At 38.8% G+C, this 106,585-nt stretch overlaps 10 protein-coding genes across 17 annotated transcripts; 5 read left to right on the top strand and 5 right to left on the bottom strand.

The window, feature by feature from the left end:
- Positions 1 to 282: 282 nt before the first annotated feature.
- On the bottom strand, positions 283 to 10,496 carry LOC135610452 (O-fucosyltransferase 29-like). Its single transcript, XM_065104973.1, has 9 exons — positions 9,975 to 10,496; positions 9,461 to 9,548; positions 7,447 to 7,523; positions 6,927 to 7,015; positions 6,638 to 6,827; positions 5,175 to 5,356; positions 3,337 to 3,439; positions 2,193 to 2,521; positions 283 to 1,064 (listed from the first exon to the last, which is right to left on the bottom strand). The coding sequence occupies exons 1-9, from the start codon at positions 10,221 to 10,223 to the stop codon at positions 743 to 745; spliced, it is 1,629 nt and encodes a 542-aa protein (XP_064961045.1). The 5' UTR covers positions 10,224 to 10,496; the 3' UTR covers positions 283 to 742.
- LOC135608757 (uncharacterized) lies at positions 10,374 to 14,132 on the top strand. The gene is made up of 3 exons (XM_065101795.1): positions 10,374 to 10,514; positions 13,771 to 13,848; positions 13,917 to 14,132. Exons 1-3 carry the CDS (start codon positions 10,374 to 10,376, stop codon positions 14,130 to 14,132), a joined length of 435 nt encoding a protein of 144 aa, XP_064957867.1.
- A 14,460-nt stretch (positions 14,133 to 28,592) lies between these two features.
- On the top strand, positions 28,593 to 47,993 carry LOC103975701 (E3 ubiquitin protein ligase RIN3). The gene is made up of 12 exons (XM_009390746.3): positions 28,593 to 29,385; positions 30,571 to 30,648; positions 34,395 to 34,481; positions 34,576 to 34,697; positions 34,860 to 34,956; positions 35,471 to 35,570; positions 36,826 to 36,983; positions 37,096 to 37,233; positions 37,309 to 37,376; positions 46,265 to 46,492; positions 47,271 to 47,637; positions 47,720 to 47,993. Exons 1-12 carry the CDS (start codon positions 29,140 to 29,142, stop codon positions 47,774 to 47,776), a joined length of 1,746 nt encoding a protein of 581 aa, XP_009389021.2. The 5' UTR covers positions 28,593 to 29,139; the 3' UTR covers positions 47,777 to 47,993.
- Positions 47,994 to 50,176: 2,183 nt separating this feature from the next.
- Positions 50,177 to 55,540, bottom strand: LOC135610451 (uncharacterized). 2 transcript variants are annotated; one of them, XM_065104970.1, is made up of 5 exons: positions 55,191 to 55,539; positions 54,325 to 54,402; positions 54,152 to 54,236; positions 52,537 to 52,625; positions 50,177 to 50,714 (listed from the first exon to the last, which is right to left on the bottom strand). In XM_065104970.1, the coding sequence occupies exons 1-5, from the start codon at positions 55,479 to 55,481 to the stop codon at positions 50,574 to 50,576; spliced, it is 684 nt and encodes a 227-aa protein (XP_064961042.1). In that variant the 5' UTR covers positions 55,482 to 55,539; the 3' UTR covers positions 50,177 to 50,573. The 2 variants fall into 2 exon arrangements, with proteins under 2 accessions (XP_064961042.1, XP_064961043.1); XM_065104971.1 differs by lacking the exon at positions 54,325 to 54,402 and having other exon boundaries at positions 55,191 to 55,540.
- A 976-nt stretch (positions 55,541 to 56,516) lies between these two features.
- LOC103975722 (vesicle-associated protein 1-3) lies at positions 56,517 to 60,472 on the bottom strand. The gene is made up of 8 exons (XM_009390782.3): positions 60,303 to 60,472; positions 59,983 to 60,053; positions 59,722 to 59,803; positions 59,527 to 59,642; positions 59,286 to 59,447; positions 59,132 to 59,176; positions 58,068 to 58,145; positions 56,517 to 56,779 (listed from the first exon to the last, which is right to left on the bottom strand). The coding sequence occupies exons 1-8, from the start codon at positions 60,352 to 60,354 to the stop codon at positions 56,669 to 56,671; spliced, it is 717 nt and encodes a 238-aa protein (XP_009389057.2). The 5' UTR covers positions 60,355 to 60,472; the 3' UTR covers positions 56,517 to 56,668.
- A 1,241-nt stretch (positions 60,473 to 61,713) lies between these two features.
- On the bottom strand, positions 61,714 to 74,141 carry LOC135610450 (adenine phosphoribosyltransferase 3-like). 2 transcript variants are annotated; one of them, XM_065104968.1, is made up of 6 exons: positions 73,907 to 74,141; positions 73,463 to 73,573; positions 70,935 to 71,027; positions 62,978 to 63,127; positions 62,218 to 62,276; positions 61,714 to 62,007 (listed from the first exon to the last, which is right to left on the bottom strand). In XM_065104968.1, the coding sequence occupies exons 1-6, from the start codon at positions 73,992 to 73,994 to the stop codon at positions 61,954 to 61,956; spliced, it is 555 nt and encodes a 184-aa protein (XP_064961040.1). In that variant the 5' UTR covers positions 73,995 to 74,141; the 3' UTR covers positions 61,714 to 61,953. The 2 variants fall into 2 exon arrangements, with proteins under 2 accessions (XP_064961040.1, XP_064961041.1); XM_065104969.1 differs by lacking the exon at positions 73,907 to 74,141 and adding an exon at positions 73,695 to 73,826.
- Positions 74,142 to 75,642: 1,501 nt separating this feature from the next.
- Positions 75,643 to 77,546, top strand: LOC135610449 (plasmodesmata-located protein 8-like). Of its 3 annotated transcripts, XM_065104966.1 has the most exons (3): positions 75,647 to 76,698; positions 77,038 to 77,145; positions 77,234 to 77,546. In XM_065104966.1, exons 1-3 carry the CDS (start codon positions 75,966 to 75,968, stop codon positions 77,236 to 77,238), a joined length of 846 nt encoding a protein of 281 aa, XP_064961038.1. In that variant the 5' UTR covers positions 75,647 to 75,965; the 3' UTR covers positions 77,239 to 77,546. The 3 variants fall into 3 exon arrangements, with proteins under 3 accessions (XP_064961037.1, XP_064961039.1, XP_064961038.1); XM_065104965.1 differs by lacking the exon at positions 77,234 to 77,546 and having other exon boundaries at positions 75,643 to 76,698; positions 77,038 to 77,226; XM_065104967.1 differs by lacking the exon at positions 77,038 to 77,145 and having other exon boundaries at positions 75,646 to 76,698.
- Positions 77,547 to 78,571: 1,025 nt separating this feature from the next.
- On the top strand, positions 78,572 to 79,186 carry LOC135608756 (21 kDa protein-like). The gene has a single exon (XM_065101794.1). It carries the CDS (start codon positions 78,572 to 78,574, stop codon positions 79,184 to 79,186), a length of 615 nt encoding a protein of 204 aa, XP_064957866.1.
- A 13,189-nt stretch (positions 79,187 to 92,375) lies between these two features.
- On the top strand, positions 92,376 to 95,813 carry LOC135586407 (probable methyltransferase PMT17). Its single transcript, XM_065104964.1, has 7 exons — positions 92,376 to 92,767; positions 92,835 to 92,896; positions 93,306 to 93,994; positions 94,089 to 94,299; positions 94,393 to 94,693; positions 94,767 to 95,234; positions 95,317 to 95,813. The coding sequence occupies exons 3-7, from the start codon at positions 93,311 to 93,313 to the stop codon at positions 95,540 to 95,542; spliced, it is 1,890 nt and encodes a 629-aa protein (XP_064961036.1). The 5' UTR covers positions 92,376 to 92,767; positions 92,835 to 92,896; positions 93,306 to 93,310; the 3' UTR covers positions 95,543 to 95,813.
- Positions 95,814 to 96,847: 1,034 nt separating this feature from the next.
- Positions 96,848 to 104,915, bottom strand: LOC135610448 (CDPK-related kinase 3-like). 4 transcript variants are annotated; one of them, XM_065104961.1, is made up of 11 exons: positions 104,243 to 104,915; positions 102,348 to 102,478; positions 102,047 to 102,088; positions 101,854 to 101,962; positions 101,650 to 101,728; positions 100,797 to 101,093; positions 100,471 to 100,580; positions 98,681 to 98,788; positions 98,148 to 98,210; positions 97,236 to 97,403; positions 96,848 to 97,187 (listed from the first exon to the last, which is right to left on the bottom strand). In XM_065104961.1, exons 1-11 carry the CDS (start codon positions 104,822 to 104,824, stop codon positions 97,125 to 97,127), a joined length of 1,752 nt encoding a protein of 583 aa, XP_064961033.1. In that variant the 5' UTR covers positions 104,825 to 104,915; the 3' UTR covers positions 96,848 to 97,124. The 4 variants fall into 4 exon arrangements, with proteins under 4 accessions (XP_064961033.1, XP_064961032.1, XP_064961035.1 ...); XM_065104960.1 differs by having other exon boundaries at positions 96,848 to 97,165; positions 104,243 to 104,913; XM_065104963.1 differs by having other exon boundaries at positions 96,848 to 97,165; positions 104,235 to 104,375.
- Between the last annotated feature and the right edge of the window lie 1,670 nt (positions 104,916 to 106,585).

The raw sequence follows: 106,585 nt of genomic DNA, 5'->3' as shown, positions 1-106,585 counted from the left end.
TTGGATCTACAACTAGTACCGAACTGATGACTAACATAGCAATGTAGTCATCTGTCATGACATTGGAACTGTGGTATGACCTACACATTTCATAACCGAGCTAAGGGGCTAAACGAAGACGTTTGTGCTGAGTTGATTGAAGAATAGGAAAACCAAAGTCTTATCAGTATGTTTCATGAGGGAGACAAGCGATTACACTGCATGAACGTGATGGTTTTTAGACCATCCATTTTCATGGTTCCAATGGTTGACCGGTTGAAGAACAGAAACTTGAAAGAGAAATTACGTAGAAGAAAAAATATTGACGATCATAAATATCTCATATTACAGTCTTTCTCATGATTGCTACGGCCACAAGAATGAAGTCAAGCAGTAAGGTCAAGTGCCTTTCTGTTTAAATCTGGAAAAATTGGTGATATAATTTACATTGGCTTACAACAATAGACTCTAAACTTGAGGCTTCATCTCAGTATAAAAATATTGATGGCCGAGGATGGCTGCCTTGGTTTGCACCACCATCGTCAATGTTAAAAGCGGTCAATCATCCATTCTGTATCCTCGATGATTTTGTCAGCATTAACCCAAGTACCACAAGTCTGTGTATCCTTCGGAACTCACTAGGATTGTTATATGATGTCATTAACGAGGCACAAGGCAGTCATCCACTAAGATGCATCCAACTGCAAAGTGTGAACCTTTTTTATCGAATGGAAGCAATTGGCCACAAACATCACTGTCTGATTCAGAAAAACCTGCTTTCGTCCCCACTGATTTCCACTTCAGGTGCTGCGTGCTGTCGCACCGTTTCATTTCCTCCAATTCCAGGCTTCATGGAAATCCAACCTATTACAAGGTGATCTGGATTTTGACAGATGCAGGAAGATGGAAACTCATGGAAGTCACCCCTCCCTGGCCTCATCTCATCTGGTTCCCCCATGAAGCCTCTCTGGACTAACTTCACCTTCCTGGAGAACATCTCCCACTCCATCTGTTTGCATGCCTTAAATAAAGAGCTAAGCTTTTTAGCATTTGGCCTTATGGTTCTCTTGTGTCCCATGTACCTCCTGCACATATGGTGTAGATAAATGTGAATGACGCTTGCTTGCTACACGAAAAGAAAACTATCCACAACCAACCAATTTAGGTATGTGATGACAGCTCTGCAATATGGATTTAAGGTGAATAGCTGAGTCTGAAAAGTATCATTTTGCCACATTGATATAATGAAGAAACACAACAAGATTATGGTGGAGTGTTGGCACTTTTTCCAAAGCAATGTATGTTTGCCCCCGGTTGTCTAACAACAGAGTCAAAGTGGAAAACTGAAACAAAGTAAGGCAATATAGCAATGGAATGGTGATACTGTCAGTTTTGGTTAGACATGTTCTCAATAAATTTACAAGATTAAGAGAAAAAAATAAAAAAAGAAAGTTGGGAAAGACAGGTAGAATTGTTTGAAATCATGTCATGATGTTTCAAAAGACTTCAGATGCCAGAGAGGAAATTGGGTTAAGCAGGAGATGAGATCTGAAAATTTTGATGTGTACAAGGGAAGTGTTTGCTTCATGCACTTGTGAGGACAGTCAAATGAAGCAAATTAATTCCAATGTTTAGTTGCAAGAGAAAAAGAAAAGCCAGAAGTATACACATGATAACCAAACAAACAAGATAACCAAGGTTCTTAAGAGTTAAGACAACTTCATAAGCAAACTAGAGATGTGCTTGCATGTAGAATTTATCAGGATCCCGATGCTAAAACAATAAAATATGACATGTTGCACTGAGACTAAGTAGGGGATGAACATAATAACTTATTTAGCAGGTTAGGATCTGATATCTGCGATGACAGACAGTAATATGGGCGGTTGATATTTAGATCTGCATAATTTGTCAGTCAAAGAAGGAAAACAGTAAACAAAAAAGGGCACTGCAATAAATCATGAGAAAATATTGTCAACTTAAGAAATAACTAGGGCATAGTTTATCCATAATATTAGCCTAAATGTCCTTTATATAGGCACTCTCCATGATATGGAAGAATTGTTAGGTTCCAGACCATCATTTTTTCCTTACAAATCACCAGAGGTGCCTGGTATTATGTAAAACAAATATCAAAGTGAGTCTTAAGCAAGCAATTAGAAAAGGAAAAGGACAAAGGAGAAGAAAGTTATTCAAGTGGTAACTAGTCATACCTGTGACCAGCAAGAATCTTAGCCATATTTCCATTATTATTTGTGGCAAAGACATCACTCTCATCGCAAACAATGTAGTCAATAGCAGCAAGACGAGAAGAGAACGGAAGGAAGGGCTTCAAATCATTTCCGGCAAGCATTTCCTTTGTATAAAAATTTGGAAAGAGGTCTTTAAGAGGCTGCAAGCTTGCTTCTCCACCATATATTTCTCCAGAAGCAACATAAAGATAAGTGTTGTTTACAAAGCCAAGAGCTCTTAGCATTAAACCTACTTCTTGTGGAGTCAGCGGACATTTTCCTCGGCTTCGCTCCACCTCAGCTCTCATATCCTGCAAAAGTATCAACTTAAACCATGGATTTATGGAGAATATGTAGCCCTTACTACTGATGAAGTGGAGATCATAAACAGCATACACATTCACAAAGCTTATTGCGATGTGTTAAAGGAAAAACAAAATGCACATGCTTCATTCTTCCACCAAAAGCAATTAGTAAATAAATGGTAGTTCACAGCAGAGATTAAAATCTCAGTTCAGTACCAATGCCAATCCTTGGTCGGACCTGTATGATATCTGTATCGACCATATCATTTGTCAGTACAGGTCAGTACATGCCAACCTAAGCCTAGGTTCATGCCTGGACAAGCCAAGCTCAAGCCAATAAGCCATGACTTTATTCACCAGGCAAGTTGGGACAGGCTCCAATGTGTGAGTACGACTGCTGGGCCAAGTGAGCAATACCTGGGATGCCGAGTGCCTTGTTGAGGCAGGTAAAAGCATCTCGTCCGGAGACCGTTGACGTGCTCGACCAGCACCTCACCTCATTGGAGCACCTAGGCAAGCACCCAAGTGTCTTTTGACAACACTGATTGTTAATCTTTCCTCAATAAGTTTCAGGTTGACAAAATTGAACTTCATTATGGAGGAAAATTCATCCAAAGGATAACATTGGTACCTAAAATGCTTCTAAAGCATTATGGATCATAGATCAATGCATTTAATGAAACTATGGTTACAATGATTATTAGAAAAGTTGTCATAGATTATGCAATTTGAGGTACAAAATCCTACTTGTGGAAGCCAAAAGAAAATCCTACTAGTTAAAGTTGAAAAGAACCAATGAGGAAAAATGGGAATATTCTCACAGGTAATGTTGCCCAACGCTTCCTAATTTCACCAAGCTCATTACGTTCTTTATCTCCACCACCAAAGTAACAGCCAGAAAATGCAAGCATGTCAGGTTCAAACCTGCAGTATCAATCAAGAAAAGGATCCGGCATGATGATGATATGCTGCCAAAAATGAATCATAGGAGCTTTTAACCTAAACAGTTGTTAAACAATGATTGGCTTGGTCAAGCCCAAAGATGAAAAGGTATTAACCTTCTTGCATTCTTTTAGACAAACAGCTCCAGAGATTATTAATGGTACAATATACGTAATATCTGACAATTGGGAAAAACTGACCGCCAGGTACAAAGCAATTGAAACTATGAAAAATGCTATAAGCTGAATCATGAAAGCACAAACATTTCTAGTCCTGCATAAACAAAAGATGAGTGTCATTCTATAATAAGGTTTTATTCTGTTGAACAGTTGAACAATTTTTAATTTAAATTATGATGTGAATCGTCTTGATTTAATATATCATCAGCTAAATAGTGTGCCACATGATGGCTTGATGCCTGCTTAAGTTCTGACTAGACTGTAGGGTATCAGATGTGAAAAAACAAACCGAGAGCAACTACATAGGAAACTTCAATTTTGTCAGAAGGGCCAGAAAGTCTCAATTTAAGAACCATTTCTGTAAGGCTCTTCCAAGCAATGAGTTCCAGTCCACTACTGGTTTCAAGAACCAATGGGACTTGAATGCTACCTGCATAACTTGCAGTATACTGACTTGTACTGTCAAGGATCATAAAAAATAATAATAATAAATCAAAACCATTTAGCATCAACCTATATGGTTCCATACAGGTCCCTGGTTGGACCAGTAAACATGGATCGGTACTCACCAATCTGACTAAAATTGAAAACGTTTCTTCCAGTACAACTATTATGTCAAGAATCATATACATTTAAATCATCTGTTTTTTGCCTTATGAACATAAACATGCATTGTCCCATTCATATTCGACATGTTTAGTTAACAGTAAGTTCCAAAATGTAGGTTGACCCAACTGCAAATCAGTGAACTGTACTTTCCAAGATTATATTTGTTGGGATGGGAGAAAACAATAATGAAATGCAACTCAAGAGACAACAAGAGTTGACATTTAAGTAGGATGGGGAAGAACAAGTGCGTCTGAGTTAGTTGATCCAGATCAATTTGATTCTGGTTGACTTTACTTAAGACGGGCTTCAACAATCAGATTAATCCTTGTCACAATTGGTTGAATAAGGTTGAGACAGCACAATACCAGTTAAATTAGTATATATAAATAAATAGACTAGGAGCTTACGAAAAACATAAACAGCTATGGGGTTTCATGGAATTTTTGGTTCCTCTGCAGCCAAACTCAATTGGTATTATTTTGAGCTGCCTGGACACTTAGAGAGGTCGGGACAGCACATTTGTATTTGTTGATAGAACTTTTTATCAGGGCAAGCATACCAGCACTGAGCATTTGTGACTCCCCTTGTTGACATGATGAACAAGTGATGACCATGAAATCGAGTAGCAACATGAAAACCAAAGCTTTAAAATGAGAAAATTCAACCTAAAACAGAACGCTTCAGAATCAAGGAAGAGAGGTATATGCTTCAACCATGTTGGTATAGCTAGTCTAGGCACATCCTTAGCAAGGGAATACTAGTAGAAGAAAGCTGGTATATAAAACAAAAAAGATCATGTTATGCAGGTAAACATTTTTTGTTAAAAATAATGCCTTTAGCATCAATTTGGCATGCCGAATAGGAAAGTTTTTGGATAACTCTAACAACTTATAATGCCAAGTATATTTCCAACAAAAAAAATAAAATACCTCAAATGGACAGCAATGTAACGTGAGCTCATTGTTCGCATTCTCTTGACCAGCTTCCGACCAATTAATTTTATCGGTTTTGTAAACCTTAGTGCATGATAATTTACGCGGCAGCGTAACTTCTGCAGTTCCTCATCAAGTTTGTTTGTAAGCCTATAATCGAACTTGGTCAACTGCACAGCCTGCAATTTATCAATTAATTGATAATGTTATTATAAAAACACAAATTAGTTTTATCTGATTCAGTAAACTGTATAACCTAACTTTAAATATAGTATACGGCATGTCAGCCATTTTCCCAAAGTTACTATAGCTTTTTTTAGTAACCACTACTGTTACAATGCATACTAAGTATATATCCAGTGAAATAATGGAAACATTCTAAAAATTGCTATCGGAGTGTCTCCCAACTATTTCCATAAAGGATTGACAAATTACTAGAGAATGAGAGGTAATCAAAGCTAGTTTGTGACCTTGAACTCCTGCCTTTTAACTGTTCAAGATAACATGGTTCCAAATACCAATCAAGCTGATATATATTGATCAGTGTTTACTGGTCCAATCATACACCTCGGTACAACTCAGTAAACTACTCATTTTTATTTTTCTATTAGTTTACTCAGGGTTTAGGTGGTACAGGTCAGTTCTCGGAACCCTATTAGTTCAACAGATTATCAAAATTGTTACCAAATCAATATTTAGAATTTTGCATCAGAAGTTTCTCAACATAGCAGCTCATAGAGAAAATGCATCTGATATAACATGAAATTGGGTATTGGGAATTATGAGATCAGTATTTACTGGTTGAAAAAGGACCTGTATCACATCATATGATCTGGTACTAATGGATATTAATCTTATGTTGTGTTTTCCAGTTGGTTGGTACCAGGCAGTATAAGTCAGTATACCTCTCAGGACATCAGTACCACAGAACTAGCACCAGAATGAGATTTAAAACCTTGTATTAAGATTTACCAGCATGTCATATGTTGTTGCTAGAAATTTGATGCCGCTTAAGGATCAATTTAAGTACAACCTATCAGACAATAGGTAATAAAAAAAATACCAAAAATGTTAGAAATTTGATGATGATATGATATTGTGTTTGCTAAGATGGAAAGAAGGCTTGGAGTTGGATTCGGAATGAGTTATTCCCATTCTTAATGTTTGGAAAGATGTAACAGCATTTGTACTTTATTTCCATCAGAGAAAGAATAGTCTGCTAACCCACAAAGAAAAGCTGAAACCAAAGAACTTATTCACCTCTGAATTACTGTCCAACGTAACTATTTATGGTGAGCATTGAAGCAAATGACCTTTCACATGAGAAACATACCAAGTCGAACGGTGAAAGACCTCAGAAGTTATGATAAATAATATGGTAGAGATGTTAAATTCTATCATGTAATCTGGATGAAATGGCTAAATTAAGCACATATCAAGCAGTCTGCAAGCTTGCTTACACGTCTCCGTAATAGTAATGGAAGCACTTGTTCAAGGTAATATTCAGGAGTAGATTTTCTTGGAACGCGCATTGTGTATGGAGGTTTTTCCATTGACCTCATTACTTTGTCTGGAATCCTTTTAACAACAGGTACATCTTTCGAAAGGGAGTTAATGAACCAGTCAACGTCAAAAATGTCTGCAAAGTCACTGCAAATGCAAAAAATAAACCTGTTACATACATTGTATCTAATTTAGAAACACAACTAGTAGTAATTGTCTCATAAAGTCTCCATGTTGTCACATCACCTGTCGTCTTTCCAAAAAGAATGATGATCAAGCTCAGGAACAACTAAAGTGGCATTTAAGATCCGGGCTACAACAACAGCATCCGTTATCTGATCATTAAAAAGTAATGGTTAAAGTTTTCATCGCTTAGAAGAAAGAAAATGTACATACAACCACAAAGTCCACTTGTTCTCTGAGATTTCTATTTATCTTATGCACCTTCATTCAACAGCATAAGATGAATCAGAGAGGTAGTACAGTCACGATGAAGTTATCACAAAGAACCATGTTTTTCTGATCCAATATGGCCAAACTTACTTTGAGAGATTGGGACCCTATAATAAAAGATGGTTAAAGCAAAATTTTCAGGGTACATCCTTCTGTTTATGTGAAAAGGAAAGTGAAAAAAGCAAGATGGTGGATCACATGCAAACTAAATCTACTGAAAGACGAAACTTCTTGACAATCTTCTAAACCCTTTATAAATCACTTCTTGATGACAATAAAATACCAGAACATGAGAGAAGAAATGCAAATTTACCCCTGTTCTTTGTTGGTTTAGTCCTCCACTTGTTGCAATTAACAGGTAACCGTTGGATTCACTATCATGCACTGCATCTAAATCACATGAAAAAAGCAAATAGACTTTAGTATGCTTAATGGTACTTCCACGTTGGTGGTGAAATTTGACCAACAAGAACACACTTCACTTTTTTCCATATGTAATCGACATCGAACAAAGACAATAGTGAAAGAGATGCACAAAAGCTAAGACAATGTTACTTAAGGCAAAGATTAAATGGAATGTTACATGTAAGAATCAGATATCTGATCGCATAAAAGCTAAGACATTGCTGTTTAACAACTACTATACAAACATGTCGACTAAACTGTTTGACCTTATACCATTAAGAAATAATTTTACAAGTTATTGCCCTTAGTAATTCTCTGCAGTGAATTTTTTAGAAAGATCCATCTCCTTAGAGTTTATAGCTCAAGGATATATATCCTTGTCCAATGAAAAATGTCCTCCTAATTGAGATCCTAAGTTCTATCAGGTTGTTGCTGACAAATAAAGTTGACTGATCAAAAGGTTGCACAGGAGGTGGCAAGGATTGACAAGTTCAGCAACCATAAGTGAATATATTATAAGCATTAGATTAATTCATACCATCGTGGTATATATTCATGTCAGATATTGATCAGATAAATGGGTCTGCATAATAAGCCTATTTAGTTTCTAGCCAGACTTTTTTGCCAGGATTCATTAAGTTTGGATTTATCAAGAACCTGGCTTATCAGTCATTAAAAGAAATTTTCGTTAGGTCATGTAAAGCATTATAGTCAAAATTTACTCCAAAATTAATGATATTCTAGAAAGTCCATTACTTGAAATAATTGGGAAAGGAGACCTAATGAGTACAGAATCTCAAATCGATAGTTCTAATCTCCCTTCTAATGCTTAAAAGCCTTTCCCTGTATTGCAACTCCAGTATATTCATGGTACAGCATAGTATCAAGTTTAAGTTCCTCTGCTGCTGTGTCACAACTTAGCAGCTTTAGTCCCACCAAACAACTAAAGCTGATTTACTAAGCTCAGGGGCATAAGCCAGGTATTGTGCCCATGCCAGACCCTGGTAACAAAGGTGCAGCACCTTGCATGTGCATGCCACATGGTTACATGATCAGGCACCGGTAAGCTCATTGGAGACAATTCATAGATACATCCGATTCGTACTGTGTGGACTTTGGATCAGCACAACTTACCATTTCACAGTATGTGACAGAAGTCCTTTACTGCAAGTGGCATACCAACCTTCTCCTTAATAATGACAATTGCACAAATACCTCTGGAAGACTCATAGAAAATAACAAAATCCTAAACAAAGGCATGTAATTTTGAACCCCAGATACAAGAGATATGTTGCACATTCTTTGTCTCTGCAACTTCATTTTATCTCAACCATCCTCTTCAAGTGTGTGCTAAATCAAACAATTATGGGGTCGGACAAAACTACAAATGTGAAATGGAAAGTGAAAAACACACCTGAAACTTGCAAAATGTTTTTTAGTAAATGAAAGAGGAAGACCAGACGATGAAACGAGATGTAAAGAAAAAAAGGGCATCCAGCAAGGTTATGCCTGAAAAGCCTTTATATACTTGATTAGTGACTAGTAGCCCATATAAGATCTTGAATTAAGTTGCAACAATCATCCTAACACATTCATATTTGTCGGAATTTTTTTGTATTCTGATGTATTCTGTTGAAGTGAATAGTTTCCTTAATACCATTCATATTCGTCAGAAAATTTTCATTTAACATCCTAGAACACACGAATATTGTAAAATATGTATTTTTTACTTTGTACATAGAAACGAAATTCATAGCTTCTATATTTATCAATTATTATATAAATTGTACAAAATACACATTCATCAAGTGCCCACCTTCATCCTTGACAATTCTAATGGAAAACCACAATACAAAAATCAGCACAAAAAGATAGGGAAAAAATAAAAAGAAATCCTGTTGGTAATGCTGTAAGGAACTTACCTCTAAAATGAGGGCTTCTATCACTACAACCATGATAGAGATTTGCAAATTCTGATTTCCATATATCAGTTGGAGTACTGTATCCAACCTGCAAATGTCTCCAATTTGACAGTATGAACTAAAAATGATTCCAGTAAGGAATAGTATAACCATTCAAGTTACTGTAAAGCACAACGCCGCACACTACATAGATGACAATTATCTGCTTCCAAAAAATATATCATTTTTAATCTTTTTAAACTAAACCATGTTAATTCCATAAGAAGAAAATAGATGCAAGAATATTAAACGATTGCACTGCACAAAAACAATTAAAAGGGATAAACTTTCATTTAATATGTCAAATGAACAGTAACAACGCCATAATGTACAGAAACAAATTATAAAGTAGAGTGGAAAGGAACAAAAGCATAAAAGCAACTCCGCGCATCACATTGCGTTCTCTAAGAAAAGAAAAACAAAAAAACAAAAAAAAACTCTATTTCCAGTACTTTCATGCTTTATTAGCTCATACCCTTTTGGATCGCCACCGTCCGCGGATCCGCGACCACTCGAGGTCGGCAGCAATCTGACCAGTGAAGAGCGAGACGAGGCCGAGGGCGAAGAGCATCACACCACACAACACCGAGCGCGAGATGGCCCACCTCCACTGGCAAGCCCAGGCGGTCCGGAGCCACTTCTCGGGGACCAGGAAGGCCGAGCACGGCGGGGAGACCCCACTCAGGCCCTGGGGACTGAGTTGCTTCGCCATTGTCACGGCCATCGAGATCACTCACTCATCTCAAGACGCTGCGATCAGAAACTCCTACCACGGGGGTTCTAACGGGGACGCAAGCCCGAGCGAGGCATCAACGGCGCCACGTGATCATCGATCTAAGGATGTATCACGAAAAGAATGGTTGCGTCGGAGGGGATGAGTGGGATCGGCAATGGCGGAGGGGAGGGGTTTAGGGGACTGTTGCTTAGGGTTCGTGACGGGCTCCGGAGCGGGATTCGAGATGGCGTAACGGAGGAGGGGAGGAGGGAAGGGGAGATGTGGGGGGAGCCAAACGAAGTAAATAGACAGCAATGAGAAATGGATATGGGAATAAATAGCGGAAAGGTTGCATTTGAAACCCGCCTCGTTTCATTTATTTCATGTGTGAATTGACGGTTATTCTAAATAGGGCTGTGAACGAGTCGAGCTTTTGATCAGTTTTGACTCGTGACTCGTTCGGACTCGCTCTTCAATGTTAAAAAACAAAATTAGGAATCTAATTCTAATGCTCGATTCCTTTTCTCTTTTCGTGCAAAGATAAATTAATAATTGATATATTTAAAGAATTATAATTGAGTTATTTAATAAACATAAATGAAGTAAAAAAATGAATATTTCATCTAAAAGAGTGCTTGAATTTTTTTTTCAAATCATACTCTCTCATTAGTTTTTAGGTAAAAAAATTTATTAATTTGATTAAAATATTCTTCTCCGTCTACCAACACTATCAATTGTAGTTGTTTATAGACTCATTACAATTTGTTTAACTTCCAAAGTTTTTATTTCTTTTTCTCTCTTGCCCACTAAGTATTTACTGAATTACTTATAAAACTATCCGAGATATCAAAACTTGTTTACTTATTTTTGAATTAATCAATTTATTCTTTTACAAGTGGACCTAAGCGATATTATAATTAAGTTGATAATTTATAAATGAATAATATAATGATGTTTGGACAATCTCGACTAAGTCTATAACATTAATATAATAATGTTTCACAACCTATACAATCCTAATTAAATCAATTTAGATAATTTCAATTAGATTCGTGACATTGATGACAATGATGTCTTACAATTTAGACAATTCAAATTAAATTAGTGATATTGACATATATATATATATATATATATATATATATATATATATAATAAATGAATGAGTTGTAAAATAAGAGTAATTGAGGGTTGTTGCCATCAAACATAATAAATGAATCTGCGGGGTTCATAATAGATTAGAGCCACGAAGGTGAACAATTATATATCTCGTTTAAGGTTGGTGGTTTGAATGCCAAGCATTTATGAGGATTTTTAAGGCTCTCGTCGTGTGTTCTTCTTCACTGACTGATACATAAATTTGCCGACAGAGTAATAAAAGTACTAAGCCACCATCGAGGCTCATCATTGTCTTCAATAAATATTATTATGATTATCTGAAGGTTAATTATATTTTTATAAGTAATTATTTAATATTTTATTCTTTATATTTTTAAAAATTATATTAAAATTATCATATGTACGAAAGTAAAATATTTAATCTCGTTTCTTTTTACGTCATCAATTTTACTAACGAAAATATCATACATACTTAATAATAAATCAAAATGAGAGAGACTGAATACGTGTTCGATAGTAAATCATACGAGTCGATGACATGATGAAAAATGAAATTAAATATTTCACTTTCACAAGTATAGAGATCTTAATATAATTTATAAAAATATAAAATCGATATAATAAAAATAATAAAGTATAGGGATAATATATAATTAACCATATTTTTTATCAATATATATAAATCACTTATAGTATCTATCTTGTCCACCAAAATTAGAATTAAATATCCATTAATTGAGTTGGGAATGTGTTCGATCATAAGAAACTATGGTTGATGAATGTTATATTCGTTAATGATGAAGAATAAACTTTCGTGTCGAAACAATGGATGCTTCATATTCTTTACGAACCATATTACCTATAGATGTATATATATAAAATGAAAAGTAGCCCCAACATCATGTTGTTACTTTGGGATGAGAAATTACATGTTGTGTAAAGTGGAGACAAAGGCATTAACTTTGGTGAGAAGGAGGTGGTGGTGAATCGGTCCCATCATTAAGAACAAGTCATTGCATCACGAGCCTAAGTGGTCGGCTAAATACATGGAATCACCCCAATCCAAAGGACAAGTAAAGATCACATGCAAGATTCCATGAAGAACCATCGGATATGATGTTGGTGCAACATGTGATGGCCTCCCACTGTAGTCTTAGTAGATTGCCGACGCATGCTTTGCACATTATTCCTTCACAACATGGTAATAAAATATCAAACATTTTGATTATTTTTAATTAAGGAATATAATATTAATAATATTAGTCGACGATGATGTATTGGTATCATCTATCAAGGTTTAAGTGTCATCTAATAACTTTTCATATCTAAAATATTGATCTGATGGCGATAGATTGCTATATCTATTTGTGAAAAATTGTTCTAAATCCTTGTTTTTATAATAATAATAATAATTTATGTATTACTAAAATGATATTTATAGTAGAAAGAGACTCAACATAAGGATTTCAATTGGTTCGTGACTATTGTTTGGAATGGCATTATCCCAACTCCATATTTGTAATATAATATTAATTGTAATGGTATTGTCTAGAAATTCAATTAAAAAATCATAAAAGGAAGGGAATTTTTTTCAAACTTTAATTTTCGTATGCTACCTAAATATTATATATATTTAAATAATATTTAAATTAAATTGAAGATAAATGATATCATTAGTGTGCTTTCCTTTATCATTAAGGATCCATAGAGAAGATTAGAATGATATCGTATATCTCGCCGTAGATCTATCTTAGAAAGTCGACATTAATGATGGGTATTTACTAGAAATTTAAATTAATATTTTAGATCCCTACTAGTGAAAGTCACTTATTCTTTACTTATATACTATTTTAAATAATTATAATTACATTTAGTAATGCCTAAAATCTATCTTCATCACAAATGCAATTATTGCCTGTGGTTCTCTATATTTAATATCAAAATATTTGGTCGATCCATTATTTGTATGGCCCATGAACTTGCGAGAAATTAAACTTGTTCGGTGTGACCATGCAAGCGATCGACCCATACGTTCCTGACGGCATGAGTCAACTTGTACGGACTTTTGTTGTGCGATGCTAACCCGTACGATTTGGGTAGTGTGGGATCGATAGTCCACCGTATATAAGGTTAGCTTCTCTCCCCCTTGACTACATGTCGAGTTGTTCCACATCAGCTTCTAGTGATTACCACATGTCACCGACCATCCGTGTGGAGACATTCCTTCTTAATATTTATTTTTATTTTTGTGTAAGATTAATTTTCTATCTTTATATTTCTGGTTATTACATTTTGTAGAAATTAGATCCACATGTCGGTGGGATCTGACGGAATCAACTTGTCGCAGTTGACCCCAAGAAAAGAAAATTGCACGCAAAATGAACAAAGATTAAACTCTCCGTATGACAAATTCTGTTTGTCTCATACGTGTTTGAAGCTAATCGAGCATCTCAAGCTGAGATGGTGGAACGTTAGGTACTTAGGTCAGGAAGGGATGTGTGGTGCATGCTATCAGGTATATATATACGCCGATATGTAGCTTCATCTCTTGCTCGAAGAACGTTGACATTGTTACGTACTTAGGTCTTGTGCACTAAGAATGCTGCGTGCTCCGGCAAACCAGTGACCATCGTGATCACCGATGTGTGTCCCGGCGGTCCCTGTCTTGCCGAGTCCGCCCATTTCGACCTGAGTGGGACTGCGATCGGGGCAATGACAGGGTTCGTGGAGCAGGAGTGCTCCAAGTGCAGTACACTAGGTCAGAACTCTCACCAGTATATTTCTTCCATGTCTACGTGAGGCTGTCATGAACAGTACTGCTACAGGGTGCAGTGCAACGACCGGGGCGCCGGCGTCGCCTTCCATGTGGGCGCTGGAACGAACCCGTACTACTTTGCTGTGCTTATAGAGTGCGAACGAGGGGACGGAGATATCTCTCATTGGTCCTTATTGGATCTTATCCATAGGACTCAATAATTCATGTTTTTGGATATCCAATAAGATATGGGCTCCGACGAATATCTCATATTTGAACCTTTACTCATTGCAATACTTACTATATGTGTGTGATCATCTAGGCCCAATATCGAGCTGGTCGTGAGTCATATCTGTTAGAACTCATTCTGGCTCAATGAATTATTATTTCTATAATAATTCACTCGACTCATTGATTGCAGACGTACTATGCCACTACGTCGTAGTCCACAAACGATATAGGGGAATCCAATCCATTGAACCTATCTATCCTTAATTATCGTATATCTATAGTCCATTATCCATATAATATCTTAATGATTGTATACTGGGCATGGTACTGTCAGACTCATACAGTTTCTACTCGAATCTCGTTTTAATATGATTCTCCCCAATAATTCTTTCTCTCTCAATCCGAATGACTTTGATCAGGGATTTGTCTGAGTAAGAACAGATAAAATATTCCTCTCATGACACTGAGAGCGAATGGTTACTCCCGATGACCAGCTGTGCTATATCTGAAATATCCAAACATATAAGTCCTATATCAAAAAGTGGAGCACTCATACAGGACATCCTTAGTACCTCAAGTATAAGTACCAAGTATACCATTGTGACAACAGAATCATTGTTTGACAATGAGATATCATTAACCATCTAACATTTCGTGAGCGAATTAATCAGTGAATTCGTTCTCCAATGAATACCTACATTGTATCCCTAGTATCTCCACACAAGCAACTATGAGACAAGCTGTCTCCATCATATGGACGGGTATATAACATACTAGTCTATTTGGTTATCTCGATGTTATTCTCAAGTAACCTATGATCAGGTTTATTTAGGGTATATATTTAAAGACGATTCGGTTTCATTATCATGATCTTATCACGATCCGATTCCCATTGCACAAATTCATGAACATTACAATATATATATATATATATATATATATATATAATTAATATAATAATAATAAAAATAAAAAAAAGACTATGGGTTAAATCACAGGTGTCATTACTTACGTGATTGACTTGCAGGATATTTATATTAATATAATATTCATATGCATAGAGTAGTACTACTTATGTATCAAAAGAGTAGAATGACATATGATGGGTTGAATTGATGTTAAATGTTATATATGTTAATCTTCATCGATTTGACTTAAAATAGAAAAAAATAAATATTGGGTACATATTATTGTGGTGTGATTGGCCATAATGGCTGTGCAAAGATGTCCATAAAGAAGCTGACATAGAACGTAATGTGCCACTACCAAAAGCATGCGAGATCTATCCCTTTGATAGATCTCCAATACTTTTTCTTACCTTTTTAGTGGGTAAAGACTTAAATTGACTTACACCACTGATTTAGATTCAACAAAATTAATAAATCAATTATCCCATCAAATTAGATCATAATAATTTAATTAAATAAAATCATTTAATCATAAGATATAAATTAGCTTACTTCTGATAAATTAAATCCATTTGATTATTAGATCTTTAGTAACTCACTTCTCAGAAGCAAGTTATAGTTTGGAGTGGTTTTGTTTCTTCTTTGTTCTAAATGATAAAACGAAGTGTTTTGCCCACTAGTGCTGTTAAAAACAAGAATAATGTTTTGTGTTCTAAGAATCTTCTCAAAAGCTTTCTCATCCATCTGTTCTATGACTGAGATCACTACTTTTAAAGCTAGCATGATGTGATATTGGAAGACATCTATATATATATACATATATATAAGTGTTAAAACATTGATATGATGTTGATCTATCAAACTTATTTATCGAAGATTAAAGGTTTAAAATTTCATCTAATTTATTTTTCATATATCGGTTCAAAAATTTTCAACTTCAAAATTTATTTTTATCGATTATATTTTATAAAATATAATCGAAGGTAATAAATTCAACCTAAAATTTATCAAAGGTAAAATCTTAATAAAAGGTATATTTTAAAGATTTTATCAAACGTAAAATCTTAATAAATTCAACTTAAAAATTTATTTTTATGGATTATATTTTATAAATTAAAGAAAAAGCTTATCCTCAGAAATAGATGTCTACTGGGGGAGGTTGGTTCTGGGAAAGCTAAGATGCAGATGGCCACCGTCTTGGAATCAGTGGCGTCAAGCAAGTTAGCCAATCAAAGCCAATTAATGATCTGCTGCTGTACGTTTTGAGTCGTGACTGTTTACTGCTGTTTGTCAACCTAATAGTGTTTGTCTATACGCTACATAGCTTGTCTTAAGCCGAAGACGAATTATCAATCTAAGCAACACAGCGATCCTCTCTTCCATGGCTGTATGCTAAATATCATTTCTCATTTTTCGTAAGGATGATGCGAAGATTTAGTTTGTATGCTGTGGCTGATGAAGCAGCTGCTAATTAACTGTGTCGAGTTCTTTTACCCTCAGAATAAGAAAAATAACATGAAAGAGGTGGCCAATTGATACAACAGCACAACTTGGTGGAACCCTTCCTTTAATGATCAGCCAATCGTACACTTTGAGCTTTCTCAGTGTTTACACGAATCTTGGATCTAATTTTAGATTTGCAGTGCATTCTCCAATGGTGTCGGCCGCCAGATTTAGAAGAAGAAGAAGAAGTGGCCATCTTCTTAGATGATGATAATTTAATTACAACGTTAAACCAACCCAACCTCTCAGTGTCGGATTCATCCGAGGAGGAGGAAATCGATCTACTGGAGGTGGCGCATGCGAATGTAGAGAAAGAAACGAGAACCGGAATGGGAATGATTACTTCGTCGATCGTCCTCAGAGCGTGAGCATGGAGATCTGGGTCAGCATCTCGTCACTGGGGCCGAGCACCCTCCGCCGCTCCTCGCTGGTGGCTACCCTGTCGTGGAGCAGGCGGAGTGCCCTCTCCCACCTCCCGACTAGCCGCTGCAGGAAGATGCGGCCGAGGCGGAAAACGAAGAACCGGAGGGAGACTGCCAGCTCGGCGCAGGAGTTGGGGAGCCGGGCGGCGACGAAGGGGAGCTTGAGGGCGAAGGGGCAAAGGAGGGAAGCCAGGATTTGGCAGTTGCTGTGCCCGCCGGCGAGGAGATTCATCTTGGCGATGATCACCAGGTGGACTCCCATCCCAGTCAACCTCGCTGAGCCAATCCAAGATCGTCCGAGGAGCCACCGACCTCCTCTCCCCCTCCAACGCACTACCGTGTGTTACCATGTCTCGCTCGGGGATTTATTTGGTGCTATTAGCGCGGTGGAGAAGTGCCCTCCGAACTTTTAGTTTGACGTCATGGTGTTGGGATGATGATGCAAGGCGTGAACTCAAGTTTGATGCATGGACGACACTACCCTCGTCGGAATAAGACAATTATAAATCCGAGTCGAACCACATTCTTTAAATTTATACGAAGTCATGGGAGCATCGGTCCGGTCCGGTCCGGTCAGAAATGAGGGTAATTTAGTCTTTTCATGCCGAGCCCCACGACCACCCTTGTCAGGATCAACGGCGGACGGGTCTGTCTGCTGACGTATCTACACCCGATTGGCCCCTGCCAGAAAAGGAAACAGGGTACACTGCGTCGAAGACCTGTGGCCAGACTCCCGGTCGGGTCCGACTCTTCCGCCCACTCGTTGTCCGCCACGTCACCGGACGCGGCCCAGTCGTGATCCGGCCTCCGCCAGCAGATCCGTCGGGGATGGAGACGGGGTGGGACCCACGGCCCCCTCCTCGTGTCTGAGGAGGTGGTGGGGAAGCGCCGGGTTGCGTCCGGGAGACGATCACCTGGCCTGACTTCCATCGTGTCGGTCCCACACTCCCGCAGATGCACTCGCTCTCGGCGGAGACATTGATGTTAGCGTAGAACGACCCGCTGCTTGCTTAATCTTTCTCGAATGATATTTTCCTTTTTTTCTCTTTTCTTTCTTTAAATATTTTAAGCAAATCGAGTAGTTTTTGGGGTTATCATATTATTTATGTACTCAAATAAAAGGACTTAAATATTGAAAAATATTCTATAATATGTTAGAATTAGCGACCCACACAAGTGTCATAAATTCGCACGAGGAGGGACGCATACGACTTCCATACGAACAACAAGAATTGAAGGGTGGTTCAAAAGATATAATTGTGAATAGTAACCTATCAATTTACATGATTGATTTCCGATGTCTACTTCGGATAACGAACCCCACGTACTAATTACTGGGGTGGGTCCACACACAGTAGATAAGAATGCGAGATGCAATCTCGTCACTAATAGGAGGGGGTTATCGTTGCGAAGGTATGTCCTTTCTCAGCGGCGGTAGATGGCACCCGTAGAGCTTTGTTTATGGTCTGTCTCTACATCAAAGAGCAGCTTCGCGTCCGTCTCAATCCTTTATATTACTTTCTATTTTTGTCGATCTGGCAACGTGGTATGCCATTAACCCATCGATGCGCATTCCTATCCTTCTTTTTATACTTGATTTATAAGCTAATCCATGATTTAGTGAATTAAAATTTGGATTCGGTTCGGTGATAGTCTATGGATTTTTAGTTTAGCAGGCTGCACAGGTTCCGTGGTGGAGCCCTCAGGCGAAAGCGGTGGCGCTCCGCCACTTCCGGTCGCTGGTCGTTTGCCAAGTGACGGAGACGAGCCGTGATCGTGCTCGGCTGCGGCAGTGGGGGCGGGTCCAGAGCCATCTCCGATGGGTGACATGATGAGACCCGCCGCTGCTCCTCTTCTTCAGGCATATAATAATATAAAAATATAAATTACCTTAAGTTTTCAGATGAAATAATATTGATAAAAATAATTTTCTTAGAAAATATACATATTTTGAGTATTTTATTATTTTTATTTTTTTAAACTATTATTACATTTTTTTATTTGATTCATTTATAGTATTTATGATATTTTTTAATAATGTTTACAGTATTTTAGTAATGTATTAAAAATACCATAAATATTATTTTAAACATACTATAAATGACATGTTTCTTTGATATAATAAATACATCGTTATAATATCATACTTTTAAGCTCATAATTAGTTTAGTTGAGATTAAGACCCTCCTTATATCATTTACTATGTTCTTAAGTAAACTTCATAGTGTTTTTGTTATGATAATAAGAACACCATAAATATGTCAAAAATACTACAACAAACCAAAACATTTTATTTTAACAAGCGAAAAAATATTTAAATAATAATTTAAATATTTTTAAATCAAAGGAATTATTTAAAAAAGAAAATTGAAGATATTAATTAAAAAATATAATATGAAATCAAAATCATACTGTGTTAGAAACTGTATTCAGATAATGTTTATTATAAATCTTCGCCGCCTTGTTTTGGATTGAATACAATGATGCACTGATAAGGTAATAATAATTGCAAAACAGCTATAGCACTGTTAAGGTAATAAGGCCTCCGATTAGTGATATAAAAGTAATAAAACAAAGAAGAAAGAACAAAATTATGCTTTGCTGATGCTGAAGCAGTAAGGGAAGAGAGGCAGAAGAATAAAGAACAAGTAGTCGTCCATTTGGACTGATTTATTTGTTGAAGCAGCTATAATTAAAACCTGAAAAGAAGAACGGAGAAATATCAAAACGATTTCTTTAATTCAACTCAGAATCATTCATAAAAAATGGGATAGGAATTGGTAATATGTGGAAGAAAACAGGGAGAAACTCCAGTACAGAGCCAGCTTGTGAAAGCTATAACAATGTGGTACCTGACAGTTGCAGTAAACAGAGGAGCAACAGGAATGACGTCAAGATCATCCTACCATCCTACCATGGGAACCAGAAGAAGATTGAAAGGGGAATGACTTAAAAGATCTGGCTCTTGTTTGGAGATCCGAGGATGATCCATATCTGCAAAAAGGCATCATAATTGATTGTTCAGGTCATGATCTCAGTAGTGAAGCTATTTTTTTTAATTATTAAGAATATAAATCGAAAGATTATGCCTCATCTAATGTTTTAAGCATTTTAGATGAAATGATATCGATAAGAAAAATTAAGACACGAAATATCTTATGTTTATATTATTATTTTTAGGTCGCACTTACAAATGAAGGATTTAAGCTTAAAGATCGAGTTTCATCTTTCTACCAAATGACTTCGATAAAAAACTAAAAAAATACATCTTGGATATGCATGGAGAACATTTCTTGAAAGCATAAAAATGATAATTATATTATTATTATTATTAAAATTTTAATATCAAAAATTAAAATCAAGTAATGATTGATCCAAAGGTTGTAGCGATACCGATCTTAAAAAAAAAAACTAAACTCGTATATTCCTCTCTTTTTATCATTCACAGGATTACTATGAACGAATATATTTGTAATCTCAGTTTAGTATTTGGTCTCTAGGAGGCCATGTTCTTTTATAGACAAGAATATAGAGTCTACGATAATAAATAGGAGAGTCACTCAATTAAGATCATCTCATAAAAAATTCTACTACAATTTAATTTTCATTCTATTCCTTGATAATTGTAATCAAAATCCAATCAAGTATACAATATATCTTATCTAATTAGATAATATCACATAATCTAACAAAAATAAAATAAAATAAAATAATTTAAAATTAAACAAATAAAATAAAATTTTATTTGAAAGTAATTTTACTTAATTGGATTATCAAATTTTAAAAAATATTTTACATGTGCACATGAATTTTATCAAATACGTTAAGTCTAATAAACATAATAATATAACTACCAATGTGAGTTACAGTGATTATGTATTAGCAATATCATACTTCTTTCATATATTACAATATTATTAACTATTCCTAATGTAGTTTAAAATGACTCATATAATTTATTTTGTCAAAATAATCCTAATGTAGTTTAACTATTCCTATGTATTGTCAAAATAATCCTATTTTATCAAAATAATCCTATTTTGGAGAGATTGTTGTGACGCGCAACTATGCTCACTTATCCACCCCATAGCCTTCTATATCCAATCGATGTCCCCACTACTAGCAAACGGTGTAGCAGCGTTACTACAATCGCTGTAGGCAACGACACTATTATAGTCATTGTAAGCAACGACACTATTACAACTACCTATGACAGTCGCAAACAATGACACTATTGCAGTCACCTATAACCAAGGCAGACTGAACATTACAAGGCTACTACACACACACAATAGTGCATGTGCCTTATAAGTGAAGGGCACATTATTATGGACTTAGCTAGAATTGCCTAAGTCGTGAGGTACCCTTGTGGCCAAGATGTAAACTTAGCTTGCGTTGCTTAAGTCGCGAAGCACCGTTACGCTAACTTCTCGGACTTAGCTAGGATTACCTAAGTCTTGACACACCCTTGCGATATGCATCCGCAAAGATCAGCCAATTTGTAACCTCACTTAGGTCCTGAAGGATCTGTAAAAGAGAAAGTTGATTAGTTCGAAGAATGAGCGACGGACAAGTCCCGACGTATCACGAAGAGGGAAGCTTTATAAGTAATTTAGTGAGCACCTTGCGTGCATGAGAGAAAATAGAGAAAGGAGGAAAATAAGGACTTTAGAAGGTTGAACGAACAACCGCAAGTCTACAAACAGCTGCTCACCAGGTGCCGGGCGTGAAGGCAAGTTTCAGTCAAGAAAACGTGTGAACTTGTGAAGATTGTTCAACGCTCGACTATATACCGAAGCCCCATTCAGCCCAGTGCCACCCGAGGGGTTCCAGGGTGCTGAGATGGTTGACATTTTGTGTGCTACAGCGAGCTGCAGAAAACAGTCCGCGACACACGAAAACGAAGCCATTTTGGGGCTTTTTGGCTCGACACGGTGAGTGATCGCACTATGCACTGCAACCTATTTGAACATATATTTTTATAAGCAAAAATATATAAAACCAAGGCAAAACAGGTTTACATGTCTTTGTTCAAGCATGCAAAAGCGACGAATGATTCGTTGAATGAAGTTGTTGCGAGTGCGCGATGACCGTTTATGACATTCTCCCCCACTTAAACTGTCGACGCCCTCATCGATGCTTGTTGGTAGTTGTTGATGATTGATTCTTCATGTTGTAGGGCATCTTCGAGCTCCCAACTGGCTTCAGTTTACATGTGCACCATTGGGTAGCTTTATCTTCCGATCCGCTAGAATGGTTTCAACTCGCTTCTCATAGGAGGCTCTGGTGGGGGATAGCCGAGTTGAAACACTTCGGGAAGCATCTTGTAGATATGAGTGGTAGGCTTTCAAGTTGTTAGCGTGAAAAATATTATGAATTTTGAGCCACGCTGGTAGTTGCAACCTGTAGGAGACGTTGCCCACCCTACTGATAATTGGGAAGGGCCCTTCATACTTGCCCACCAATCCTTTGTGTACTTTGTTCATAAAAAAATAGAGTGATACTGGTTGGAGCTTCACTTCTTCATCTTTTTGGCTACCTTCTCCAAGTAAGCCCGCGTAATATCTACATTTCGATGCCATTTTTTGGTAAAGTGATATGCTGACAGACTACTCCCAGTGTATCCGATAGCCAAGGTGTGAGGAGTCGATGATTGTTGTCCTATAATGATCTCGAAGGGGCTCTTGTTGGACTAGAGCTTCGCTGCAAGTTGTAGGAGAATTAGGCTATATCCAACAACTTCACCCAATCTCGTTGGTCAGCACTCACGTAGTGCCGAAGATATTGCTCAAGGAGCAAGTTTATCCTTTTGGTTTGGCCAAATATCCAGGGGTGGAAGCTTGTGGAGAAGTATAACTTAGACCCGAATAATTTGAATAGCTCGGTCCAGAATCATCCCAGGAACCGAGCGTCTCGATCACTAATAATATTATATGGGACTCCCCAATACTTCACCACATTCTTTATCATCAGCTTGGGTGCCTCCTCTGCTGAACAGTGTAGGGGTGCAGCAATGCAAGTTGCAAATTTTGAAAATCGATCGACCACTAAGAGTATCGATCCTAGTCCCCTTACCGTCGGAAAACTTAATATTAAGTCTAAGGAATCTCCAATGACCTTTCTAGTACGGGTAACGGCTCCAAAAGCCCCACCGGCTTCCATTGCTCCACCTTGTCTTGTTGGCAAGTGAGGCATGTTCGAACATACTCCTCCACATCAGTCCCCACCTTCGGCCAATAGAAGGCCCTCTCCACGAGAGCCAATGTTCTATGAATGCTTAGATGTCTAACCCAAAGGGAATCGTGACACTCTCTTAAGAGTTCACGCCTCAAATTGTCCACTTGAGGAATATAAATCCTATTCCTTTTTGTGTAAACGAGTTCCTCTTGGACCCAAAATCATCGTGTCTTGCCTTCTTTGATGAGTTGTATTAGGGTTACTGCCTGGGGATCACTATACAATCCATCCCTGATCTTGGAAAGGAAGTTGGAGTGCAACTGACTTGCTTGGCCTCTGCCCTCCAACTGTATGACATTCACTCGCTCCACCTTCCGGCTCAATGTATCGGCCACAACATTTGATTTTATGGGCTTGTACTCCATTGTCATATCAAACTCAACTAGGAAGCCCTGCAATTGTGCTTGCTTTGGGGAGAGTTTCTTTTGAGTTTGGAAATAGCTCAAAGCAATTTTATATGTCCTCAGCACAAATCGTGATCCAAGAAGGTAGTGCCGCTAAACTTGTAGATAGTGGATCACTCTTGTCATCTCCTTCTCATGTACCAGATACCGTTGCTCGGTCTCGTTGAGTTTACGACTCTTGTAGGCTACCGGATGACCCTCCTGCAGGGGTACTTCTCTAATAGTGAAGTCTAAAGTATTTGTATAGACTTCGAAGAGCTTCCCATAGTCTGGCAATTTGAGTACCGATTCTTCCAACACAGCAGCCTTTAGATCTAGGAATGCAGCTTCACATTTGTCAGACCACCTCCAAGGCTGCTTCTTCTTCAGTAACTCTGTCAGTGGAGTTGTACGCTTCGAATACCCCGCTATGAAGCGTCGATAGTAGTTGACAAAACCAAGGAAGGATCTCAACTCTAGCACCTTCTTTGGAGTTTGCCATTCCATAACTACTTGCACCATTGATTGATCCATCCAAATGGAGCCATCACCAATTCGATGCCCCAAAAACAAGATTTCCATTTGAGCAAAGTAACACTTCTCTCTTTTCACGAACAAAGTGTTCTCTCTGAGAACCTTGAACATTGTCTGAAGGTGCTCGATATGCTCCTCGAGCGTTTGGCTGTAGATGACAATATTGTCCAAGTAGATGACCACAAACTTATCCAAATACTCTTTGAATAATTGGTTCATAAGAGTGCAGAACGTGGCCGGAGCGTTGGTTAAGCCGAAAGGCATTACCAAGAACTCAAATGCTCCATACCTAGTCATATAAATAGTCTTCGCTTCGTCGCCTTCAGCAATGTGCACTTGCTAGTATCCCGCCCAGAGGTCAAGTTTGGCGAAATACTTGACCTTGCCTAATTGGTCGAACAAGTCCACGATGAGTGTGATTGGATACTTGTTCTTCATCGTCACTTTGTTGAGGGCTTGATAATCAACGCATACTCGAATGCTCCCATCTTATTTCTTTTGGAAGAGAATTGGAGCTCTGAATGGTGCTTTAGAATTACGGATGAGACCATCGCTTAGTAGTTCATATAACTGCTTTCTGAGTTCTGCCAACTCAGGAGGGGGCAGCAGTATGGTGGTCTTGCTGGAGGCTTCACTCCTGGCTCCAGCTCGATATGATGATCCACGCCTCTGTGTGGCGGTAGAGTCTTCGACAACTCGGGTGGCATAACGTAACGTTTGTGAACTCCTTCAGCACGTTAGCCACCACAACAGGTTCATGAATGACCTTCTCGTCGAGTGGCTCTAGCTTCATAGCAGCCACAAATGTTAATTCGCCTTTTCGTACCCATTTCTTTAGGTGTAATGCCGATATCTATTGGGGTTCCCTGGTTCCCCTCCGAGAGACAGGAACCACACAAGGGTCATCACCTCCCATCATGCATAGGGAGTTTAGGAATGACATTGACACTGACTTCGTTGCGTGCATGAATTTCGTTCAAAGAATCACTTGGAAGTCATCCAATAGCACCGCTATCATGTTAGTACTCCCGTCTATGTTTCGATCTTGATGGGAACTCTCTTTGCCAACCTGGAGATTCGCTTGACCTCCGAGTTCACTGCCTTCATTCGACATGGGTTCTTCTTCAAGATCAGGCCAAGTTGCTTTGCTTCTCGATCGACAATAAAGTTATGGGTAATGCCCGTATCCACCATTGCACGGGTTGTTTGGCCATTGAGCTTAATATCCACATACATTAGCTCTCTACTCCATGCTTTTAATGGCTTTACCTTCAAGTTCTCCCCCACTTGGCCCCGCAATGCATTTAACAAATGCATTGCTCCCATTCGGGGATCTTGCGACTCCTCATCGTCGCTGCTAGATTCTGAATTGCTTGAACTAAGGGCGACGACTTTGCCCTTGTCTGATTTTGGGGGATGGATGAAAGCTGTTAGAGTATTGAGTGCATGTTTCTATGTGCACTTCCTCACCATGTGCGGCCCTCCGCATAAGAAGCATCCGTCAGGTTTTGGGGCTTTGCCTTTTGAGCTTGGCTCTTTGTAGGAACTCTTCTTCCTCTGTTCGCCTTCGGGCTCCTTCCCTCGAGAATATTTTGGAGGGCAGTTTCTTGAAGATTGCCTTTTTTTTCTCGGGTCCTCATAGGAAACAAAGTCGATGAGCCTTTTTGCAGTAGTAATTGCCCTGATCACATCGGAGACATTCCTTCGATGCAGTTCTTATTGAGCCCATGACTTCAAACCATAGAGGAAGATGAATAGCTTATCATTCTCGGACATGTACTGTATGTTTAGCATTAGCACACAAAATTGCTTCATGTAGTATCGGATGGAAATACTTTGGCGGAGTTGTCTCGACTTCCTCCTTGCGACGAACTCTATGTTCTCGGGTAGAAACTGAGTTCTCAACTCTCGCTTTAAGTCCTCCATATGTCCACCCGATACTGACATTGTTGGATCTCCTCCTAACGGGTTCACCACCAAAGTTTTACATCCCTATTCAAATACATGGTTGCTATCAAAACTTTAGTTTCTTCAGAATCAGGCCTCGTAGCTCGAAAGTATTATTCCATGTTGAATAGGAAATTCTCGAGCTCTTTGGCATCTCGAGCACATCCATAACAATGTGGGTCGGGTGCCCTCAAGTTATGTGGCAACGCAACGTAGGTTTTGCTTTCTCCATATTCAGTGCCCTTGTGAGCATGGTCACCCTAGAAGTGAGATCTGCCATGACTTCCTGTAGATGTTGCATGGAGTCTTTGGTGTCATCTGACAGTCGATCGACTAGGGCCTCGACATTGTCGATTCGGGATTCAACTTCTTCTTGTAAGCTCTCTACCCCAAGAAGCCTTCGTTGACCTTGGTAGAATTCCTCCAAGCTCGCTTCAAGAATATCTACGTGGGTTTCCGCTGTTGTGAGTCTCTCCTTAGGGCTCTTCTTCCCATGTTGATGCTTTAGATTGCGCCTCCTCCGTTCATGGAGAGTAGCCAATTTCTCGCTCATCATGTTCGCTGCCACGATCCTCCAAAGTGACTCCAACAACATGAGAGCGAGTTTGCACAGCCTACCTACAGTTGCTTGAGGCAAAGGTCTAGCTTGCCCCGCCTTGCTTGATTCGCCACGATGCTTTGCCATGGCAAAATTATGAAGTTCATTCGTTGCTTGCTCGAATTGCTTGCCCGCTCTAATACCATAATGTTATGGACTTAGTTGGAATTTCCTAAGTTGTGAGGCACCCTTACGGCCAAGACGCGAACTTAGCTTGCATTGCCTAAGTCGCGAAGCACCCTTGCGCCAACTTCTCGGACTTAGTTGGGATTGCCTAAGTTTTGACTCGCCATTGCGATATGCATCCGCAAAGATCAGCAAATTTGCAACCTCACTCAGGTCCCGAAGGACCTGTAAAAGAGAAAGTTGATTAGTTCGAAGAATGAGCAACGAACAAGTCCCGACGTCTTATGAAGAGAGAAGCTTTACAAGCAATTCAGCGAGCACCTTGCGTGTATGAGAGAAAATAGAGAAAGAAGGAAAACAATGACTTTAGAAGATTGAACGAACAACTATAAGTCCATAAACAGCCGCTCACCGGGTGCGAAGGCAAGTTCCTGTCAAGAAAACATGCGAATTTGTGAAGATTATTCAATGTCCGACTATATACTAAAGCCCCATCCAACCCTATGCCACCCGGGGGGTTCCAGGGTGCTGAGATGGTTGACATTTCGCGCGTTGCAACGGGCTACAGAAAATAGCCCGTAATACATAAAAACAAAGCCATTTTGGGCCTTTTTGGCCCGACGCGGTGAGCAGTCATACTGTGCACCGTAACTTGTTCGAACATATATTTTTACAAACAAAAACACACAAAACCAAGGCACATTAGTGACAACATGCACGATTAGAAACTAAAATTAATTATAACTATAAAAATTATGATTATGTTATTGTTATATGAAAAACTTTAATACTAGAAACTAAAATCAAATAATGATAGATCAAATTTACGTTATGTACATTTTGATACTATTTAAAAAATATTTATCTAATCTATAAGTTCATCATTATCGGATATGAAAACTACGACAATGCTAATTTTTAAAGGGAACTAGACTCGTATTCTTCTCTCTTCTTATCCTTCACATGATTATTACGAGCAATGAACTAAGGGTTAAGGGAGATTGAGAATAAATCTATAACCTTAATATGATATTTTAAAGATCTTATCTTTTTATAGATAAAAAAACATGTTCTAAAATGATAATTGAGTTATCCTAATTAGACTTCATTTCTATTTGTTGATAATCATAATTAGAATCTAATTAAATTTATACTATATATTACCTAATTAGATAGGAATACATAACCGAAAACTCATAAGAGAGATTTTTTGTGCATATAATTATAAAATCATACTAAAAAATAAAAAAATTCTTCCCTTAAGGTTTTATATGTAAAGAGAACAAAAATACAATTTCAATTCGTATTCCATAAAATATTATTTTTAATTAATTCACGAAATAAAAAAACGTCTTCAAAAGACCGGCCTCATCCTCTCGCCTCGGTGGAAGCTTCGGAATTCCAATCAACGGTTCATCGTTGACATTTTCTGCCTTTTGATTGGAGGCATCGCTGGAGCCCTTGTGGGGCCCAGTCGTGGACTCGGTCACGGGGCAGGTGGGTCATACAGGCAGGTAGGCGGTAAACCGGGTGGAAGCGGGACGCTTCCCAGCAAGAGATATTTGTTCCGATCTTTGAGAACCAATCGACGGATGCACATTTCACAAGTGTCCCCCGCGCTAAATCAACACCATCGGTCCACCGTGCCCGGTCGGTGCGGTGAAAGAGGCACCGCGACCTCCATTTTGACGGGATTTTTTATTAATGACAGTTCGTTTCCCTCTTCTTCTTGATCCCGCGACCCGACCAATCCTCTTCCTCTCCGATCTCCTCTCCTCCTCCTCCTCCTCCCCTCTCCCAAAAATCCCCAACCCTTTAACCGACGAATCGAAGAAAGGCGGGTGATCGGAGATCGCGGAGCGAATTCCAAGAGCGATCGGGTCGAATCCTCCGTCAACAAGTGACAAAAAGGGTCATCAAGAAAGAGATCTTAAAGCATCCAAGAATCCCGTTTCCGAAACTGTACGCCATCCAGCGATTCCTCCACCCGCAGTTCCCGTCATGGATCGGTCCTTCCCGCTGGCTCCCCGAACCTATGGTTCTTGATCCTTTGGTTGATGGCGGTGTGTTATCGCGAGCGCGGGGAGCGACGGGTTGCGCGGCTTGTTCTTGGGGCTCTCGCTGGTCGGTGAATCGTCGGGGTGCGCCTGAGGTTTGTGCCGATGGCGATGAATTACCTGTACCTTTCTGTCTTCAGCACCGCGGCCAGCATCGTCGGGCTGCAGTGGTGGACGGTCTCCTCGCTTGACGGGATGAAGTCCGATGGGTTGATCACTTCTGACGGCGGTGGAGGCTCCAAGGAGAGCGCTGGGCGAGCGCTGGAGCTGCTGCTCAGCTCGCATGTCACCGTGGCTCTGCTGGCGAATTTTGTGATCAATGTGTACGTTCTGGTCGTGTTGCTGCTCAAGGTATCATACTTCATATGAATGACATATATCTAAAGCTGTTGTCTGTGATTCACTAATGCAACACTTACAATAGCTATGCGGCGTGTTGTTTAGAACTGAAGCATGATTTAGGATAATCATGGACCCTTGAAATACACTTTCTTTTTGTTTTTTGTATCTTGAAATGGGTAAAGTTAGCGGCATTTAAGTGAGGTATTCAGCATAATTACTTAAGTATTTATGTGAATTCATTATTTGTTTGACGACAGTCATACTTGTAAATACTTGAGTTAGTAATCTTCAGAGCTACAGTGAAGTTCAGAATTATTCCTCTTCTTACCAACTAAAATCAGTAAGAATCAGAGATATACACAAAATGATGTGACATGGCTTTTTGAGACATAGTTCAAGATATGCCATATGAGATGTATTAACTGCTTGTATTCTTAAATCCCTTTTCGGAGCATTAGTGATGTGATGACACTTTATTTCATGAAATTTCTAGTATGATGATGAATAAAAATGTTCAGCAAGGCAGTATTTATTGATATTCTGCTTTTACTGTTGACAAGCGGTGTAGTTGTCATCTTCTGGAGAGTGTTGAATATATGATGATGCCTTTTCACATTGTTTTACATGTATACATTGTGAAGATCCATTATGTTGGATAGCATAGATCATATATGTTGGTATATTTTAGGTTTTGATGTATTAGTGCTATGTTCAAGGAAGAGAAGCTTTAATGATTTATTGGAAGGAGTATTAATTGGTAGTACTCCTTAAAAATTTTGATGGCTTCACTGGAAGAACCAAACAAATGGTTGGTCTTTCTTTGTTGGAGCTTCCAAATTTATATATGATGTGTTACCTCTGTTACTTCAGGTTTTTAGGCCTGAAAAAGAAGTTCAGTGTTGCTTTAACTTGACAAAATAGTGTTTCAAAATTTGACAACTACAGTGGTCATTTGTTGTGGGTGAAGCCCGAAAGTTTAGTTCTTCTTGTTGTGCTTAAACCAGTTACTGATCGTGTATTCTGTTGGTAATTCACAAAATGTAGGTAATAATATATTGATGAGACTGTTCTTGAGTGTCAAATAACTAAATTAATCATTCTGGCTTAAAGTTATCCTCAGGTAGTCAGTACTTCTATCATCCTTTGTACCGTTGTGATTAATCTTAATTCTCCTTTTCTCCTTCTTTTGTGCAGACTCTATTCTTTGTGCAGTTGAACACATCAGAGACTAGAAAAGTTTTGGAACGTTTTGTTAATTACATAATATACAAGGTAACACTCACTCAGCTGTTAACCTTGGCTGAGTTTTAAATATGCTATGTTTCTTATGTAACTTTTCTTGGCGACCTTGCTATATTGTCAATTTCACTTACATTGAAATTTGCAATTACTGTCCTGAGGTTGTCCTTTAGGTTTATGCAACTCATACACTGTATATGCGTCTATCAGTTTTTCATTTTACATGGATATGTGTAATAAGCAACGTTATAGGAGTTTTGGTTTACTTAGTCCTATCAGATTGGATGCGTACTTGAAAACCTTGAAGTTATAATAATTTAAATAAATAAATTTGTTTTCTAAGTCAGTCATACTACAGATAATATTTCACAGAAAGGTGCTAGAGAGAAATTTAGACATTGCACCAGAATAATATGACACTTCAAAATTATGTTGTAGTTTCATCTACAAGTGCTCTGTTCTGTTAGTTAAAATGCTAAATATGTGTAGTAAGCTTAGACAATAGGGCTTTGTGATCTCATTCAAAGATTCGTTGCAGAAACCACCTTGATTTTCTATCCACAATTTTTATGATATGTAAATCAGAATCTAAAGTATGGGTAGGTAGAAGGAACAATGGAGTGGCAATTAGATGGTCCACTTGAAAATTTGTACTCAGTCGTTATGAATTTAAGAAGCTCCAAGTTTGGTCTGGCTCATTTTTTAGATGGTCTTTCCATGCTTGGACCCATTCCACATCAGTGATTGCAAAAGGCGCTCGGGCGCTCGCCTAGGCGCTCGGGCGAGGCGAGGCGAGGCCCGAGCGCCTCGCTAATGTCCCAGGCGGCGCGCTTCAATCAGGCGCCGCCTGGGCGCTCGCCCGAGCCCAGGCGCTGGGCGCTTCGGGCGAGCGCCTGGGTAAACCGAACCAGAATTTTAGGTCTGATTCGGTCCTGGTTCGGTTGTTAGTTGGTTCAATCGAACCAACTAAACCGATATAACCCCAACCCTAACCTGCTGTCGCTGCCGATCCCGATCGCGATCTCGTCGCTCGCTGTCACTGCTCCCGCTGCCGCTGCTCGCCGCCGTCGCTGCTCGCGCCTCCCGCGAGCCTTCCCGATGCTCGCGCCTCCCGCGAGCCCTCTCACTGCTCGCGCCTCCTGCGAGCCCTCCTGCTGCTCGCGCCTCCCGCGAGCCCTCTCGCTGCTCGCGTCTCCTGCGAGCCCTCCCGCGAGCCTTCCCGCTGCTCGCGCCTCCCTCGAGCCCTCCCGCTGCTCGCGCCTCCCGCGAGCCCTCCCGCTGCTCGCGCCTCCCGCGAGCCCTCTCGCCTCCTGCGAGCCCTCCCGCGAGCCTTCCCGCTGCTCGCGCCTCCCTCGAGGCCTCCCGCTGCTCGTGCCTTCCGCTCCCTTTCCCTTTCCCGCTGCCGCTCGCCGCTGCCGCCGCTCACCGCTGCTGCTGCCGCTGCCGCCACTGCTACCGCCGCTCGCCGCCGCTGCTGCCGTCGCTCGCCGCTGCTTCCTCGTTTCTCCGTCAGCAGGTTTATACTGTTAATGTGATTATATTTATTAATTATATTATATATTTTTATATTTTTATTTAAAATTTTAAATAATTATATTTATTAATTATATTTTATATTTTAGCGCCTCGCTTCGCTCGGGCGAGCGCCTCGGGTGTTTTTGGACCTTGGCGCCTTTTGGCGCCTAGCGCTTTTTAAATCACTGTTCCACATGCAATAAATTGTTAAAGAATAGAGGGGAAGAAGGGGAAAATATTTTCCTTTGTTGTTGTGGTCAGAGTGCCAATCTGGCAAACCCACAACACGGGGCTTGTCTATGTGAAGCTCACTAGGCAGCTGATCTTTAGTGCAGTTGGGAAGACTTGTACATGATTACATGGCCTTTAATGTCTTAGCAGTGAGATATGCTAAATTTGCTCCTACATTCCTTGATCACTATTATTTTTGGAGAATAAAAACCCATCATCTTTCACACTTCAGCCTCTGTGTATGTTATCTCTAGTCAGTGAGCTATTCTCCTGATGCCAAAGAATAGAGGGCTTCCACATTTGATGAAGCCTTGACAACTTTGAACGGGCTCAGTGCTCATCAATCGGTGATCTGGACTGTTCACATTAGCTGGTGAATGAGCTTTGAGTTGGTGTAACTGATCAGCATAGGTATCACACTTAGGGATGGTGGACAAAATCATGGTAATGGTGAAGAGGTCAAAGAGTCTGATGGACATTATGTACCAGGGGCCGAGGTGTAGGAATTGGTTAAAGGTTTTTATTTAAATGGGTCTTGAATTAAGTTTCACCGAGCCTTGGGCTTAGCTTATTGGACTGGAAAGCCCATGAGCCAAGCTGTCTCTTCTCAATCATGCCCAAAAGCTTACGGCACTTAAGTCTAACTCTAGTCCAAACCTGGCTCAGCCTTTAGTATCATCTTCATTTAATGTGTCATTCAATTTTGATTATGCTTCTTTTCATATCCTTTGGTACTATTCCATGATCCCTATGTTTTGTAGCACTTCTTATCTGGTCAATCATAGTTATATGCATTATTCTTTATGTTGGCTGGGTATAAGGCTATAGGCAGTGGGTTCTTTAATGACTAGTACTTGAGGTTGTTCATTGCCGTGCAGCCTGATTTGGTTGAATCTAACATCACTTGAATCTAACTTGTTTACGACTAACTACTGTCAATAGTAACAGACGATGTACTTGTTTTTCAGTATGTATGCCTTTCAAGTTTACTCTTTAGTTTTGTGAAATAAGCAGAACTGCCTGTTGTAGCTCTGCTTCTTTGAACAAGTTTGGTATGATGCAATTATTTTGTTAAGGTGTCAGGTTTCTCGAGTTGCTTAGGTAATTACAAGAATGGTATTGGCCTTGATTGCAGTATTGGTGAATACCAACAATAAAAGCGCACTCAGTTTTTATTACAGTTTTGTGGAATACAAAATTAAAGCTCACCATCGAGTCTACCCTCATAATGAAAGAATAAGAGATAGGAAAAGAATTAGAGAATAATAAAGATAAATTTTAGAGGGAAGCAGTAAGAGACAACACACTAATATGTCTGTTGTCATAACGCACTATAGAGAGCAGAACAAACTTCCATTCCTTATTTGTCATAACACACTACAAGAGAAGCACAAATTTCTTCATCTGGAAGAGATCCCTTCTTTTAGACAAATTTTATAATTCCACAAAGGCCTTTCTAAAGATACCTCTGGGACTTATCTAAATGCAACTCCTAAAAGCTAAACACCTTTCCTAAACTATGCTACTCTTGGCTACTCTTATATTAGGTCTATATTACCAATAACACTCAAAAATAGAACTTTAGTACACCATAAAATAACAAATAAAAATAATATACAAATCCTGATGAAAATCTAGAATAGTGGGAAAACCCATTTAGAACTAAATATGACTACTAAAATGGATCTGAAGATGTCTCTGACTAAACCTAAGGACCCAAATTAGACTCATGGAAAACTCATTACAAGTTGTCCTGTGTCAAAGAAGTAAGATTCTTAATTACACTTAAGTGTAATTTCCTTGTTTACATGATAAATTTATCTTGAATAATCATAGTACTTTTATGTAAGAAATAGCATGAAACTGATCATCAAGTAATCCTGTGAAAAATGGTAACTTTTTTCTTGTGTTTATCTTGGATTTACTGCAGCAATACAAGCCTTTTGAGTTATCATATGCAATTTGGTTTTTTGATCTTCATGTCATCAAGTAATCCCTTAGTTGTTATACTATGATTTTATATATTCAAACAGGGAACCTTTCTTCCATTGGTTGTGCCACCTAATGTTTCTCAAGTCATCTTATGGACAAGCTGGTTGGTCTTTCTATGTTCCCTCAAGGTAATGGACAGAAAATACACTCCCTCTCTTTTTAAATTCTACGAGAAATATGGTATATAGTTACTGAGAGAATCTACCTGCTTCTAATTTACAGATTTTTGAATCATTAGCAAGAGATAGGCTTGAAAGGCTAAATGCATCTCCTTCCGTGACACCTTCAAAGTACTTTCGTGTTTTTTCTGCCTTGTTGGTGGTTCTTTCTGCTGATTTCCTATGGTAATTTTCTTGGCAAATCCAACATGGGCAAAATTTTAGTTTAAATTGCTTTCAACTTCTGTTTCCAGTTTTATACATGTTACATTTCTTGAACCAAAGATAAGTCATGGCTTTCAACTTCTACTCCCTTAGTGTCTGTTACAAAATCCTTTTATATTACAGGATGAAGCTGTGTATGATGATCTACAGTTCATACAGTTATAGCTTGTTTATGCTGTTGTTCTTTGAGCCTCTTTGTATAGCTTCTGAGACATTTCAGGTAATTACATTGGGATAAGCTTTGAATTGTCAAATTTATTTCTTTAGCTGTTTAACATTTTTTTCGTCAAAAATCTTCGGACAAGTTGTGCGCATAAAGTGGATACCTTTGTCGTATGTCTTATAATAGTTTGTACAAGAAAAGGTTTTCATCAATTTTCAAACTCATGCAATGCAAACAAAATAGATATTGCCTTCTATGGAACTAAGATTTATGTAGCTAACCCTAAATATTTGAGATCTTATGGCTTGTCGTTGTTGTATGCATAGCAAAGTAAATGATTCAAGACGACCTATAAGCCTAACTTTTTAATAGTTTTACAACTATGAAAAGCCTAAGAAACTGTCAGGTTGGTTGGAATTTTTGATAATTTTAAACTTGCATATTTTCTCTGTTAAATTTGAGAGTAATTAAATAGAAATGTTTTAATAAAGTTAACAGTCTTCTGGAGATGCTTCCATCTCCAAATGCATATATTGGATTTTCTTTTCATCTGACATCATTATCCTTGTAGGCCATTATGGTACATGGGTTTCAGTTGCTTGAAATTTATCAACGGCATTCTAGTGAAAGTACTGTCGGTTGCTCAGACTACATTCAAAAAACAGCAGCAGGTAGTTTCAGGTCTCAAATTCTTTATCTCATTATGACCTATATTATAATTTACTTTCTAAAGTTTGATCTAAATGGCTTTGGTTAACTCCAAATGCCTTTTGCATCTCCATAATCTATAACAACTTCACAAATCTGTTAATACAAATTTCTTTTAAAATTCAATCAGCTAGGTATGAAGTTTATTGTTATGTTACACTGAAGAAGAAAATAGCAACGAAGGAAATTGTTAGATTAACCATGTTTACGTTTGCATGTTTTAGGGTCTAGTACACCATCTAGCAATGAAGGAAATTGTTAGATTAACTGGGTTTACATTTGCATGTTTTAGGGTCTAGTACACCATCACCAGATCAATATATAAGATTTGTACAGGTCCTTACCGATGCTTAACAATTCATGCTTTGGCCAGTCAATACTAGTCGTTTCATACTGGTCTAAGCAGTTTTTTTAACCATGATATATAGAGCATGGGATTATGATTATACAGACTTATTGATGACTAACTGTAACAAGTTATCAGGTGAAGGTATCTACTTTTTTTGATATATGAAAGACAGTAAGGCCACCTTTAGACTTAATGAAGCTCTCTCTCCTTGAAAAATATTTTTTGTGTCTAATGATCCAAAAAGCCCATTCTACCCTTACGGATGAAAGAGTATTATTGCGTACCATAGCAAAACTCTTGCTAGTTTGCTAGGGATGACATGGAGGGGGCTCTTTATTGCAACATAATACCAATATATACCGTATTTGTTACCGTGTAACTGTTGGTTGTAATTATGATAAATAAACCCTCTCAATTAAAGCACAAAGTGGTGGTCTTTAAAATATTTCTTAAACATTCTTGTCTTATTTCACTAAAAACTTGATGGCCTAATGCACAAGGCTCCTGTGAATGTGGTTTGTGAAGGGGTTAATAATGTATGTGACCTTACCTTTGCAATCAGAGAGGTCGCTTATGTGACTTGAACTATAGCCACCAATATGGAAGAAACCTTACATTTATGCAAAGAATTGCCTCATCTGTTGTCTCTCTCATATGTTATTTTCAACTGCATTTTTTATTCTATGACATAATGGTTCAAGTGTATGTGATATTTTTTTGTTTTTACTGAAAATATGTATTAGTGGAGAATATACATTTCATTCAGTTATACCTGATGTTTTTTAGTATTTGATTGTGGTATGACACCAGTATACAATCAATTTATTTAAATTTACACTCGTAACATCTAATTCAACTCTTTACTGCAGGTTCCCTCTCTGAATGGAAAGGGATTCTCATAAGACACTGTGGTTTCATTCTAGATATGTTGGCTTTAGTAATGGCACTAGGTCATTACTTAATGACCTGGTGGCTTCATGGCATGGCATTTCATCTAGTGGATGTCATTCTTTTTCTGAACTTGCGTGTAAGTGTTAATTACATACTAGTTCTCCTTTGCATGGTATTGGCATGTTGTCCATGGAAGTTGTATTTTGTTTCAAAAGCTTCTTTCATTCTTTTTAATTTGAGATGAACAGGCTCTTGCCAGTGCAATTGTGAAGAGAATCAGAACATATATCAATTTAAGGAAAGCCCTTAGTTCCCTTGATGGAGCACTTCCTGATGCAACATATGAAGAACTTTGTGCCTATGATGATGAATGTGCAATATGCAGAGTAAGTAAATTCATTGGTATTTTAACTTGTTTATTTGTTAATGGCCAGCAGGGTAATTAATTATTCAAGATGCAGGGACCAATGACAAGGGCTAAAAAGTTACCATGCAATCATCTATTCCACCTAGTGTGTTTGAGGTCTTGGTATGGTTTACATGCCTTTCTCAATGTTGTTATCTTTTTTAACATAATGTTTAACCTTCAGCATCTCTTCAAGATTTTGGTGGTTTAACATCAGCATATGATTGTATTTTGTGGTGTTCAACACTTGAACCACCACAATCTATTGAGCTGTGTCAGTCATGCCAATGTAACCATGGTTTTTTTGTCTGTCGTGGCTAGCTTAGAAGTATGGTGAATACCTCTTTTAGAATGTAAGTTGCCTTTCCTTATGCCATGAAAGGACTCCAGTTGCATTAGAGTTACCCATATTGAGATATGGCCAAGTAACTTCCCTTGTGCCAGATTCCATATTTGCAGGAGCCTTCTGTACTGGGCTTGCCTTTTTAGAAGAATGTGTCAATGATAACTTAATTTACTGGATCTGAATATTCTTAAATTCTATAACTTGGCAAGTTAGTTATTATGCTGTTTGGCCATTAAAAAGGCTTTTAGAAACACATTAATTTGTAATTTCTGAATATAATTGATGTCCTAGAAATTGTTCAGACTTGATAAAACATGACAGGTAGTTTGTTTACTATTTAATGCCTTCTTTTCATTGAGTATGTGATGATGGACATTTGAGATATTATTCATAGGAGATGCAAGTTGTGGGAAATGATCCTAGTTTAACAACCCTTATGTCCCAAAACTATTCGGGGTTGGCAAGGAAAATGATCCTAGTAAGCAACAAAAAATATGTTGGACTAGATGCTTGTTCCTTTTTTTTTTGTTACATTGTTTTCATGACGGTGGTTTCTAGTTTAACTTACCCTTTTGAAGCTGATTGGAAATCAGTTGGAAATGCTAAAAATTCTATCAAGCAAAATTAATAAATGCTTTTTACACCTCAAGTTTAAATGATCAGTCAAATACCTATTGAAGTTTCTGTAAGTAAGTTGATCTATCAACCAAGGATTAAAAAATGCGGTATTTACCAGCCCAACCAACGAATCAAGCAATTTTGCCCAGTCCTGTCCAGGGTAACTTTATCAATGCCAAGATTAGGGCTTACTCTCCGGTTTCAGTGATTAAAATTGGGTTGCCCTGGTGGTAGGCACCTCCTCCTCCCCACTTGTATCCCTCGTTCTTTTTGGTATTCATTGATCTATGGAGTGTAGATTGATTTGTCCAAATAGTTCTATCCTGAGCACAAGTTTGAGAGAATTGTCTAGAGATTTGGATAGGAGGTTAAATGGGATTAGGTCCGGAAGTAATTTTTACAGTAAAAATTTCCAATAAAGAACTCAGACAATCCCAATGCTACTATGGCAGTTTAATATTTTTCTGCAATTATGGTTTGAAGGCTTTAATATGAAACTTCACTTTAGCAAGTTTCTTACGCCATTAAAAATGCTCACTTTGGTGGCAAACCAGTTAAACCATGAAATCTACTTTTGGATAATTGACGATCTAGTGTATGCCCCTGAACTTGTTATGTAACTGAATAATTTGATGTATGGAGTTTTTGAACTGAAGAATAGTTTTATGTATGGAGTTTTTGACTATTGAGCAAGGATTTTAATTTCGAATAATACCGCCTAGTACGGGCGGTACATACCGGTTCACCAGAAGACCAGCACGTGGACCGCCTGCTACCGAGCGATATCAACCTGGCTATGGCGAGGGAAGAAGAAGCATCGAGGGAGAAGAGGGAGAAGGTGCTCGAAGAAGAGAGAGAAGAAGAGGGAGAATTGGGAGAACCTCGACGCTTTCCGATCCGACGCCACCCTCCCTCGACGATCTCGATCCAGGAGGTAACGGAGAGGCGGCGACTCGGCTTCTTCTTTGCTGAAGGCCGGAGACGCCTGCAGCCTTCCTCACATTCTTCGCCGAAGGCCAGAGATGCCTGCGGCCTTCGCCGCGTTCTTCGTCGAAGGTCGAAGACATCTACGGCCTTCGGCGTCTTCGCCAAACGCCGTAGATGAGGAGAGGACCGCGTTCTTCTCCTTGTTTGATGCGACGAGGAGAAGAAAAGGAGGCGACGTCGTCGAGGCAACGTACGCCTCTATATATATTTACACGTATCGAGTGGTACATCCTAGCGTACCACTCTGACACGGACTTAGCTGGTTTTGCCTAAGTCGTGCGGCACCCTTGCGTGTCCGTCCGCAAAGGTCAGCCTCCCCGAAGCCTCCCATTGTCCCTTAGGACCATCAAAAGAGAGAACGGGTTAGAGAGAACGCCTCAAACGGGATCCACAAGCAAACATGTCCGAAAAACACTTCATAGACAATGCAAATTACAAACAGACTTTACAAGCTCTGAACAGTGGCACAACAAAGGGTAAAATGGTCCATTACAGACCGAAAAGCTCTCGCACGTGTCCACATGACACAACCTTTATTTACAAGCCTAAAGAGGCCACCACCCAACTAAAATGGGACTTATAAGCCTTCGGCCGCCCCTTTACATTCTGTACAGGGCATGAACATGCCAAAAGACACGGACACACATAAGCATTACATCCAACATCTTGTTGAGAAGTTTGTCCGTGACATTCTCCCCCACTTATCCCTTCGACGTCCTCGTCGAAGCCTTTGTGAACACTGCAACTCTTCGCCTTTGCTGAGTCTTCAATCTTCTGCTCCAGCTGCAATGCGCCTCCTGGCTCCCAGCTGCTCTCCGCTGCTGTTTTTGAGTAGTCGAACTTTGATCCGCCATGCTGCTTCAACTCACCAATGACTCTGACTGTGGTGTGGGGTTGGCTGAGTTGTGTTGATCCTTGTTGATTCCTGCGGATCTCCCAGATGAAGGAAAAGACCATCTTTACTGCGCCAGTCTCTCAAAATTCCCACATGCTGCTTGAACTGGGTGGATGCTTGTTGGAGCTTTAACGAGCATCGCCTCGCAAACTTCTGAAGTTTTTGGGTCCTTCCTCCACAAAATCTGCCCATTGACTCTTCTTTCAGTTAGTTGTCACATCCAAGTAGGTTCGCATCACTTCCGCTTTCGATTGGCATTTCGTTGGGAAATGAAGCGGACAATCTACTCTCAGTAGCACTGATCACCGTTGGTGAGGATTTGACAACTATTGTCTTCCATTATCTTCGAAGGGTCTTTGAACTTGTGCAGAGCTCCTCTGCTGGATAGATAAGAGAACTGGGGTACTCGGTTTCGCCCATTCTCTTAAGAGTTGAGAAGGCAAAGGTTACTTGACTTCGCCCGCCTCCTCGAGGTTGTACTTCATGCATCGAGCTGGTTACTGGCCTTCGCCTGCTCTTTGCTCACACTTCTGAAGCACTTGAAGTGTTTGCACTCCTTGCGTTGAGTTAGTTACTGTGATTCACCTTCTCAAAGCCATTGAACTTCTGGAATGCAGGAAGTTTCCACCCCAACTTGGAGTAATTCTCTAATAGATGAGGTCGCCTCTGGGATTGTACCGTCTTCTCCATCAACCCTGCCGGCTACTCCACTGAGTAGCAAAGGTACAGCACCGCGTACTGCTTGCTTCGTTCCTTGGTCGTGCACTCTTGCATGACCCGAAGTCCTTCACTTACGGCTATCTTGATGAGAAACTTGTTGACACCGGTCTTACGAAGTTTCTTGGCCTCTGCCCTTCAGCCTTGTCTCGGTACTTGGAGATTGCCTCTGCATACTCCACCTCCTCGGCCCCTTTCACGACCAAACGCTCTCCCTCCGTGAGAGCAAGGGATCAATGACTTTGACGGAAGTCCCGCCTCTGCGGTACCATGGCGCTGCCATGCCCATGGCCCTACTATCCGTCGCCTCGCATCTGAATCCCTTTTCTTCACGATCAGTAGAGATGTCTCCGTGGCACTCCTCTGAGTCCACCTCCATTCTAACTGATTGCTTGACTTTGGGTAGCTAAGTCCCTCTGGACTCATCGTCGCTTCCTCGCCCCTTTCGACCCCCTGCTCCAACACCTCCGTGTTCTCCAAGCAGTCTGTTTGGTCGATGGAAAGACAGACTGCAACTCCCATGCATGGCCTCTGCCATCGCATTGTAGGGTTTGCACCGATTCTGTTCTCCATAGCTTCCTTGGTAGCAACGTTCGCTTACTCGGCCTTGTCCTCTGACTTGCCGGGCTCCCTTAAGCGAATATGAGCTCTGGAGCAGTCCAACTCTCCAGCTGCTTCGATCATACCTCTGCATGATCAAGTCCCTCCCATGGGACTCCCTGGTACTTGCATACGAACTTTTCCCTTGGTGGAACCCAGCCCCCATATGCTGATGACCAAGGTTTTCATCCGATGCAAAATTCGGTGCACGCCCGGAAGACCCGCCTCTGCGATACCATGGCCTTCACTCCTTGAATCTATAGCCCTTCTTGCCGTCGTGTTGTTCACCAAAGCGGAGCTCCCAGTAGCTCCCGATCATACCTCCATATGATCTCATCCCTCACGGGACCCACTGTCGTGTGTATCGCATTGCCACGAACTGTTCCACCACGATCCGCTGCACCATGTCGCCTCCTGGTGACATCTCCATTGCATTCTGATCCTTGTGGAATAAACTCGAATTGTGAACCCTCCATGTGTGGCCTCTGCCAATACATCGCAGGGTCTCATCCACCTTCGATTTTGTTCGCTCCTTTGGCAATCGACCTTCATCCACCCACTCTTGGGCCACACCTAGATGAAGCACCGCTCTAGGACAGTCCGTCGCCTAGTAGCTCCCGAAGTCCCCCGACTTCGCTGCAATTGATGCACCATTGTCTGGATCCTGGGCCTCTGCCCCTACCAGCACAATCTCCACTGCGCACCGCTTCCTTCATAGCAACTCGAATGGCAACACTGTGGCATATTCTTCAAGAGTACCCGCCTCTGCGTCCTCTTGCCCCGTGCTAAGGCCTTCTGAACCCAACTTCGCCTCCGCAAATTGAGTCGCCTTAGTTCCTCCCTCAAATGCTCCTCCGAGATAAGGTGCATGTGCCCCGAAGCTCCCTTCGTCTTTGGCACCATGCAAGATGAGTCCGCTCCGTCAGAATGAAGGACCCATGGAACAACATGATCCTGCTCTTGCCTCTGCAAGAGTTCATGTCCTTGACCTCTGTCTAAGGAAAGCACTGTGCCTCTGCTCCATGTTCCAACTTCTCTGCTGGCTCCCTTCATGCGGCTTGGGTACTTCGCCAAGTTACACCCAAGTTGCTCCGCTCCTCGTTTTCGCATTGAGTCGATGGTGGCCCTCGTGCCCACCATTCCACGGGTCAGCCCTCCCTTGAGTCCGATCTCATATCGACTCCAAGTGTGCCTTCAATTATGTTGCTCCCCCACTTGATCTCGCAATGCATCCACCAATGCATTCTCTCGAGCGAGATCATGCGGCAACTCCTCGCTGCTTGCTCGGTCCATTGAGCTTCGTGGAGTTGTTGTTTGTGAGGTACTCTTCCTCAACATGTGAAGTCCGTCTCACATGATTCTCCCTCTGGAGTGCTGAGACTTATCCCTCCTGGATAACTATCCCGTTGGAGCAACATCTCTCTTCGTTTCGGAGACCACCATCCCCTTGGACTACTCCGATCTGCTAAACAAACTGTGCACTGTTCTGCCTCCTGCAAACGCACTTGCTAGATTGCGACTCCCCGTCAATACAGCCCCCACTGCACCCCTCAAGGTCTAGCAACATGCTGAACTCATTGCACACTTCAGCCGCCTACGGACGTATCCTTCACATGCCGAAGAGAAAGTTTCAATGCTCCATGGTGCCGAGTCTCGGCCGCCTTGGGATGGCCACGAACATTCCGTCGTCCGCATACAAGCCCATGCATGAGTACCAAAATCTTCGAGTTAGCAATTCCCCTCACCTCTGTGAGCTTTGCATAACTCTTTTGGTCGTTGAGCAACTCTTTCCACCTTGCATGGTCTCATTCTTGCCAAGCGCCTCGCTTGCCTAGAGCACCATCAAGTATAGTTGTCAACGTTGAGCCGTAGCTCAAACTCAGCCATCCCAACCTTTGTGCGCTCCAAATTCTTCCAAGCTTGCCTGTTCTCGTGGTGCCTCTTCCGCGAAGGGTTGGCCATTCCTCTGAATGCCAATCTCGGATGCCCGCTCCTCTGAGCGACTCCTTTCCCTACATCTCCATGCCCGTTTTCCCTCAAACGGTCGCGCGTGTGCTGACTGCCCTCAACGCAGCCCCGCTAGGTCCCCCACGTTTGCATGTCAAGTGTTTCTATGAGTGCTTGTCCCGCTCTGATACCATATGACACGGACTTAGCTGGTTTTGCCTAAGTCGTGCGGCACCCTTGCGTGTCCGTCCGCAAAGGTCAGCCTCCCCGAAGCCTCCTATTGTCCCTTAGGACCATCAAAAGAGAGAACGGGTTAGAGAGAACGCCTCAAACGGGATCCACAAGCAAACATGTCCGAAAAACACTTCATAGACAATGCAAATTACAAACAGACTTTACAAGCTCTGAACAGTGGCACAACAAAGGGTAAAATGGTCCATTACAGACCGAAAAGCTCTCGCACGTGTCCACATGACACAACCTTTATTTACAAGCCTAAAGAGGCCACCACCCAACTAAAATGAGACTTATAAGCCTTCGGCCGCCCCTTTACATTCTGTACAGGGCATGAACATGCCAAAAGACACGGACACACATAAGCATTACATCCAACATCTTGTTGAGAAGTTTGTCCGTGACAACTCGGTATGCCGTACCATACCATACCGAGCAAAGCTCGAAACATCGGTACGATATGAAAATTACGAATCTTGGTCTTGAGATCTTCATTAAAAGTTTGTTCTTGCACTGATCAATTGAGGGTAAGCCTTTGGAAGGTTGTTCCTTCCAATTCGGATGTCAAAGTAACAAGTTACCAGAATCACCTCTACAAATCTGACCTTCCCTAGCCCTCATGTTGGTGAGAGCTTGAGTGTTAGGTCTTCCTCTTGTAATTGTGGTACAATCTTGATTTTAGTTTCAAATAATCTGCCTCATTATTTGTTTCTTGGATGTCCTTAATACGATTACATTTTTGTTCTCTTAAGGATTGCTTTGTAAATTTGTAGTTTTTGTCAATTTATCAAAACTAGAGTGTGCCTAATGTAATATAAAGTAAGTTTTTGTGGATAATTATCAATAATTTTGGATGTGAAGATTAACCTTTTTTTGAGTATTATACCTTGGTTTTATCCTCATCTTTAGAACCATAGTTCCCAAGATTGATATTAATCTTGAAATCAGTTAGTATGGAGATTGTTAGGATCAATTGGATTCAATCAATGGCATTACAACATTTGAGGAAAATAATTTAAAAATAAAAATCATAATGTTGCTGTATACCAGTGAAAATAAAGCAAAATATGTGAAAGTATAGAAAAAGTATATGTTAAAAAATCTTACATCTTCATATTTCAATAAATTATTTTTATTTTTCTTAATGACATGAAATTGAAATGTAAATATGAAATACTATTTAAAAGATACAAATAAAAATAAGCGAAAAGTGTTATTTAAAAAATAGTCGTATTAAACAAAGATAATAGTGTAGTAATTATATTATATGATATCTGAAAATTCAAAACTTATCTACTTGTAGTTTTGAACATAGCAATTGACCGTATTATATAGTTGTAATCTTTCTCTAATTACCAAAAAGTGAACTAGCAAGTGGTGAAAAGGCAGTAAAATAATTCCAGAGGACCATTGTTGTCTTATGGTATTTTCATCTTTTTCAGAGCATATTTGTACTCTTTTAAGAGACTAAGGGCTTTTTTCTGTACTTTCATCTCATAGCTCTCTATCTTGGCAGTCATGAAAGACAAGCATTACAAAAATGATGACATAATGAATATGATGCACCAATTAGCATAGTAGTGGTGTCATCTTTGTTTTAGTTATTTTATGTTTATGTCACCTTAAACACTGGGTATACCTTTTTTTATGTTTATGTCGCTGCTTTTAAGCATTATATTGACCCTCCTCAGACCCTGCATAGTTGGGATTCTCGTGCATTGGATACGTCTCTTTTTTATGTTTATGTCGCCTTAACTTAGTTTCTTTTTTCTTTCCTTGCCTTCCACTTCTCTCCATTTTTTCGTCATTTGAGACTGTCAGATGGTCTAGGATTAACAAAATTGGCCATTGTTGTCGATTTTGATAAATATTTTGTCATAAAGGAAAAAAAAGGGCTCAAGATTGGATCAGTCTTAGACATTGTAGATACAGTTTGGATGTATCAATGTATTATATTTTGGTTGGCCACACCACGAACTATGTTTAAACCTTTGTTAAACACGACAATGAAAAATTGACTTCTCGATCCTATATGGAGTAAGAGATTGAATCTTATACTTATTTGAGTGCTAGCACATGTATATTTTACAACTAAAGAATACAGATTGGATTTGTCTCAAAGCCTATTTTGAAACAACATGATTGTCATCCATAAGTTCATGCATATGCAAGTAAATTAGATTCTTCTTTGCCAAATCTGAAAAGAAGTTGAAAATTATTGTTATTGGGCTAAAGTTTTTGTGCTATTTAATGCATTTTAGTAGTACACATATTTTCCTATAGTTTAATTGATGAATCCCTTAAAATCATTTTAAATATTGACATGTAACTAGTAACTTTTTCTTGTGAGTTCCCTCACAGTTACTACTGTTTGGAGTTTGAACTTTAAGGGAGCATAGGTCAGATAAGGAGGTTTAACTAGATTTGATAATTAACCAACCTCATTTTTTGAAGCTAATACATAATGCTTATATTGTTACATTTACTTGTCGATTTTATCTTGAGAGGATATAGTTTTACACTTTGGTTGTGAAGTTAACTACTTAGTTCCTTATATATGATAGTAGTGTATGTTTAACATTTGTAAAGTTAGTGTTCTGTTCATTAGTTTGATATTATCAGTCTTTGCCCTTGATCGTACTCTTTTTGCATTGCATAACATTCCAGGTTGGACCAGGGTTTGACTGAAGTGTATTCTTGCCCTACATGTCGGAGGCCTCTTTTTGTTTCTAATCCTCAAGGTGACACAAGGTCCGTTCCTGGAAATGGAGTAGATGACCAGCAACTTGCTGAACATCTAAGTTTAAGATTGAACCAACAGAGGATTCCTGGTCAAGCACTACCTCTAGGATCATCTCCAAACCAGCAACAGAATACTTCTGATACAATCTGGAGGTTTAGTATCGTTGCATCTTTATGGTCCTTGCATGTTATGATTGTTTTCGTGTATAAGCAATATTTTGTGATCATAATATGCTTCTTTGTTGCAACATGATACACCCTGCTGATGTGAAAAATTTTTTATAGCTGAATTTTTGTACTGATTTGAGATTCATTGGTTGCATGCTTCTATGTTATCTATATTATTGGACTTCAGTTGTTCAATGTCTTGTTGCACTTGAGTTCTCTTATTTTGTATAACTTATCTTATGTCGATCTCCAGTTCCAGGTTTGGGTAAAGTTTTGGTACATTTTTGGTTGAATCTAAACATCAGAGTTGGATTTGGTGTAGCCAATAACACTTGCATCCTTAATACTGCGACTCTAGTGCTACTGTATATTGGCTTTCTTGTTTCAAGTATATTCTTCAGTGGAATTTCAGTTTCTTTGGTAATCATGAGGGAACGGTCACCTGATTATAACCCTCTCCAGCTATCCATCACAGGCCAACTTGAAAACATAACTAGGAAAATGAGACTCCAATTACACATGAGGAATAGTATATACCCTGACTGGCAATCCAAGTGGAACTTAATTGAATTTTATGTTGAGATGACATTTAGCTGAAGTAGATGTGCCATTATTGTAATGGTCATATTTGAGGTTCATGGAATTCAGAAACATCCTTTTGTTTGCTTCTTCATTGGCTAATAAAAAAAAAAGTCAGCTCATCTATGGTGGTGTCATATCTGTTTATGCCTGTTGAATTGTGATATACCTTTTTGTTGTGCAGGGGAGCTGCATTTGATTCCAGTTTGGCACCTCCATGGGTGAATCAAGGAGTGGATGGTGCTAGTTCATCAAGTTCAGTCAGACCAGTAGGTTTTGGTGGGGTTCAAATGATGATGAGGCAACTAGCGTCTGTCAGTGAAAACTTCGCTCATGGTTCTCTAGATGATGCTGCTTGGAATCTATGGTCTTCTCAGCATACCTCAATTCCTTCTATTCCTTCATCTGCTTCCATTAGGTTGAACAGAAATGCTGCTGGTCAACGTATTAGGAATGCTTCACCCTCTGTAAACAATATGTCAGAGTTACTTGCTATGGTAGATAGAGTACGTGAGGTTTTGCCACACATTCCGGATGAACTTATTGTACAGGTATTTTCACTGTTTTTGTTGCATTCTTATTTTCCAGAAACACCAGAGGTTATTGATTTCTTTTTTTGTATCTATTGTGCAGGATTTGCTGAGAAGCAACAACATCAATATTACTGTGAATAATCTTCTTATGCAGTAACTGAGTGGATATGTTTATAGCATCTTTCAAGGTCTGTGCAAGCTTTGTATATTTAAGTGACTGATATAGACAAACACAAGTGCCTTTCACACTACTTTGCTGCAATAATTTCCTGTTCTTTCACCACGCTTTGGTGCCACATACATTCTTGTTTTATACATCGCAATATCTAATTAAAAAAGAAGTTATTCCTTGGAGAGGAATAACCTTGCTGAAATGTTTTATTTTCACTTTTTTATGTTGTTTGACTTAGCCCATCAATGATGCAGCCTGCCAAAGATTCAGCTAGAACATGCTGTCCATGAGTATGGACTGCTTCGGAGAGCCTAGCATGCCCGAACAAACTCAATGAAATGAACTTTTTTTGTTTTTTCAATATCTTTTTGATGTTGAAAAGCTAATAATTCATTATATTCAAAAATAATTGTTTATCTCCATTTTGACATTAGTAGCTCCTTGTTACTAGATTTTAGATTCATGTCAGTGATGTTCGGTTAACTGAGTCTGAGAATTAATCATTTTGTTCATGCTACAAAAGCACAGAATTGCTATCTTTTTTTTGTTTTGTTTTCTGTTTTCTTATTTTTGAGAATAAGCTTGATGGTAACTGCTTGACTGTTACATTCAGCATTGAATTGGTTTATTGGTGGACCTATTTATTGGTTTAGCAAGTGACCAAATAATCTTGAAAGTGGTTCTCCCAAGTATATGTTGCAGGCCTAAACCGACTTGCAGGATGAGTGCATGGCTCGTTGATGAAATATGTTTATTCTATAGTCGGTATGATGTTTCTGTTCCTTGATGATACATGCGCAGCTTGTGGATGGATTCCGATGGTGGACTATAATCAGTATGATGTTTCCTAGATCAAGAGGTAACAAGTGGGGATCATCAGTGTTACTCTATACAGATACTGCACTCCAACCCTATGAATTTAATAATTAATTTCACTGAACTACAAATGTTGATATAATTGGTCTGTCCTTTTGTTAGTTGTGGATGTGATGTCTTTAGCCTTTTCAGTTGTCTTCTAATTAGATTTTCATTTTGTTTTGTTTTGTTTTTGTAATTTTTTACTCGTTCCATATAAGTATTACATTCTCACGTATTTGTGTTATACATGCCTAAAATAAGATGTGAACTCTCGTTCATCTAACTGCGTATATAATGTAGTAATCACTAAAATGTCTCGTCGGACTAAGGTTTCTATTATCAGCTACATTAAAATCTCAGGTTGCTTGAAGTTGGGATTGCATAGATGACTAGCCATAATTAAAGCGGAGTAGCATGAAGAATAATCAATGGCATCGTAAACTTACATGCGGTGGAGCTTCGAAATCTGTAGGCATCTCCCTGCTAAGTTGCTCACCGGGCAAGAACGAGAGTATAATATGTCAGCTTGTTGTGGTCAACACGGAGGCCGATTCCTCGACGTTCTATTGAACACGACATTTCCGAACAATTATTCAAGTCAGTAATCTTTCACAACCTTGCTATGCGTTCACTTTCGTTTCTGTAGGGGGTGTTGAAAAAGGTCGGAACGGAATGGGTCTAACTGAATCAAATTGAAAAAAAATAGTTAATCATTTTGAACATACCTAACATTGATTAATCTGTTTTGATTAACTGATTAATTAATTTTTTTATTTTAAATGACTATATATATATACATGTATATATATATATACATGTATATATATACATATACATATATATATATACATATACATATACATATACATATACATATACATATATATATATACACACACACATATATATATATATATATATATATATATATATATACATATATACATACATATATACATACATATATATATACATATACATACACACACATATATATATATATATATATATATATATATATATATATATATATATATATATATATATATATATATATATATAAAGAGTCATAGGCTCTATTTGTGTCCTTCGATCATTTTCTTTAAGATTTAGTCTTACAATCATACTCCTCTCATAATCGAAAGACCTTGATTTCTTATGATGTGTGTTAGCGTAGTACTAAGAGCAACATCCATCTACCTCTGATTGGTATCATTTATGGTTGAGATTAGGATAATATCTGATCATCTTCGAGTCCTCACCTTTGTGTATGTGTACAAAGACGAAGAGGAAGAGCCACAAAGACAAAAGAAAGAATGGTGAACTCATGGGAAGGGATATTAGGGTTTTTGAAGGCTTTAGATTGAATTGAACTGATTAATCGAAAAGTACTCTCCCATACCAAAATCATTTATAATCATTAAAATATTGATGAACTCATTCAAACCAAACTTATCACGACTAAAGTTTTGATCAAAATACTTAAGTTGAAGTTTATAATAATACACTCATCAGAATCTTATAAGGTTGAGATTAATCAGGGGTATTACAAAAGTAATTCAAAATGATTCAGTTCAGATTCTATTCAGGTTTAGTACAATATCTTGATTCAATTTGACATGAACACCCTTACATTTATCAAAGAACTAACTTAAAACATTCCAAGCCCACCGTGGGGCAACAGTTTCAAGCTTCCATAAGTTGTTCCCTTTAATAAAATTGTAGTGACAAAAACATGCTGTAATAGTTAGCTGCTACCACAAACCGATTCATCGTTTATGGAAGAATGGTTAAAAGAGTGCATGCTCCAAAAGACGAACATTCTTTATCCAAATCCAACAGGAAATTCGACGGGTATTTCCATTGTCGAAATTGCCTGTCATCACGAGCTGGATGTTTGGGATTTAACTTTGGGCAGAGAGAATCAAGAACTACAATTGACCACAAAGGGGTTGACAGCACTAATAAACTGAGAGGTCCTGATTCGGAGCTTGAGATCAACTTCTCCACCACCCAACCAGAAGAAATTCGGTTTCAACTTTGTGATGGCTTCATCAAGTATTACCTGAAATAAACCTCGTCATGAATCTCACAATTACAAAAACTCCATTATGAGAGAGAGAGAAGCACGGGTCGCTGAATATTAAATATTTTGGCAACACAAGATAACTAAAGAATTACTTTCCTAATTTTGGACTCATACAAACTGACTGTGAGCTGTAGTTTAATGATCTGTTATGAAATGTCATGGCCAATGTATGCCACGTTAATGCCGGAGAAATTTGATGTTGCTGAGATACATCAAAATGGTGACAAGATAAAAAACAAATAATATGGCATACAAAGATAGATAGGCTAATTGCATATTACCCTTATGGTTAGCTATGTTTAGCATCCTGATCATTGCACTTTAAAAAGTTACATTGAAATCCTTATATTTACAAAAGTGAAACATTTAATCCCGTTTTTCCTCACACCATTGACTACTGACGGAAGATACTACATGTGCTGTCATGTGCAGAAAATGACACTAAAAAAGGGATAAAAAGATAATTTTGCAGTTGCTATTCTCACCGTCCAAATATATTAATTTCGCTATCCTTCTCCAACTTCGTCCTCCCCTCCGGCTTTGCTATCTTGCTCTACTTCTCTTCCCTCTCGCGCCTTTCCTCGGCCCTCTCCAATGCTGAGGTTGCCTCCATCGCGCACCATCAGTTCATGGCCCTCTCGAAGAAGGGAGACCTCCCTGATGATTTCGAGTTCAATGTCGAGATTGACGTCGCCATTGCCAATCCCCGCCTCCATCCTGCCTATGTCGCTTTGAGGGCATGGAAGAAAGCCATGTGCTCCGACCCACACAACTTCATTGGCAACGGGTTGTCCTCAACATGTGCGGTTGTCACAGCATCTTCTGCACTATGATGCCCGACGACCCCTCGATCATTGTCATCGTTGACATTGACCTTAATGGCGTTGATATCGCCTGGTAAACCTCCATGTGAAGCTCGGCCTCTTGACTGGCGTCGCCCTCCACATAAACTCTAATCGCTTCTGCAGCATCATCCCCCAAAACATCTCCCATCTCAAACTCCTCAACAAGCTCGACGCTAGTAACAACTACTTCGTCGGCCTATTCCCGGACGTTGCCCTTCACCAATCGTCACTTAAGTACCTCGATCTTTGGTTCAATGACTTTGAGGGAGCACTACTGTCGGTGCTCTTCGACAAGGAGCTCAATGCCATATTCTTGAACGACAACCGTTTCAACTCTCAAATGCCCAACAACTTTGGCAACTCCAAAGCCTTCATCGTCGTCGTCATCGCCAACAACAAGATCCATGGTTGCCTTCCAAGCAGCATTGGCAAGATAGCAGCCACCCTCAACAAGCTCGTTCTGATGAACAAGCTTTCGAGATTTAATCGAAGCTTTCTCCTCCTGGTAGGTCGTTCGGGAGGATAGTGAAGCTTTCACAGAAGTTGCACTAAAGTAAAATTAATATCTTTAAACGATGAGAATAGCAACTGTGAAATTACCTTTTAATCCCTTTTTTAGCACCATTTTTTGCATGTGACAGTACGTGCGATATCTTTCGTTAATAGAGTAGACGATGTGAAGCGAAACAGGATTAAATGTTTCACTTTCGTAAGTATAGGGATCCCAATGTAACTCTTTAAAGTCTAGGGACCGAGATGCTAAACATAGTTAACTATAGGGGATAATATGTACTTAGCCTGAGAAAGATCAACTAATATGTTAGTGCCGTTGACAGTGCTGTATTTAAAAATTTCACCTTATATAAGATATATACCTTCATAATCCATAATGATCAAAGAGAATAATGAAGTACCACAATCTACAATATAATATTTAAAAGATTGAAAGTTACCGGAATGTCTGTTTCCATGCCAATGCATGTCACTGCATTATGCACAAAACCAGTAAGTTTCAGTGATTCTTCCTCCGGTGCAAGCCTCACTGCATATCAAACAGTAGCATGAAATTAGGAATATTTTCCTCTCTAGGTATCCTAATAAATCAATAAAAGACTAAATGCAATGCTTATGAGTTAGAAATGTTCATGATAATCTAGCTTCATATGGAAAATCCAAATTGCTCATTGTAACATGTATAACCATTGTTTTTCAACAAAATTAAAGTACATATATGTTAACAAGGACAAAGAACACAATATGTCACAGAACTCTCTTAACATTTATCCACATATATGAATGCAAAAGGAAAGCTGCATGATAAAACAAAAGAAGTGTTGGCTTCAAATGTTTGTTAACTACCACTCCACATTAAATATGTTCAATACCTGGATTTAGATATAGAAATAGGAAATTTAGTTGCTAGTTTTTCTTGTATATTTATATTTGTGATTATACTTAGTTACTTACAATGGTGCAACTTAAAGTGACCCAAATTTTGGAAAATTTAGCCAGCGAAAAGTTATGCAGATTACAAGCATGAAATTAAAGCACAAACCCATTAAGACATTTCTACCTTGTACTAAATTGTAAATTCTATACACAAATGTATTTTGGGACTGAATTTGTCAGTCATACATTGTTTCAGGCTATGACACATAGAATATCATTAATATGACTATGAAATCATATAAAATCTTTGAACAAATCAAAGTTTTGCCATTTAGTTGTGAAAAAAGTGGGAAAGGAACATACATGTTATCCGGACAGCTAATAGTTCGAAGACAGAGAAACTTAAACCAAAAAAGATAAAACATAAAGTAGCAAGTGGTGACAGAGACATCCACCTCTGCCCCACATAAACGACTGTGGTTCCAACTTTCAACTTATACCTAATTTTCCTTTCCTCAATTTGCTTTATTATTTTTCTTAAGTACCCAGTTGTATTTCTCTACATTCAAAAAATATGTTGCATTCTCACAAAAACTTAAGATGAAACTTCTACTTTGCAGTATGTTTTGGTACTCATTTGGCCAGCTTACACCATACTATGCACATAGGATGGTGTTACAGATATGATACATTATCAATGTTCCAAATGACCTGATTTCCAAATGATCAAAATTGTAATATCTCTAATATTTATACTAATTTTTAATTTACTTAACCAAAATGCTTTGTGGATTATATCTTGCAACTTGTCTTACCATTATTTCATGAGGTATTCGCTTACTTTTCACTGATGCTATGCAATCCAACTGGTTTCTTGAACATACATGTTCTGATGTTATTCTTCAAGCAAGACTTGAAAATGGTTTTTCAAGTCATTTCTAGTTCAAAAAAGAAAAAAAAAAAACTACTCAACCAGGCTCTTGTAACACATGGAAATCTAAGTGCGTATTCTTGACCATATTTAATGGTTACTTACAAAAATATTGGCACTATCCACAGGGTTTAGATGGGATCTTAGACTATAACTGAGAAGGTAAATGACGAGACTCTAAATGTTTAATCATATGCATCGGACTCTCAGTGTTCAAACTGATAACCAAAAGGTAAAAAAAATCTTACTGTTGAATTTCTTCTTAGAAATCTTGCTGTTGTTGAGAGTGTAAAGAAAATTCTTTATATTTTCAGCATTAAGTCGAGCGGCATACTGCAATAAAATGAAGAATCTAGTCAACAACACACTGACACTCAGAATGGACATCAATTACCACACTAGATAAATGCAAAAAAGTTACCTGGATTACAACAAGATAATATTTTGAATTATTACGATCGCTGCAATCAGTAATGCTAGCCAAAGCTTGGGTATTCACCTGAAGGAAAGTAAAATTTTTCCACCCAATCTCACTTCATGAGCCATACTCATGCATAGACTTTAAATGATCACTTAGTAACATCAATGTTAAATTAGAAGACAGGATAAACAACACACAACTAATACACAGCGATATACATTGGAGATAGCATCCAAACTAAACTGTAAATTATTAAAGTTAGAATGGTTAAGCTCTATGACTTAGATTCCTGAGATATTAAACATGACTAGAGCAGACAAAATTTTGAAGATGTCTAGATGGTTGCTGGTATAGCAGGCCAAACTCTTTGCTTTTATTTGCTTAGATATGATCAATGTAATTTAAAAAAGTTCATTTCTTCTATTGCACATGCCAGTGTATCATTTTGCTAGCTTCTATTTATGATGCTTTTCAGAATTGTTGAAAGCCCCACTGCCATTTGATGACTTGCCATTTGAACTTGCATACATTTGCGCACCATAATAAATTTGTCTCAAACAAATGATGACTAAGATTACCACGAAATATTATAGGCTCATAAGACTGACAATGGTCTGCTTAGGTTAGGTTGAGGTCATCCAGTAGAGATTACCATTGGTGGTCATTAGGTCAAAACATAGAGGAATAAAATGAAAATGCAAACCAGTCTTTTAATTGGAATAGCGACAAACGAAAAGATTGATACCGATCGCATTTCTTTCTGTAAACAAATTCATTTAAGTGGAGGCAAACAAGATGACGCAGCGCAACAGATCATGACATGTTTGATGAAATGTCTAAGAGAGGGCAGAGATTGTGGTACATACCAAAACGATGCTCTTGCAGAGGTGCTCTACCGAGGGGGCGCCGAGGATGTCCCTCCGGACCTCGATGGGCCTGTCGTAATAATCTGCGGGCACGCGCTTGAAGGCGAAGTCGTCGACTCCGCGGGCCCTCAGTATGGCCGAGAGGCGCGCCTCCGTGGTCTCGCCGCCCTCGCCGTCGGCAACGCAATCGGAGGAGATATGAAGGGAATGGGTCTGCAGGGAGAGCTCCACTGCCGTTATGCGTTGGAGCAGGCAGGTCTGCAGCGCCTCGAGCTCTCCCAGCGCTCCCATGCCTTCCGCCGCCGCCTCCCTTACGCCCCTCAATCAGATGGCGTCCTCAATAACTAATTTTCTTGCATTATACCAATAATAAAAGAACAATGACAATTACCGACATAAATAAAGAAAAAAATTCGTCTACGCGGCAAGGATCACTGATAAGCCTACACTCTTCCTCATTGGTAAGCATGGCTGGTCCACTTGTGGGTCCATGTAGACCCTACGACACATTTGCATGACAAGCTTGCACGCGAGCTGCGAGCATGACGCGGTACACGGTTCGTGTGCCCGAGAAACCGGCGGCAGGCTCGGCAACGGAGTTTCACATGAGCCCACCGTTTCCCTCTAGTAAGACCGCTGGTAATTATGTGGGTAAGTAGAAAATAGTATCTCTCTCACCAGAGGTTTGATCATGAAAAGAGTCAAAGGTTTGACTTTGGAATGCCATGGATTAAGCGGTCACTAAATGGGTGTGGGTTCCATCTCTCTTCTTATTCAGATCATACTGACATCTTCTTTGTAATAGTGATAAACAATGTAAAGGTTAATGGTGATCTTATGTTTGCTAATGAAGGAGAAGTTATATGACACATTTTAATCATGTAAGCAATAAAACACATTATTAATGATGATGATGATGATGATTAGGTTAAATAGCCAAGCTATATAAATTGTGGAATAGAAAAGAATGGTTGGCAAGGTTGATAGCACCACAGTGTGTGGGAGGGACGGCCGAGCATGAGCGCCATTTGCCGCCAAAGACGGGACTGCTCAACCGTTAACGGCGCGCATCCACTCCCCAACTACTTTTTGAACACAGCCGCGTCGACTTCCAAGAGAGGAGGCTAGCGGTCGATGATTCATGTGGTCGGTACAATAACACCCACTCATCTCTTAACATTGGACTAAAGGAGTTCACAGCAAGAGCATAAGTATTATTTCCTCTTTCTTTGTTTATTTCATCGCTTTCCACACGGAGTGCTGTGCTCTGTGGTAGGGCAATGCATCAAATGCCAAAATGCTTCTGCAAATGTAGACATAATATACTAATGTGCAAAAACGATTATTCTTTGATGAAATGAATAAACTCACACAAACCAATACTTCGTCCTTACAAAGGAAAAAAAGAATCATTCTGTTAAAGGCATGAAGACGACATATGCTCGATGTAAGCTTTTGATGTAATCTGACTTGTGTTTTTATGTTTCCTTGATAATATACCCAAATATGACACCCAAAATAGCCACAATCACGATGAACATAATAGAGAAGCCACCACTGCTTTTTCGGCTTTGTTTACTTAGCAGTTCCTGGGTGATAAAAGACACAAGTTAAATTTATGATCAAGATGGAACTCTTTTTTCCAGTAATTGAGAATAAGAAATAAAGCAGCAAGCAATGTACCATGGATCTTATGAATATTTTGGTTCACCATGGAAGAACCACAAAAGAAATTGTAACTGTGCAATGAAAATTTTAACAGAAACCGCTTAAGTAAAGGTTCGTATTCTAATCATGAATAAAGGTCTTAAAACATAAGACAAACCCATCATCTCCATACAGTAGTGTCAAACCATTTATAAGTACAAATCTTATTTTTTTCATCTCATTAAATACATTCCATACGTTCAATATTTTGACATAAAAAGGCTCTAGCTCAGACCATTTTAATGCTATCGTTCAAATGATCCATCATGTATCATTCTGTTACAGGCACTTTTATGTTCATTCGGTTGGCTTGCACAATTACCGAGATATTTCCAATTTGTCTATGCTCCAACTAGTTATATGACATTCCAATTTTCTTTTCGATAACCTACAGCAGTAATTGCAGCTTGGAAGGATTGGCCTATCCCCTTTGGTCCCTCTTTTTCTTCAGCCTCTATTGTTACTATCAATGAGCGACAATTGTTGTGATGAGGGTGACCAAAGAGAAAAAACAATAAAGAACCCAATTAAGAATTTTGGTATGAGTAGAATCTCTCACTAATCAACTCACTATGTCGAGACTGTTAATTTTTTAACACCTGTTAATTTATATAAAAATGTATTCTTTCATATGTTGGAAGCTTAGAGGATTACAAGCATGATTAAGCCGAAAAAAGGAACATGGTTTATTTATATTTCTTAACATTGTTCCTTACATGTGGGCTTACAAAATGGCATGAGTGCCAACACATGAACTTATATTAAATGAGTAAGAAATTAAAGCAACATAGAGACTTGAACCGAAGACCTCTAAAGTCATGTTGAATTTCCATCTAAAAAGCTTGAAATGATAATGGAATATGATATATGCATTTATATTCCAAACAAAGAAAAGGCCTACCATAATGTTGAAAGGATGTCCAAAAGGGAGACCACAGCATTGTGTCTATAAACTTGCTGTTGTTTTGGCAGTCCATAAAATATATAAACATTTCATATGTTTATAAACAATTTATGATCTGCCAATGCCAAATTTGGATGAGTGACACAGGAAAATAACTTGCATGCTGATTTTGGAGTCTCGTATATGTCAAAGATAAAGATATTCTCCACCAAAAAAGAAAAAAAAGAAGAAGCAGATATTGTATCAAATAAGCAGGAAAAGCATACCAGCTCCTGTCGTAATTTCTTATTTTGCTGAATTGCATGATTCTTCTCTTCAGTCAACTTTGAAATAATCAGTTCCTCCTAGAGAATCAGATATACAAGTTGAGACGACAGAAAGAAGACAGAAAATATACAGTTTTAACATCGGAACAAAAGAACATGAGAACACCAATCCTATGGAACCATGCCATATACGTACACCCGTATTTAAATGGGCAGAAATCATAATGCATTATTTTAGGAAAAAGATTTAAAGTTACTTTGGTTGATCATGGGAGTTGCATAAGCTGATAATGCAAAATAGAAGTATCACAGTCAAGAAAAGAAAATATGAAACTCCCAATCAAGAAAGTGAAAAAAGAAGAAATAACCTCAAATTATTGGCATAAGTGTAAATTTTATCTTCTTTAACAGATCAGAATAGGAGTCCAATAGATTACTCAATATTTAGTAAATAATACCAAATTTCATATTGTTTCAAAACTTTGTGACCGAGTTGATAATGAGGTAAAGTGGAACATTTTTGGATGTGCCCATCTTTATGGATACTGATACCTGTTGAATATTTCTCCCATACCATAGTTTAAAATCTTTTACCGACCATGGTACACATTTTTAATACATGTAGCACTATGATAAGGACAAGTGGTAATGTAGAAGCTAGCAAACTTAGCTTGTTTATTGGGACAAACCAAATGCCAAACTGTGCTTGCGAACAAATCAAACATTTGATTGTGAATATGTTAGTAACCCGAAATTATCCACAACATTCAGTTTTTATAACTTCTTTTAGAAAGGAGTATATGTATGTAATTTTTTGAGACTGTTAAGGAAGGTACATGAGCACATTTGTTTTGGCCAGATTCCTTGCCAAAATTAAGTTGGGTGATTTTTTGAGGGTTTTTAAGCTTCAGCATATATATTATAGGACACCACTATTTTTATCTTATCCAATACAACAGAAACAATATTACTATTTTCTCTATTATGTGAAACATGTCAGGTTCTATGTTATAACTTCCAAAATAGTATCAATCACAAATAGAATAGAAGATATATAACTTCACCTCATGAGATTGTTCTGTAGAAGCTTCGTTGAAGGATCTTGATACCTGAAATTATTTCCACTTGCACTAGTAACGTCCAAGCCTAGAAGATAATTGAGATAACAGAGAAAATGCAATATCCAAATTGACCAGTTGGAGATGAGGATGATCTTACAGCATCAAACAAGGTTGAACTCTGAGTTTCATTCTCTAACACAGATGACCGTGGGGAAATTCCTTCCTCTGATTCCTCAGGAACTGGTGAGGGTGGATTAGCAGGAATATAAACAACCCGCAGTTTGAACTCCTCAACATCTTTACCAGGTGCTTTATTGAACTAAAGATATAATAGATTCATCAACTTTCATGATATCCAGATGATTCAGAAGGAAATAAAGATCATTATAACAGGCTACCATTTCAGCAGTTATGTCCTTGGTTGTTGCACCATCATCTGCAACAACACTCTGAACCAGGAACTTGTCTTTGCATTGCAAATCTGGTGGAACCTCCTTGTGAGCTTGCATTGTTACTGCCACAGAAAATTAACCTTCAGTTGACAATGAGGAGTGTGACCTAACAATCAGATTAAAGATTTAACACGATTTCACCTGTTATGCTAATTGTTGACTTGGGCAGGACAACTCCCATGTTTGGGCGCACACTATATTTCTTTGGGCTTGTTGTTTTAACCTAAGAATTGCAAGGAAACCCATCTCACATAAACAATTAGTCCTAAAATGTCTTTCCAAAAATGGAACTTCTGAATGAAAGCAACTGGAAAGAAATTTATCCTAAAAACACAAGCTACAAAACACAAATCAGAGCAATGAGGGTTAGGTAAATCAAGGAAAGAATGAGATGAGAAATACCTTAAAAGCTACATAATGATCTGTTTTGTTGGTCAACTGCATGCAACAAGAGCTCTGCTTTTTCACCTCGACTTCGCGAGACAATCATGTCGACGATCGTACACAATCAAACATCATTAGGATCATGAACTCGATACATTCAGCGAAAAAACCAATCCGATGATCATCAAGATCACGAGAACAACACAAGAAAAACTACTACCAAAAACCCGATCAAGATCGAATCATTTGGCTGTGGATGAATCCAATTTCCGATTAATTGGAGACGAGAGAAAAGAAAAACCAATCAGATCTTATAAGAAAAGAACAAAAAGATTTACAGGGCAATTTCAGCTCAGAGGGGTGGATCTTGAGAAGCCCTCCTCCGATCATGATGGCACAAGACAGAGCCCTCTCTTCTTCTTCTTAACCTCGAAGGAAAGAACGGGACTCCAAGAGACGGAAGAAATCGAGAAGAACGGTGACAGAGAGGTACGATATCTTTTCTACGACGAATAATAGTGAGTTCTCGTGGGTGTATTCGGAATCGTCAGGTCGGGGGGATGGATCGGATCGAACGGCAGATGATCCGCGGAAATGCTTAGTGGATCCTCTCCAACTTACCCCATATTTGCAATCCTTCAATTAGCAGATCACCATCGTTCGATTGAGTGGATATCGTATTCTAGTGGCGAAGATTAAAACACTGTTTGGAATGCGTGTACAGTAATTGGAGAGAATCCCGTCCGATGAAGTCGCGTAACACACCCGTTTTAATCTACATTTAATCTAAACCAAAATGACTAAATTACCCATCTACTCTTTTGAGACGCGAACGAGGAGACTTATTTTTACTCGTCCCTTTTCATCTCACCAATTCACCTACCTGCTTTGCTATTGGTAATCGAATGTTTGTTCCGACGTGACAGTCGGGGACGTAACATGGGGTGCTGGCATGCATGTACGTAATGTGAGGTGTTCGGACGGGGTGATACCTGCGTCGTCATCAATGGACCCACATGTCACCTCCATGTGTAAAGCCACGTCATACCTGCGGACGAATATTGGGAAAGTAAAACATATTCCAGCTAAATAAAAAATAATTAATTTTAACATTTTAAGGCATTTTACCATAAAAAACAATTCTTTTTATTTTTATTTTTTCACTTGGAAGAATGGTTAAAAACAACTTATGGGCCCAATCATAATGCATGAATCGATTCTAAAATCTTACTTAATTAAGTTACATTCGAAACTAAACTACGTTAAATTCAATCACAAAACCTATTTTAAAAAAATCTCAATTTTGATAATTAATTATCATAATTTTTTTAAAAATAAAAAAAATATTAATTATCTTAAATTCATGTCGTTGTGATTCTATGGAGTTTTGAGTTGGTTTAAAAGAAAATTCTCTATTACATTCGATCATTGAAATTAATCTAGAAAATATCTAATTTCAATTGAGTGTGGTTCACAGGTTATTTTTCTCTTTTATAAAAAAAATTATCGTTATGTAAAAGGCATAAAATGGCCCTTTTTTATTGGCAAAAAATAAAAACTATTTGAGTTAAGGAAGGCAGTGTGAAAGAATTATTTCAGCCTATTATTAATTTGGTCAAACTTGTTTGACCAAATTAATTCAAAATGATTATAGATGAAGCTAAAAAGACAGGATGAATTTAATCTTGTTATTGGGCTCTCAAGATCAGTTGCATCAGTTGAAGCACAAATATTGAAGTCCCCCATTCATGTTCTTCAAGTCAACAGCCGATTCAGAACTGATTGCATTGCAACATTCTGTAATAACAAATGTCTCAATTGCATGAACTGAGAATTCTAAACTAGAAGTGATATAAGAGAGCAGATCACAGTAAACCAATAAAATTGTACTGCTACACAAAGGAGGAGTTCAGCTTCATCTATGAGAATTGGAATGAAATCATCCAATAAACAGTATCGAGAACTCCCATCAGCAAGAGAATGGTAACATCAGTGGGACTCCATGAGAATGTATAATGGTTTACCATTTAACTTCTCGCGGCCCTGCGTATTGCATTACAAATTATAAATCAATCCCATAGATCTCACCATTAATAATTTCATTTTCTTTTTTACTAAGATAAATCAGGAGACATAAACCAACTACGAGAAGAAAACGGCATATTCAAATGTTTGCAGTAAAATTTATCATAGTTTATCAGAGAACAGCTGATCTGAAAGTATATTAGAACAGGAATAGCAAAAAGAACACACCTTGAGTTCTGGAAGTTCAATTACACATGCACATTCGACGACTTCAGCTCCGGCACGCTCTGAAGTAAGAACATAAAAGATTACTCATTAGCAGATAGCTAACTGAAGTGAGAGAGAGCTAACAATGAGCAGCGAAAAATAATGATTTATCTACAGCAGATATAAAATGGACACAACTGGCAGCTAGGTAAGATAAATTCTATCTAGAATTCTTGATACATCAGGTCCAACTTATCATGGTGCTCTGAATTCGACGTAGCAACATAATAGAAAATGTCTGATACAATCCTGATTAGAAGATTCTCTAGTGACAAAGCTACTATAGCATGAAAGTCAAAGTATCTTCAGTGTATGATGAATGCATGCTATTTATCTTCCATCAAAACATAGAGAAAGTAGCCATCATGTTCCCCATGTTTGATTACTTCCTTCAGTTCATATGTCTATATCTCTACTTATGCCCAGTACATATTCATTCCAATACAACAGAACAACTAGAAATCCTGTCTTGATTGCCCTATGTTCACCTAACTTGTTAGTCAAGTAATGTGCTACTCTGTGACATGCTTAAGTAGTAACAAGTAAAGGTCTCGAAATGTTTGATTTATGTTGGCTGCATCAAGAAAGAGTCGCACCTACTAAATCTGTGAGGTTCAAAAAAATTTACTTGTCAACGACATGCACAAAATGTGCTTTAATGTTTGTTCATAAGCTCATCAACCAAGCACAAATTTAAGCCATATGAACATTCCACACCTACCAAGTAAACTGATGGCAGCACAAAGAGTTCCGCCAGTTGCAATCAGATCATCAACTACCAGAGCACGTTCACCAGGTTGGACTGCACCAACATGCATTTGGAGGCAATCGGTTCCATACTCCAGTACATAGTTCTCTGAAATCACTTCACCTATACATTGCAGAAGAATCCAGGAATTTAGTAAGAAGTTCATTTGCAAAAGTCCATGAAGAAACTTCAACCATTATGTTAACAGAAGAAATGAAAGCAGTCCCAAAAGTATTCATCATAAAAGTATACAAATTTTATGCTAGAATTCACCTTCAAACCTATACTTATGTGATATGAATGGCAATCACCACTTATCTGGAAAACGTTGATGACATAATTTTCGCAAGTTAGGAAAATCACACTTTGAAGCTCTACAATGATCACCATTTTTATTAATATTAAATGTGACAATTAATTTAGTGGATCATCAAGCATATGGATTTCTTAGTATAATTGATTTTTCATACTGCAAGGTGATATCCAGGGGTTACTTTAATTAGTTGATACAAGAAAATCCATTGTGTCAATAGGATATGCTAAGAATAGACTATTATGTTTAAAAGAAGCATCGTTATCCATTAACCTTTACTACAGAACTACTTATAGCAAGCTACCTAAGAAGCTATTTACAGCACAAATAACGGATGCCAAGAACCATTGAATCATGAAATCTTTTTACAGCACAATCTAATTCACACTAGTTCCTGTTAGTCTTGTGAGCAATTCAACATAAATAATTACTACTCTAGTTACCATATGCAGTAGACAAATTGATATAGAAAGACTAAAAGACTTTTTAATTTTCAACACAACTTTTAGAATTTCTAGGCCAACTAATTGATGACTTTTTGTTGATTTTTTTTTTTGTCTTGAATAAACATTTTTGACATCCTTTTGTAAAGCTAGATGGTTCTGTATCATTTTTTTCTGATGGAAAAGAACTTGACCTTAAAGAGTAATATACAAAGTATTGGTCCAATAAGTTTAGTGCAAAGTCATAAAGTTTCTCCAAAGTAATCCAAGTGGTATTGGAAGTTGGACGATCATGCTGCTTGACAAGAAAGTGTTGAATAATGCTAGTAGTAGACATAACAAAGTGGTAATCAAGAATGACCTCTACGTCATCCATGTTGTTGTGCAACTTCACGCCATGACTAAGGAGTCAGCACGACTTGGTTCGATCCCGAGAACACAAGGTCGTCCACGTGGTTTCTAGAGGTGAGAGGGTCGGTTCCAGGTCGGGTCGAAATGTCGTCCGTTGGGATGACCCGAGGTAGAGTAGGGGGTCAATTCTTCCATGTTAGGCTCTTCCACAATAGATTCCTACACACGGGCTAAAGTTGGGAGGGGAATTCCCGACTCAACCCCTCCGAAGCTTAAGTTAGTATGAGGAGTTGAGGATGTTTTTAGTGTCCGAGGTCTAATCCCTTGACGTTAGCCAGGGGGTTGACCTTTATACCCGTGGCCATAGGTCGACCGTATGCGGTTTGTTAATGGCCGCCGAGACTCGGGGCGATCGGCCCGTACACTCTGCATGGCGCGGACCTTCCTACATAGCTCCGTCCCGCACCATGCCGCTTTGTTGATTCTCGGGTGGTTTTGCATTGTGTGGTGCCATCTCGTGTGACCCCGAGCAGCACGGGCATAGACGCGATCTCTTGCGAGCCCGAGGTGCCACATCGCGATCTCTTACGAGCCCGAGGTGCCACGTCAGCACACATGCAACACGTCGGCTTCGAGATGTCTTGTTGGCTCCGAAACTCCACGTCAATTCTAACATGGTTGCTAGATATCATTGTGAGGGCAGTACCAAAATATGCCCTATCACCTGTGTTAATGGGAGAATCAATGCTTTGGGAGGATTGTCACTTGCAAGAACACCGATAAATAGAGGAGGCTCAAAAGTACCATAATATGGAGTTAAATTCTCCACATTGAAAACTAGATTAATATTTAAGTCGAAAGGCAAATTGAGCATATATGTATTAGATCTTAATTTTTGGATAATAGGGAAATGACTAATGGCTCGAGCAATGAAACTTTTTGAATAAATTTTTAGGGAATCTCTCAATGGGTGCAAGAACCAAGACATAATCACCAATCGAAAACTCTTTAACTTATACTATATGCATTAGCAATAGGTTTATAACTTTCATTGCTTAGGATAATTTACGTCAAATCTTAACATGTAAATCATGAATATGTTGAGCGAAGGAGTGAGCTAATTTGAAGGCATGATAATCAAGTGGAAGAGGAGTATAGTCAATCGATATATAAGGAGTATAGTTGAGGACAACTTCGAATGGGCTTTTTTTGGTCAAGCGGTTGATTAAGTTATTGTATGCAAACTCTGTCGTGGGTAAGGTGAAGTCCTAGTTTCTTGATTTCTCCCCAACTAAACATCTAAGAATATTTTTCAAGGAACATTTAACAACTTCAGTTTAATTGTTGGTCTAGGGGTAAAAGGCTGAAGAGAACTTCAATATTGTGTCAAATAGTTTTTATAAAGTTTTTCAAAAGTATCTAACAAATTTTACATCCCTATCGGACACAATGGTTGAAGGCAAGTCATATAATTTAACCACTTATCGAAAGAATAATTTAGCAATATGTGAGGTGTTGTAGGTCTCGTTACATAGGATAAAGTGGATCATTTTTTAAAATTGATTAGCAACAACCAAAACAGAGTCATGGCTATATAATGTTTTGGGAAGTCCAAGGATAAAATCTAAATTCACATCTTGCCATAGTGAATGTGGAATGGGTAATAGGGTGTTGAGGCCAATATTATATTTACAAGTTTTGGCAATTTGATAAGTTTGACATTGTGACACCATTTAGGCAACATCTCGCTTTAAAGACGGCAAGTAAAATCTACTCTTAACTAATGCAATGGTTTTGTCTCAGCCTAGGTGACCTGCTAATTCACCCATGTGCATTTCTCAAATAAGGAAGTCTCAAAAGGAGGATTGGGGAACACACAATCTAATAGATTGAAAAAGGTAACCATACCTAAGAATGAAGTCTATATGTTCACGATGGTTTCCATCCTAGACTTCTCGATAGATGTAACTAAAGTCTGGATATTGGATATACTCTTCTTTTAATCACTTGAGTCTTATGAGTTTAACACTCATGGTTGATAGGATTGTAGAAATTCGACTAAGGCATTAGCAACTTTGTTTTGAGTGTCTGAACAATACTTAATTTCAAAAGAGTATTTGTTGAGAAACTCAACTCACTTCTTATATCGGGCATTTAACTTCTTTTGGGCATTTAAGTATCTTAGAACCCAGTGATAAGATAAGAAAAACTTTTGCGTAGAAGCTAATATTTTCAATACTTAAGATATTGCACAATCAGGTAGAATTTTTTGTCAAAGGTAAAATAATGTTATTTTGCATCATTGAGTTTCTCACTAAAAAAGACAATAGGTTGACCCTCTTGACTAAAAATTTCTCCTATGCCTATACTAGGTATCACAAGTGACCTCAAAAGGTTTACTAAAGTCAAGGTGCCTAAGAATAGGAGCAATGGTCATTCTCGTTTTGATGTTAGCAAAGGCTTTTGTAACGACTAAGGTCCAAGAAAACTCACCTTTTATTAAGCAATCAATAATTGGTGTCATGATAGAACTAATTCCTCTAATGAATCTCCTATAGAAAGAGACTAATCCAAGAAAACTTTGAACCTCAAAAAGGGTTTTAGGCTAAGGCCATTCTAAAATAATTCAGATCTTTTTTGGATTAGGAGTAACACCTTGGGCAGAAATGATGAAGCCTAAGAATAGGACATGGGTTTGCATGATCTAATACTTTTTTAGATTGTCATAGAGCTTTGTAACTCAAAGGGTAGTAAATCTTGTCGAAGATATTCTAAATGATTCTCTTTGGTCTTACTAAAGATCAAGATGCTGTCAAAGTAGACTACAACAAATTTACCTATGTAGGCTTATAAAACTTAGTTCATGAGATGCATAAAAGTGCTTAGGGTATTGGATAGACCAAAGGGCATAACTAGTCATTCATATAAGCCATATTGAATTTTGAATGTTTCGTCACCAGGTTTAATATGAATTTGGTGGTATTCGCTTCTTAGGTCAAGTTTCAAAATCCAACTAGATCCAACAAGAACGTCTAATGTATCCTCAAGTTGAGGAATCAGGAAGTGATATTTGATTATTATTTTGTTGATCACTCAACTATCAACACACATCCTCCATGACCTATCTTTCTTAGGGGTTAATAAGGTAAGGACAATGCAAAAACTGGGACTGTATCATATAAAGCCTTTAGCCAAAAGTTCTTTAACTTGCTTATTTAACTTAACTCTCTCCTTATAATTTATTTTATAATGTGGGGGATTAATGAGCTATGATCCTAAGACAAGATCAATGGCATGTTAGATTTCTCGTAAGAGTAGCAAATCACTAGGTAATTCTGGTGGCATGACATCAGAAAATTCATCTAATAAGAATTTAACCTCAAGAGTTGGATCAAGAATAGTACAAATGCTAGGAATTTCTTTAGCAATGATGGCCACATAAAATTTGTTATATAGGCTTTCTATTTCAAAAGATTTAGAATCCAGTAAGTGAAACCCATTAGTGGTTAAGGCTTATGGAAGAGACTTGGGAGTTAATGATTTATCATTTATTGATGGTTTTGCTGGTTGCAAGATAATGTTTTTTCTTTTGTATAAAAAAACATTGGTGTTTTTTCTTTCATGATTGGTAACATCAAGGTCATACAACTAAAGCCTACCTAAAAGAATGTGGACAATGTCCATTAGCAGGATGTCAAAATAAATCTCATCCTGGTAATCACCCATTTTGATTTGTACTAGGCATCGGTCACGGGTAGAGTAGTTTTTTCAACCCAAGCTACTTTGAATGGGGTCGAATATAACTCTACCTTAAGGTTTAGTCTCATGATAGTAGATTTTTAGACTTCGTTCATAGTGCTACCCCCCTCAATAATCAATTTATAAGTTCTTTCCCCGCTTCGGATAAAAGTATGGAAGATACTTGTCCTCTGCTATTCATTGGAATCATTAGCAGTAGAGAGAATAATGCAGACAACATTAATATGGTCATCTTTAATTTCTAGTTCATTTTCATCACTTAAGTAAGCTTCGGGATGAACTACTTGGTATACTACATCAATTTGATCTGTTCAACTACTTGGTCTACTACATCAATTCGATCCTCTAGTTCGTGTTTTAAGGTAAGGGTATACAACAAGAGACACTGTGACATCTATTATATCAATAATGACATTGGATTGAAGATGAATTAGTCTGAGGATCAATGGTTAAATGAGTTGGACGATTCATGGTTGGATCAAGATTGTTGTTAGCAGTGGGGATTTTTGACTTAACAAAGCCACTACTTGGGGTAGATTGGAAAGTAGTTCTATTATCGAGAGACTAAGAAGATATTTAATGAATTAGATAAAGTTTAGTGTACTTCTTAATCTCATGGGCTCGTCGGGAAGCTTCCTCCATTGTACTGGGAAACTAAGGGGGAATTCCTATTGGATGTTAAACCTCAACCCATTAATTAATCTTAAGATAGTGATGATTTGGTCCTATTTTATTTCCTCAAATCAAGCCAAATACTCTACCACACTAGAATTTAACAATTTAAGGTTTGACAATTACTCAACTAGTTAGTTTCAAATGTAGGTTGGTAAGTATTTTTCTTGAAGTTCTTGTTTCATGACTTCCCATTGAGTAATTGGAAGCTCTCAACAGTGTTCGAGAGACCTTGGACATGTTGCTAATAGTTTCAAATTAGTATTTTTCTAATGTTCGAGAGACCTTACCAATTTTATTTTTATAAATCATATACGTACAATATCAATCATTCTGTACCACTCAAAGTAGTCTTCCATGCCATCTAACTAGTCAACAAACACATTTGGGTCAAACCTACCATCAAAGTCTGACATATCCATTTTGACTCTTATAGCCATTTCCCTTAGATTGTTAACAAGCCAAACTCATAGGCCCATTACTTGGATTTGTGGATTTTTAGTAGGTTCAAGGAATTCATTATTAAGGTCAAAAGCTTGATCATAAAAAATTTTTGGAGCATGATTGTGAACATATGTCCTATAGGTGGACCTAGGTTTTGTTCAAATTGGGGCTTAGGAAGTATATAAAATTTCTTGATTTGAAATGATGAATTATGGAGAATGGACATACTGCCTAATCGACTCATCAATCTCCTCATTCATTAGTCATTTTTCTAGGTGTTGTAGAGCTCTTAGGACATAGCTCATTTGGTGATATAACTACTTCAACATTGTGTTATGATCTACTAGTTTAGTCCTAAGGGTGTCTAAATCACTCTTTTGATTCGGGGGTTTATCAGGATTGGTTTGGTTCTTACCTTGCCTAGTCATGATGTTATAGCTATCGACAAATTATCTTTTGGTAATGAGGTTGTTAAATTATTAATATGCACAAGGTAGAAATACAATGCTTCAAATAGTTCTTTCACTTTTTTTTTCTCACTTTATGTTTTTTTTTTACAACATTAAAGGGTTCAAATTTTAGCGATACTATAGTTGTAGCTAAAGGGGAGAAAGAGGGTGATAAATAGAGAAAAAAAGAAGAAGAAGAAAATAGGGGTAGAAGCGATGAAAACTATGATCTAATGAAATATATGAATTTTCTTTCTAACAAAAACATTAGTAAAGTTTTCAAAAATTTACTTAGAACTGAGAGCTAAGTGGTTCACCAATTCCACAGAGATAGTCACCACAAAGTCTAACTCCACATGCAAGGGGTTGATGTTGGAGGTGTAAGGATCCTTGGGTGTTGATTGAAGCTTTTGCTGCTAGTTGGAATCCAATAGGTTACAGGGCAGGTTTCTTGATGGGCTCTGATACCAAACTAATATAGAACAGAATAGGGAAGTAGAGAGAAAGGGAGAGGAAGAGAAGGAATGAGTAGTGTGAGATAAGAGATGAGAGTAAGAGACAAGAAGAATGAAGATGCAATTCTTTTCATTCAAATTTAAAGTGTTTGATTCAATGAGAAGCTCCACTATTCATTGACAAGCATCAGCACAAGAAATGAAGGTAATGATTTTCAAGAGTAATCTCTTAGAGAATTAGTAGGTCTTTTAGAAATCCAAAATGTGACTTCTAGGATATTTAAATAATTAATGAGTGCACTTAATACAAAAGGTTTCTCTAAAAAAATCAAAATACTTCTTAGTTTTCAACATGACACTTCGAATTTCTAGGCTAACTAATTGATGAGTTTGTGTTGATTTCTTTGCCTAGAATAAACATTTATGAAATCTTTTGAAAAGCTAGATGATACCCCATCACAAATACTTTATGAGTAAAATAAGATTCTGGCTGTTACCCAAAAATCAGTATTCAACCATATAAAGAAAGGTGCAAGTGCAACGTAATGCGAGGATGTTTCTTAGGTATGCTAAATTGTTTCCAGAAAATATAGTATTTGATAAAGTAGGGCCATTCATGATTCACTTGAAACTGCCAAACTGAATCGAACCATAAGAAAATAGGTGGATAGTGAAAATAGCTTTGGTTACGTGACTCTCAAAGCATAATTTATTAAATTGATTTGCATTTCCTCCTAACCAAAGGAAAGTAGCCCACTGAGAGATCCTAGATATTAGAACCAAGAGCTGTGAAGAATTTTCAGCCACAACTGTAAATCATGTTCATCATATTCTCTCATTTCAAATTCAACTAGATGAACAGAGATTAGTGATGAATGAATGAAGACTTGGATTCAACATATATAAACAGAAGCATTTTCCTGAATAGGATTTTACAAGTGGCCATGCATGCACTTGCTTTGCAGATGCTTGTAACTCTGTTATTTCAACTGGAAGCAATATATGTAAAGTGAAAATTTTGTTTGCTAATAAATTCGAAAGTACCTGGCAATTTTCTTGGTTTTCTTAGTGGAATAAACTTTGCACCAATCGCCAATGCAATAGGAGGACCAAATATGAAGCCTCGAGCCTCGACTCCTATCATCATGGAGAAAAACAATTACAAAACTTTAGTTTGATAAAAAATGTTGCAGAAATCCATTCACAAATCCTCTTCATGACCACAGTTCTCACTTTCTAATTTTCTCCTAACATGTGGTAAGGAACCTAAAGAAATTTCTTATGTATCAATGGTAAAAGAACTTTCTCTTGCAAATTATTTTGGCAAACTGGTGCCATCTCCCCTTTTCTCCCAAGGTTTAGAGATATGCAAACAAATAATCTCTCCAACAAATATAGATTAATTAGCAAAGACATGAGGTGCAATGGTAGTGAAAGAAAAAACATATCCCTTGATTTTAACTGAAAGGTTCACCTAGAGAATTATAGAAAAATAAAAAAAAAAGATGTTGCAATCTATTTTACAATATTAGGATCGAGCAAAGTAACACGGTGGAAGCAGAGCTAAACCATAAATTTGTAGTCAGGATTGTTAAAATCTGGCTGAACCTTAGCTCTATTACTAACAAGACATGATATGAACAAGGGCCAAGAAGATAATTGTCAAACTAGCAACAAAATTTGCTTCACCCACAAGAGATATACTTATTTCTCCAGACAGGAAAATTATAGGTCAGCTGATGGAGTCTTTACATTCTTGCACTACATCAGAAAGAAAAATTTGCCACAGACTTTAACAAGACGCAGATGTTAGTTTGGTAAGCTTGAGACATGCTGAAAGGTAAAATTAACACCTTGATATATGGACATCATGTTATATATATGAATGTACCAAAACCTGATCTGTGCCCTTAGAAAAGCTCAATTGCCACTTGTCTGAGGGAGGCTGCATGTGGATGGTAGAACATTAACTGAAACTTGTGTGCTTGACACATAAAGTACATAACAAGGAATTTAGGGACAATGAAATCAATCTACTGTGAGATTTTCAAATACACACATGTCAAAAGTAAAATGAATTAACTCTTACATTAATATCCTCTATAAGAAGTCCAAAATCAGTTGCTACATGATGCACCGGTCATCGTTGTGCAAGAATTAAACTAAAAAAAGAAATAAGATAGACGCCGTAAAAGTTTATCGAAAATTGTATCTGCGGCAGCATAAAATGGAAAAACACAATATGTTAAGGCATAAAGCACTACAGAACCAACAAAATATCCATACACTAATAATTTGAACTAAAATTTGTTAACTCTTGGATCGACTATTTACATTTAATGACGAATGGTATTTAGTTATAATACTGTTCTGCTAGAGTCTACCTCCATCTCATTTCATACAATTCTTGACTGTTCACCAAATAGAACATAGGAATAAATGATATGTGGTGCTACAAAACAAATGAAAATATTACAGAAAATTGGAACCATAAGTAGCTAAAGCAAACCACTAAAGCTGAACATATTAGATATGATGTCATCAGCTAATAGCAGTCACTTTCTTTCTTTCCTTCTTTATTTATTTAGAAAAATTAATGATGAGAAACTGAGGTCATCTGACATGAGAACTCTGTACTCTTGGGAAGAAAGATGAGATGGCTGCTGCAGCTCATCAGTCACTATGTGACCTTCCTTTCCATTGAACAAGTGAAAAGGTGTCATGGTCATTGACTCGTAGCAGTTCCTCTCTTTGTTTATTTTTGGTTCACTATTTATCTTTTTTCACCCTTCTTAAACAAAGTGTTCAAAGATCCCACCATGCACCAATAAAGTCAGGTCAAAAGTGACAGTCAAGGACCATTATACTGTGAAAGGATCATCAATGCTTTATCATCTGAAAGAAGCAAAGTGTCACTGTTTCCACCCCCCCATGGACTGCGATTTCAAACAAAATAGATGCAGCACTAGTCCTTTGTCGCTGTTCCACTCTTCAACAGCAATAATACCTACCAAATCTAAGCAGCTTAGGAAAGGCACGGGCAACAGAAAAATAGAATATCGAGGCCCATCGAACAGTGGCAAAGCTTTCACCAATTCACATCGCAGTGGGGACCGGGGAGCAATGTCAGTGTCGACCGGCCCAACGCCACCGCCACAAGAACAGATGCGAGAATGGAGAAACCAGGAGCAAGAGAGAGGGAGGGAGACCGCAACTCACAGTCTGGTGCATGATAGCATGGCCAATTGCGACGGTGTGGCAATGCGGTCAAGGTAGGCGCCCCTACCACTGCAGAAAAGGCTCTCGAGAGGCCAAAAAGGATTGAGAAGATTTCTGTAATGGCAATGATGAAAGGGAAGACGAGGCTCCGCTTGTCAATCTATTCTCATCCTCCAATGGAGGAAAAGTCTAAAGAAAGGAGGACCCACAGCCGACATGTCCCACGACACTGATGGGCGACAAGCATTAATGGGAGGAAGGGAGACGAACAGAGATCGATGCATCACAGAAGAGAGAGGAAGATAGCGCAGACATGGCGGAGCTACCGAAGACGAGGTGGTCGAGAAATTTACCGGCGACGACGGAGATGCCCTTCCCCGTGTACCGCTCCACGAACAAGTCCGCCGTGTCCTTGAACGCCTTCGGATCCAGCAGCAGTGTCGTGATGTCTTGAAACATGATCCCTGCACCCATCAGTTGACATTGGATTTTTGAGCAGCGGCATAGCTGATGGAAGCATGCATGGGCATCAAAAGAACAAATTCTTTTACGATGATAAACTAACAATTGGCATCAAAATCCAACCTTTATCAAGTACAAGAAAGCAGGGACAAACAGGAAAGTGCACGATCGCGTTCTCTCGACAGCAGAGATATACAGGAAAAAGAACCGATTTTTTAATGGGAGGAAAAGAAGGAACGAAAGCTATGTGGTGACACAAAAAGATCGAAGAGAGCACAGGGCTGGTATGAGCCTACGGCAGCGTAAAAATGCAAACTTGCAGGGAAAGGCGCAACCTTTCTTGGGGAAGTCCGGCACCACGCGGATGGACGAGGCTATGCGTCGAATACGCGGGTCCTGTTCCTTGTCCTCGCAAACCGCCATCTCCTCCGCCCCAAGAAGCAAAACTCTCTCTCTCTCTCTCTCTCTCTCTCTCTCTCTCTATCTGACTCTCTCTCTCTCTCTCTCTGAGGGGGGGTAGAGAAAAGCAAGCTCTATAAGAAGTGAGTAGTAAGCGTTGGATGAGTCTGAGGCGCGCCGGACGAGAAAAAGGAGAGCGGTTGAAAGCAAATGTGTAGATGACAGAGACAGATTGTCTCGAGCATCATAAGGTCTGTTCGGCGTTTGGTTTGGATCCAATGTATCCGTCTCCGCCGGAGGTGCAAGGAGGAGATGATACCACAACCAACTCTTCTTTGGAGTTCTTCAACCCGTCTCTTTAAGTGGGACAATTAGCTGTGGCTTTTGCATGGAGGCCATAACGAGGATTTAGCCCCATGATCTTAACAACATATTAAATGTGTGCGTATGTATACATTTATGTTGACTGCATGCACAATCACCAGTCTTTAAATTTCTTTCACGCGTATGACCATTGGCACACCCAACTTGAAATGGATTCAGACAACACAGTGCAACCCACCAAACCAAAGCGAAGAGGAAGAAGATGAAAAGGTAGGCACGTACAAGGAGTTGAAAGGGAAATATGCGTGTCCTTTTGGTCTATAGTTTCTTACACTCGCATGCTGCCCAGTACAGCCTAAAGATCCTCCTTACGTCACTTATCGGCATGAACAGTGTCAACTTCTACAACCTGACATGCTCATAATTGGGTCACGCCCCCATCTTCTCTCTCTCGCCCATATGCATGCATCTCACCACCTTAGTGTAACCTTATGTCCCTTTTTGCTGGTGAGCGCTTCTCTTTGCACATCACAAACAACATTGAGACCACATAAAGTCATCAGTGTCATTTGGTTTCTTTCTGACGCTCGGTTTGGATCCTTGTGTTAGTAAGTATTTACCTTAGTTATTGGTACGATTTAATTATTGAATCGGAAAAATTAAAAATCAGATCATTAGATTAGTGACCCAAAATTTGACCGAGTCAATTGTCGAGAAATTTGATTCTGATAATTATGATATTTATCTTAAAATAGTAATTAGAACCTTGCAAGAGTTCTTGGAAGTCAATCTAACTGGTTTCTTTTATGTGGTGCACATGGTTTTGGCAAAACCATTTGTAGTTGCTGTCTTCTTCTTGTTAGGACACCAATTATCATGCAGCACCTAATCTTCAATATCTTTATCGAGGATTATTTCTCACTGGTTAGTAAATTGGTTGTCAGAATTAACATCATACTTTGTTTTTCTATTCCTAATCTCTTTGTGGGAATCGATTGAGCTTATTCTTTGATTGTTTTGATTCTTACTGGTGATGGTTCTTAGATTAGATTTCATGTAGAAGCCGGGATGGTTCTTACTTTGATTTCCTAACATCACCAGTAAAATTTCATGTAGAAGCTTGCCAAGCTTGTGCCCAAATAATATGGACTCCGTAGGGCCAATACTTGGTTTCTTAAGGTGAAACCTTTCCCAAGTTCGATCTTTGGGCTGGATTTGAAATGTATGGGCTCTAATCTTCTCTCCTGTAACTTTGTTCTCTCTGGAGCTTTCTTTGGCCACTGCCATGATCATCCTGGTTTTGTAAAGCTGAGTCCTGTTGTGTTCCTCAACGTTGCCATCGACGGAGAGCGACGCTTTCTTGTGTCATCGGCATGCAGCATCTGCTACTGGTGGCAAGAAGATGGCCACAGAGGCTTTGCACAGGAGAGAGTTGTGTTCCACAAATCTCTGACAAAGATTGTTCATCTCAGATCTAATAATTAGGCTCATTCGGCCATTATAATTTAGCTCGGGGAACCCATTAACTTGTGGTAGATGTTGGATCACTGCTAAGGAGCAACAAGGATTGAGAAGCACGTCCCACCCATCCATGCTGTGATTCCCTAGACAAGAAGAATACCAAGGCAACAGCTCCATTCTGCTAGTCCTACACAAAGCTTAGAGAGCAACATGTTCCTCATGAAGCTCCGCATGTCCTGCCTCCTCCTCTACTGGACTCTCCTCCTCTTGGCTTGCACCACCAAGCAATCCGCCGAAGCTGCCTCCTTCATCTACGCCGGCTGCTCGCCCAACAAGTATGATCCCATCACCGCCTTCCAGAACCACCTCAACTCCCTCCTCACCTCCCTCGTCTCCGGGGCGTCGCTGGCATCCTACAACAGCTACACCTCCGGCGACGACTCCGGCTCGCCCCCCGGCATGGCCGCTTACGGCCTCTACCAGTGCCGGAACGACCTGAGCGCCGGCGACTGCTCCGCCTGCGTGCAGAGTGCTGTCAGCCAGCTCGGCCTGGTCTGCCCCGGCTCCTTCGCGGCCTCGCTGCAGCTGGACGGCTGCTTCGTGCGGTACAGCAACGAGGACTTCCTCGGCAAGCCCGACACCACCATGGTGTACCGCAAGTGCAGCACGGTCACGAGCGGCGACGAGGCCTTCTTCCAGCGGCGGGACGACGTGCTGGCCGACCTGCAGAACGGGGTGAGCTTCCGGGTCAGCAGCTCCGGCACGGTGCAGGGCGTCGTGCAGTGCTTAGGCGACCTGAACGGGGCGGACTGCTCGGCCTGCCTGTCGCAGGCGGTGGGGCAGCTTAAGAATGCGTGCGGGTCGGCGCTCGCGGCGGACGTGTACTTGGCTCAGTGCTATGCCAGGTACTGGGCTTCCGGCCATTACTTCCACACCTCTGCAGGTTTGTGGCTCCTCTCTCTACTGTTTGATTTCCTTGTTTACGTGGTGATGAACTTGCAGTTTATTTTACAGTAGATAACACATTAACAGTATGGATTTTTGGAGTGTTTTCGATCTCACTAGAAGCTTAGAAGCCTGTTCATATGTTTTCTGGTGCCTGAGGATGGACATGTGGCCGCTTGTTTGACACAAAAATTGGTGTTCATTTGCTAGCTCGATGTCTCTGTTCTTTAAGAGTCTCACTCCTTTGTGATGGCTTCCTTCTCATTTCACACGGTTAGAATAGCATGACTCTTCAAGAACATGATATGCACTAAATGCCATACTTGTGGGTGGGCAGATTACACAGATGGTGATGATGACATTGGAAGAATTGTCGCAATAATAGTGGGCATCTTGGCAGGGCTGGCCCTTGTTGTAGTCTTCCTTTCTTTTCTCAAAAGAGCATGCAAGTTCTCTGATCCCCATCGCCTGCTACTTTGACTTTTTGTTGTTAGGTTCTCATGGCTAAGAGAATATGTTCTTCCTGCATGCAGGTTAGCCACCATCTGATGCTTCTCCACTGGGCTCGAGTGGGTGACTGCTTAGGTTCTAAGCTGAGGCCGAGGCACTCGAGAAACAAAAAGTGACAAACGGGAAGGTTCCAACTGCTGTAAGTAGGCTTTTGCTTCCACCGTTGTCAAGGATGTCAGCTTACACAGACAAACATGTCCTTTTTCTTGCACAAAGCCCAAAAACAGCAGCAATTTAAAAAGAGAGAGAGAGAGAGAAAGAGATAGAGAAAGAGAGAATACTTGACTGTAGCATGTTTTCTGTAATCTCCATCAAAGATTTCTTCTTCTCCTCTGACCTTTTCATCCAGCTGAACAAAAAACCTATCTTGCATTGTGTACACAGCATGTACCATCTAAAAATCACGAGTTGACTGACTCCACATGAAGGACAGGAAAATTCCAGTGAGGAATTTCCTTCTCAAGTTAGATGGGAGATTACTCAAGAGGCTTTGTGGAGATCGTATCCAAGTATTTGGTCCGATAAGCCCTGTGGTAGGCAGGGGATGACTCTTCCATTACTTTAAAGTCTTAGAGTAGTCATCACTAATCCCGTTAGTCAAACATTAGGAAGACTATAGTCTCCAGACCTCAGCTTGAAGCACTGGCGTCGCTGAGCAGCCACGCATAGATCCGTGCGGTCAACCAGTGGTCGATTCTGCTCGCACGATCCTCCCATCACGCCATAATATATGTTTTACTCAGTAGGTCACAAACAGTCTCTTTGTTGTCTCCTTTGTAAGGTTTGTGTGAGAGAGAGTTCAAGCCGCACAACGCAGAACAAGATACAGCGATCAAACCCCAGCCTTCGTCTCGGTTGCCTCTTTCTACAGTCTGAAAGGGCCAGCAGAATGCAGCGCCTCGTAGATCGACAAGCCTCACGTGAAGCCAGCTCAGGTCCTCATTGACATGAGTCAAGCTCGGAGAAGGAAGTTGGAAAACTAATTGAAATCCTCATCTTGAAACCAGCGTCGTCTTCATCTGCATGTGTGAGCGCTTGAAACAGCTTCGCAGACCCCCATGTCAGATCTGCCATCATTGATCCCATGGCTCTTTATGCTCGCAAGTGATGATTGGTGGATCAGACGGGCCAGTGGTGGTCCCAGTGTGGGTCACCAACTTCTCTGCCATTCACATGGAGCTTCCCCAAATAATGTAGTGTGGACGGACTGATGTCGGTAGCGCAGAGAGGAAAGCAGCTCGCAGTGCGTGTAATGTCGGCCTCCATGCCTTCATTGCGTTCATGGAAGCAATCCCATTGCTCGCTGCTGAGTTCTTCCTATAAGAGCAGTCACAAGATTCACAACAGCAGGCAGATCTATGATGGGAGGTCGCCGGTGGAATAGTGCTGCTTCAGCTACTCTCGTTATCCTTCTCATCGTCTTTGGGTTCTGCATTTCTTCATGCTTCACCGACGCTGCAAGGATCCATGCGGACTTCATCGTCAGCTCCTGCCGAGCAACCACGTTCCGGCGCCTCTGCGTCGACTCGCTCTCCCCCTACGCCAACGTCATCCGGGACAGCCCCATGGAACTCGCCCGCTCCGCCCTCTCGGTGAGCCTGTCAGGGGCGCGGTCCGCGGCGGCGGCTGTGTCGAAGCTGGCGGCCGACGGGACCCTGGCGCCGAGGGAGGCAGCAGCGGTGAAGGACTGCATGACCACCACGGGAGACTCGGTGGACGAGCTCCAGAGGTCGCTGGAGGCGATGGGAAACCCCAAGGGGAAGGGCGAGGCGGTTGTGGGGCTGCGGTTGGACGACATCCAGACGTGGGTGAGCGCAGCGCTGACGGACGAGGACACGTGCATGGACGGGATCGGCGGCGGCCGCGGCATGGGCGGGGTGGTGAAGATGGCCATCAGGAGGCAGATCGTGAACATCGCGCAGCTCACCAGCAATGCCTTGGCGCTCATCAACGTGCTCAACTCTGCTTCTCCATGAACAGTTCTCGATGGGTTGCTTGCTTATCATCTGTACAAGCTTGTGAACTAGTTGGAGGAAAACCAGAGCATTAATCCATCGTCACCTTTCTCCATCATCCACGACTACAAACTGAAACATGCTGATTCTTGTGGATGGCTTCTATAAATTTCCATCGAGTATGTACTAATTGCTACTATCTTATTTATTTATAGAGATTGTCCTGTTCTTGGAGTACTCCAGAGTTGCTCAACACTTCTCTGTCCACTTTGGTAATTGACCAGATCCGACAAAAAGGTTTCAACTCAAATCTTTTAGAGCTACTGAGCAATCCAAAATGCAACTCGAATCCAATGACAAGTGTAGGATGTCCTGCTCTGATGCAATTCCAAGTTCTAATTAATTCATCTGATACTTTCCCTAATAAAGAGATAATAGCCATCAATTTTACATGGCTAGTTTAGCAATTACGAAGTGTTTGGATTCTCTTTCTTTATTCTCAGCTGTCACTACATAGATATCTATGCACACACACAGAAACGCGAAATGGTGTACAGCAGTCCTTCTTGGAGTTCATAACACTAATACGTGGAAAAGTGACAAGGGACCTCAATTTGAGATGTTTACAGAGCAACAAATGGATCTTTCATCTTCATCTTTAGATTGAAGCGTACGTGACAGGAACATGCTTATGGGTCAAGCAGATGGAGCAGGCTGCATAGGCGGTGGAGGTGGCACAGACTGTAATTTACCAACATTATGCGTAGGTGACGGAGGACCTGGTTGATCTCTTAAACTTGCATGGGTGAGCGGCTGCCGAGGTGTGGCCTCCAGGAGCTTCCTCCCCAGCACAGGAACACCATGATCCATCGTCGCAGGGATGCAAAGCACACTTGCCATCCCCAGAAGCACCACAACTGCAACGAGGACAATACCAGCAAACCTTCTCATTCTACATCACCTCCCTTTCTCTCTCTTTCTCTCTCTAGGACTTGTATGTATCTTCTGGTGCAAACATGGGAGACTTGGCTGGGCTCTATATATATATATATATATATATAGCAGAGGTCTAAAATTTTGAATTGAAATAGGACTATCATGCTAAATGTAATTATTGAAAAAAACCATAAAAGTATTGAAGAATTCTAAATTGTTTAACCCATCAAGAAAAGATTTATTCCAATACTCTGGGAATAGATATTATATGATAATTGAGATCATGATGGGAATTACGAGGATGAGGAAAAAAAATAGAGGAATGATAATAATTTAATGCCCTCTGTTGTACAAAATTGTAGACTCGTAGGTGATATAATAATAATAATAATAATAATAATAATAATAATAATAATAATAATAATAATAATAATAATAATAATAATAATCACAAAAATTCTCAAAGCATGCATGCTCATAGATCCACACATATCAAACTTGCTCGAATCATTTCTAGAATTAGAGACCAAAAGCTGCAGAATCATTTACGGAATTAGAGACCAAAAGCTGCATTTATCATCAAAGCGGCATTACGTTTGCACAACAATTGTGCAGTATTCGCATGCCAACAAGGAACCAAAACTACTCAGACTCCATAGATTTCAAGCAAACATCAACAACACCAAGCATGTCTAGATCGGATTAACACATCAAATGAGTGAGAGATAGACAAGTATCAGCGACGACGCGGTGGCGGCGGCGTCACCCTTCGACGAACATTATAAGGCACGTGAGTTGCAGGAGCCGGAGGACGCAGTTGTCCCCCTCTTCTGAGGCTTGCAAACGTCTGCTTATCGTCGAGCATTGGCTTGTGGGGATTGATGGGAGGAGGATGGTATGATGTTGCAGAGATGAAATGAGTGGTGGCCATGAACATGATGACGACGACGGCTGCAGCGAGGAGCAAAGAGGCGAACCTTCCCATTTCCGATCACCTCCCACTAAACTTCTCAGCCGCTTCGATCGACTGTGTCCTCGTCTCCTTTGCTCTCTTATTTATGGATTCATAGCCGAGAGTTTTCTTGTGGGAAAGCACACGCTTGGACCAAGGGAGGAGGTGCAGACAATTCCAAGTTTGAAGGAGTCAATTTTCTCTTGGGATCATTACTATGGTGATGAGGACTGGTCGACTCCTATTAAGAAGAAAACAGTGGGTTAACTTATTAAGAGTCCACGCATTCCCACTGCATACTATACTGGAGAATACTAATAATTAATTAGTATCGCTCTATGAACATTACAAGTCACATTAATGACCATTGCACGTTCTTTGGATTTATAACACGATACAACTTGTCTCTAATATTAAGACACATCTTTGAGCATAAATATTCTGAAATCATACTATAAAAGGTCTTCTCAGGTATGTTCCCTATAGTTCTAAGATTCTCAAACTCTAATACATTCAGTTTTGATGAACTCTAAATTTGGCTGACACCTCACAGTCAAGAGTAACTTAAGAATTGGAGGAACTTTGTCACATATACTCCCAATGTAATTTTTGTAAAGTTTAGTATATGCTAAAGTGAAGGGATTCAACATCTGTTGTATAAGCGCAAAATAAAATATTCGGACAATCAAAATTTACATTAACACTCTTATTATATTATCTTCTAACATCTTTTAATAGTTTGTGTTATCCAACTCGTCACAATTAAACATTTAATTAGTTTTCCTTCATCTTGCTTGGTCAACTTGGTGTCATATTCCATAAGTGTATTAGTAGGATGATAATCTTCTATGAAAAATTTCTTTAGGATCTTCTTTGCATAAATTTGTTATGAGATAAATATTTTTTTATTATCTTATATAACTTCGATACCGAGGAAATAAGTCATTAAGCTCAAGTTGATCATCTCAAATTCCTTCTTAATCAAATATTTAAAATCTTTAATCATAAAGATATTATTACTTGTAAAGATTAAAGCAATCACACACATACATACAAATAGGATATCTCTATTAAATTTCATACAAAGGGCATGTTCATTTGGATATATGGAAAATTTATTTTGAATAAAATAAGCATCTATCTAAGAAATTCTTACTAGTGAGGCTTGTTTAAGCCTTTAAAGAGTCCTCTTTAACTTACATCTTGTCTTCTTACTCATGAATAATAAAACTAGAGGATTGTTAAATATATATTCTTTCTTTAAGAAATTCATTAAGAAATATTGATTTAACATCTATTTATAATTTTTTTTATTTTATTTGAATTGCTAGGGAGATAAGTATTCTTACTATCTCCAATCGAGTTACCAGTGAGAATACTTTTTCATAATCGATCATATATTATTGTTTGTATCCCTTTACAATTAATCGGGCCTTATACTTTTTCACCTTCCGTATTTCTTTTTGTTTTAAAGATTTCTTTATGCATTTTATTTTTGTGTTGATAGCATGAATCTTCTCATTTATAGCTTTCATCATTTTTCTTCTCTACCAGCTTTTTTGAAGGTTATTAGATCATATCAAAGATAATAAAAAATACTTATCATTGTTAGTATTTATTCTTCCGATCACATCATATAGCTCTTGAATCATTCTAATCTTTTTTATAATCAGAATTCTTGAATCATATGACCTAATCTATTTAGGTGATCGATTTAGGCAAAGACTCTTATGTTGCTCATCACTTTTCCTGTTTTAAATTTATTATTGATCAAATTCAATATTTCTTGACATCATGACTTTATTTATGATAGGATTATAGAGTTTATAACTACTAGAACGTACATTTCTAATTTTTATCCTCAAGTTTAATTCTCTTTTCTTCTAGTATCTTAGCAAATACAATACTTCTAAAAAATTCTCAAATGATGTAAGCTCCATATTTCTTCTAGTCTAACATTACCAATTTGCCTTGTTGGAAACTTATTAAATAAATAAACTCTGCACAAGTAAGAACATCTCTTGAAAATTCTTTAGGAATTCTTCTTTCTTTTAGCGTGCACAGGACCATATTAAGTGTAATAATATCTTTTCTTTTTGAGATATTATTTTGTTGATGTGTATACGACATGGTGAATTAATATAAAATTTTATTATCTCTATAAAAAATTTAAATTTATTTGATATATATTCACCACATTTATCAGTTCTTAAACATTCAATTAAATTCTTAAATTCTTTAAATTTGCTTAAATTTTTTTTCTTTTTCTTTAACATGTACACCAAAGTTTTATCACTATGATCATCAGTAAAGATAAGAAAATACCTGCTTCCGCCAAGTGATACTGGATTAGTAGGACCACAAACATCAGAGTGCACCAGATCAAGTCAATATCATACTTTTTTTTTATTCTTTTTAATTTCAAAGATTTTTTTTCTTGCTTACTTACGACACACTTCATATAACTTTGATGGTGATCAATTCTTGATAATCTAATTATCATATTATATTTCTCTAGATGCTTTAAAGCCTCAAAATTTAAGTGAGCATATCTAAAAAATCATAATATAGAATTATCGTCAATATCAATTTTAAAATAATCTGACTAATAAAAAATGTATAAATGTAGAGGAAATATTTTGTTCTTCATCATTTTCACATATGAAATTAATGTTTTCTTCGAATATAAGAGTCATATATTTCATCTTAATATCATAAACTTTTTCAAGCAATTGCCCGAAACTCATAATATTATTTTTCATATTAGAATAATAAACTTCTGAAATGTATAATTTTTTCCATTATTAAGTCTAAGAAAAATTTTACCCCTTTTATTAGTCTTTGAGATAGATTACCAAATTTAATGTTATCATAATAACTTGTATCTATTTTGAAAAAAAGTTCTTTAATGCCACATATATGATTTAAAGCTCATGTATCTAGATATCATGTCATTGACTAATCTTCTTTCAAATTATCATTAGTCATTAGCAAAATAAGATTTTTATTCTTCTCTTCTTTCTTAACAAAATTTATTTTATCACCTTGATTGTTAAGATTATAATAACATTCAAAATAGTAGTGTCCATACCTTTTGTAAATATAACATTACATTTTAAACCTTTTAAATTTTCTATCATGTCCTCGATTATAACTTTGATCTCTTTGACTATAATTTTCTTTATCACTTTTATTGTTTTAAGATTCTTAATTGATCTTATTTTTATCACCTTTTCCTCTTTGTCTATTGACCTCTTCCTCTTTGAGATTTTGTTCACTTTTGTTCTAAAAGTAAGCTTAATTTATAGTATTTTTCACAAACTTGAAGAGAATCTATTAGTTGTTCTAAAGATATTTGTTCTAAGTCTTTAAACTCTTCGATTGCTATAGTAGTAAAATCAAACTTTGGAACTAGAGATTTTAGTTTTTTTTTTTATATTACTCTTTAATCACTTATTTGTTTATCATTTTTTCTCATTCAATGAATAATATAAATTATTTTTAAAAAGTGATCAAAAATAGATTTTGAAGTATCTTGTTGCAATTTTTCAAACTTAGTTTGTAAAACTTATAGATAAAACTTTTTTACCTTATCAATACCACCGAATGCTTTTTGAAATATTTCTCAAATCTCTTTTGAAGTCTTTGTTGGAGCGATGATCTCAAACATTGTATTATTAAGCCCTTAGTAAATCTTGAACAAAGTTTTTTTCTCCTTCTTCCTATGATCTTTAATTTATTTTGTTATATCTTTATTCATTTCTCCTTCTTCTACTGGACTTGGTTTAATAAATTTATCTTTTATAAACTCTCATATATCTTGGGAGCATAGAAAAACTTTCATTTGAATACAACATATATCATAATTTTTTTTAATCAATTTAGAGATTTGAAATTGGAAAGGGCTTGAGGAAGAGGCAATGACTTAACCTAGCTTTGATACCAAATGTTGAAATAGATAAGGAGAGATAGAGCTATCCCACAAGGAAGATTAAAGACAAAACATAATATTCTTTGTTTCGTGTAAAAGAAACTCACTACAAACTATATATTTTTCGTGACACAACACATAGGGTTTATACAGTTTTCATGAATATATTATATTTATTATATTTAATATGAATCTTTTTTCTTCAAAAGACTCTTTTTATGAATTAATAATTAATTTGATTTATTTTTGTATAGGCCTTTAATGTGTTCGACTCTTTTGATAGAACTCTTTTTCACTTTGATAAGTTTGATTCTAACATGTACTTAATGTGGAGTCAATCAACTTGTGATTTTGAGATGGTACATACTGTGTGCACAATGTCGATCATTGCAGTTGTATCGACAGACCTATGACAAACTTGCTTGTAGTTGGAGTACGAAGCGAGCAAGATAGCTTTTTTGTTCAGCTACAAACTTGCTTCCTGTATAAACAACTGGATGAAAAGGTCGAAATAGAAGAAAAAATCGCCCATGGAGATTACAGAAACATGCTCCAGCCAAGTATTGTCATTCTCTCTTTCTTTTCCAATTTCTTCTGTGTTTGGGGTTTGTGCAAGAAAGAGGAAATGTTTGTCTATGTCAGCTGACAACCTTAATTTAGAATACAGCAGTCTCAATCTTGGAGTTCATAACACTAAGATAGTTTGGAATACAGTGGAACAGTGACAAGCGACATCGGTTTGAGATGTTTACAGAGGATCTTTCATCGTCATCTTTAGATTCAAGGGTACGTGAATAAGAACATGTTTATGGGTCAAGCAGATGGTGCAGATTCAGAGATGTGAAAAAAATAATAAAAGATAAAAACAATTATTAAAGAAACTTTATTGAAAAAAAAAATAAGCTTTATTAAAAAAATGAAAATGCTTCGATACATTAACATGTTGTCTTTCCTATTTATACAAATTAGGAGAAAGGATTTCCCTCAACGATTTTTCTCAACAGAATAGAGAGATTTCCTCATATAATTGAGAAAATCTTATCTTCTATCAAGTTGGAGGTGGCACAGACAGTGATCCAGAAGGATTAGGCATAGGTGACGAAGGAACCGGTTGATCTCTCGAACTTGCATGGATGAGCGGCTGCTGAGGTGTGGCCTCCAGGAGCTTCCTCCCCACCACAGGAACACCATGATCCATTGTCGCAGGGATGCAAAGCACACTTGCCATCCCCAGCAGCACCGCAACTGCAACGAGGACAATACCACCAAACCTTCTCATTCTAAATCACCTCTCTCTCTCTCTCTCTCTCTCTTCTATTTGGATCAGCACAACTCGCCCTTGATCTTTGAGGACTTATAGAGAGAGAGAGAGAGAGAGAGAGAGAGAGGAAGTCAGGGTTCATTTGATGGTAACGTGGAGAAGAATCCATTTGACTGGGCAATTAAATTGAAACTCAAATCAAAATTAACTATGTAATTTTCTTGTGGGTGTGGATGAAGCACACGCTTGGACTAAGGAAGCAGGTGCAGACAATTCCAAGTTTGAAGGAGTAAGCTTTCTCTTAGGATCATTCCTGTGGTGATGAGGACTGGTCGACTCCTACACAGACTATTAAGAAGACAACAGTGGACTTGCTTTTTACGAGTCCACGCTTTCCCACTGCATACTGGAAAATATGATTTGCTTTCTTTTTCATTTGTATTTTTCAGTTTTTGTTTCGAGGAAAAAGGATATTTAAAATGAGATGCAGTTTTGTAAAAGAAATTTCAGTGCTTTCATCACATTTTCCACATACTCTATTATGTGAAACTATGCCAATATAAAAAGATATTTAAAACATAAATAATAATTTGATTGGTTGATTGTATCTCTCGATCATCATTTCTACTTAATATGGGAAATGATGGCATAATCGACACGGTAACAAGGCATGCCTTGATGTAATTTTTGCATGGTTCGATACATCCTAAATAAGAGGGATTCAAAATTTTCGATCATCGATGTTTGACTCTGAATTCTAATACGATAAGTAAAATATGTATTAACGCTAAGACGATGTCGTCCTCGGACACCCTTTAATGGTTTGTGAGATCCAACTCGCAATTACATATTTAGATGATTTAAGTACTCAAATTCCGATCTGTAGATTAGCTAAAGATTTATTCACGATGATTGTTTTGAAATCCTTTTATTGCGATAGTCAATAATCGCAGGCCATGTTCTCGCTGACCGTAAAAAGCAGGGACAAAAGTCGAAGACGACCATGGCAGCCGAGCAACAGGCAATTCTAGTCCCGTACATTTGAGCTTCCATTTAGCAACAGCCTCAGCGTGCCGTAGGGGGGAGGAAGTGTGAACAAGGAGGAATACGCCTGGTGCGAGCTTGGTGGTGGCGGAGGCTGATGACGCGTATGGCGAAGGCTTAGAAGCGGAGGTGACGATAACGATAACGATGACGATGGTCGTCAGAGATCGCGACCAGTCAACCGGCTTCCTACTTGTTGACCGCGGACTCTTTCTTCGGGATCCTCAGTCCTCGGTCAACAGTCAACACCGCTTGAACCGTCGGATCTCAGTTCTACAACTTAATCGATCAAATTAAAGGTCCACGTAGGAATGAGTAATGACCTCAACCACATAATGTTAATTTCGAGCCTTGGTTACGCATGTAGTTGAGCTTGGATGGAGGCAACCAAGGGTTTGCTCACGAAGGCGACTAATGTCGGAGGTACAGGTAGTTAAGGCTCGTTTTGTTTAGGCAAAAACAGAGGCACAGGTAGTTAAGGCTCAATTAGTTAGTGATAGATGTTAACGAACAAGTATACCATGGTTGATGAGTGGTTTGGTTCACGGGTCGATGTTGGGAGCCTTCTGTTGGCTGAGTTGGACTCCAAGGTCAATCGGGCCCTCGTGACGGGGTATTGATCCGTATTCCTTAATGTACCAATCCGGGTGCCGTGTATGCTGAGCTGCGTCTCTCCGTCTCCGGGGTGATTGGCAACTCATCTTCGTGAGGTGGTCGTGCCCTCGGGAGGGTGTGCTGGTTGGCGTTAATCGGGATCCGAGTCGATTGACGGCTCTCCTTCGTGCGCTGGGTGGTGATTCCTAGGTTGAGATGCTCGCCGCTCGTGGGTGGTTATCCGCCTGCAAAAATGACCCTCGTCGAGTGATCCCCGACTGTGGCTCCTCCGCCAAGTAAGTCAGTGCGGGGTGGATTATTTTTTTCTCATCCCCCTTGGCCGGAGGTCGGCCAAGGGTTTTATACTATTGCACAGGGGTCGGTAGCGCGTGGTCGTTGACCCTGGAAGGGTGGGATAAGACTTCTGACCGGCCGTCATGTCCGGGACGTGAGGAGCAGTGTCAGACGGCACCGCCCGAGCTCTCGGGACGGGACAAGTGGAACAACATTTTGGTACGATTCTGACTTGGTGTGTAGCGTCAGTGGTGATGTGTCTGGGCTTCCAAAACATGTCGTATCAATAGAGATGAGACGATGAGAGATAAAATCATCGTTTATGAAAAAAAAACTGTTAAATTGTTTTATAAAAAAATATATTATTTTTAATTCGAGTTTTTTTTTTTTTTTTTTACTAAGACGTTTAAAAATCGTAGTTATAAATGTCTCGTAAATAATAGCTATTAAAGAACAAGAAAACGTTTGCCTAGCCGCATTTCCCCGTTCATCGCTTTGTTCTTTCGCCTCTTCGATGCCAGCTGATGCATTCGGATCGGTCGGAATCCTTAAACAACATCGACGACGAGTTGAAGAACTTCAGGTAAATACTCTAATTAGTTTATTATTTTTATCTTTGTTTCTTTAGATTGCAAAGAAGAATATGTTAGGGTTTCCTGATGAACGCCGCACTGCGAAGAATGGAATATGTAGATTCCTTCGTAGACAACGTGATCAGAGGTACAGCAAATCAACTATTTTTTCCTTTTTGTGGGCAGTGTCTTTTCTGAGATTTCGACCATCGATCCTGAATTTTTACTTGCATATGTGTATCATCATTTTGTTTAGTATATATGTGTTTACGAGATAACTTAAACATTAGTCTGTGAAGAGGAGTCTACAAGTAATTGAAAGCTCTCATTCTATTCCTAACCTTTCTCTTTCACTTTAGTTAATGACAGTGCATGAAAGCTTTGGAAGGCTGCAATTGCAAAAAGGCAAAATCTCATTCCCCGCTTACCTACAATTGAATTTAACATGTGTTTTATTTCGTTTTATACATCTTAATTATAATTTGAGAAAGAAGGCTGTGGCTTTCTTACCAGAACAAGAAGATATTAGACAACCATGAATTAGGATATGCTTTTTAGCGAAATCGTTTAATTGGATGATTTCTTTGACAAGAATGTTTGTTTGGATTTGATTGGTATATCTTCTTTATCACACAAAGCAGGGGCATATATACCTTGAATTCTGCAAAAATGTTGATAACTTGTTTCACTTGGAGCAAAAAAACTTGATGCAACTAAGATAGCATATTATGGTGAATAGTGTCTTTTATGACATCAATTTTTAGTTCATATATATTTTTTTACTTGGATTAATGTTATTTTCTTTGGTGTTGCCAATCCAATTCTTAAGTTCCATATATGCATACATGTAATTATTATTTTAAGTCCAAGTTTAACTAGATAAGATATCAAGGAATATTCATACAAATTCAAACTTCATGGTTGATGACAATGAGCATTTTCAAGAGAATGCTTTCAAATTGACTTCTATATATTTTAATTATAGATTTATCAACTGCTAAATTAGATTAACTTTGTCTTGATTTTATTATATTGTTAAGATGGATTATATAGGAAAAAAACACCACAGTCGTTTACTCATTTAACACTGAAGAGTAGCTCTTCAGATACAAGCAAATAATTAAAGATGTTTATTAGTTAGTTTTTGGTTGCTATTGCTAGAATTACTGAGATGGCACTTATGAATTTAAGATATAAAAAATAATAATTCAATTAAAGAAGGATGATGGAAGCTGTGAAGTTATTTATTACTTTGATCTAGTAATAATAGGAATTATTTATTGATTGATGTATCCAATAACATTTTGTAGATAATGTTTAAATACTATCATATTTCATACATGACTGAGTGGATATTATAATCAATTTATTTAAAATAAAGAAACTCGGAAAATGATTTAAAATAAAGAATATTACTCAAGTGATATGACATAAACTTTGAACTTCTAGCCTTTATATCATTTTTCTAGTTTTTTCATTTTTAATTGATTGATTGTAAGATCCATCTTATCATGTTTAGAATATAAGAATAATCAAAACTTGATCTACAAAAGGTATTTAAATATTAATTGATAAATAAGTACCATTAGTTTAATATCATATGATGACTAGATCAAAGAAATAAATACGTTTGATTTTCATCATCTCTTTTTTAATGAGTCAATCATTTGTTTTCATGTCCTAAAATTTATAAATGTGATCTCAACATTTCTTGCAATGGTACTCAAGAACTCACCTAATAACCTTTCTTTAGGTCTTATAGATCATTTACTTATGCCTAATAGAACTACAATGTGTTCTCTAGTGGTAAACTTCATACATTAGTTAGATAAGTATAATATCTTTATACAAATAATATATTATAAAATTATGACAATGTTTAAAATATAATATAATAATTGATAAATATATATAAAGTCATTTTTAAAGCATTCCTTGGGAATATTGATTCTGATCGATGGTTGAACTTGAATCTGTTTATGAGTATTTTCTTGTCTTCTGTTGTTAAGTCTGGGTTTTAGCCAAGCACAAGTACAAACATCTTTCCTATCAACTGAAAATGTTAAATGTGAATGCAAGTTATGCACTGAAGTGGTAAACATCAAGATATGGTTCTTTTATGATCATTGTCCGTGAGACATGAATGAAAAGTATATTTTGCTAGAGTGACATCATGAATTCATGTTGGATGCACAGTTTTCTTTTGTTGGCTTTAGTATATTTATAATACAATTACTTGTACTTGTATGAGGTGCATCTAATAATATGTCTGTTGGAGTTATTCTACTGATTTCCATTTCGAGACCATCACACAGGTACGGGAAAGTTGCATGTGTGCCACAGAAGGCAGTAGATCAATGCTTATGAATCCAGGTGAGAGTTTCACTATACAATACATTTTATAGGTAAAGAACATGGTTTTTGGTATTAATTGGATCCATTTGATTTGTTGATTGCTTCAAACTTTGTGTGGGTGACCTTTGTTGACAGGTATGATAATATTAAATCCACTGCTCACAATGTGTTTTTACCCAGTAGCAAAGGGTGACTATAACTATGTATTCCAAGAACACAGCAACACCATAATACATCTGCGGAAAAAGTTTTAAAGATTTTTGTACTTTGCTGCAAGATGACAGAGTCGTTGAACCAAAATGGCTTAGAGAACTTACAACTGTTAGCAACAGGGGAAGAAGTGTTAAGTGGATTGAACTTAAGATGCACAGTTCTCCTTTTGTTAGGGTGAACAGGATTTATACCCAAAGAAAGATTTCTAGCTGTACTCTTAAGAGAGGATGGGAAGCACACACCCAAAGGATAAGAAGCTTTTTAATGGAAATAAGAATGTCATCCAAAGCGATCTCTAGATCAACCTTTATTGTACTGCCTGAGACAATATGGTATCGGTGATACGTATTGGTCTAACTGGCAATTGAGATGTGGATTGTTCGGAGTCCTTGTAGGCATGCTCTAATGCATTGTGTCGGTATATCGGTATATATTGGTATGTATCGATTTGATAAATCTTCGAGATGGGTCTAGCCCATGAAATGATGAACCTTGATTGAGATTTTATGATTTTGTTATTATTGTCAAATAATATCTTTGTTCGTTGTCCACCTACTTAGTTTTGAATTCATGATTCAATCCATCAAATTGACCCGGCTCAACCATCTTGACTTAACCTCGGGCCAAGCTATCGGATCAGGTCCGAATCAGAAGCCCAATCTATTTGTAGGCCTTACAGCATTGATTCTTCGTCCATCTCCTTAGATCCAATATGCTGAAAGGCACATGCAAGAGCATCAAGAACTATAAATGCGAATGCTGCACCCAACTAAGATGGATTGGGAAATCAAGTGTTATTGGAATGCGCACTCGGTGGGAGGGCAGAAGAAGAAGCTGACTTTTCCTCAAGCTGGACCAGAATCTAACCGGGAAAGACATGGCCATACAACAAAGACATGTAGTAGTACTGTGGCATCTGCTTGTCCCAAAAGCCATTCTTTCCAATGCCAAAGTGCGACAACAAAGTCAAAAAAGTGATTTTGAATGCTCTGGAGCTTTAAGCGCATCTGATACGAACGCACTCAATCAAGAATTACTGTCATATGTCATCATCCAGGAGAGAGAGAGAGAGAGAGAGAGAGAATTATATGGTGCTAATTTAACCGAACCGTTGGTATGGGATATCATTGGCACTACAGACACACGTCAATGCTACGATACGTGGAGCACTACAGACATCTTGTTAAACACCACAAACTTAGTCTGAAGCTAAACCACAGAGATCATCATGTGTGTGTCTCACAAAGAGAGAGAGAGAGAGAGTAATTTGGGGCAGGTAATTCTCCGCAAAAGCAGCGCTGGTGACTTCTATAATTTGGTTGCTTAGACCGAATCCATACATGCCGAGCCTCTAGATAAAGACCAGGAAAACAAGAAACACAACAAAAGCAGTGTGTCAAAGGAGAGAAGCATTGAAAGCAGCTGTGATCTACGTTCTCCTTCATCTCAGGTAACCAAACCATTGCAAGCCGAGAGGCTCTTCTCCATGTTCACTACGCTTCCTGTCATGAACGCAGGGTGTGTGCAGAAGAGAGATCGGAGGACCGAAGAGAAGGTGGTGGACACGCAGCTTGTTCAGGTCTGCCCATGTTTTCACCTTTTCATTGTTTGTTCTTCTGCATCTCTCATGGTTAGATGTGATTCTCTGCTAATTTTTTGCTGCCTTTGTTTCTCCACATTTCTGCCATGCAAAAAACATTCTCTAGTTTACATTGTCTCTTCATCTGTGATGGTATCATCATCCTCATGCCTCCTCGTCCAAACAGTGCTTGTTGTTTCCTCTTAAATGCGTATAGATGAATCTATCTTCATAAGTTTGTATGAGATCTACGCTGTGTTTGATCTCTGCTTGTCCGAAGCCAAACGATTCCGTGTAGGAATTAATTTCTATTCAATATATACCCTTATTTCTCTTTTTGCCTCTTTCTACTGTGGAGCTGTCTGACTTTCGAACTGCTGCTTCTCTCTGGTTGACTTTTATCAAACAGGTCTGATGGCCAGAGACAATAATGGGTCTCCCAAGATCCATCAGCTGGATTCGAACAGATGGAGCGTCACCTACGTCTTGGTCGTCGTTGGTCTCTGCATCACGTTCTACATCCTTGGAGCTTGGCAGAACACCACTCCGCCCACCCTCGACCCCACCTCCAACCTGGCCACCAATGCCGGATGCGACTGTCCCTGTCTGCGCCCCGGTGGCTCGTCATCCACCAATGCGGTTCTCGATTTCGACGCTCACCACGAGTCGAACCTCAACATGACGCCGGCGACGAACGACAAGTTTCCGCCTTGTGACCTAAACTTCAGCGAGTACACGCCTTGCCACGATCGAACCAGGGGAAGGAGGTTCGAGAGGGCGATGCTGGTGTACCGGGAGCGGCACTGCCCCGGCAACGACGAGCTCATCCGGTGTCTCATCCCTGCTCCGCCCAAGTACAAGACGCCATTCAAGTGGCCGCAGAGCAGAGACTACGCCTGGTACGACAACATCCCCCACAAGGAGCTCAGCATCGAGAAGGCCGTGCAGAACTGGATCCAGGTGGACGGCGACCGGTTCAGGTTCCCCGGCGGCGGCACCATGTTCCCACGCGGTGCCGACGCTTACATCGACGACATAAATGCGCTCATCTCCCTGACCGACGGCAGCATCAGGACCGCCATCGACACGGGTTGCGGAGTAAGCCCCCCCCACACCTTCTTCCTCCTCCTCGTTCTGTACCGATCTCTCCGATCACTGAGACGTGTCGTCCTTCTCTGTTTCCGTCTCGGAGGTCGCCAGTTGGGGTGCTTATCTTTTGAGGAGGGACATCGTGACGATGTCGTTCGCCCCGAGAGACACACATGAAGCGCAGGTGCAGTTCGCTCTGGAGCGCGGAGTTCCGGCCATGATCGGAGTTATGGCCACGCAGAGGCTGCCGTATCCCGCTCGAGCTTTCGACATGGCTCACTGTTCCCGGTGTCTGATTCCTTGGCACGCTTTCGGTAAGTCGTCACGGAACCTAATCGACATTCCAACGAACAACAGTTCATGTGCAACGACCTTAGATTCTGAACCGGAGAAAATGTTTGTCTCAGATGGTCTGTATCTGATCGAGGTGGATCGAGTTCTAAGACCAGGAGGGTTCTGGATTCTGTCCGGTCCTCCAATCCACTGGAAGAAGTACTACCAAGGCTGGGAAAGAACTCAAGAAGACCTCAAGAACGAGCAGGACTCGATCGAGGAAGTCGCGAAGCGGCTGTGCTGGAAGAAATATATCGAGAAGGAGGATCTCGCGATCTGGCAGAAGCCATTCAACCACATGGAATGCATCGAAAGCCGAAAGATCTACGAGACGACGCCCCAGATTTGCAAGAAGGACAACGCCGATGCTGGCTGGTAGGAATCGAACTCACTGCACCACACCACGTGAGCTCCACACCCCAACCGTGCCGACGATACCCTTTTGCAGGTACAAGAAGATGGAGGCCTGCATAACCCCATTGCCGGAGGTGAGCAGCCCAGATGAAGTCGCAGGCGAGGTGCTCGAGAAATGGCCCGAGAGGGCATTCGCCGTCCCGCCGAGAATAAGCAGGGGCACAATCCCCGGGCTGGACTCCAGGAAATTCGAAGAAGACAACGCGATGTGGAAGGAGCGGGTGACACACTACAAGAAGATCATCCTGCCGTTGCCCAAAGGGCGGTACCGGAACGTGATGGACATGAACGCCAACTTGGGTGGATTCGCGGCGGCTCTGGTGAAGTATCCCGTGTGGGTGATGAACGTGGTGCCTGCAAGCTCCAACCAAGACACCCTCGGCGTCATCTACGAGCGGGGATTCATCGGAACGTATCAGGACTGGTGTGAGGCCTTCTCCACTTATCCTCGGACGTACGACCTCATCCACGCCGACGGTGTCTTCAGCATCTATCAGGACAGGTAAAGAGGGCCGTGTCGTCGTGCAGCCCATCTTCTCGAAGGAAGAAACCCATTAGAGGCTGATTTGGGAGGTGGTGTGCAGGTGCGACATTACCTACATCCTCCTGGAGATGGACAGGATACTGAGGCCGGAGGGGACGGTGATCGTTCGCGACACGGTGGAGGTGCTCACCAAGGTGCAGGCGATCACAGATGGGATGAGATGGAACAACCAGATCATCGACCATGAAAGCGGACCTTTCAACCCGGAGAAGATACTGGTGGCGGTCAAGACTTACTGGACTGCTGACCCCTCCACGCAGCAGTAGCTGCCGAGAGATCTTTCCTTTGTCGCTCTGTGTTTTTTTTTTTTGTATGCTCTAATTTGTATTTTAGGTTGTGCGCTCTTTGGATTGCATCTCAATTTTGCTCACCGGAGACTTTGAGATGGTCGGTGATAGGTAGAGAAGAAGTGCAGGGTTATGCAACCTGTGGCATTGTCTGGGTGTCAACAATCAGAATGGCTGTGTAAACTACATTCCTACTGAATGTTGGTGTTGCCATTATAGAACAAACAGTGTGGGTGTGGATTCTGCTTTCAATTCTCAGTTAATAGCAACATAAAACAAACGTTTGTTTCTAAAAGCATACATATTGCAGAATACGATATAACAACCGACAAGTTTTAATTATAAGATTTGATATATTTTTTTTATATTGATTGTCGGTAATTTAATTCATCTTTTTTATTCAGACTTGAGACCAATATTAATGATGTTTATGATATAATAATTAATAATAATAATATATTATGTTTTAAAAATTTAAAATTCTTGTAAAATATTTTTTTCATAAATAATTATTTTGCTTATGGACTCTACCTACACTATCGCATCCTCTTCCTTTTGCCTCGCCAAACCTATTGCCATCGTCACTCCTACGCAGTGGATGACAATGACGATCTCATATAATCTTCTCTTGTATGTAAGGAATATGAGCCATTGTCACCTTTAATGGAACCCACTGAATCCTGCTCTATTCATAAGGGACGTTGTCATGTCCCCTCTGTTGCACAAGGTCGACTGGGACTATCGTCATCACACCCCCTCTCTCATGCAAGAGCGAGGCGGGTCCGATAAGGCCCGTGAAGGTGACACAGGACAAAGGCAATACATGGAGATAAAAGTAAATTAATCTTTTCACACAATAATAGATGCTTTATGAGAATCTTTCAAAGTTAGAAACATTTTATAAAAATTTCTCAAAGAAAAAGGTTTTTTCAATAATTCACCCAAGATGGAACAAATTTGTATTTATGAAATACTAACTACAAAGAATGGATTTATTAGTCACAGTAATAAACATGGCAAGTTGAAATTAAGATATTGAAACTACGTTACAAGAAATGTATCATACTAACTAACTAGTTAGTACAGAGAAATCCACATAATTGTCAAGCATTGTTCCTTAAGGTGAAGTTGTGAAACGACTAAATGCATACCAAAATAATCTGTCAAACCTTAAAAAAAATCCATTCGACCAAGCTTAGAGAAAAGAATACAATCTTAATTATTGATGGTATGACGGTTCTATGGATTGATGAATTTGCTTCATCGAGTTCTTTAGCCGATTCATAGATGAACCCATATAAGCACATTTGCAATTGATTATGACAATCGTTTTGTACAACACATTTTCTACAAAATTATAAAAAGAACACAACAAAAAAGATCAACCAAAAAAACATGCAAAATTCCATATAGGATGAATGACATGAACAAAAACAATTAAGATGAATTGTGATTTTGAGTTCAATTGTCGTATCTTGTTTTGGAGCTGCGTATCGTCACACCATGCAAAAATTTGGTGTAACCAAGAAAACTGAGCTTTCCATCTGCATGTCGTATCCAGTCACGCACCATAGAATAGGCCGCTGGGGCAAGGTTCATTTCCTGCAAAGGTATGTAACATGATCTGTAACACAAAAGATAACCCTCTTGCAAAAAATCATGATGTCAATACCTGTGCAAGTTCCACGACAGAGATAACTCGATTGCCTTCTTCCTCAAAGTATCGAAAAGCTGTAGTTGCCATCTGTTCCCATTCTTCCAAAGCCTCAAGCTGATAAGGGCTGATTGTGGCAGCACAAAACTCTTCGAAGTCCATCCTTCTATACGAGAGTGGCTCCAACTGAGATGTCAATAACAAGTTCGCTCACATGAACATGAAATTAGAAAACAAGAACTTTTTCTTGTTATAAACCAGAAATCAAAGTTGCATAATGAGAGTGAGAAACCGGGCCATAATATTCATGTTAAGAAAAAATAAAAAAATAAAAAGAGGCCAGTAAAGTTTTATAGAACAACACTGCTACAAAATGTCACCTTCACTACAGAATTCAAGATTTGTTCTAAACAAATATTAAAGATCCAAAGCAAATTATCATCTGACCTTCTGTCTGTTAACTTAAAGATAATTTAGTTTCTAAAAGAGATTTTTTTTCATGGGACATGAATTCTCAAAGGGTGACATTTTTAAGTGAGCATCCTCTACATGCATGAACCATAAAGATTTCTGGATTTGATGGAAGACAGTAGATGCGTTTATAAAAAAAAAGGCTGAAAAGGTATGAAGTTCTGCAAATGCTAAACCTGAAAATATTTATTTGATGCAATTTTCAAACAAATAAAGTGAGTTTACCCTATCTATAGTAAGGCCAGTATGTACTGCTGCTCTGTACACCAATAAAATAATCTCATGACATGTTACAACAAGGCATCAAGATTACCTTTATCAACGAAGAAGTTTCATTTAAATTTGAGGATCAATGACAGAAATTCATGTGGAATGTAAAATGACAACATGAGTAGTATTTACATGTAAGCCTCTCGCAAGAACATCTTAACTGAAGACAGAGGAGAGCAAATGTCTTACTGCATTCAAGATATCAGGAATCCTGGATTCCTTCATAGCATCAGTTGAATTGCGCCAGAGAGCCTGCATCAATTGATGACAGAATTAAAAGCCTAGAACAAATTTGCATGGTCTTAGGTGCAACCCCTGTCAGTCTCAGAGATTGGCAAGGGTTTTGTGGCATGTCTAGGAAAAGTGGGCGGACCACGTCTCTATATAGGTTGGTCAATATCGTGTGCGTACAATTCAGACACCATTGTTCTGCTGAATTTAAAACCTTATAAATTTTTTATTATAATTCCAATCATCTTTACAACTTCAAACAATCTACCCTAAAATTGGCAGTGTGCAACCATAGAAAGGTATTTAATTCATCAATCCCAGAAAACAGATGGCTATACCTTCTTATGCATATAAATATCAAAATTACTATTCGCACTACAGCCCCCACTACTCCATCCCATGTCAGTGCAAAACAACTTTTGTTACTCATCCCCCACTAAACCTACACACAATTAGCAGATTTATAGGATAAAATGAATCAAAGAACTAACCTTTTTAAGATGTTCAAGAGAAATGTAACCATCATTATTTGGATCCAATAAATTGAATTGACATCTTATATACATGAGCTCATCGTCGGTTAGAGCCTTCGACAGTGCCTGTAAAGGAGGGAAAAGGTTAAAATGAATATTCACCAACGGTTCACATAGCATCTTTCTTCAATTTCAAACCAGCTTGCATATATCAGACAAATAAAACCAAATAGCAGATATCCATTAAAAGTTAGCAAAAAGGTCGGTTAGAAAATATCATCAAGATATTCATTCGTATTGTCCCATCCCAGAAGAACCTATTTAACAAAACCAGCAACAATGTCCGTAGGTTTAACTAACAGAAAAGGGAATTATAGTTATAAAGATTCATAAATAGCTACAATATGACATTGATTTCACTCTGTCATCAAGCAATTGGGCGTCCCATGAACACTATATAACTAAAGGCCATTAGGAAAGAATATAATCTAGCCAGTATGCTGGAGACCTCAATTGTAGCACTTCAGCCAAAATCCTTCTGGTGCTTATTACCAACAGAACTTCAAATTTACCCAATGGCTATTTTGACAAGGCAGAAACAGCTCGGGGAAATATTCACAGTAGAGTAAATTGTGAAACAAACACATACTCTGTAGGTATAATCCAACTGATTGAACCAAGCACAACATACAGAGGCAAAAGATTTATTAAGGAATGAGGATTATGGTCACCAATAAATTGTAGTGTAATAAAATATATACAAATTAAACCACTTAGGATACAAACATCAGAACATAATAAAATAATTCTTGGCTTCAGTAAAGTGTGCAGCATGGAGACAAACATACAACAGAACCAACATGGCAGATCTTTCAATACTGGGACATGGCACTCCTTGGTTACAATTTTATATATGTATAGAAAGTATATATTGTTGTAATTTATATATTAACATACATAACACACAATTTAGAAATATCACATACATGAAGAAATTATTCATAAGAAAATCCTTTCTGAACCATCCAATAATATTTATTCTGTTTTCCAGGAATTAAGGAAATTATGCTATTCCACAAGTCCATAAGATATACATACAGCCTATATCCTATATAATTAGAGGTCTTATGTAGATAATGTAAGATATGATAAGTCGACATAGATATGAGCACAAAGTATATCACAAGAATTAAGTACTCCAAGACATTTTGAGGTGCCAATGCTTCTGAGCATGTAATGCATCCAGAGAAGCACGAAATAGTTACAGGAAACCTAACAACTCCGACTAGCACAACCTTACATGTAAAACTTGGGTTGACAAATAAAAGTTTATTTTACATTTTACAAAGAAAAACTAGAAAGAAAATTAACATAAATTGTGAAAACAATGCAGACATGTTTACTACCTCTGAAAGCAGATGGAAAAAGGAATCCATTGCAAGTTCTATTTTAACAGTATATTCCTTGCCAAAAATAACCTTTCAACTTGCCAATCTTTGGTGTCCACTTTCAGAAAGAAAAAACATCTTTGAACAAATGTAGATTTTGCTGTATTCCATTAGCATATGCATTTGAGAAGTGGTAATAGAAAAGGAAAATATCATCATCAAACATAGTGTTATACTAGTGCTACTTAAGATATGCATGTTCGTTGCTAAAAAATATAGAATCTCATATTTTCACATATGATGTATCATAATTCTCACATATGTTGTAAAGAAAAAAGAAACAAAAAGAATGTGAAATGCCAACAGAAAAAAGATCAATTCTATCCAGATTATGAATTTGAACCTAGAATGAGAGAGAACCTTTAGTGCAGCACGTTTGAATGGAGTGATGCGAAGGTAGGCCTTGACTGACTTATAGACTAGTATATCCAGAGGGACCTGCCACTGCTCACCTCGAAACCAAGGGTGAGCTGCCACAGAAATGCTTATTAGAATCGAGTAGACAAGGATTTGACCATCCATCTTGCAAAAGGAAAATAGTGAAATAACTTCCATTATTTAATAGTTTTGATAAGACTTTACAAATTTTAAGAGGTAAGTTAGATGTCATTATAAATTTAAACCTAGAAATTTTGAACTGATTGGTCAAACAAACAAAGGAACAGGACATGGAGCAAACTACATACTTAAAGCTTTTGCAGCAGACACTCTTTTCCTATAATCCTTATTCAGAAGCCTTCTTACGAACTCTTTGGCTTCTGCAGATACTGCAGACCAAGGTGAATCATCAAAATTAGGATCAGCTCTCAGGACAGCACGAAAAATTCCTGATTCTGTCCGTGCCCAGAAGGGTCTACTACCACATAATAATATATATGTTATAACACCAATGCTCCACATGTCTGCTTCTGTGCTGTATGATCTATGTAGAACTTCAGGGGCAACATAGTATGCACTGCCAACAATATCATTTAACCTTTCATCTGCAAATGAAACCACAAAATCAACCCCATTGCAAGATATATGAAGTCATAATGAAGATCATAGGTCCACACTTTAAGACAGAACAACAATTTAATTTTTAATTACATACGATGTGCAGGGTTTATGTTGTTCTTGATTTAATGCATGTGGCTGCTTGTATATGAAGTATATGCCATGTGACGAACAATTGAAAATTTTTATTGAGTTCTGAGATCCTGATATGAAGAAAAAATAGCTCATACAAAAATAATAATAAATTGTTTTCAACAAATAGATGTCTCAGAACAACAATGCACAACTTTAGAATGGAGAATATATTTATTACAAGATAACTTTAAAATAGCATAGTCTTTCCCATCAGTATCATGCCAGCTAAAGATCACACTGAAACACTAGAAGGCTACAAAACATTTTAGCATTAATGTCGCAACAATGATACAAATGTGGTACTAAGTGCTAAAAAGAAAATTACACAGCATAGAGACTTGTCAAAAGGAAGTATCAGTTCAAAATCCTGAGCAAGAGAAAAACTTATACTATTCAACCAGTAAATACCAGGTCGGATAAAATCAGAAAGACCAAAATCGATGAGCTTCATGGGAGCATTTTCATCCCTTGTAGTGAATAGAAAATTCTGCAAAAAATCAGATGAAATTTGTGATCAGCTAAGATAACGTGTGAAATTAGAAAAACACACTATAAAAATTCACTTTCAGACAGCAGTAAGTACATGATTCAGAAATAGACCATGAAGCAGACCTCTGGCTTTAAGTCACGATGAACAATGCCTTGAAGATGACAGAAGGCAATTACACTCAACATTTGCATGACAATAATTTTAGCATCTTTCTCTGCGTACTTTCCACCTCTGCAGCAAATCACAGGATGTATCTTTTTCATGAGCATTTAAATGTTACAGAAGCAAATCGCATTCAGATAAAACATAAATTACCTGGATAAAATTCTATCTAATAACTCTCCACCTTCACATAATCTGATCAAAAGACAATGATCAGAATGAGAAGAAATTATTTTCGAATTAATCTCCAGTCATATGTAATTACAGAACAAAGCATATCCAGATAGTTTCCAACCATTGTGTAATAAATAATTTTAGTTAAGCACGTTGAACCCCCAAATCTCAATATGCAAGCATTTAGCTAACACAAGGTTGTGCATGTTAGTTAATACATGTATTAACTAAATCAAAATACAGAAACAGCATACTAAAAGTAAGTGAATAGGACACGTACTCCATAACTATGTAGATATTAAGATCATCCTCATATGCTTCATAAAATTTGACCAGATTTGCATGCCCAGATAAAGATTTCAAGATCTTTACTTCCCTACGAACATCTTCAATCGATATTGCTGTCGTCATCTGTCAAAGATGTTGGATAAGTAAATGAATTACCACACAAGCAATTTGACGAAACCCTTATTGAGTCTTTAAAAAAATTACCAAAATTGGCAAGAGAAGCATTGACCTCCAAATGAGAAGGTTTAGCAATATGACAGTAATAAGAAGCATATAGATATTATTTCCAACAATGCAGATGAGGAGGTCTTATTAGAATTCTATTCTATTCCTTTAGTGATTCTGGTCCCATGTTAATATATTTTGGTGCAAAACTAATAGGAGAGAAGCTTATCTATATAAGAAAATAACAAGAAAGATTGAGCTAATTGTACCAAGTTTGGATCCAAGAAGAGAAACCAAACAGGAAAAGAACAATGATGAGTATGACAAAATGAAAATAGAGTTGATAAATAAGAGGCACCTAAGACGTTGAGGAAGTACCTCAGGGGGCCTGGGGGGGGGGGAAGGAAGAGAGAGAGAGAGGAAGCTAGAGATTGCTGGAATTCTTGTCACTATTCAGTTTCTATTCTAGCCAAATATATTTCTAACTGATTTTCAATTAATACCTTAAGTTCACTATTAGAAATTATAAAAAAGAATCAAAATAGAACAGAGAGAGCATAATAATCAGCCATTAAGTAGTTATCACATAGCTTTGTAGCCCTTAAGTGCAGATATTCTAAGAATCTAGGAGTCCTCAACCAAAATCAGGATCGCATAGCTATCTAAAATTAGTCAACTCTAGCAAAATAAATTCCAAACTGATTGACCGATTATATTCAGCAATAGAAAAATCATAAAAAAGAATAAAAAAAATAACCACATATCTAAGTCATTTTGCTGGTAGTAGTATAATAAAACTTTGAGCATATTATTGATTAAGTTTCTTAGAGATCTCAGCTCCATAATGGTGTAGATGTAAAACATTATTTTGCTTATAATATCAAATCACAGTAGCAAATAATCTGGTAAATGTGGAAAAACTGAAAATGTCTTTTGGGGTGCACCATGGTTAATAACAAATGTTTACCTTTTTCCATTGCTTGGGTTCTAGTAAAAAACATTAATGCCATAGAATTCAAGACCACACAACACACAATATTAACAACATTCACAGGACATATCATTCATAGTAGTTTTACTACATCAGAGCAAAGTGCAAATACAAAGTCACTGTACTCCCTAGCAATTTGGCATAACCATTCAAAAGATGTAAAGATTTCATTGATTAGTCTGGATCATCATCATAGCAATTATATACATAAATTAATGAAAAAATTCAACTGCTATCGAGTGCATTAGATTTAATGTATAACTGCATTCTCTATGTAGACAAATACAGAATCATGCAATATCAAAATTCAAAATATGCAGGAGTCGACAAAGTAGGATAAGCACTCATTCAGAACCTCTGATGTCTTCTCATAGTCAACAAACAGAAACAATAATGGCGTCACAGTAGAGAAGATAATACGTCCTTTCTAAATTAATTATGAAGTCGTGCACGCTTATCATCATAGCAAAAAATCACCGGAGTAAGAATGCAAAATACACAAACGTCATCTCAATAAACAAAGATTGTAGCAATGTGGACTCCATAAGTTCTTGAAAACAAGATCCAGAATCAACAACAAAAAGATAATTGATAAGGATCAGAATGCAATAAAGGTTGTGAATGATCGCAAAAGCAACAGAAGTCTTTAGGACATTACCGAGTATTAAAGTGATCATACAAAATATGGAAAGTGATGGAGGCAAAACGCCCCCCTTGACATACCACCGCACCTTAGCTTTGGAGATGATCTTGACGGCCACGAGCTGACCCTTGAGCTCCCCCTTCTTCGCGATCGCCAAGCATGTATGGCCGAAATGCCCCTTCCCCACCTCCTTCCCGACCTCGTACTTGGCCCTAAAGTTCTTCTCGTACCCGAAGCTCTTATCCAGCAGCCGCTCCCCTTCAGCCTGCCCCACAACGACGCCGCCGCCTCCGCCTCCACCGCCGCCGTCCTCGGGGATGGGTCCCTCGCTGGGCTTGGGACGGCCGAAGCGCTTGGCGAGGGACGCCTTGATGTGCTTCGCCGGCGACGGGGGGCGGCGAAAGAACCTCCGGGGCGTGGAACTCGCCGGAGACGATGCGACCCCGGGGGGTAGCGGGCTGCCGGCGGCGCTCCGGGGGTAAGGACTGGGCCAGGAGCCGGTGGATGAGGAGTATCCTGCAGGGGTGACGGTGCTCCTGGCGGGGGTCATCCCGGAGGCGGCGGCAGGGGCGGAAGCGGTTGGAGGTGATTGGGGGCGGCGGTGGTCGTCTCCGCCGTCGGCATCGGCGTCCATGGCGACTGCGATGTTCTTGGCGGAGCACTGACCCATGTCGTCGTTCCCGACTGCCTCGTCCTCCTTTGCGTTGGGCTTCTATTCTTCTTTCCTTTTAAATCGAATCAAGATCGAGACAATGCATCCAAAAAGAAGAGGGAGAATATGTATATATAATCAACGGTGGAAATTAAAATGGAATAAGAAGATCGACGAAACGGACGGTCAGAAGAAATCAGAAAGAGGGAGAAGACGACACGCCAAGATTCGTACTTGATATGATGAATGATTGCTTTTCTTGCGTACAGTTTCTACCAAAAAGACAAACACAAAGCGAAAAATAACATCAAATGATTTCATTGACAGAAGTCTTTTGTAGCTGTTGTTTTGTTGTGTGCTTTAAAAATGTGGATAAAAGAAGAAATACAATAAATGGCAAGAGATTGAAAGTTTAGGAAAGGAATTACTGCATTTCTTTTAATTTTTGAAGGCCAGACATGATGTTGCTTGCATTTTTTGATGTCAAGTGCAATAATGGAATGATGATGATGTTGCATCAGAAATATGATCCACTTGGATTTCCATATGGCCTCTTGTGAGAACAACTTAGATGCCACATCAATGTCATATGATGTGCAACCACACAAAATACCATCTTCTTACATGTTTCCAATTCTAATACCTTTTTTTTTTTCTTTTGCCATCCAAATAAAAGAAATTATTCAGTATTTTGCACATGATATACTTAGCATGTTGATGTAGAGAAATATTATTTTTTGTTGTTGTTGTTGTATTTGTTTCACATAAGAACACACTCCATCTGCATTGGCTCTCTCTTGCCACTGATACTGAGCTGTCTGTGAAGATCTCCATTGAGCATTCTCACCATATTTGAAAGAAGCAATAAAGGGTGCTGAATTAATGGTCCTGTTGCTGATGATTGATCATGATATGGCTGTCAGCTTAGACTTTGACTTCTGAAGCAAAAAGACCTGATGCAGGGAAGCTTCCAACTTTGAGTCAAAAGTCAATCTGAGACTGCTACTTTGCTTGCCCAACGCGCAACGCTAAGGTTCATGTGCATGTTTTCTTCCCCCCCCCCCCCATCCATTCCGTCCTTCTTTGAGTCTGCAACCTGATATAAGATAGGCATTTCATCAAACAGCTGCAGAAATGCTGATGATCCATGTTTGGACAATGTAGTGATTGGATCTTGACTCCATCAACATAAATCATTACTCTTTTGGGGACCTGTGTCTCCCTTTTGTGCCACACAACTGGTCCAAGTTGTTGAAGATCTGAATGGAGCAGGGGAAGGGAAGGGAAAGAAAAGGAAAGCTTGCATGAGTGGATTCCATGTGCCTGCAAAATGACGACGAGAAAAAGAAGGATTGAAAGAGAGCTGATGCTGATCGGCGTTGTTTAAGCAATAGGAACCATTTCCATTCAACGAGATAAAGATATACCGACTCCGAAACGTCGAAATCTGCATCTCCTCTTCGTTTTCAACCAGCAGGCAACCACCAAACTTCGAAAAGTGAAGCATTCGAATGAATGATCGCATCCGACAGTCCGCGAGCAGAAAAGGAAGAAGCCATTGGTGAACCAACCACTGGATTTGTAAGGTCAACTCTTGCTTTACACGCGTGCATGATCTTCTTGTTTGTCGATGCTCATCGCTGGTCAATGGCTTGTGTTGCACACAAACTGTCGGTGGGATTTGTTTGACCCCTTCGGGGGGTTGGGAGGAAGACCTTCTCACATGACTCCATGGCGGCAGGTGAGCTACCCAAGTGGGCTTGGAAGAAATTGTTAGCA

This window comes from Musa acuminata, chromosome BXJ2-4, assembly GCF_036884655.1.
Source record: "Musa acuminata AAA Group cultivar baxijiao chromosome BXJ2-4, Cavendish_Baxijiao_AAA, whole genome shotgun sequence".
Classification (NCBI taxonomy): domain Eukaryota; kingdom Viridiplantae; phylum Streptophyta; class Magnoliopsida; order Zingiberales; family Musaceae; genus Musa; species Musa acuminata.
Note: the sequence above shows the minus strand (reverse complement) of the source record. Positions and strands in the feature narration are given on the sequence as shown.

Coding starts and splice junctions, on each gene's coding strand:
- LOC135610452 (XM_065104973.1), bottom strand. CDS start 10,223: ATGGCCGTGACAATGGCGAAGCAACTCAGTCCCCAGGGCCTGAGTGGG. Junction 7,524..9,460: donor TAGAAGCCCTCATTTTAGAG/GTAAGTTCCTTA, acceptor CATGTGATTTAG/ATGCAGTGCATGATAGTGAA. Junction 7,016..7,446: donor TAAACCAACAAAGAACAGGG/GTAAATTTGCAT, acceptor TTTAATGATCAG/ATAACGGATGCTGTTGTTGT.
- LOC135608757 (XM_065101795.1), top strand. CDS start 10,374: ATGAGTGGGATCGGCAATGGCGGAGGGGAGGGGTTTAGGGGACTGTTG. Junction 10,515..13,770: donor TGTGGGGGGAGCCAAACGAA/GTAAATAGACAG, acceptor ACGTGTTTGAAG/CTAATCGAGCATCTCAAGCT. Junction 13,849..13,916: donor TGTGTGGTGCATGCTATCAG/GTATATATATAC, acceptor TTACGTACTTAG/GTCTTGTGCACTAAGAATGC.
- LOC103975701 (XM_009390746.3), top strand. CDS start 29,140: ATGGCGATGAATTACCTGTACCTTTCTGTCTTCAGCACCGCGGCCAGC. Junction 29,386..30,570: donor TGGTCGTGTTGCTGCTCAAG/GTATCATACTTC, acceptor TCTTTTGTGCAG/ACTCTATTCTTTGTGCAGTT. Junction 34,698..34,859: donor CTTTCTGCTGATTTCCTATG/GTAATTTTCTTG, acceptor TTTATATTACAG/GATGAAGCTGTGTATGATGA.
- LOC135610451 (XM_065104970.1), bottom strand. CDS start 55,481: ATGGGAGCGCTGGGAGAGCTCGAGGCGCTGCAGACCTGCCTGCTCCAA. Junction 54,237..54,324: donor ATTATCTTGTTGTAATCCAG/GTAACTTTTTTG, acceptor ATTTTATTGCAG/TATGCCGCTCGACTTAATGC. Junction 52,626..54,151: donor TTCTAAGAAGAAATTCAACA/GTAAGATTTTTT, acceptor TTTGATATGCAG/TGAGGCTTGCACCGGAGGAA.
- LOC103975722 (XM_009390782.3), bottom strand. CDS start 60,354: ATGATCGGAGGAGGGCTTCTCAAGATCCACCCCTCTGAGCTGAAATTG. Junction 59,804..59,982: donor ATCATTATGTAGCTTTTAAG/GTATTTCTCATC, acceptor TGCAATTCTTAG/GTTAAAACAACAAGCCCAAA. Junction 56,780..58,067: donor AGAAATTACGACAGGAGCTG/GTATGCTTTTCC, acceptor TTTATCACCCAG/GAACTGCTAAGTAAACAAAG.
- LOC135610450 (XM_065104968.1), bottom strand. CDS start 73,994: ATGGCGGTTTGCGAGGACAAGGAACAGGACCCGCGTATTCGACGCATA. Junction 63,128..70,934: donor AAAACCAAGAAAATTGCCAG/GTACTTTCGAAT, acceptor TGCAATGTATAG/GTGAAGTGATTTCAGAGAAC. Junction 62,277..62,977: donor TGCTGCCATCAGTTTACTTG/GTAGGTGTGGAA, acceptor TTCTTACTTCAG/AGCGTGCCGGAGCTGAAGTC.
- LOC135610449 (XM_065104965.1), top strand. CDS start 75,966: ATGTTCCTCATGAAGCTCCGCATGTCCTGCCTCCTCCTCTACTGGACT. Junction 76,699..77,037: donor TTACTTCCACACCTCTGCAG/GTTTGTGGCTCC, acceptor GTGGGTGGGCAG/ATTACACAGATGGTGATGAT.
- LOC135608756 (XM_065101794.1), top strand. CDS start 78,572: ATGGGAGGTCGCCGGTGGAATAGTGCTGCTTCAGCTACTCTCGTTATC.
- LOC135586407 (XM_065104964.1), top strand. CDS start 93,311: ATGGCCAGAGACAATAATGGGTCTCCCAAGATCCATCAGCTGGATTCG. Junction 94,694..94,766: donor GACAACGCCGATGCTGGCTG/GTAGGAATCGAA, acceptor ACCCTTTTGCAG/GTACAAGAAGATGGAGGCCT. Junction 95,235..95,316: donor TTCAGCATCTATCAGGACAG/GTAAAGAGGGCC, acceptor GGTGGTGTGCAG/GTGCGACATTACCTACATCC.
- LOC135610448 (XM_065104960.1), bottom strand. CDS start 104,824: ATGGGTCAGTGCTCCGCCAAGAACATCGCAGTCGCCATGGACGCCGAT. Junction 101,729..101,853: donor ATCGTGACTTAAAGCCAGAG/GTCTGCTTCATG, acceptor GATTTTTTGCAG/AATTTTCTATTCACTACAAG. Junction 100,581..100,796: donor GTCTGCTGCAAAAGCTTTAA/GTATGTAGTTTG, acceptor TTTCTGTGGCAG/CTCACCCTTGGTTTCGAGGT.